Raw genomic sequence first — 132,440 nt, forward strand, 5'->3', positions numbered from 1 at the left:
GTAAGGCAATGGTATATACTAAGTGAATGATAGAGCCAAGAGTTACAAATACTTTCATTTGTAAATACTGTTGTTGTTGATTGTAGCTAATGCCATGTACATACTGTAATAAAATAACATTTGTTTTTAATTCTTTTTTTGTACTGTGCTAAAGGAACATGTCAGTGCATACTTTTGGGAAATATAAAGGTTAAAGTCTGCCTCCCTTGTGGACCTGGGGGTGGTGGGGGTTGGCCTCCCTTATTTTTTTAAGATCAAAAGGGGCAATTGCAGGGGACCAGACACATGGACATGGTAAGGAAGAACCGTGAGATTCTGAAAAGGCTGACTGAAGCATTTTCATTCTTGGGTTAACAGGAACTGGCATATAGGGGACACAATAAGAGTGAAAACTCCGATAGCAGAGGAAACTTTAAATGTGCTTTCTCAATGTTCTGCCATTTGTTGGTGTGTTTGCATGGCAATATAATGTAGAACAGTAATCTACGGCTGTGTAGCCAAGTCATTAAAGTATAAGGCAAATTCATACAGAAACTAAATAAATATGTAAATAGTAACTAAAAGATCACAAACTGTAGTTTTTTTTCTATTAAAATGCATACAGGAGAATAAATTTGGAATGGGAGACATTTTCTGCATTATTATAAAACAAAGAACAACAAATGTTACATGTCACAACTAGAACTTGGAGCATTTGGGTAAAAACACATTTATTGGCTTTCACATTTCCAGTCGATTCACCCAATACTTCTAGAAACTGTAGAGGTAGGGGGGCGTAGGTGAAGTATAGATTGGATTTGCAGAACGGGAGATGGGACTGTGCAGGGAATACACAGAAGGCCCCCTGTCTAGTTATTAATTATTTTATGCCTTGTTACCAATCGTTTGGTGTATCCAGATAGACTTGGGTGGTAATGTTTTATGCCGTCATTACATTATGGATTACGGTATTTTGATGGTATTTTCAAAAGTAACTCCATTTCGGTGTTTGGAAATGTGGACGATAACATTTTGCCGAATAATAGCTGATCAAAAATTCTCTTAGGGTCTCACTACTGTGACACTATTCCATCTTTAAAACTATATTATGCAATTACTCAATCTTCTCAATTTTCCCATTTTAAAACAGTCAAATATAGAGTCCTGTGTAAGTAATGAACAGTGACCGCAGGTATAATAACAGAGAAATTAGCATGAACATCTTCATACTGCTTGCCCAAAGACACTTACCTCTCTAAACACGGGTTCTGTATCTGAGTGTAAAACAACCTATAACGGTAGAAGAGATTGCTGTTAATTTGTTGTCATATTATTGTCCCAAAACTAATCAAATATGTTTGATGAGTTTCATTTGTCACAATATGTCTTTGCTCGGCTCAGCGCGAAACCGTCCTCGCGCTGCGGAATCACTGGAGAATGCGTTCGGTATGAAAACTCCTTTAGTCTGCTATTTCATTGTTTTGTCATACATTTCTCACTGAATATGTCAGTCTCACGGCTACTGTTAGAAGCCTGAAGCCTCAAACACACCGAATTAAGTGACTTGTGCGTCGCGGCTGCGGAAAGTATCGATTTTTATTTCGGCGCCCAAATTAGCAGATTAGAGCAGCCTCACTGCCTGCGCGAGATGGAGTCAGAGTGGCGCCTACTTGTTTTTCCTGCGTTTATTTATGAATTATTATTATTATTATTATTATTATTATTATTATTATTATTATTATTATTATTATTATTATTACAATTGAACAAGTTTCCTTTGTCTAAACTAAATATAAATTAAATTTAAATGAACTGGAATCGAACCTTCTGTTACTGATGCCACTTACGAAAGGTAAACTCAATGAAAAAGGACAGGGCTTGCAGTAGCAGTGCAGTAGCAGTGCAGTGGCAGTGCAAATATATCAGCTGGGGGGGGGGGCAGTCAAGAAAAGCTTGAATACAGCTGCTGCATTGACAGCAAGTGGTTTTTGAATATGGATGTCTGTTAGCTTTGCCTGTCTTTGAGTGTCTAGCTGAACCACTGCTCCAACATTACTGCACTGGACAAAAAAAAATCTGGATATAGTGATTATTATATTATTATATAGCATTTTTAGAATCCTGTGTTTCAATTGCAAGGACGGGTAAGAAGAAATGGCATCTGTGTAAAGACTAATATTCCTTTGTCCAGGTTTTTGCTACAGTCTCACAAAGTACATACTACTATAGCTAGTTACTACTAGCTATAGACTCTACCATTTCAAATGTAAAAATCACCTTCAGATATTTTCAGGATATTTTCCTAATCAGTATTTCATTTTTGAAGATAAGCGAAAGTAAACACCTCTCACAAGTGAACAGCCCTATTTGGCTTTGTTTGGGTTCCAGGTCTAAGTGTTACTGTGCTTACCGTTACATTGTAGCGTTTATGTTCGACAACCACATCCATGATGTTTTCCTCCCTGATTGTTTCTGGGTTTAACTGCGTAACTGGAGACATCAAATTTAAAGAAAGTGGACAGAATTAGTGGTGTCAATTAATTCTTGTTTGTTTGTTTTACCGCTAAAGGCTGAAACAACATCACCAACCAGAAATACACCAAATGTACTGAAACAAAATGGACATAGATGATTTAATGGGTAAGATGGAGATAACTTTCAGTGCAAAATGCAAGTTCTGCTGGAACATCTGATTCACACACACACAATGATAGCATTTGACTGACTATATATATGAGCAGACTAACCTGAAGGATTAAGCATGCAATATGATACAAGGAACTCCAGTCGCACCCAGTATGCAAGTTCTGCATCATCTCTGCAAGTTTACTTTGTCATGCAGTTAAGTAATTTGCCGATACAGAGGAAATACACAAAACATACAACACAAGCTCCATACACCCTACATGGTCCCAAAGTGTCACTGATCTACATTTAAACTCAAGTATGTCACTTACTGATTCCGCATAAAGAAATCTGTAGAAATGATGACAAAAGGAGCAACAAAGTAGACGATGCTTCCATTCCACGCATTGTGTCTGCAGACCATCAGGTGAAAATCCATACACTCCTCACCCTTATATATGTAGCAACAAGGTAACTAGCCCAGTTAATATTCCACCAATCAGGACTTATTATCACCATTAATGATAAACTGTGGTCAGCTGACGACCAGGATGAACTGGGTGATTTACGATAAATGTCTTGGGAAAATGCCTGAAATGCAGGCACACAGCACATAGCTAGGCAGTAAAGTTTTTCGCTCCCCCACCTGAACAGCAAAATCGACGTAGGACAACCCTCCCTCTCCCCCCCCCCAGCCCCTCCCCCGGTCAGCAAAAATCTACTAAGAGGGACCTATCAATAAGGTCGCAAGATCCACCACGGAATTCACTTCTGGCTACAGGCTACAATTGTATTTGGGTCTGCGTTACTAAGTAGTCCGCAGTGCTGGTGCAGAAAAATCTGGCATCATAATTAGCAGTAGTGAATAGTTTTCTTGTCATGATCGGATACAAAGAGGTTATTAAAGGCAAGCGTGGAAGGGGTATTAAAACTGCTCAACCAAAACTGATTTGTCAGCTACGAAAATTGTGATTGTGCACCGTTTCATTTATCTGTATGCAGTATTTTTTTTTTTTATTGCATTTTCACATTCATGACAGAAATTTAGAATTTTTCAGAATTTCTTTCAGGTTGTGGTCCTGGGAAGCAGGGGTATTTCTAGGACTTTATTAATCGGGGGGGGGGGGCATAAGAGGGGTCATATTTCATACAGAGGCGCCAACCTTACAATTAGCTATTTTGATATGTTTGGAATGGATGAATGACAGGGGAGGGGGCATTCTGGGAAACCATCGGTTCTCATTTGGGGCCAATGTCTCTGTGCCTAAAACGGGGTGTGATGAAATCAGGCACAAAAGTACCAGATGCCAGGAAACTGGGAAATACAAATAAAAAGCCTCCATGTGTCTGTAAGTACAGGAAGAGTGGACGTTGCTCCGAGGTCGTTGATCTTGCATTTGCTGCATAATTACACCACAGGGAAAATCAAACATGAGAGCAACACAATATATTAACATTTGATCATTTCATTCACTTTCAATTTTTTTCAATTCAAGCCTAAATTTATTTACAGCGCACGCATCAAACGACTGACGAAAGTGCAGTGCACAATCAAATGAAAACAAGCTAAATCATTTTTTTAAATGAATGTGTTATCAGAGACCCTAGGGAACTAAGTGGGAGAGTAGGGCTGCAGGGGGCTGGCAATGTATGATGGTGCTAGCATTTAAAAACAAACCCTAATACCCTAAAATCAACTCCATGGCGACCCTTAGCCAGAAATACATTTAAGGAGGAGAGGGTCAGTCTCTGTGGATTTTGCCAAATGCTGGTCCCCTTCTATCATTTCGTTGACCAAAGGGTGGGACAAAATTTTATATTTTTACTACCTAGCTATGTACCAAGTCGTTTGTAAACACATTTTTTGCAAGGGAGTAAAACTTATTATTTTACTATGTGGCAATGTGCCTGTGGAAGGCAATGAACAGAGGTTAGAATGAGTGTCATATGGTCACACATGTAGGGGTGTTAGTTCCAAGGGCCCCTGAGTGGGTTAGGGGTCAAATATACTTCCATGGGGCCCAGAATCTCTAGCGGCACCCCTACTTGTGTGTGCACATCTGGAGTAGAGCTGCAGCGTTCTGGAAAAGTTTAATGCAACAGGAACCACGCAAAATTCAGGTGGTCATTAAACCACTGCACACAATACAGGAATCAATCTTTTACTTAACTTAAAAAACTTTTGTCTGTGTGCATTACTGTGATCCCAACACAATACAGTGGTCATTTTTGAAAGTAACCATAAACTAAATGCATGCATGTAAAATTTATCAATGCTAAAAAAGCACTGACCAAATTCTAAACTTGTGATCTCTTTTATCCTATTTTATTTATTTCAATTCCATCGTTGCTGTGACGGTTTCCCCATATCATCGATAGCATGTCAGAGTGTAGGAATTAAACCTTAAACATATGTTTTGTCAAGGTGCTCCGCCTTCCGTTTATTCTGTATTTGAGATTTGATGCGGATATGTTGAGGTTGTATAATAAGATGGAATTTAGTTTGCAATACAAATAATAATGAATTAAAGAGGTGTTTTTGAGTTTGCATATTAAATACAGGGAACTTGCCCACAAAAAATGTTCTTACATTCAGTACAATGCAGCCTGTACAACAAAATGCAACTGGCGGTGCTGAAGTTGGCTACTTATTCGGATTTTCCGGTAAACTTAAATGCTGCGCAGCCTAATGCAATGACGCGATTCCGCCTGTATGGGGACGCATTTAGCGAGGCTTACCTTCAGAACCTGTTACCAGGAGACTGCCAGTTTCAGTAATACTACGTGTATACTTTATTAGAAAAAGAGAAAATGCAGATGTTTTCCATCCATCCATTCATCCATCATCTTCCGCTTAATCTGAGGTCAGGTCGCGGGGGCAGCAGTCTCAGCAGGGAGGCCCAGACTTCCCTCTCCCCAGCCACTTCATCCAGCTCCTCTGGGGGGATCCCGAGGCGTTCCCAGGCCAGCCGAGAGACATAGTCCCTCCAGCGTGTCCTGGGTCTTCCTCGGGGTCTCCTCCCAGTGGGACATGCCCGGAACACCTCACCAGGGAGGCGTCCAGGAGGCATCCTAATCAGATGCCCGAGCCACCTCATCTGGCTCCTCTCAATGCGGAGGAGCAGCGGCTTTACTCTGAGTCCCTCCCGAATGACTGAGCTCCTCACCCTATCTCTAAGGGAGAGCCCAGCCACCCTGCGGGGGAAACTCATTTCGGCCGCTTGCACCCGCGATCTCGTTCTTTCGGTCACTACCCATAGCTCATGACCATAGGTGAAGGTAGAAACGTAGATCGACTGGTAAATCGAGAGCTTCGCCTTTTGGCTCAGCTCTCTCTTCACCATGACAGACCAATGCAGCGCCCGCATGACTGCTGACGCCGCACCGATCCGCCTGTTGATCTCCCATTCCATTGTTCCCCCACTCGTGAACAACACCCCGAGATACTTAAACTCCTCCACTTGGGGAAGGAGCCCATCCCCAACCCGGAGAGAGCATTCTACCCTTTTCCGGCTGAGAACCATGGTCTCGGATTTGGAGGTGCTGATTCTCATCCCAGCCGCTTCACACTCGGCTGCGAACTGTCCCAATGAGAATCGAAGGTCACGGTCCGATGAGGCCAACAGAACCACATCATCTGCAAAAAGCAGAGACCAAATCCTGAGGTCACCAAATTGGACACCCTCAACGCCCTGGCTGTGCCTAGAAATTCTGTCCATAAAAACTATGAACAGAATCAGTGACAAAGGGCAGCCCTGACGGAGTCCAGCCCTCACCGTAAAGGAGCCCAACTTATTGCCGCCCATGCGGACCAGGCTCTGGCACCGGTCATACAGGGACTGAACCGCCCTTAAAAGGGAGTCCGGTACCCCATACTCCTGGAGCACTCCCCACAGGACTCCCCGAGGGACACGATCGAATGCCTTCTCCAAGTCCACAAAACACATGTAGACTGGTCGGGCAAACTCCCATGAACCATCCAAAACCATGCTGAGAGTATAAAGCTGGTCCACTGTTCCACAGCCAGGGCGAAAACCACACTGCTCCTCCTGAATCCGAGGTTTGACAATCCGGCGGACCCTCCTCTCCAGGACCCCCGAATAGATCTTACCAGGGAGGCTGAGGAGTGTGATCCCCCTATAGTTGGAGCACACCCTCCAGTCCCCTTTCTTAAAGAGGGGGACCACCACCCCGGTCTGCCAGTCCAGAGGCACTGCCCCCGAAGTCCACGTGATGCCGCAGATGTGTGTCAACCAGGACAGCCCCACAACATCCAGAGCCTTGAGGAACTCCAGGCGAATCTCATCCACCCCCGGGGCCCGTCCACCGAGGAGCTTTTTAACCACCTCAGCGACCTCTGCCCCAGAGATAGGCGGGTCCACCCCCAAGTCCCCACACTCTGCTTCCATATCGGAAGGCGTGTCGGTGGGATTGAGGAGGTCTTCGAAGTACTCCCTCCACCGACCCAAAACGTCCCGAGCTGAGGTCAGCAGCGCACCATCCCCACCATAAACAGTGTTGATGCTGCACCGCTTTCCCGCCCTGAGCCGCCGGAGAGTGGACCAGAATCTCCTCGAAGCTGTCCGGAAGTCGTTTTCCATGGCCTCGCCAAACTCCTCCCATACCCGAGTTTTTGCCTCAGCAACCGCCGAAGCCGCATCCCGCTTGGCCTGCCGGTACCTATCAGCTGCCTCCGGAGTTCCACAGGCTAAAAAGGCCCGATAGGACTCCTTCTTCAGCTTGACGGCGTCCCTCACCACCGGTGTCCACCAGCGGGTTCGGGGATTACCGCCGCGACAGGCACCGACCACCTTGCGGCCGCAGCTCCGGTCAGCCACCTCCACAATGGAGGCGCGGAACATGGCCCATTCGGACTCATTGTCCCCCGCCTCCCCCAGGATATGGGAGAAGTTCTGCCGGAGGTAGGAGTTGAAACTCCTCCTGACAGGGGATTCTGCCAGACGTTCCCAGCAGACCCTCACTATACGCTTGGGCCTGCCAAGTCTGGCCGGCTTCCTCCCCCACCAGTGGAGCCAACCCACCACCAGGTAGTGATCAGTTGACAGCTCCGCCCCTCTCTTCACCCGAGTGTCCAAGACATGCAGGCGTCGAGGTGAGTCCGACTATATCTAGCCGGAACTTCACAACCTTGCGCACCAGCTCAGGCTCCATCCCCATCAGAGAGGTGACATTCCATGTCCCTAGAGCTAGCTTCTGCAGCCGAGGATCGGCCCGCCAAGGTCCCTGCCTTTGACCACCGCCTAACTCACATCGCACCGACCCCTATGGCCCCTCCCATAGGTGGTGAGCCCATTGGAGGGGGGACCCACGTGCCTTGTTCGGGCTGTGCCTGACCAGGCCCCATGGGTATAGGCCTGGCCACCAGGCGTTCGCCATCGAGCCCCACCCCCAGGCCTGGCTTCAGGGTGGGGCCCCGGTGACGCGCGTCCGGGTAAGGGAAACCGTGAATCCAAAATCTTTTTCTTCATAGGGGGTCTTCTGAGCCGCACTTCGTCTGGTTCCTCACCCAAGACCTGTTTGTCTTGGGTGACCCTACCAGGGGCATAAAGCCCCAGACAACATAGCTCCTGAGATCACTGGAACATGCAAACCCCTCCACCACGATAAGCTGACGGCTCCAGGAAAGGATGCAGACGTTTTTCCGGCTCCCAAATCAGATCTGTCTGTCTGTCAGAATACCTTATTATTCTGTAAATGAACAAAAGTATTCTTTAACCTTAAGCACCTTAGACCATTGTACAGAAATGTTTTATTGTGTACATTTTATTATCTTCATTTCCATATTATATATTACTGCATCAGTGTCCATTCTTGATATCCCTGTCGACTTTTGCTACGTTTACTCCTGTTGTCCAGGTGCTGACTGCAAGTTGTTCAATAACGTCAAATGTCTATCAACATGTATGCGAGGAAAGTTCCCAGCTGGATTTAAAGGTGAAACCAGCGTTGACCAGGCAGAAATCCAGCCATCCATCCATTTTCCAAACCGCTTATCCTACTGGGTCGCGGGGAGTCCGGAGCCTATCCCAGAAGCAATGGGCACGAGGCAGGGAACAACCCAGGATAGGGGGCCAGCCCATCGCAGGGCACACTCACACACAATTCACTCTCACACACACACCTACGGGCAATTTTAGCAACTTCAATTAGCCTCAGCATGTTTTTGGACTGTGGGGGGAAACCAGAGTACCCGGAGGAAACCCCACGATGACATGGGAGAACATGCAAACTCCACACACGTGACCCAGGCGGAGACTCGAACCTGGGTCCCAGAGTTGTGAGGCAACAATGCTAACCACTGCACCACCATGCCGCCCCCAGGCAGATATCAAGTGATATAATTTGTTAACATGAAATACTGTCATTCATTCATTAAAAAATTTTGGTAAATATAAAAAATGTCACCAAATGTGAATATAAATAATGTTCCCTGTTAGATGTAAAGGACAAAACAACTTTGGACCAGTTTGTTTACATGGGAAATTACTTTCAGACATTTAAGTGGCCCAAACCATTTAAATTCCTGGGCTCCTGCCTGGAAATCATCACATAATGTTACCCTTTAAAAAGTCATATTTTTGTTTAAATGAAATATTCTGTCATGAAAATGTTTAATGCAATACAATGCAATTTTATTTATATAGCGCATTATCACAACATTACATTGTCTCAATGCGCTTTACATTTCTGCCACGTAAAGACCCCCCAGTGAGTAAGCCAAAGGCAACGGTGGCAAGGAAAAACTCCCTAAGAGGAAGAAACCTTGGGAGGAACCAGACCCAAAGGGGGGGGGCCATCCTCCAGGGGCCGGCAGAAGAGTCAAACAAAACAAGATTATATAATTTAAGCTAATACAGGGGTTGAAATTTCAGTCTCGATGCAGGGGCAGACCGGTGCAGGCACGGGGTGCTTAATGCATGATGGCAAGATCAACAGTGGCACTGCAGCAGGGGTTTAAGCCCTTGGACTTTTGTTTGGATATGATCAAGTAATGAAAACCAATGTAAATACAAAGTCATAACTTACCTTTTAATGGTTAAAAGTAAATAGAATTAAGTCATGTTATTTTCAGATGACATTTTCTATCGTGCTTAAGTGAACTTCCAATCGATCACGGTATTTTGTTCGTGCTGTATTCTACCGGGAAACCATTAGAATATTTAAGTTGTTTGTTCCGTGGTAACCAGCCGAATCGTGCTCAGTTAATACGCATCGAAGGCCAAATGAAGTTGGGAAGGTAAGCCTCGCTAAATGCGTCCCCCTACAGGCGCGATCGCGTCATTGCATTCGGCTGCGCAGCATTTAAGGTGGACCGGAAAATCACAATAAGGAGCTGCGAATAAAAGGAGCCAATTTCAGCCTAGCATGCAACTGTATATTTACCAATGCACGCACATACACCGCGGGGGGCGCCGACGGAGAAGCTTGCGTTCAGCTTCACATGGGCTTCTGCCGGTGTTCTGTCGAGTTTGGCTACCGTAGTGCAAATCGATAGCCAAACCCTAACCACCCTCGATACTGTAGTACGTCTCGATAGTTAACGCCGGGCGTGTGTTTGCGTCTTGTGAACGCGCAGTGCGGGATCCTGTTAGGCTCTGCGCCAGTCGGTCGCTTCTGTTACGCTTTACGGCTGTTGGACTTCAAACCGGAACATTTGCGCTTCGGAACGCAAATTGGTAGGAGCTAGGATTTCAGCAGTCGCTGTCACTGCAAGCGGGGGTATTTATTTCTCAAACATAAATGGCGTTTATGCTACTAAAGCACTAGTTGACGCTATTTTCTTTAGTTGGCTGCAATAGGTTTGCGTTGAGGGGATCCAGGGGAGGACGATCTTCCGCGTTATATAATTTATGCGTTGGCTTTATGAACAGAGATACTGAGCCGGCTGTCATTTCGTTTTAGGGTGCCGTAACATTGTAGGCTGCGAAAAACGTTCGAATTTATCTCATTTGCGTGTTGCATGTGTAGACTGAATTATAATATTAATGTCTCGTCTGTATTTCTTCGGACCCCGATCTAGCTGCTATACACTTATTTGCAAATAAATCAATTAATTAAGCTGAGGTCAGGAATCACACTGCTGAATTCCCGCGTAGACGTTATAGTCTTCAAAAATCCAGCGAATGAATGCAGACTAAACAGCAAAGGCTCTTTCGTCAATGAAACTTCACGTCATTAAACTGGCCTACTTTTCAGAAAGTGGTTCGAGCTTAAGTTTAATTAATCAACAAAATTATGCATGCAGTTGACGATCTGCCTAATATTGGATATATGTGATGTTATTTTCCCAGAGAAAACAAATGTCGCAAATCGACTTTGCAGACAACGTAGCAAAAAACAACCTCTCGTGGAAAATAACAATGTGTGGCCTTTCTGAACTGGTGGACAGTGAATATCTACTTTGTCTTTTACCAGATGGCTCTCTCTGGCTGGGTGTGTGTCGTGACGGGGGCTTCAAGGGGCATCGGCAAAGGCATTGCCCTGCAGCTGTCAGAGGCCGGGGCTACCGTCTATGTTACCGGCCGGAATGAGAAAACGCTGAAGGAAGCGGCTGCAGAGGCGAGAACTCAGTCACCTCCGGGCTCAGGGGTGCAGGCTAATTCATTCATTAAGCCGCTTCACTTTCTCGTGTGCACTTATGATCCGCACACAGGGCGAGTGGCATAAAGTTCACCATCGGGGGTGTCCAGTGGTGAACGTTGTGGAGCAGAGGTTAACGAAGAAAGAGTAGAAGAATAGTTGTTGTTGTGAGCTGCTATATGAGGAGGTGTGGAGGTACCCACACGGCTAATTTTTCACCCCATCCAGACATTATAATGCACTAGGCCAATACCACAGTTTTCACAAGCAATGCTATTCTGGCAGAACTACAGCTGCAACGACATCTTTCCTGACTGACCTCTGCTCTGTCAAAGTGCTGCCACCTGCTGGAAATACCTAGTAGATCAGGGCTGCACATGCACATTCCGCCTGATATCCCTGATGATGAAATTTATATCCCTCACCCTGTTCACAGACTAATGGCATTAGAGAACTTGAAGAATTGGCCTTTATGGTTCCCAATATGGTAACATGATCAGTGGCAGATCCTGGCAGTGGCAGAATGCGCAACATCCCAGATCGGAATCTCCTTACGTATTGTCCCTAGGTCGACAGATCTTACTGTCACTATAGATATTGGCAGTCTCAAAAACAAAAAATGGAATGGGTGGCTTTTGGCAATATCCCTATATCCATTGCTGTGGCAGGTGAAGCAGAGGGGCGGAGACTGTGTACCGGTAGTTTGTGACTCGTCGAAGGAGGATGACGTCAAACATCTGTTTGAGCGAATCACACGCGAGCAGAGGGGCAGACTGGACATCTTGGTCAATAATGCCTATGCAGGGGTACAGGTAGGTGAAATCATCGTATTACTTTCAAAACAGAGTAACTCCGCCATTTATTACCCTAAATGTAGTGTTTTATTTCAAAAGTAAGATGACATAATTACACTTGTATGAAAAGGATAGACCATAACTCATGAGGAAAAATATGAATAGCCATTTATTTAAAAAATTGAAATAATTCAATGTAGTTTTAAGGATTATTAAATGTCACCCCAACGACATCCAATATGTTCAACTTGGACTTTGGGCTGAGCCCGTCTGGGTTATGTGGGTGGTCTGGTTATTAGACTCGCATCTGCAAACACTACCCCTGGTTTGGCTCCAGAGCTGCTCACACACTCCATTAGAGGTGTTTTTTGGATTGTTCTTTGTCTGGCTTAGGACTGTAATCGTACACGCATTTATCAGATACTGTTAAGTACATCATCTTCGGTTCGGCGTGCACAGTGAAATGAAAATGAATACATTTATTGATGAATGAATCCTAAATTCGGTGGAGGGTGTTAAAAGTAGAAAATATTATAGTAGCTGTGGCAGTGGGTTGGTTATTGCTATCACTGGTTACAGTGAGTCAGAATCAGTTTGGAAACATTTTAATTTCTAAATAAATTGTGCAACACCAGCACTGGAGGGATTAGTTGCTAAGACCAAGGCAGTTATACTGAACTCGGATATGTTGGAATTAAATTGAAGATGCTAACTGATTTGAGACGACATCATCGGAGATTGTGTACGGCCCTGGAGCGAGTCAGATACAGCCTCTGCAAGTTAGCCTCCCCGAGGCATTTGAGGGTGCTTTTGCCAGGAGATTCAGACCAGGCTAAAAATAGAGAATGCAGGATATAGTTCATTATGATTGTTACATTTTTACATTTTTATTTCACATTTACAATGTGCAAATAAGTGTCTCTTAGGTGTTGAGACGATGTAATGTCGTGATACTGCGCTATACAGAATTTGTTGTTGTTCAGACACGTAGATAGACTCATTTAAACCTAATTGTGTATGCAGTTCTATTAATAAGTAAATTCTAAATAAATTCTGTATTCCCTGATGTACTGAAACTGTACCTAACTGTGAATCCAAAACTGAGGTTTGAACTGAACCTTGATTTATTATTATTATTATTGTTATGTTACATCCCTAATCTGCCCTGTCCTCCCATACCTGTTTGTCAAGAGAAGCTGTACCTGGTGTTCATGCTTTAGTCAACAGAGATCATTAAGGCACACAAACCATTGGGCAGACTAAGGTTATAGTCCTCCAAGGAGAGAGTCAATTACAATACAGGCTGTTTCATAAAATAATTAAGGTAATGAGGTGGTTTGTGCTTTTAATTCCAGACAATTATGGAGAACATGGGGAGGAAGTTCTGGGAGACAGATCCTTCTGTATGGGATGTGATCAACGATACTGGGCTCAGGTATACAGATGAGTAGTTCTTGTTTATCTGCTGGAAATACATGGGGATATGGCATCTTTGGCTATATTATGAACTTGAATTTGGCGTTAAATTGGTGCTACAGATTAAATGGTACATTTAGGTATGCAACTAGATTATGTGACAATCTTTATGTTTGACAGAATTGATATATAATTTGATGGACTAATGTTTCCTGTTTTTTTTAATAGAGGTCACTACTTCTGTTCTGTGTATGCTGCCAGAATGATGGTACCACAAGGTCGCGGACTCATTGTGGTCATATCTTCTGCAGGAGGATTGAAGTACGTTTTGAATGTCCCATATGGGGTGGGCAAGGCAGCTGTGAGTATTCAAACCCTCCTACCCATATTTTTTTGGTAATCTGTACCTCCTCCTCTTTCCTCTCTGTCACTGCTTCTCCACCTGGGCAACATTTTTTGTCACAATAGACCATCGATGTACACTCACTGGCCACTTAATTAGGCACACCTGTCCAACTGCTCGTTGACGCAAATTACTGATCAGCTAATCACATGGTGGCAACTCAATGCATTTAGGCATGTTGACATGGTCAAGACGAACCGCTGCAGTTCAAACCGAGCTTCAGAATGGGGAAGAAAGGTGATTTAAGTGACTTTGAACATGCCATGGTTGTTGGTGCCAGACGGGCTGGTCTGAGTATTGCAGAAACTGCTGATCTTCTGGGATTGTCACGCACAACCATCTCTAGGGTTTACAGAGAATGGTCCGAAAAAGGGAAAACATCCAGTGAGCAGCAGTTCTGTGGGCGAAAATGCCTTGTTGATGCCAGAGGTCAGAGGAGAATGGCCAGAGTGGTTCGAGCTGATAGAAAGGCAACAGTAACTCAAATAACCACTCATTACAACCAAGGTATGCAGAAGAGCATCTCCGAATGCACAACACGTCGAACCTTGAGGCAGATGGGCTACAGCAGCAGAAGACCACACCGGGTGCCACTCCTGTCAGCAAAGAACAGGAAACTGAGACTACAATTCGCACAGGCTCACCGAAATTGGACAATAGAAGATTGGAAAAATGTTGCCTGGTCTGATGAGTCTTGATTTCTGCTGTGACATTCGGATGGTAGGGTCAGAATTTGGCGTCAACAACATGAAAGCATGGATCCATCCTGCCTTGTATCAAAAGTTCAGGCTGGTGGTGGTGGTGTAATGGTGTGGGGGACATTTTCTTGGCACACTTTGGGCCCTTTAGTACTAATTGATCATCGTTGCAATGCCACAGCCTACCTGAGTATTGTTGTTGACCATGTCCATCCCTTTATGACCACAGTGTACCCATCTTCTGATGGCTACTTCCAGAAGGATAATGCACCATGTCATAAAGCTCGAATCATCTCAGACTGGTTTCTTGAACATGAAAATGAGTTCACTGTACTCAAATGGCCTCCACAGTCACCAGATCTCAATCCAATAGAGCACCTTTGGGATGTGGTGGAATGGGAGATTCGCATCATGGATGTGCAGCCAACAAATCTGCAGCAACTGCATGATACTATCATGGCAGTTTGGACCAATATCTCTGAGGAATGTTTCCAGTACCTTGTCGAATCTATGCCACGAAGGATTAAGGCAGTTCTGAAGGCAAAAGGGGGTCCAACCCGGTACTAGCAAGGTGTACCTAATAAAGTGGCCGGTGAATGTATTTGGAATATTTTCCAAAGAGGAAGTGGCTTTAGTGAGCTGCATATTTGAAATACTGTTATCTTTATCCTCAGCTGGACAACCAAAGAGTGGACGTTTGGTGGAATTGAATGGTAGTCTGGCCCCACTTCTCTGGCCTTTTGTTAATTCCTCTCCTGTTTTAGTGTGACAGGCTAGCTGCGGACACAGCGGTGGAACTAAAGGGCAAAGGTGTGGTGTCAGTCAGTCTGTGGCCTGGAATTGTGAAGACGGAGCTCATGGTGGACTACATGCATAGGAATGATGAACCCCAAATCAGTCCTACGGTACAAGTTTTTTTATTTTACTTCATTTTACAATTAAGTCTTTATTGCAATAGTGCAAGATGTGATTCTTAGGATGGGGGTGGGGGGGAAGCCACGTTTAATCTGTTATAATCTCTCACTCAGTTTAGAAATGATTTTGCCAATGGAGAAACTCCAGAATTGAGTGGAAGGTGCATCGTTGAACTGGCCAAAGGTAGTGTTTCTTGATGCCGGTCCCTGCATTTCTGACGCAACTGGTCTAAAGGTTATTTATATGTAATTAAGTTAATTTGTTAATTTTAGCACAGGAAAGTGCAAATAATTGGAAACTGAATTGCATATTATTTTTGCTTTTAGATATTACATTTTCTGATGTTTTAATACAGTCTGCCCCCTACTGGATGAAACTTTCTGTGTATATATCAGGATCCTCAGAATGCTGTTCATTTCATTGGAAATTCTGTTTCTAGATAAAAGTCTGATGTCACTGACTGGGAAGGTTCTCATGACATGTGACCTGGCCAGGCGCTATGGGTTACGGGATGTTGATGGTATACAAATTTATTTAGCATCACCCACACATTTTAACATATTTCATGCTGTTTAGTTTAATAAATGAAAAGCTATATTACTTCTTTGCAGGACTCCTGGATGGAAATATGCATATTTATTTATACATGAATAACAAATTTATATAATACATAGCACACATTATTGTAGTATTCATATTTTAAGCAAGAGCCCAATCTTTTATATTGGTATATTTTCATATTCGTAAACTTTATTTTATTTTTAATCAACACAATACCTCATAATAGCGGTGTGAAAATGCACTTTTAATATATATTTTTTTAAACCTGAAGTGTCTGTTTACATAAGTGTTCAGTACTTTGTCGGAATAGCTCAAACAGTACTTCTAACTGTGAGGCTTGTAAAAGCTGAAAGGCCATATGGTGATGTTTGTTGCCTGTTTCCTTTCTTTCAGGTCGCAGTGTAACTGATTACACCTCCTTAAAATTCATCCTCACCCAGGCCTCCTACCTGTCCTGGCTCTCTGTCATCATGCCCTCCTTCCTCAGGGTGCCCAGATTTGTTCTTAACCTGGTCAGCGGGCGCTTCTGAACTGTCATATTAATTGTTTTCCTTTGTTACGATTTTATAACCAATGACTTGTTTTTCTTTATCCTAATAAGGTGTGTTAAAATATTTTTTGTTAATTCCAGTAGAAGGTTTTAGCTGAATTCCAGTAAAATTTTCCACTGGTTCCAGTTAGATTTTTTTTTTGTCTAGCTGAATTATTCTATTAATTAGGGTTAGAAATAATGAATGGACAGTACCCGTAAATTTACATAAAATGTAAACTGGATTTTCCATTGGAAACTGACATTTTCATATTATTCTCTGTAATATAATCACTTTTGCCCATATATCATAATCATGACTTCATTGGATTGTACAGCCAACAACTGCCATCTTACTTTAAAAAGAAGCATCTTGGATGTCATTTCTTTACCTGCATCACTGCAAAAGACAGGATTGATGACATTGATTTAAATGTAGCTCTTGGGGAAGTTTGTCGCTTTAGGACATTCCGTGTGTGTCATTAAGAAGCTTCTCGTGTGGCACCAGCACTGGGAAAAATGAGCAGAGTATGATGGATGAGCAACAGTGGCATACCAGAGAAGGTCAAAGAACAGAAGATTCTAGTAGCAGCAAGCAATACATTCAGTTCAATTCAATTTATTTTTATATAGCTCCTTTCACAGCAGAGTCGTCCCAAGGCGCAATACATGAAAACAGAAAAGTCCTTCGAGGCTTGGGGGAATTCTTGGCACAATTTTGTTCCTTTAATTTTGCTAATGCTGGCAAGTCCAATGTTGTGAGTAGTATGGGTCATGGGTTTCTGTGCGATGGAAAAAAATAAGGTCACAGGAGTCACCCTTCAGCATGTCCTCCGCAAATCAGCATTTACTAGAGCTGGGCTGAGTCTATTTCTGTCTGCAACAAGAGTCAGGGTTGTTCCCTGGAGTCAAGGCATGATTAGGTCCCTTAGCTGGGGATTTAGGATTAGCTTGTTGAGCTGAAGTCTCATTGGAAAGCTGTGTTTTTTTTCCAAGTCAGGTCGAACATCCAAGGAGCCAAACACTACACTTCATCCTCCAGCTGGAATCCAGTTCTGGGAATTTCGCAGTGAATGTGTTTTCCTGACATGGCAGTTTTTAACAAAATGGATACAGGATTCTACATTATCCTAGCAAATAATACTTGAGTAAAGATGCAGCCAGCCTTATTAAAATAAAATATGGAAAAAATGCTGTAACCATAGACTTGTGTATTGGTGTGATGAATATTCTACGACTATTATGATACATATTTCTCAAATAGTTTAATTGTTGCAAAGTTTGCTGTTATAATGGTAACATTTTAATATATGTATTTAGATTATTCTTACTTTCGTTTTTGTAGTATCGTTATATACCATAACCCACATGTAAGTAATTACTTTGTGGAAATCGATGTCTATAAATCGTCTTTACTGTGTGAATATTATATGTAAGTAAACTGTGATTGAATAGTGATCTTGTAGTTTCGTACCTAGTTCTCTGTGGGATATCCAGCTAATCGCTGTAACTCTAATTACATAAACCCCGATGATAGAAAGTGGATGGATGTTAACTCCGACGCTTATCGTCGTTCGAGTAATAGTGCCTTATCCATGGGAAACGTTTAATAGGAGCGTGCGAGCAGGACTTTCTTTGTTATCCTTATCAAAAGCTAACTTGGCGTCTTATATTTACAATACACAAGCACTCGCGTACGCCTCTCCCCCGACTGATCCACTAACCATAAGATAAGCACCGTCCCAGCGTCGTACACTCCCCTTTCCCGATAAAGATGGCGACGACGACCATTTAGGAACCCGCCCTAGCGCGAGCTCCATTCAGTCCGCGCGGCCTCCGCCAGCGCGCTCCGCCTCCAGTCCCCGCCCCGTCCAGCGCACGTAGCCCCGCCCCCTGTTCCGTCACCCTGGGAGATGGGGGCCTAGTTTTTCAAGTTTCCTGATCATCCGCCTAGCCTCGATTTGGCCGGACAGTGGAAAACATTTGGGATTTCCAGAACAAAAGCAACACGGGCAGAGGGCCGGAGCAGGGAAACACCAAAGAAACGCGTCATTTTTGTTGTAACTAAATTCTTATTTGTTAACACTATACTTTTGATAAGTTATATTCTGCATGGCTGGTTTGAATTACTGAAAACAAAAGTTAGTGAGTAGTTTTTCACAAATTATTAACTTTAATGATACACGATTATAGTACCGAAACACCCGTTGTGCTCCCCAAAGAGTCGAGTCCGGAGATTAAAGCGACATAGGGGCAGACGGACGTTATTGTCTCCTTTATACACATATATTGTTTCCTACAACTTCAGACAGTGAACAGGGAGGAAAAAAAGAAAAGGAGGAGGACAAGAAAGATCATAAAGCATAAAGAAAAAGTGGGGGACGGAGAAAAGGAGCCCGGAGCGAGCGGCGGCGGTGGATCGACGGTAAGTTTGTTGTCGTGCGCGGCTGGAGCGGCTCCGAATGCGCGCAGCCCGGCGCCGCGGCCGGTTACTGCGCCACAAAAGAACAAGCGGACGGCCGCTATTGTTGTTGACACTGCGCTGAAGTGCCACTTGAACGCTCGCGATCGCTTCTTTTTTTGTTCCAACTTTTAACTTTAGTTAAACAAAAAGAAAAAACTCTACAGATTTGTTTTTAGCTTTTTCTAAGAACATGCGTCAGCGGAACTTATGAATGATTATTCTTAGACGTTGTTTTTTACCTTCTTCAGGGAAGTGTCGGAAAAGAGAGAAAAGAGCTAATTGGTGACCCATGGTAATAAAACGGGGCGCAAGCTAACCATGATGTTTGCTAGCGAATGGCTAGTTGGTTGCTGCTAGCTGGTTGCATAATTTTCTTTGATAGTTGCACAATTCGCATTGTGTTAAATTTCTAAGCTTAGCGTACTAACGAAGTACCCACATTCTGGCATTTAAATCACTGTTTAGCCAAGTCCAGCGAGTTGTAGTTTCTCTTTTAAGGTTAGGCTAATGTTAGCCAACCACCCATTTTACGATTATTCTTTGCTATCCGCACGCTTTGGCTGAGGTTTCCTTTTTTTACTTTGCGCAAAACTACCTGAAATCAGTCTAAGTTTAGTTTCAAAGTTACGTCCCCCTTCTCTTATTTTCGGGAGCATTGAAGTTCATTGCGATCATTGAAGTCTTTACGCTGATTAGCCGGATAGCTAATCACTTGTTCCGTATAACATTAATTTTAATTGCATAAGCAGATGTAAGTATTTATTCGAGATTAAGTGGAGAGATGACCAACATATAAAATCCTCCCCGAGATCCTCCGTACAGTTACAATGTTCGATCACAATGCCGCTTGAGCGGATCAGCAAACACTTCAAAGTTAACAGGCATCCGGCTGTGGTTCCTTCGCAGAAGTGAGATACAGTGTCCGATCTGCCCAAATCACAGCAGGTGTTTCCCTTTAACATCTTCGGCAATAAAATATTGCATTGCATGTGCAGTATTGATCTCAGAGTAGCCTTAGTTATTTTGGGGGAAGGTCAGAAAAAATGTTTCTAAAGGTCCTGCAGCTATTTAGGTTGAACCGATAGGCTGTCGCATGTTAACTGGAAGATCCCGTTTTCAGTCATAATTAAGAACTGACAATTGTAGAAAACTTGGACACGATTTTTATTCAGGTGACTTGGTTTGCCGTTTCGCCTTATGCAAATCACTTCAGTTATTCAGTGAATCATAATACATGTACGACGGTTTCCTTTCCATGTACAAATGCGTGTCCGTTAACTGATTACAGTGTCGTCCATTAGAAATAACTTTAACGGTGTAATTTATAACTAAGTTTAAGCTATGTATGTATTTACTAATGAATGAAAATACCGCACATTTTGGAGGGAAATGTATTTAATAAACTCATCTAAAATGAAATTGGCGTCAGAGAGAAATGTCCTAATGCGTTTCTTATTTTCTGTTTTAGGGTATTGTGCCTACTGCTGGAGGGTGAAGGCGGATCATTTCTGTGAACCAAGACAAAAAAACCTGATTCATTTTTCTCAGAGGGTCACTGGAGATCCGAAGTTCAGAGGTTATTAGGACAACTTCTGGAAAAGGGGCAAGTTGGAATCAGTTTTTCCATAAGAGCAGAAGACATTCCTGATAGGATGCAGTGAATAGCTATAATTTTTACTGAGACTACACAATTTATCATAACCTCTATCTGAATGAGCTACACTGAAGTGGACAGTTAAGACCATTGTCATTGTATTGTTATAAGTGAGTTTCTAGAATAATTCTTTGAGTCTGTTGTTCTTTTGTGTAAGCACAGTGTTTGGGGATTGAACGCAGTATATCAGGACAGGATTGTGTACTTTAATTTTTAAGTGGTGCTGTTGTTCAGACCTATAAAATCATTCATTGTGTTTGCCCATGAATTTGCATAGCTCATCACTAAACTGTGCTGGGGCCAGTGCATGTTACATGCTGTGTTTGAGTAGATGTGTCAGTAGGTACTTAAGGTTTTTTAAATGTTTTCAGAAATGGCAGTTGCGTTCTGTGTCCGTACGCTCAAAGATTTTATTATTAATGTATAATTGCACCTTCACAGACTGACTCTTATGTGACACATAATGATATTCTGTAAAAACCAGCAATTTCATCATAGTAACCTAAAAGTTTGAGTCATGTTAGTCTGTAGTTACTTTGAGCATACTTTCTGAAATCTAAGTACATTATGGAGGAGGATCCCCTCTAGCCAGAAACCAGGCTACTTTTGTTGGCAAGATATAGTTCATTAGCATTGATGCTACAATCCTGAGTCACACTCCAAGATGAAACTCCAGTGGGTAGACTGTGGCTTGCTTCTGGTAATGTGCCCCTGTACTCATGAACTGTATTCTTGTTATTCCTGTGGTTTTGTGCAAAGTGAACCCATGTGTTGCTTTTCTGTGTGGGCAGTCCCTGTGCATTCATGTGACTCACTTGCTGTCAAAACGAAGAGCACCTGGACATGCATCAGTGCAGTTTCGACAACATGCAGTCATAGTATGTAACAACTGAAAACACTGAAGGTCCAGACATACATGCACAAAAGCAGTCACTGTTGTGTTTCTGTTCCAAATTCCTTAGCATATGCTAATATTGAACTGATTAACCTATGATGAAAACGTGTACTAAAGTGTCCTCTTGTGCTCTTATCTATCACCTTTTGCCACAGTCTGAAGTGGAGCTGGGGATGACGACACTGATGGCGGAGCATGACCATGACTCAACAGACATGGCAAGCGAGAAGCAGTCTTTCAGGGGTGGGGCCATGAGAGAACTGGAGGAAAATAAGGGATCCCATCAGACCAAGAATGGGAAATCTGACCATACTGCAATCGACAGTGACAGCAGTGATGGGGGTGGGGCCATTGTCAGCTTCAGCACCAATCACAACTCTGTGGTGTGCCTACCTTTGGTCTCAGAGGGGCTCAAGCTTGTCTGGACCCAGTCAGACCAGACTAGAGAGCTGGATGGCATCCCAGAACTGGTGCAGGCTTTCAATGTATTCCCATACCCCACATCACAAGAAGTTGCTTTTCTTGCGCGGTGCTGCTCATTACCCCTGGACAAAGTAAAGGTGTGGTTCATGGTGCAGCGCATCAAGTATGGCATCAGCTGGGCTTCTGAGGAAATTGAAGAGACCCGGTGCAAGCTGGCAGGGCCAGAGAGAGGAAGCCTGGAAGAGGGTGAGCGGGCACGACCCGAGGAGCAGCCAGGAAATAATGGCTGTACAGACTTTAACAAAGAAATAGAGAATGATGCCACAAAAGAAGAAGCTCGACCCATATCGCTGCCTTCCCCACAAAAGGGGACCAAGTATGAGCTTAAGGATGCTGTCAAACCTCCCAGTCTCCCACACTTCCGTTCCTCACTTCCACCACCCCAGGACTCGTACTACTACCGTTCTCCAGTGGATAGCCGGGCTTTGGCCATTAGCTCTCCTGAGTCACCACCAAGCACCCAACGCCGACATGGCCGCTACAAAAAGTCCAAGGCTCAGCTGGCAGTCCTACGGAGCAGCTTCCTGCGGGAGAACTGGCCGGCTGAAGCAGAGCTCCGGCGACTACAGGAGGAGACAGGACTGAGTCGCAATGATATTCGCAAATGGTTTAGTGACAGCCGGTACCAACTGAGGAATGGTCGAGGAACACCTGGTGTGGCACAAGTCTTCACACCCAGTCAAGGAGCAGATGAGCATCCACAACAACTTCATCCTCTCCCTCTGGTGGCACACGGTCCCCGTAACCAACAGTCTGGTCCGCGGGGAGGGTCGCGTGGAAGAGGAGCCCGCAACAGTAGGGTACGGGACACTCGTTTTTTCCAGAATTTCTTATCTACCAGCCTTGAAGCAGTAGGGGAGTCAAAGATGGCTCTAGGCATGGAGGCAGATGAAAAGGAAGTATTGTCCATTGAGGACACTGTGGAAAGTTTAAAGGAAGAAGAGGAGAGTAAAGAAGAGCAGCCTCTTCAGTTGATCACTGATCGCAAAGGAAATGACTCCCATCAGCCTTTGGCTGCCCCTTCATCTCCCTCCCCTTCCCCAGCCACCACTGCATCATCATCCCCAGCTACTGCTGCCCTCCCTCACAAACGCTCAACTGCTGGCATCTCTTCACACAAGTCGACACGTTCTGTCAAATCCACTCCTTCACTTGATAGTCCTTCCCTCTCCAGCCATCTTCCTTCAACTACATCTTCATCTTCTCCAGTCCTGACTGCTGCTGGCCGCCCAAGAAAGACCAAGCAACAACTGGACGTGCTGAAGCAACACTTCCTGCGTTGCCAGTGGCCCAAGAGTGAAGACTACACAAAATTGGTGGAGCTGACAGGTCTGCCCCGTGCAGATGTCATTCAGTGGTTTGGGGATACGCGTTATGCAGTGAAAAATGGCCAACTGCGTTGGGTGAGGGGTGTGCGTGACCAGTTCATGGCAGAACTAGCCCTTCAGCAAAACGGGGGAGGCACTCATGGCACACCTCGGGGAGGTGGCCGCAAACGCAAGTTAGAGGAGAATGGTAGTACAGTGTCAGTACCTGGTGGTAGTGTGGTGGACCCTCATGAGGTAGGTGTTGCAGGGAACTCAGGGATGGACTTTCGCCCCCTGGAATTATATCGGCGCCACACAGGTGCATTGCAGGAGAAAGACCTAGATGCCCTCTGCAGAAAATCACGGATGAGCTACCAGCAGGTACGGGACTGGTTTGCATGTCAAGAGAGTGGAATGTCTGACAGCGAGGTCAATGTCACTGATTGAGTGAGCAGTAATACTAAATTTAGATTTTTTTTGGTTTTTATTTTTTTTTTGTACATATCTTCAAATGTCTCTTGACAGATGCTCAAACCCAGCAGAGTTAATTTGCCTGCCTCGTATCACATGGAGGCATTCCTTCAGAACTCGGTGTGTTTTTGTTAATGTGTATGATGTGTTGAAGTAGCCTCAGTGGGGGTTGGATGCTCCCAGTCTTGTGGAAACTCCTGGTCTTCCCAGCCTCAGATCTGTGACTAGCACTGAATTTTTCATTAAGTCCGCTCTTTCTCTCCAGAAAACCAGGTTGGGGGAGTATCTGGTGGGGATGGGGATCAAAAGCGGTCTAGGCACAATGGTTTAATGAATGTTTATCCCCCCCCCCTTTTTAAATAACAATTTTATTTGTGTATTTTAGTGTTCTAAATTTCAAGAAGCCCATTGCATTAGTATGGCATTAACTTAAATTTAGGGCTTTTGACATTTCGTCTTCTAGGTACTGTAGCGTAGGCCTTATATATGGTGAATGTGAAGCAGAAAGTCTTATTCCTCGGCTGGTCAAGACCTCACGAAATGAGGAATGGGCTGATGGACACTAAGTTCACTAACACCTCACAAGCAACTGGATGTATATGTAGCTTGTAGTTTAGACTGTCACACTTGAATTTGGAGCCCAATAATTTAGATGTGACATTCAAGAAGTTATTTTGTAAGCTTGATTTTCTTTAAGATTTCTTTTGCAAAGTCTCAGGCTTCATGGAGTTCAGTAATTCTGCACTCCAGTCTATTACCAGGATATTCTACAAATAAACGTACATTCTTGAACCTTGCTGGTCCCGTGCAAAACACGAGTCAATGTGGATGTAACAGTACCAATAATGCACATATTTCCTGGAATCAGGATGAATGTTAACATGTCCATATCAAAGCAATTTTGGGTGTTGTATGTCTGGCCCACAATTCTATGTAACAACTTGGTGACCAGTCTGTTTACTAAAATATCAAACTCAAAATGACAGGAAGAGTGGACATGATGTTAGCAGTGAGTCCAATAGTTTGCTGCATCAGATTTGAATAATTGCCAGAAATGGCTTATTGTTCAAATAGATACTATTTATAGTTGCAATGCCCTTTATACACCTATTTAATATTTTAATATTGCATGAACAGTGCAGTGCAGGTGATAACTTTTGTATTTATACATGTAGTTCTTTACCAAACTGTGTGCCAGCAAGGTATCAAATGCATCCTACTGAGTTAAAATTTTGCTTAATTTATTATTTTGAACTACTTTTGTTTAATGAGTATTGTATTGTATAGATGGCGGCAGCCTATGCGTGAGAGTTCTTAGCTTTATAGATTTATGTTACTATTCTCAGCACCCTGCACCTAGATGCAAGTCAGACCTGAATAGCTGGAATATTGAATATTGTATAATCCTGCTGTATGAGTTTTCTGGTGGCTTCTGACAAATGGTTCCTGTTAATGATGGGGAAGATCCTGCTGCCGTTATGCCATGATCAGTGTTAGACATGTGAAGCACACACACTTCAATGACCCTGAAGTTTTACAATAGAACTGTGGATCCCTGCCCTTGAAGATTTTCACCCACCATACTGTACGACCAGCTAAGAAGTGTAGTTCTGTAGCTGGGCCACCCTGCCTTCCCCATGAAGCTTTGTTGCAGAGAATAAGGCACTCTACCATAGAATCAAGTGTATCAGTCCAAAACGAACATTCTCCGATTTGTAATGTTATGAGAATTATGTTTTTGGAATGTTTTTTGCAAGTGTTGTAGCAGGAACATCAGAGGCTGTTAAAGTCTGTGTAAACCTCAGTACCGAGCATGTTAAAAAAAAAAAAAATGTAGTGAACTGGACTTTTGTACCCGTTTCTAATAAACTGAACAGACTACACTTTCATGAAGCTGTCATCTCCATTTACTTCTGTACACTTGTGAAACCTTAATGGACACCATGTCTTAACATATATAAACTGCTCACACGTGTGAAAATATGGGCTTGCTGGACCCAAACTGGTGGTGTGTGTATGACGGTGAGGATCTTCTGGTTTTATAGATCCTGCCATTGTTCCCTTTCCTGGTCTTCTAGTTCTGTATCCATGCTGTGCCTGAAATGGGAAAACCTAAAGATAGTGAAGTACATCTAAAAGGCTGCTGATTGAGTTCATTTAGACAAATCATCAGCTCCTGCTGAAAATGGAAAGAATATCCAATGATTTAATCAATGATTTGAGATACTAGGTTTATATAAATTCCCTCCCGTATATATTTCTTGTATACGCATGAACTAAGTGACTATGAATCTTGTCGGTTATGCATTCCTTTGTTCAAACATGTGCTGGATACGGATTCCTAATTTGTCTCGCTTTCTGGCCTCTGTAGTAACATAAATTACCAGAGTGCTGGTTGTTTCTTGGGATAGGGGATAGGAGGGCTGAGCCAGCTCCGAACCGGAAGAAGTTTGGAGTTGCAGGATCTGTTCTGTGGGATGAAGTACAGATTGTTATACAAATCATTTTATTATTAGGACAAAAAAATGGCAAGGGAGAAAAATGTATACCTGTGAGCTGTTCCAATGGAGCTGATGGGAGTCCCTGTACAGGAGACACTGATATATACACACTTTGACAAAAAAAATAAAGCACCCAGACAGAGTGGTGAAAATGAAATGAATCTGCACGTGGTGAAAAGTCTGTATGTGACTGTCGCAATCATTATAATATCAGGTCAAATGGGCAACAGAGTTGGCAGTATGGGCACACTGCTGATACACATGCATGTTAGCAGGGTGTGGCACCAACGTCGGGCGACTGACATCTGCATGCCCCACAAGCTGGGCAACTACACGATACGACCACCCGGCCTCAAGGCAGACCCACGATGCGACCTCTATCAAACTCAAGTGCGGGTAATGCCGTCTAATGCGTCTACCAGGCATCCTCTGTGTCTGGTGACTAGACATACCAGACCTGTGCAAATCAAATCATTTACATACCCATCGCTGGTCTGCACATGTACCAAATTACATCCAAATCGCACCATTACTTCTGGATGCTTAACGTTTTGTTGTCAATGAGTACACACACACACACACATATATATACATATTCGTATTCAAACCATAAAAGCCCCCCAGGATTTTTCCTTTAGCCTTTAATCTTAGATGGCTGGAGAGAGGACTGAATTTTGTCAAAGAGCACCAGAATGACTTAACTGTCAGTCTAAAAAATATAAACATTTTTCTTTGCAAATTCAATTGGACACTTAGGTTAAAATCAGTTTCTGGCATTTCAGAGGCCAGGCTGTATTATCTGACATTCTGACACACTAACTCACAGAGCCCTGGGTCCCTGAGTGAGTGCAGGCTTGAGACGGAGGTGACTGAACCCGGGGTCTGAGAGAATATAGCAATGTTTCAGTATGCACACTGTAACTGACATGTGTTAACAAAAGATCCACAAATCATTATATGTCCCCAAAGAAGCTTAACAAAAACTGAAATTTAGAACCACTGTTTTTTGTTTTAGATGAGTTAAAAACAAAACCTGATATAAAGTTCTCTCTATATATCTAACAGGACAGATGGAAGCTAACTCACAGTCATGATCCCTGAGTGTTGGTCTCTGTACCTCTCTATGGACATCCCAGAACCAGTGCAGCTGAGAGCAAGACACACAAAGCCAGAGATGCATGCAGACATGTTTGCACATCCTTGTCACCATTGTCAACCAACCAGCTGAGTATTAAGAGTCACAGTCACAGAGACTCAACTGGTTGGCTGAAACAAAATCTTGGTCTGGATTTTTACGTTATAGACCTGAACTATCCACCTCTGCCATTGTGTTACCACACACTTTACAATACAGTCAAGCGGATCAAGTCTGGATGAGTTCTTACATGGTACTTGGCAAGCGGAGCCCTGGGGTAACTGTGGGAGAAAGAAAAGTCAGTACACCACTCTGATGTATAAGAGCTAATGTTACTTGTAGAGTAATTAGAAATTCTACCACTGAAGTGCATTAAAGGACTTGTTCAGTGAAGACTTGCATGACTATAATTCCTACTGTCACAGTTATCGACATACGACACGAAAACACCTGAATTTATTACCTGGAGGGGTAATGGCCACTGGACGTGACATCCTGTTGGAGCTTTTCAGAGGGAAACTCACATTATTGCTTATTCACTATGGATTCTCCCTTGTACCCAGTACAACACTGTCCATTCCCCTTACCTGCTTGTCTGAAAATTACCCACAGATACCTGAAAGAGAAGATGGCTTCATATACCTCCAGAACATCTCCAACTGGATGAACTGCATTACAGCATGAAATGAACTTTTTGCTGATATAAATGGCATTTACTATGTCTGTGAATAACAGAACAAAGCTACACATCAACGTGGCCTTACCCTCCTTTGAGAGAGAGGCTTCTTCAACTCTGCATTCTCCCTCCTCAGTTCAGACACCTCCCTACACAGAAGGTATGTGGAAATTAATATTAAGGATTAATATTCTATTCCACAGAACCACTGTGGACTGTTATGCTTTTTATTACCTATAGATGAGGGTCAGAAAAAAGAGTAAGCAAGCAAAATCACAATCAGATGGTTCCCTTTGGTATACATTTTAAAATGAATAATTATAAGGATACAAAGGATAAAAAAAAACTATATAAATAGGTATGTTCTAAGATGCCTCTAACAAATGGTGCATGGAAACGGTACTTTAAAATGTCTACTGTAGAATGCAAAGCCCAAGAGTGTCAGCTGACAAAGCAAAAAATGACATATGTAAACAGGCAAAGACCTGTACCAAACACTGATGATATAGTCTTATATCATCCAGAACAAAACAACTTGCCTTCCGACTTGATGGTAACAAGATGTGTATATATTTTTAGACTTTTGAAAAATACGCTATCTTTTCACTCTTGGAAGAAAATATTTTTTTTTCTGTTTTTCCTAAGATGGCAAAAATTTTAAATAAAATTTAGAAAATTTTTCCTATGAAAATGGTTATCGGTCATAATCCCTCTCCCAGGTACGGGTAGGGTCGTTTTTAACCATTACATAATAATATAATGTTATTTACTCACCAGAGAAGAACAGAGGCAAAGGCGGAGTACCTGTAGCTTTGCTCCTTAACCTCCTTCAGCCTCTTCTCCAGATCCACAGACTTTTGCTTGAAATATGCAGTGATTTTCTCCTTCTGCCTGTTCTGGAAGAGAGCAACCTGCAAGAGGAGGGGAGTTGGCGAATTAAACCCAAACACAGCCCTGGAAAACATAACCGAGGATCTGGCTGAGCACGTTTGATATTTTCTTTATGCACAAATCACATTCCAAAAGATTCAGTACTAGTCTGAAATAGAATTTACCATTTTTCCATCCATCCATTTTCTATACATGCTTGTCCTTTGTAAGGTCATGGATGTCCAGAGCTTATCTCAGAAGCTATGGGTGCAAGGCAGGGACTGACCCAGGATGAGGCGCCTACTCATTGCAGTTTACCATTTTTAGAAATATGAAGTTCTCAATAATCATGTAAAATTCCCAAACTGGCCAAAGATAAAAGCAGTACTTGTGAAATGTGCTCCAGACGAGAGTGCATGAGCTTCACTGGATCACTGAAGTAGGCCTGCTCCTGCGGCTTCATCTTCAGCAGGATGAGAACATCAGGGAGAAAAGGACACGTGGGTGATACAATCACCACCTTGCAAAGAATTATTATTTTAAACCAAGGTTTACTTTGGGGCAGGTTGCTCTTCTTGTAAACTGGTCCTACAAGGTATTATCAAAATAATGTACAAGCTACCATGTGCCAGGCAGGACATTCAAGAAATACATTTAACTGGCCATGGTACTGAGTGATTACTTAATGAATTTAATGGTTTAAGAAACAAACATTTATACAAAATGTAATCTATTTAATATATTTACAAATAATTTATGTTTATATATACATACTGTACAGAGAAAAAAAAAGGATTTTTCACTGAATAATCACTTATAATAAATTATACTGTCGATATACATGGTACTAAAAAAAGAAAAAAATTAATTTATGTATTGTGTATGATCATTTATTCTGAATTACATTTATTTACATATCGTGACAACTATGAATAAAATGATTTGGTGCTGTCGGAAACAGTGACACTGTATTCCCTGGACAGTCCTATCATTTGTTCAATACACCAATTCCTAGAAATACTGGATGGATCTCCTAGAAATGTTAAAATGTAATTTCTAGAATGGCTGGATGGATCATCAGAAAATGTAAAAGTAAAATAGATGTGTTTTTACCTGAATCTTGTGAGCCCTTGTTTTGATTTATAGGTCTGAAAGTTATTCCTTTACTGCACATTCCATTAATATGACAATTTGTAAAAGCGTTCTCCATCAGTTAGGAGTGTGTGTGTTTATGTGTGTGTGAACATTTTATGACACTAACAAAAAAAATAATAATTAAAATGCATAAAAAAAGACAGGCACCACATATTTAATACATGGTGCATACATTTATGACTAGTAAAGTAACTAAGAAGTTGCTCAGTTAGAACTTACATACTTGGAGGAACCACGGCCTCGTGCGCACAGTGTACAGGTAACTAATTTATCTATTTTAATGACGCTTTTATCCAAAAAGGCAGTAAAAAGAAGAGGTGCAAGTTATGTGTGGAATGTGAGATTTGAACCCCCATATGCTTGGTTGTTAAGTTCTTTATTTAATGAGCTACAGGAAAAATATTGACGCAATACTAAATCGTGCTTTAGCATTTTATTTTTCAATACAAGCCGATCGCGCAATTCACAGGATATACCTACAATATACCTACAATCAACTAGGACAATACCTACAAATTAAAGTATTTGGAATCTATGCTTTCACTTAGAGCAGGGGTGCCCAAATCCAGTCCTGGAGGGCCGGAGCCCTGTGTAGTTTAGTTCTTTCCCTGTTCCACCATTTAAGATTTTTGGGTTCCCCCTCATTTAACACACTTGATCCAACTCCTTGTGCTAATTACCACACAGCTCTTGACCTGAATCATTTATGGTGGAACAGGAAAAGAACTAAGCTACACAGGGCTCCGGCCATCCAGGACTGGAATTGGTCACCCCTGACTTAGAGTATACCAATTCATTGGCCACAAAACAAGGAATAACATACTGACGAACAAATGACTTTATCTTATAATGGGTTAATGTGGTTAATTGCTCTTACGAAACTTGGGGTCCGAGAAAAGGCATTTATCTGCGCAAATTGGCTACCACACTGCCTTGGATTAAATTTAACTAAGAAAAACTTTATTATGGAATATTTGGAAAATCATCGCTCCGCAGATAAAATGCGTAATCAAGATGGTGGCTACAGGCTCCGTTTTCGCTTTCTGCCCTCTGCTGGTAGTTACAATTTTTGCTACTTTCTGTCATTGCTATTGTAGTTTTGGATCTGATTAAGTGTAAAATTTTAGATTAGATTTTCACCCATATAATATTTCTGAGAAGTGGCAATCAGATTCATCAAAGATCAAATATAGTAAACAATGACAAAAAGATTGATTCTGTTCACAAGGATAAACCTCTAATCATCTCATCCTTCCCTTTGTTGTTACTAAGCACCATTGCTTCAATTTTAGTGACTTGTCTAAAAATTTGAACAAGTCCAAATCTTCACCCTTACAACATGTCTGAAAAGGCCCTGTTAAAAACCTTTTGAGTTATCACGCTAACGTAATAAAATGTTCCCAATAACTCCCAATTTGTCACCCTTACAAATAAATTTGTTGTAAACAAATGAATAAAGTAATAATTTTAGTTCTAAAACCAATAAATTCAAAATATTTTTACTGAATTAAACAAGTATTCCTAGACTTTCTGTGAGTACTGTATATTTCCCAAAGGCCGGAAAATACAAATATACAGAGCAATGGATTTGATTATTGTGAACACTAACAGCAAACTGACCTTGTCAGATATATGAAGGTAATTACAGCTTGTACCGCACACAGTGCACTGCTCTGTGGAAGATAAACCCAAAAATTTACCTACTTGAGTAACAACAGACCATAGACATACATATTAATGTAAAAAACAAGCAGGAGGTAAGGATGCAGCCAGATACTTACTGGGGTTGACGCAACTCTCACAGACGATGTGTCCACAGCTAGCGACAACGAAGGCGATCCCTTCCCTTCTGTAACACTGATTACAGTGCAACCAGTCCATTCTTACAGGCACAGGTAGCTACGAGTTGGAAGATGTTGATGGCGAGTGCAATAGGAAAGGTTCTCAACAAACCACAAGAAAATTGCATGGAAGACAGGGACATTGCGAAAAAGCATTTGTTTCCATTTGTTAATCTACACTATATGGATAAAAATATTGGGACACTTGGCCATTCCTAAACACTTCCACTTTGCAATAATATCACTTACAGTTGACCATGGAATATCTAGCAAGGAAGATATTTTACAAACTGATTTATTGCAAATGTGGCATCCTACGACAGTACCATGCTTGAATTCACTGAGCTCTTCAGAACTACTCATTCTTTTACAAACGTTTGTAAACCTGACTGCATAGATAAGTGCTTGATTTTACTCACCTGTGGCAATGGGTCTGAATGAAATACCTAAATTCAACGATTGAGAGGTCTGTCCCAATACTTTTGTAAATATAGTGTATTTCAGAATATTTCCAATCAATTTCTACCCCTACGCATGCAATGACACGCGGTAACAAAATATGTCGACGACAGAAATAAAAGTGTTCATTAAAGGTAATTACAGAGAAAAATTAAAACAATATTCACTACCGAGTAAATCCCTAATTATCTTGAGGCAGGGCTGCTAGCAAGCTAGGGTATAACAAAATGATTTTTAATTCTGCCTTGTAGTAAAACTGCACACAAAAGCATTCTCGTTAAATAATATTTGGAAACGTAACATTAAAACGTTTTAGGAACATATTTTCGGGCAATACATGTGATAGAGATAGACTCGGGACATCCCCACCCGACTCAAATCTCACCAGATCGGCTGGTCACAAAGTTTCAAACATTTTAAAGATCATTATTTCATATTTTAAAAAAGTGCGTACCAACCAGCATGTAAGGTATCCCGACATAGACCTTTAAAGCGAAGTTTAAACGGCTCAGTCCTAGCGCTGCTTCTGCGCGCGCACGCGCGCGAGTAAACGCCGCTGTGACTGAGTAACGGACCGATTTCAATGTCAGGACAAGACTTGTACCTTCGTGTTGCGGTCATCCGTCAAAATGAGAGCACTCATACCAGAGTAAAGGTACAGCTTGTTAGGACTATCTGGTACAGTTACCTCTAGGTATAGTAGGTGACAGGATTTCCAACTTTGGTCAGCTGGCTGGAGTGCGATTCTCAAGTCTGCACACGTGCACACGCATTTAAATGTACGTAACAGTTTTATTACCTTGTAAATAGTCTGCAGCGTTTTCAGTCGCATTTTATGTAGCTAGACGGCTAGTTTTATAACTGAATAATATAGTTTTGCCGCAAGATTTCTTTCGTGAGCGTGAGTGTCATGCTGCGTGAGAGCTGGCAACCCTGGGGGGATCAGGGCTGGACGAGGATTAAAAACCGGCCCTGGACTTGTGCCAATACAGGCGCACCACACATACATACCTACAATAACATTTGCCGATGGGGTAGGGGGTGCACGACAAATTTTGCCAGCCCATAACACCATCGGCAAATTTTATTGTAGATATGTACGTGCGATGCTTTGTGATTTTGACACCATCGGGGAAATTAACATGTATGCCAGATGGCCAGTCCAGCCCGGTATGTAATATATTGCGATTTCCTATTGTGTCAGACACAGGGGGCGTCGGAGCGGCATGGATACCCCGACAGATGCAGCGGGTATAGCACTTTAGTGGGGTCCTTGAATACGTGTAATTTAAACGTAAAACTGGGTAGGCAAGGTGACATATTATCCGGGGGCGGGGGCAGAATTTCTGCGTTCGTCCCTCATCTTATTAGGTTAAGCATAAATGTTATTCAAACTAATACACTCTTTGTTCAAGGTTTCAAAAATTAATTTTAACATAAATCTATGTAATAATTATTAAGATGTTATTGTACCAAATATATCACTGTGCTAATTAAGTGGATAGCAGTGTTGCCTCATATCTCTGGGACCAGGGTTCCAGTCTTTCCCTGTCATTGTGGGGTTTCCTCTGGGTACCCTGCCCCCCCCAGTCCAAAAATATACTGAGATTAATTGGAGTTAATTATGAGTTAATTCATGAGTGAATGCTGTATGAATGTGCCATGTGATGGGTTAGTGTCCCATCCTGGGCTGTTCCCTGCCTTGTACATGTAGGCTCTGGGATAGGCTATGGACCTACTGTGACCCTGAAAAAGTCAAGTGGAATGGAAATTGATTTAGTAATTTAACAAAATAGCAGTGAGTTTAAACAATGAACCACTTCTGTTAGCTTTTTGATTAATTTCTGTCCACACAGCCTTATTTCAAAACACAAATTAGTATTCCTCTTAACGAAGTAGTCTTAATTCCTTGACTACATTGACACAACTTTATTTAGGTGCCACAATAAAGCTTTAGTGAGTGCTGTGAGAGGTGACACCACCAACCAAATTCATCACAAAGGATTAGTAACAATCACTAAGTTGATAACAATCTGAAATAAGCGAGTGGCTCATTTAGGCCTAATTAAAAAACAAGAGCATGCTTGGTAGTTTTCGATCAGGAGTAAAAGCTTGTAAAAGGGAAAAATTACCTTAAATTCACAGTGGAGTTCTGTTATATGTGATGGCATAATTCAAGATAATGATTTATTAAACGTTGATCAGAATAATGACATGAAGAAAGTGATGAACAATTAAATAATTAGTAACTTGAAGGCGAGGCTAATGGTTCAGCTGAGAGCACTTCAGATAATTGTGCTAATTGGTGTATAAATGCCAAACATTCAACTATTGTCATTATGAGTTGCATTGTTTTGTTTGAGATGATTTGGTTTTTGCAGTGGGTTCTTGGCTTTAGCTTAATAGCTCTTTTAGCTCATGCAGGTAATTTTTCTTTTTGCTGATGTTTAACTGGCCTTGGCTTCATTAGTACTAATTGTGTGTTCCTTTTTTTTTTAAGCTCACAATGTAGAGTGTGATATTGATTCAATTACTGTAAGATGGATTGCTGATGAAAAGACAACCCAAGACCCTTCAGTCCTCTTCCTGGGAAGTTGTCCTCCCACTAGGTTCTCATTAACTACTGCTGAGGCAATATTCCATGTGGGTTTTGAGGACTGTGGTTTCATGCGCATGGTAAGTGCTGATCTGCGATATGGCTCATCTAATGTCTATTCTAGCACTAACACTGCAACTGGCTTTCCTGTGTAGGTAACAAAAACCCAACTGATCTATAAAAACTACCTCAGAACACCTGATGCATCTCTGGATTCTGCAATCCATCCTGTTGCATGTGCTTATAAAAGGTAAGACTGAGTGCTGTGCTTCTCTTCTCTCAACCATCTGCTTGGCTTGGTTGATTTATTTCCAGGCCACAAGACTGGAGTCCTCCATTGTTCCTCCCTCACACCCATGCAGAGGGCTATGGGAGTCTTTCCTTCCAATTGGGTATATTGAGAGGTGAGTGACTGCATGCCCCTGACAAGTGCCCAGGATAGAAGTGTACTAAGACCACTCTATCCCACAGGTGGCTTCTGTGAACCCGCTCAAGTGTCCACTTTCACTTTGGGGTCTGTCATCCCTATCTGTGCTGTAGTTGCACATGAGCACCACATGCCTTTATATCTATTCCTGGAGGAGTGTGTTGCAGCTAACACTCAATCACTTGGTTCATCAAGCCAGATTCATAAGCTTGTAACTAACAAAGGGTAAGTATATACTACCTAGGTTCAATCACTGTTTGCAAGTCCTAATAACCATATCGCTGACTTCTATGAAGATGCCTTGTGGACAGCATGACTGCAGACTCAAGGTTCCAGCGCTTTGGCAATACTTCTGAAATAATCCTCCAGCTGCAATCCTTCAAGTTTGTTCATGGAGCAGAAGTAAGACCTGCAGATGGGGCTACCTCTGACAAGTTTTGTAGTTCTTCTAGTTTCATGGCTATCACTAGCTCAAAGCGACTCGCCTAAGAAATGAAGATTAACTGACACTTGTCCTGGCCCCTGCTAGGTTTATATACACTGTAAACTTGCTGCTTGGGATCCAATGGGCCTTACTGAGGAAAAGAAGGCTTGTAACTACAACAAAGGACTGAAAAGGTAAGCTGTTCTATCACCAATAAACTCTGCATCATACTAAGGTGTGCATCTAACCCCCCCCCCCCCCCCCCTCTTAGATGGGAGCTTGTGAATGACCCTTCTCAGAGTACGCTGTGTAACTGCTGTGATGCTGGCTGTGAGTATGAGGACTGGCAAGAACCAGGTATGTCCTGTAACTCCTGTGCTTCTGGTGTACTTGCTTAAACTTAAGTAGTGACTCTGTTCTATGCAGCTGCTGCTCAATTCAGTGAAAATGCTGTGTTGGGACTGCGGAACACAGATTCCCAAATGCCTGGGCACCCGATTTAAGGTATTTTAATTCTAGCCCTAATCTGGTGTTTTTAGATGGGGAATGATTCCTTAATAGTTTCTTGTTTACAGTGATTGGATGTCTGAACCAGGCTGTTTAAAGCACTTCTGGTGTGATGAAGCCTGGGTTTGGCAGTTACACCAGCACTTTGAATAAAGTTCCTGAAACTAGTATCTAGCCTCCTGAGTGAATCCTTACCTTCAACTTAAATTCAGTGTGAATTGAACAACCCCCAGCTAAATTCAACTGAGGAACTAATAGTCAGCCCTTGGATAACAAACATAATCCGTTCCAAATTCTGTATGTTAATCAAATTAATTATTCCTATAATGGGAAATGAAATAATCCGTTCCAGGTCTAGTATTAAAAACCCACTTTTATTGGTAAATAATGCATGAAAGGCTTGTCTAAAAACTTTGCATAATAATAAAGAGCAGAACGGGACCAAGCGGCTCTGCTGGGCAACCATCAGCTAACCCGGTTGAGTGGGTAAGCTCTTCGCATAAATCAGCGTCCCAGTTTCCATGTAAAAAAACAGAACGGGAGGAAGCAGCTCTGCAGCATGACCACTTAACTTGTTTGGCTAAATGTAATGAAAAGGTTTAACAGAGCAGTAAAATTGTGTATTTTATAGATTACATTTCTTTTTCAGATTATGAATTAAACAAAGCGTGGGTATCGTCTATGAGGCTATAGAGTGGAGCATTCAGTTAGTCCACCCACTGTTGCGGATGGTGCTCAGCCTCTGAGTGACTGGCCGATGGTTTACTAACCGTGTTTGTGTTCGTTCAATCTGAGGGAAAAAAATGTTCGTTGTGTGTTCATTAATATAGATGTTCGTTAAGCAAGGGCTAATTGTACTTTAGTGTCCTGTGGTGTATGGAGAACACTGGTTACTACTGGCAGCCTCTACAACTTCCAGCAGAACTTTAAGGATTTTTAACGGAAGATTCTATGCAATGCAAGAGAGTATAATAATGCTGCTTCTTTCAAAAAGATTTATGACAAAGGTCACGGGTCAAAAGTTCACTGGGGGGGGGCGGAGCGGAGTTTGGGGCATGGTTGTGGTGGTACGATGTGATGTCATGGGAGAGGGATTTATTTATTTTAAATTATTTTTAAAATTATAACTTTATATTGAGGAGAGTGCTTTATTTTATATTGAGAGTGCTTATTTTTATTATACATTTATATTGAGGAGAGTGTGGGGTTTTGTCGGCTGCCACCGGGGTGTGGGAGCTGAGGGGGTGGGTTACCTGATGGAGTGTGAGCGTACACTGTGCGGTACTGCGGTAAGGTCCCGGGCTTTGGAGAATCTGCAAAGGACTCGGAGAGAGCGATGCCGGAGAGCTGAGAGCTGTACTGCGCGAGTCTGAGAGAGACTCGGAGAAAATGATAGTTGGAGCAAAGAATGAGAGGAGGTGGAGGGTCTGACGTCCAATAAAAACGATTAGCGGTAGTTTGACCGTGTATATGTTTTTCCTCATGCAACCGTTTGTATTACATCAGTGTAGGTCAAATACCGATCAAGTGTATGGGGCCGCACTTTGTACATCCCGGTAGGTCATCTGGGTCATCTCTAATAACTTGTGCCACACATCAAGTTGGACATTTTGTCTCCCAGTAAATTCTGTTTGAAGTTTTTGGTTTTTCATATTTGTCCCCCCCGTACCATCTGCTCCACCGCTCTCTGCAATCTGGAGGCACCCCCCCGTATGACCCCAGGTGGCGAGCTGTGTTGTGTCTTGAGCCGTACACACACATGCGTTGAGACACAAGACTGGGGTGGCAGTGGGTGTGCGTTTGTATGTATGTATGTATGTGTGCACGTACGTGCACATTCATTCGTTCGTCCGTCCGTCTGTCCGTGGTCAGTGTTAGTTGTGAACTGTGTGCTTGGTTTTTTAGTCCTGCTCTCTGTTTAGCCCAGTTCCTTAGTTGTGTTACTTAATGATTTCTTTAGTTCATTCTTATTTCTCCCAGCTTGTTTCGGACCCCTCGCGATCCTTTTGTTTAGTATTTTACCCCAGGGTGCTCTGTTTTTCTTTAATAAACCCCATTTTCGTCTTGGAGCTGCTAGTGGATCATCACCTTTTTCCTGCCTGTGCAATAAAGATTAGCCTTTTCAGAAAGTATAGGCAGTGCTGTGCTTTGCCTACTACCACTTAGACGTTTTTTTGTTGCAAGCACAGGTCACAGACCTGTCTTCAAATTTTATATTGCAAGTTTAGTGACAAACACCTAAAATAATTGCCGGGTCACAAGCACAGACCCCCTCTAGCCTTTAAGACAAGGGGGCAAATAAATAATCCAAGTGTGCAGAAAATCAAAATGAAAATTAGACACAGACTAGTTCAACTCAAGAAAGAAAATTATTAAGCTAAGAGAAGTAGAGTTTTTAAGTTTACCATTCATGTAGAACTGGAGACTCACTCAGATCATAGAATCATACAGATTAGCATTAAAGACACAATTTAGTAATTTAAGCTTCCAAAATGAGTAAAAGAGGGGCAGGGTGAGTGCTCATTTGTACTACTCCCTGTATACTTTCTCATAATGCTACACCATGGGGTTCCCACAACAGGCCTTGAGGAAACCTCTGTCCAGGACAGGTTACTTGTCACACAGGTGGACCACAGTCATAAATGATGAGATATTTACCTATTTCATTAAATGATTAAAAAAATAATACTTGAATATTCTAATGTAACGGTAATTCAACATGTACCGGCACGAAACCTTCAGCATACAACACAATGTCTTAAGCAGCAGACATGCTTTAATCACAGGACATGTTCACCATGTCGCATTAGCCAAACAGTCTTGTCCTGACAAACTGCAACTACTGTACAAGAGACGTTTCCAAGAAATGGTCATATACAACATGCCTTCAGAAATTCATGACACACTGTCTGATATTACAATACAGTTCATAAAAATGCCCGGGGCGAACCTAAAACAAAAGGAAGATGACACTTCACGATTCTAATACACATATCACTTAATTTCAGAGTACCGCAATTCACATAACTTCTACTACAAGAATCTCACACCGACATGCCAGGTAAAATTAGGCTCAGACGACACTTCTAGCTGCCGAAGAAAAATACATTTGTGATCAACTTAAATTCGGCCTCAATGTCTGCCTTTTAAAACGCGATGCATCATTCCCAATATATTTGTTTAAATACAAATAGATTTCAAAATGCTGTCTATTTGCTGAGCAACACATGATCTGTCTATACATATCCAGGCGACGGCTTTGTTCCGCTGATACAATCATGTTACCTTGTTAGCTTTGACATGTGGTGACATTTCAGTGACATTGTTTTAAAATATTCTACAGTAAAACAGAACAAGTGTAAGGTGATTAAAGGCTACTTAAATAAAATTAAGAATGTCGACAAAACAGAATGAACCTTTAAATGTTTTATGTTAAAGAAAGCGTCTATGTTTGTATACTTAAAAACCTGTTGGCATAAGCGCATGCAGTTTACGACCGTACGCTTCTCCATCACCTATCAAACCCTAGGCCGATGGTGCTTAGACAACCACACACACACACACACACACACACACAACATGCAAACCTGAAAAATATGCACAAGCTTCTGGTGGATTTCAATAGTTTTGTACGTTTATTTTTTATTTAAATGTCAATTAGGTTTTCTTCTAAACCGTGTATTTACTGAATGAAAAATACAGCAAGCTTTAAGACCAGCTAAAAATGTTATTGCTAGCCAGCTCCCTCCTGGCGTTGACAGTAGCTTTAAGAGCAAATATACACGAACCTGGCCAAAGTGTCTGGGGGATAGTTAGCCGCATCTTAAAAAAGTAAGAGCCCCACAGCGTTACATCAGCTAGCAGCTCGCGCCACACCGCACACTCCCTCGCGCTCAGTGCCATTGACGTGTCCGACATATTACCGCCTCCATTTCCCTTACTAACCGATAGGTGATAAAGTAAGAAAATGAAACTTCGCTCACTTTTCGCTCAGAAATTTCACTGCAAAGTGGATGACGACTGGATCTGTTGAATTAGGACAAAGTTTCATTAAGTGTGACACATGGTGCAGCTCAGTTACCGGTGTTAACATGGCGTCCTCAGTAAGCATCTCAAATCTCAGTAAGCATAGGCCTCGGGGTCACCTTGTAGGAAAGCCAACATTTACTGAAAAGCCATCTTTATTAAAAAATAACTAAGGCTTTATTCTTTAAAGTCTTTAACATGTTTTAATGGGACTGCTAAATGCAGTTTACTAGCTCCTACTGTTATAAATTAAATGCTATTAACCAGGTGCACTCATAGTTAGTTTTCTCTGGACCTGACCCTACACTGGGTACTTGGGGGACCATTGCTGACATAAGGATCTAATGCGTAGGTGTCGAGTGTCACGGCTAAATCCCCCAGTCCCCGTGTGGCTCAGGGTTCATCAGCTGGTAAAAGATTGGTAGATTCCATGAGAGGTACCCCTTCAAATACGCTTTATTCCCACCACCCAAAATTAGTACATTTTAAAAACACAACCGTGCAGCATATGTCACGAACGGAATAGGTCGCTGGGCGATCAGGTGGCCACACGGGTCGGAGAGTGAGCGAAAAGCAGGCAAACAGGCAGGAGACAAGGTAAACAGGGATTTAATGGGGAAACTCAGGACGGGGAACATTCGACGCCAACTAACATCAATGACAGACAAGGGAAACAGGTAAGACCAGGACTTAAATACAACAGGACTAAGCAACGTAATCAAACAGGGCTGGAAACAATCAGGGAAGCACACGTGGGTAATCAGGGGGCGTGGTACACATGAGGCACCGACGAGTAGGTCATGACAGCATACATAACGAAACATATGTACAACTTTTATTTTGAATAATACAACACCCGGTCATGGTACATTTTAAAAACTCATTTGATAAATGTACACAAACATTTTTGTACAAGATTGAAAAATAAAACACACGTATACATGATACATTTTAAAACACTTGTGCAACTTTGAAAATAAAAAAACTTCATCTCCTTTGATGAAAACCCTACAAAATTTTTACAACTTTGCTTTTGTAAAGTAAAAGTCATGTTCATATTACATTTCAAAATTAATTCACAAAATGAATGCATAAAACTTTGTACATTTTAAAAATACGCTTGGGCTGTATACACATAACAAAATGTTTTTGTAAAACACCCAAACATCTTACGTCTTAAAACATTTGTACATCTTACTTTGAAAAACTTGTTACATTTTAAAACATTTGTGTAACTAAAAAACTATGGTCAAGTTATATTACCAAAAAAACCTCATCTGATAAATGTATACAATTTGTGCAACATGTTTGAAAAATAAACAAATGTACAACTATGTTCAAGCGGGGTCTAGGCCTTCTCCGGTGACCTGACAGACGCGCCGTTCCTCCGCAACGTTGTCAAAGAGGCAGACCAGTTTATCCCCGTTGGGCAGCTCCCAGGTAACTCTCAGGTCTTCCGACGCTCGCATCGTAGGTACCCGTCTACATGTCGTACGAAACTTCCTGGGAGCCCCCGGAGGCTGCATAACAGCCTCCTGCTCCTGCTGAGTCTTAGAAGGTGAGGTTGAATCTTTCATTTTGGGAGTGCCGGACATGTCTATTTTTTTAAAAATTAGTGTTGGCCCTACAGCGCAAAGCTCCCTATATTCTCCACGGCCTACTGGTGGGGGCGTGGTACGCATGGTAAGGCCTCGATGATACTTACCAAAGGAGGAAAACCCCGCTCGATGTAATAAAAATCTGCGGCTGGTTCTTATGGGAGACAAAATGTCCAACTGGATGTGTGGCCCAAGTTATTAGAGATGACCCGGATGACCTACTGGGATGTACAAAGTGCGGCCCCATACAGTTGATCGGGATTTGACCTACGCTGATGTAATACAAAATGGTTGCATGAGGAAAAACACACACAGTCAAACTACCGCTAAGCGTTTTTATTGGACGTCAGACCCTCCACCTCCTCTCATTCTTTGCTCCAACTATCATTTTCTCCCAGAGTCACATTCTGTCAGTCTCTCTCAGACTTGCACAGCACGGCTCTCAGCTCTCCGGCATCGCTCTGAGTCCTTTGCGGATTATCCAAAGCCATGGGGACCTTACCGCAGTACCGCACAGTGTACGCTCACACTCCATCAGGTAACGCACCTGCTCAGCTCCCACACCCCGGCGGCGGCTGACAAAACCCCATACTCCTCAATATAAAATTATAATTTAAATAAATCCCTCTCCCATGACATCACATCGTACCACCACAACCACACCCCCCCAGTTAACTTTTGACCCGTGACCTTCAGGTCAAATCTTTTTGAAAGAAGCGGCATTATTATACTCTAATGCATGTTATCATTGCTGTGGGTTTAAGTTTAAGCCTTGTAATCTGAGATCTGGATCAGTTCCCATCAAACCATGTTACAGAACTGCGACACATACATGAATCACTTGATAAGGCTAGCTGCCCAACCTCAGGCTGGATTGAGGCACTGCATTTGAAGGTTCACAGTGCAATAAGGCTGCCATATTTATCCCTTCAAATATGGCCTAAATATGCAGTTTCTGCAAAGTTCAACCATGCCATAGCACCCTTGTAGTCCTGGACTAAACATTGGTGGGCTGGCAGCGCTTTGACAGCTCATTGACAGATCATAGTTAACACCTCCCTGGCCAGAATCCAAGTGAAATGCAGGTGCTACAAGCCAACTCCAGCCCTGGCACATCATTGGCTCACGAAAAAAAAACCTACACATTAGGTATCAGCACTTAACTAGCTGGGTATGATTTGCTGCCTGAACGTGCTGTAAGCTTAAGTACACTATCCACCACCACCACCTATATGAAGTGTGCAGAACCATTTAATCACTTGGGGTCAGACCCTGCCAACATTCAGCTTCAAATTTTATTTTAAAATTAAAGCAAACTGCTGTACAAAAACATTTTGGCACACAGAATTTCAGAAGCTTCACTTCTTCTGAAACGGCCCCCCACACAACTCACCACTGCTCCCTGAAAAAGGTGAGGAAGACGTTGTCAAAAAAAAAAAAATAAATAAAATAAAAAAAAAATAAATAAATAAAAAGACAAATCCATTAGCAAAAAGTGAAAATACCAAAGTTGACAGACCTGGTCATTTTGCCAGACTAATGTTGCACATCAACAATGGTAATTGGTCCAAGAACAGCATTTTGGATCAGCCCCTGTGAATCTGAACAGAAGCCATTAGTCACCCTGGTATTGAAAGCCATATTAAAACAGAATACCTCAATGCATATACAGCAAATCCAATGGACAAAAACCAGTCATACCAAGTTCGGCAGCCCTGCTCTTTCGATAGTGGCACTGGGTGTTGCAACAGCTGCAAAGCGAGTTCCTGGATGGATCATCCAGAAGCTCCCATCTATAAACAAAAAGTGACATTTAACTGAACACCCCCACTATAATAAACATTCAACTGATACTGATGTTTACCGGTCAAGCTTTTTGACATAGTTGCAGGCTTTCATCTGCCTGTTCAAATGTTTTGGGTCCCAAACTGCAATCTTGCAGTGGATGTACACCTGGAAGGAAACCACAATGAAGTTACTCCATTGTGGGGTTACGCTGCTCCCAGTCACTGTTACCCAGAGCACGTGTACCAAATATTGGCCGCTACCCTAGGTGAGCTGAGCATTCCAGAGGAGACATTATGGGTGTTTGAAGATGCTGGGTGAAACACTGCACAAGACTCAGCCTGAAGGTGAAAACATTGAACTAATAAATTCACTCACATCTTCCCCAACACCAAAGTCAAAGGCTTGCAGAGACAGAAACATTTCAGATGTCCTGTGTCTACGGTGAAATTTTGATGTGCTCTCCTTACTGTCCACTAGGCACCTAGAAAAACAAGATACAGTTCCTGCAGGTTTTTAAGATCTACTTGAGGTGTTTACTCAATCGCTTCTGAAAAACAGCATACCCGCCATTGGTAATCAGTGGGTAGACCTGGTGTGAGGTGCCCATTTCAGGCACTGTGGCAGCCACACACTCCTGAAGAAACAACATGAGGGGCATATGGGCCTGTTGGTCAACTGCAGCCCAGATGGGTATCTGGGAACCCACAGGAAAGGAAGCTGACCGAGCCGGGCCACTGAAGTCATCTGCAGGACAAGATTCCCCAGCTTAATGTCCCAAGGAATTGAAAGTTTCCACCCCATTGCAACCCTACTCACCATTCATAATCCCAATATAGAAGTGCAGGCCCCCATACCCATGGACAGCCCCATGAGATGAGCTGAAGAGGGGCGGTATCCAATTATCAGGCCTAAACAAAAAAAAAAAAAAAGACCACATGAAAGTTAAGGGGAGAAGAAAAAAAATGCATTCTGGGTCTTGAACAAAACAAAATGCCTTAAGACACTGACCAATATCAGACCCGAATGAACTCCTAACAGTTAAAGCAATTTAAAAACTAACCACTGGAAAGCAGGCAAATCAAGTCACTCATTATGGACTTCAAAGCCTCATTTCTATATTTATCGATTAGAAGCCTCTCAAAGCTAAACTAAGGGAAAGCTTGTAATGGAACTTAGCCAACACTCACCTATCGAAAACACAGAGAACCTCGTGAAATATTTCAGGTGGGTTAGGCTTTGCTAAAGGTCTGTAAGCAAGCCTATTCTTGTAAATCAAGTGGTCTCCAGTTACCTAGCAAGAAGAGTCATTAGTCTGGATTAAAAGGTTTAAAAAAAAAAAAAAAAAACCCCCACTACCCATTTCGGACGCATACCAAACGCTTGAATCGGCAATCCTTCAATAAAACGTTGAATGTCGCCACTCCTCGGCCAGTATGGTTTGAGTAACTGGAAGGGTGGCAGTTACCGAGGAAAATCCGTGAAGGATGGGCGTCCAGGGACGCGCTCAACGTCCAAGTCAGGGTGACAGAACCACCATCACATGTTACGTTGACCTCTTAACAAAAACAAAAAAAAGGCATTAGAACAATTGATTCAAACGACTACAGAAACAAAACATGCAAAAACTAAACTCCAATTACCATCGCTTCCCGAAGCAAAAGCCACCACCGTTAAAACCAGGAGTACCACCCAAAAGATCATTGTGGTGAAATATTACGTTGGGCAACCTCTCTGGTTTTATAAATGACCTAAGACAGGAAATTACGTTTCACTAAGTAACACGGACCTTGCTAATAGATTTTGATATTAGCTCGAGTTACTACAAATCCTCTAGTAGATTAGAGTATGCGCTAGTGAATTACCAACGAGATTGCCTAATTATTGATTTAACTCAGGTGAAACACAAAATCGGCTTCAGAGAAGCTAACAATACTATACACTAGCGGTTCCCAGATAGCACCATGTTATTGTTTCAACGTTGAATTACAGTTAAATGTGTTGAATTGAAACGGAATTGATATTTGGTCAGATTTTCAATAATGGAAAATTGATGGTGGCAAAACCTTGATTGGATAATGATATAAAGTGAAACATTGAAGATGAACGTCGTTTCAACCTTTTGCCTGATATGGAATCAGTGTCATTTCAACATATTTGTGCTATCTGGGTTGTTTTGTGCGGGGCTTGAGCTACAATTTAATAAATATATGTTAAATATAGGAAGGTCATCCACGGAAAAAAAAATACATTCACAAAACAGAATGTTTCTCTTTGGGGCAGTTGAAATTCATGTTAAGAAAGTCACTCGTTACTTGACAGGCTACTCTACGATCGGATTTAGTAAAATTCTTAAGTCCGGCTTTGCGACAATGATCGTAATACAGATGTTGCGGTGGTATGTTTTAGTTAGGCGGACAGTCCTAGAAAACGCATCCTCCCTGTTTGTCGTGAACATGTCGATTTTAATGTTAGTGTGAAGGCATTATGGCATACATTACTGTTCTTCAAAAGCCAATGTAATAGCAAAATCAGGAGAAGGTTATTTAAGGTTGGCCACACAGTAATGCTGGTTGCTTATACGTACGAAGCAGTTGTATTTAAAGACATGATTTTCATAGTTATGATACTGTCAATAGCTGAATAAAGCACAGTAACTTGACAATGTTAGATTTCGATTATTTTACTCAGACAATCACTTGATTGTGTATATTTATTTATTTTTGCAGGGTGGCTGTATGTGTATCTCGGAACTATTCTTTGGCCACGAAGGGAGAGTCGGGTTTTTCTCTGCGTTACACAGGAAGTTGTTTCGATTTGCCGTATTCTGAAAAAGGAGTAATTTTGGCAGTATAGACGGCATTTTTTCTCCTGAAACATTTCGTGTTTTTTAAGTCCCAGATATACTTGAACTGGGTTTATTCACAACGTATTACTGTATTCACTAGAAGAATTTATTCAATAAAGTCAACATGCTGATTAAAGTTAAGGTAAGATTTCAGTTTCGTCGTCTGTCGTGTTACCTTTGTATATTCGGTTACGTTATTTTTCTATCATTGTTAAAAGAAAGTATTCCGTCGTCAGATATTAGATTGACTTGGCTGGAAAATAGTCCATAGACTGGAAGCTACACATAGCCACTTTATCTGGCTAGACGTGTTTGTTGTTCTTTCTCGGTAAACTGTCAGATTCTGATCAATTAAATTTACTTATAACTGTACGCTAACGTCCATCTGTATCTATTCCGTGATATATTTCCGTCACCGAACTACGTGTGTCTGAATATAACCAGAGTCGTTTATTAAATTGTCTGATTTTTGCATTATCATGGCGAAGTCAACATAAGCACGACCCGAAGGGCAGACATAGAATATAATGAAAAGTTAGTATACAAGCACTAATCATGTTGTTTTCCTGTCCCCAGACTCTCACAGGCAAGGAAATTGAGATTGATATAGAGCCCACAGACAAGGTATTTTCACGAGTGTAAACATATTACCTTTTTATTCGATTACGTTATTTTTCTATCATTGTCAAAAGAAAGTATTCCGTCGACAGATATTAGACTGACTTGGCTGGAAAATAGTTCATAGACTGGAAGCTAAACATAGCCACTTTGTGATACTAAATGTGAAATGTAAACTAAATGTAAAGTAATGTGAATGTAAACTAAATGTGAAACTAAATGTAAAGGCTAATGTGAAATGTGATACTAAATGTCTATTGAAGACAAGGGCATTGAGCATTACCCTTCTTGGTGCTTTGGTCTCGTCTTCCAGGTGGAAAGGATTAAAGAGAGAGTAGAAGAGAAAGAAGGGATTCCACCTCAGCAACAGAGGCTCATCTACAGCGGAAAGCAAATGTAAGGGAAACGACACTGTGTTCAGGTGGACATTTCTGGAAGCCTTGTGTGCTCCAGTGCCTTAGCAGTAGCCCTCGTATCACTATGCTGTCTGTCTTCTGCTTAGGAACGACGAGAAGACTGCTGCCGACTATAAGATCCAGGGTGGCTCCGTGCTACATCTTGTCCTGGCACTTCGAGGAGGGGTCCGCTGCTGTTGTATCCTCAGCCTCTGTCCCATGTAGGTCACCCCAGGACAGTCAGCTTTATCAGCATTGGGATGCACATCTCCCCCCCAGTGTTTTTTTTTTTGTCGTAGACTTATTGTTCCACATCCTTAAAACAATGGATTATCCATAAAACATTTGTAGGATATGTAATAAGACATTAGCAACCCTTACTTTGACTTTATGTTTGCGCAAAAACAAAATTGTATGTTTGTGTATTACCCAGGTCAACTTGACCATTGAATGCTATAATAAAAAGTTAATTGTCCTTTGGAAGCCTCTTTAATCTGGTATTTAGAAAACCAAATGTGTATAAAATTGAAGCTGTTCCCGCTCAATATTAATGCGAATTTGATTTCAAAACCGATACAGCATGCAGGGTATCTACATATTTTGTCAGCATAAGTTTGTGAGATCCAGCAGTGAGGCATTGTGCAGTCTTTCAAGATACGAAATGCTAGCAAGACAGCGTTGGATTAATTTATCCTTTTATTAAAAAAATTTCAAACCTTCCTTGCACCACCTTATTAATTTCATTTGATTGCTAATGTTTCCCTGTGTTTCTGAATATTTCACGGAAAAAATGTATAACATCTTTTCAGAATACGTCCTCAGTTTGTCAATAAGGTGGAGATTGCATTTTATACACGACACACAGATTTTTCAGGTAACACAATATAAAAAGACTTGAGAGAGAGAAGGATAAAAGTTCAAACCAAATTAGCTTTCCCTTCCAATAATCAAGAGATTGAAAACTCTTTTCAAAGATTCACGTGATGAAGTACTGTCTTACCATATTGCAGCTTCCCCGTGAGAGGGAAGGCTCTCGCTGTATATTGAGAACACATACATTAGTATGAGAGATTCGAGAACACATCTCGAGAAAATTAAAATAGCTTCCCATACAATTGTGACCTTTCAGTATATTAATGCACTGGGACAGAATGGGTGGAATTGGACGGGGGGGGACACACACATTCACATCATCCACAGACAGAACCACCCCAGGTTTCATTAATACCACAGTCCCAGGCAGACCAGTACACACAAAGACCAAGGAAGGAGACGGGCCCAAGGCAGCTGGGGGTTCCGAATACGTGGCCAAACACATAGCACACAAGAATAACGTGGCAAGGCCTTATGTAATTCACGTTAGTATCATAAACATCAATTTGTGACTAGTAATTGACCAATGATCTTTAACATTAAAGAAGGGAAAGTGACCTTTTCCACCTACTGGATTTTAAAAATACATTTTTTTTTGGATTACATAAAAGCTGGAATTTGTCTGTGCTCTGTTTTTTTGGCACTTGCTGCTATAAAATCATGCAGCAGAGGCTGGCCCCTCCCTGTATAAAACAGGACACCTTAGTGCACTACAAGCAGGAAGTACAGAAAAAAATCAGGATAAGCAGAAATGCATGACAAAAGGTTTGAGTCAATGAGACTTTTTATACGATCAGAGGACTGGGGTGGGCAATTTTGTGTCTTGTTGGCTGGATTGTTTGGTCACCCTGATCTCAAAGAATTAGCCTTCATTAGTTGTTAGATTAACCGAAATTGCACAGATTCTTTCAGCTAACTTGCTATCTGAGAATTAGATTCCGATTCTCAGCCCTGTTACAGTTCCTCTGTTGGAGTTTTCCTGAAAGTAGTTGGGCCAGTCACACCCCCTGCTAATAGCCACAGTGCACAGCCCCCCAAGAGAGAAAGAAGTCGAGCTTTATGGGAAATTTACATAACGTACATAAAGTATCAAGAGCATAATGTCTGACTCTGCAAGGTGAGATTAATGTTGGTGGCTGACAGAGATTGCAAGACTGACAGGAGCCCAGGAGGGATGTCGGAATTGGAATGCCCCAGGTCTGCGTTGATCCACGACAGTCTGCTTGACCGCACAGCTACCAGAAATACTGCGACGTTGCAAGCTGCCGGGCCGGCTTTTGGACACAAGTGTGTCAGTGGCTCGCTGAGGCGGGGAAGGAGTCCACCTGCACGGTGTTCTGGCACGTCGAGCCTCCACTGCAGTACGAGATCCGGATCCGCATCCGCAAACTCACCTGGAGCGAGCAAGGATACATAATCTAAATGGGGGTCTAAGGGTTCTATCAGTGACCGTGAGAAGACAGTGGAAAAGGATAAGGGCAGACAACATGGTGGCAGACGGTTGGTAATTAGCCAGTGTGTGACATGAGCGAAATGGACTCCAAGATGTACAGCGACAAGCTGAAAAATCACGATTACCCCCATGTGAAGCAAATAACGTAAACCATCTCAACTATGGCGCATGTCAAGGTCTGGGATGTATTTTATGGTAAGCTAACATTGACAGTCAATATGTTGAATGATGGTTTTTGTACCAGGGATGGGAACAAGTTATTCTTTGGCAAGTCAGAGTCAAGTCTCGAGTCATTTGCCCTTCAAGTCCAAGTTTTTCTATCATCAAGTCATCAAATTTGATGTCTAACTTGAGTTACTACCTAGGTCAGTTTTCTTCCTTTAGGGATTAAGGCTTGCTGCAGTAAAAACTTACTGGTAAGTCGCAGAGTATGTTCTTTATAGGCAGAAATCGGTTGGAAAGAGAGCGTCCACTCTTGGTTGTCCTCACACCGTTTTTCATCTGTGTATATGCTGGGAGTTATGCATCGTTCCAACAAACTATCTCAGGAGACCGTGCATTCAGCCCATTGAAAATGCAGACAGCAGAGAATTAATATACACAGGAATTATAAAATTAACATAACGTTATCCAGAGTGGGACAGTAACCTGAAGTCTTTTTGAATCTTAGGGTCCAAGTCGGGACCAAGTCTTGAGTTACTGCCCTCAAGTCAAAGTCGAGTCCAAGTCTTTCCATCAGTTTTATTCATCATCAAATTTGTGACTTGAGTCCGAGTAGAGTCGCGAGTCAGTGACTGGAGTCCGCACCTCTGGTTTGTACCACATACAATAACCTTTGTCCACATCTCGCGTCGATGAGTCCTCGCCATGCAGCACCCTGCTGGCGGATTGTGACTTTCCCCTCGTCGGACCGCTGTCCGTAGGTACTCACCACAGCTGACCATGAGCACGCCACAAATCTTGCCATTTCGGAGATGCTCTGACCCAGTCGCCGGGCCATAACAATCCGGCCCGTCAAAGTCCCTTAGATCTTTATCCCTGCCCATTTCTTCTGGAACCAACACGGACTGTGAGTGGCAAATGTTGGCTTGCCATCTAATATATCCCAGACCTTGCGATGCTGTTATTAGATAATAAACATTACTGGCTTCATAGGGGGGTTGGTCATAATGTTTTGGCTCATCAGTGTGTTTGCACGTTTTCGGGGTCCAGGCCACCCCAGTCTCCTCTGCTGGGCTTATTCATTGTAAGGGGCCTGGAACCGTCTGTCCCCTCCCCTGTATCTGTGTGGGAAGCATCATGGGCCCCTTAAATAGCGGATGGTAGAGGTAGCCGGGTATGCGGGTTAAGGCGTCAAAGTGTCAGCTGTGTGAGATGCTTTTGATAAAGTTACCTTTTAAGATGCTACGGTGATGTGACAAGAGGAAAATAATGGCATAAATCAGGCTGATAAAACAAAACAAACAAACAAACAAACCTTGTTGGGATTGTTGAGGTGGACAGTCTGGGTCACCTGACCGGCTCCCCGAGCCGGAAGCACATCCCCACTGGGCGCCCTCATCTGTAACTGAACACACTGAGAGACCATGTGACGGGGTCAGAGGTCACATTCACAGACTGATGTCCTTCTTAAGGACATGGAGTCCTAAAATAAACTAACAAATGCATTATATATCAACGGTAATTTAAGTGGTTAAATATGGGGGGGGGGGGTCACATGACTTGGTAAGAATGTTTGACACCTAAAACCATCAAGTCGGCTTGATCACTGCAATGAATAAATTAACATCTGTCCCTTGACATCCAGAGTTAAAAATGTCAAACCACGAAAGACAGGCAAGGAGACAGGGCATAGCCACCCAGGATGTGGTGGCGTGGGACACAGGGGGACGCAAGCCGGGCCTGACCTTGGGCACCGCTGCCTGCAAGGTGAACTGTGTGATGTCACTGTCCGTGGCGTTGGAGGCGATGAGCGTGGCGGTGACGCCCACATCAGTCTGCCTATCACAGCGCAGTTTGACAGTCACGCCGTTCTGCTCGTATATTGTAGCACTGGGGTCTGTCACCAGGGAGGGGACAATGACACATCTTAAATAATAAAAAAAAACAGATTGGATACTGGAATTACTGGTCTCTGCAATGTCTCCCTCCCTCACCTGGTATAGGATTCAATCCCCCCAGTAGGTCTAGCAAGTCCCCCCCAGCACTTCCGGAATCAGGGACGGGCGCTGCAGGTGTGGGCGGCACGGTGCTAGGCTGCGCTGGTTCATCAGAACCTCCTAGAAGGTCCAACAGGTCACGGGCCTGAAAGGAATGGGGGGGGGGGTGGCAGGAGAGAGAGAGAGAAGAGGCGGCGTGAGACGAGCATCTTAGAGAGCCAATCACAGCCGAGTTAGCGAGATGAGAGGCGGGGAGATGGATCTCAATTGGAGGATGGGATGCAACCCGGAAACATCAGGAACATGAGACAGCACTGTGGACACCAACGCTAAGTTACCTAGTCAAGCCATAATCCACAGATCAGATACACAGTTACAAGTAAGCAGCTGGCCTCTCCAGATCTCACCTGATTTGTTGGCTCTTGGGTCAAAGTTATCACTGGGTTGTTCTTGGTTTTGTCTGGCCCCTGGATCACCGCCGGCTCCCCATTGTCATGTCCTGGGGAGCTCTTGTCAATCACGGGCATCCGCTCCAGCACGGCAGCCCTGGACACGGAACAGCACAGGCATTAAGGTCACTGCCGTCTGTCAAAGAGCCAAGATGGCAGCAGTGACACAGTCCCTGCAGCGCAGGCTGAATATTCAAAGTGTTTCAACACCGTCACGATCTTGCATCTCTGGCTCCTACCCCAGTACCTCATGTGGTCATATTTTTTGAAGAGTGCGTTGTATTCTACTGCCCTCTGCTGGAGCTCCACGTCAATGCAGCTTCCATAAATGCTAACGATGCTTCTGATGCGGCTACCAAAGAAAACACAGTACATCACAGTAAAAAAACATAACTGAGGAAATATGCTCACAAATAGTTTTTCAGGAATGCACATTTTCATATTACATCCATAAAATATTTTGGGAACTAGTGTGCCTTTCAGCTTGGTCCACTGCACCCAGAAAAATATGATGAAAAGTGTCCCATGACAATGAAATTCGTTGATGGGGGGCGGGTAGCACAGGGATGGCGTTAGCAATAACTACATAATATATGCAAAGTCATGGACCGTCTGATGTTCCCCAAGGACCGGATTAAGATTATAGGGTTAGGGTTATTATAGCTGTAATAGTGTAATAGTGCACATGCAAGCTCTGTTAGAATCTGTACAGTAGTAGCCCGGGGTGTAGAAGTAGGGTTATGGCTTGATCGGTAGCAGAAGCAGCAGTAGGGCTACAAAAATGAGGTCTTACTCCACATTGCGCGAGATGCGTGTGCTCAGCTTCATGGTGGCCGTGAGCGCGAAGCCCCTGGTCGTCGGGGCCGACATGTGAGACTGCAGGACTGTTTCCAGGGCGTCCAGAACATCGTCTTCTGTCACCTGGCCGCCACAGAGAGGAAAGACGCATGTGAGAGGGCAGCAGGGCGGCGGTGCTTTGCTTCCGCCATCGGGGGGGGGGGGCAGGGGGGGGTGCTACCTGCACGGGCTCCGTCTCCTCACACTCTCCTCGCAGCAACAGGTCGCCGTACTCCCCAATACACCAGCAAGCCACCTGCACCAGAGATTGCTGCACAGAGTCTTAGAGTCACTCTCAGAGTCAGAGAAAGGACACATACACCCCCCCCCACAGACACACACACGAACAGGCACACACACACAGCCACACAGCGTTCATACTCAGGCCTATTTGCAGCACCATCTGTAAGGGGAGGAGTTTTGGGGGGGGGGGGGGGGAGATTGTGTGTGCGTGGTAGCTTTGGTTTGGAGAAGGTGGGGGAACGGTCTTTGTGTGGCCCTTCTTACTTGTATACATCTATATAGTCACATATATGGCCAAGTATACAGAGAGACACAGAGTGACATTTATGGTTACGTCACTCGTCACAGCCATACAGAATGACAATCATATCTGGATACATTACCAGTCATAGTTTTTGCACTGAGATTTTCTAGATTTGCATGTAAAAACTTTGACTGGTCGCATATATACATGTATACACAATCACATATTGAGCCGTAGGTCATACACAGAGAATCCTAAGGCAATATACAGTCAAGTACAGTGGTTTCACCATCATCCTTAGAAAAACAGTACCACTCTGACTAATGACTGTTCGAAGCACGCACACGCACACACACACGCACATACACACGCACACACACGACCAAAAACAAACAAACAAAAGCAGAGCGACACGCTTTCACGTGGGGATGCAGCAACCTGTGAAATGTCTGCCACCAGTGCACGGTACAGTTTGTGCACGGTGTAGCAGTGGAGCTCCGTTGCTGTGGTGATGAGCTGGATCAAACTGGGCACCATTTCATCCCTTACGTCGCCCCCTGCCTGTGAGAGAGGACAGTGCATCACGCTGCTCTGAGAAGCCCAACAAACCATCTAATCTGTATGCGAATGTATGCAGTGAGCAGCTGCCATCGGCACATCATAATCAGAGAGAGAGTAAACTGTCAGTAAAAACAGATTGGGTTTTTTATTTTTCTAATGTTTTCATAACTTCCGAATCCCCAAATCTCTTCTTAAAATCGATCCCCTCGCTCACTTATTGAGAACCTTCCCTGTATATATGTGTCAGAGGGGATCAGACCCCCCCAGGAAATGATGAAATGTCACTTTATCTTAACCCCGTGTCATAAAGATCTGAGCTCATGTGGGGAAGCGAGCCCAATTTGAAGCAGGTGGCAGGCTGAGCGGCCATATTTTGGGGGGGGTGGAGTGGGGGGGGCTATTTACCGTCGTGAGGACATGCAAGACGGTGTCGATGTGCCAGCGCTGAGAGGGGGCAAACCTGACAGAGACACACAGAGGCATGGTGGTGTTCAGCGCAGCTTTGAAAGAACAAAACATCCCCCCTCCACCCAACATGAACAAAAACACACCAATAGTGCCACTCCCCAAGTATTAGGACTATTCCAAGTATGGGGGGGGGGGGGGGGGGGGAATGGGGACCCTGAGAAGTCAGGAAGCTGGCATGTGCCGAGGAGTGAGACGCACCAATCGGACAAAAGAGACACCCAGATGTGCGTCCGTGAACATTACTGGGGTGAGGATGTGGGACACAGGGGGGCGGGATGTCAGGGCAGAGAAGGCCGACGCGTGGCTGACCTCTCGGCGGCGTTGAAGATCCCCGAAGCCGTCTGCGCCCGCAGCTCGGGGGGGCAGCAAGAGAGGAAGAGGAGCAGCTCCTTCATCAGCGAGCGGATGTTGGCGGCCGAAACCAGAGCCAAGGACAGCTCCAGAGCCCGCCTGAGGTTCCACAAGGTCCCAGTCAGTCATTCAGGGCAACAACGGCACTGTGCCACTAACCAAATAACTTATTCGCAAAGCTACACCAGACCATATTAAACATCTGCCTTACGACAAAAACGCCCCTTCTGGGGATTTAAGCCTGAAAGTTCTGGGTCACATGTTCCATTCTGAACCATTCTGGACACGGTTTTATCACCTAAACAATATTAAGCTGAATCAAAGCATAGGCAGCTTTAAACTCTCTGTCTCTCTGTAATTATTACATACTGGGGACCAGATTTCCCCACAATGTGATAAAAACCTGTAACATTTTACCTTGTGGGGACATTTTTTCTGCCCCAGCAAGGATAATACCAATTTTATAAAACATCTGTGAATGCAAACAAAAGACTAAAAATAACAACAAAAAAAGTATAATGTTGTTTGGTTACTTATGGTTAGGATTGTATAGTTGTCACAGTTGGGATTAGAGTTATGATCATAGAAATGAATAGAGTGTCCAAAAAGACATGAATACGTAGACTGTGTGTGTGTGTGAGTGTATGCATGTGTTTGGTGCTTCTGCTTTTGAGTCTATTTCTGCTTGACCAGTCACCCTATACATGACTACCTAGAAAATATGCAATGATGACTGGAATACTAGTTAATACTTAATTACTATTCTGCACTGTGACATAACCAAACTCCTGCTACCCGGCGTCAACTGCACTGCGGTAACCTTGACTACGACATCATCCCTTAGGACGACAGCTGACAGTTTACCGTTTCACGGACGCGTCCTGATCCTTCAGACAGTCCACAATGGTCCCCCTGTGCCTCTGAACGGCGTTGTGGTCTGTCTGTACGATCTTCTGCAGCGACATCATGGACACGTAGCTGAGATGCGATAAGACAGATTTGTTTAACATAATCCAGCCACTCACCCAGTAGACGATCACAGGATGAGGCGTGATCTCAGGAGAGAAAGGGCAAGAGGCGGGGGGGGGGGGGGGGGCACTCAGGAGGAGACAGCAGGAGTATCACAGGGCACAGGGTTACGTAATCAGACAACGAGTCCAACTGCACGGCTAACCGCAGGAGGAAATGCACAAAGACAGCAGGTGGGGGCTGCTACAGGAAGCGGTTCAAACACAGAGATCAAAGTGAGGTTTACGACAAAAACCTCTCGGTAAGTTGGAAACCGACATGAGAGCAGCCGTCTACGCAGAAGGCCCAAAACAGGGCAGGGGAGGCCTAGCTTTCAACGCGGCTAGACGGAAGGCACGAGATGCTTCCCGACAACTTACTGAAGAGGCCCCCCGATAAAATGAACGGACGAGAGAGAATGAAGATGAAGGGAAAAACAAAAAGGGAGGTGAAGGAGGATGAGAGAGACTCCCACCGTATGTTCCTGTCATTGCTCAGGAGGAATCGCCCCAGAATGTTCACGGCCAGAATCTGTCAGAGTCCAAAGACAGCGAAAGGAATGGCTCTATCAGCTCAATGTAAACGGCATTCAACTGTAACAGAACAAGAGCTGATAATCACTCAGGGTCACTGGCTCGATTTACAAAAGCGGTACATAAAAGCAGCTCTAGTGGTAATGAAACTGAACGGTACACAATTACAGTACTAGCGGCACACAAGTACTGTACTACAGTACTAGCCCTGTCAGTTTGAAACCGCGTGTGGGAAACGATGACAACGGTGATGAAGGTGGGCGCTAACCCGCAGGCCACACTCGGAGTTGATGTCCATGATGGTGAGAACAGTCTCGTACAGCACAGCGCTGCCTGCAGTCTTACTGCTGTCCGTGTTTGTCGCCACCTACAGGATTCACCAGGAACAATGGCTAGGGATTAAAGTCAACCCTGAGAAGACTAGCCAGTCTGAACACAGACATTCGGACTCAAAAAGCGATCAATACTAGCATTATTATGTACTTGCTTACCAATAACCATCCACATTATGAAGCACACAATTTGATACATTTATCAATTTATAAAGGCTTATTTATAAAAGGGCTTTCTGAGCCCTGCAATAATAAGTGCATGGCGATGAAGTAACAACAGTGATGTTAGCATTTCTGTTGTTTTAACCGTCATCTATATAAAGCAGAAGTGAGAGCAGGCAGGTCATCGTAGGCAACACAAAAAAGGACGGTCTATTAACCTGGGCCAGCAGGTCATTCATGGCGTCGCTCGCCTCGTCGTCGTGACGGCCGAGAATCCTCAGCAGTCGCAGGATACGCACCTGAGTGGGCGGAAGAGAGGATCGCGATGGGAAGGGAGGGGTGGAATGCACAGTGGGAACAGGAGTGAGAGGGAGTGCAAACCATAACCGGGTGTTCGGTCACCCCCGTATCACAGGATACGTGGACGTGCCCACCCCCATATATGGAAGAGACAGACCTGAAGAAAAGGGTCACTGATCCCAGCCACGTTGTGCTCCGGCGAGTAACCAGACATCACCAGGCCCTTCATTATGTGGACCAGATCGGGCACTATCTGCACGAACGGAGAGAGGGCCAATTAAACTACGCACCAGCTACACTTTTAAAAGCACTGCTACTACTACTGTCGCATAATCGATCGATCTCTTAGTTCAGTTAAGATTTCTCCATGTGCTGTACCTTGCGGAAGTGAGGGAGTGCGCTGGGGTTTCGTTCACACAGCTCTGTGATGAGAACGACAGCTCCATGGAGAACACCTGGGAGAGGTGGGGGGAGAGGGAGAGAGAGATGGAAACAGGGAGGGAGATGGGAAAATAAGTGGCATAAAACTAATGGCGAAGGAGACACAGCAAGGAGAACACTTAAAAGACAGACCGACAAGTAATGAATAATTCAGGATCTATTTAAACAGAAGCACTAGGACGCAGAGACTCACTCACAGAAATGCAGCCCGATGGACAAGCAATTAAGACACACTGAAACTAACATGCAGGCGTACAGGAACAGAGAGACATTCGGATACAGAGGCAAAGAGACAGACAGGCATACAGGAACAGAGAGACACTCAGATACAGAGACAGACAGATACAGAGACAGACAGGCAGGTGTACAGGAACAGAGAGACACTCAGATACAGAGACAGACAGAGACAGACAGGCAGGTCTACAGGAACAGAGAGACACTCAGATACAGAGACAGACAGAGACAGACAGGCAGGTGTACAGGAACAGAGAGACACTCAGATACAGAGACAGACAGACAGATACAGAGACAGACAGGCAGGTGTACAGGAACAGAGAGACACTCAGATACAGAGACAGACAGGCAGGTGTACAGGAACAGAGAGACACTCAGATACAGAGACAGACAGGCAGGGAGGCAGGCATACAGGAACAGAGAGACAGACAGATACAGAGACAGACAGGCAGGTGTACAGGAACAGAGAGACACTCAGATACAGAGACAGACAGATACAGAGACAGACAGGCAGTTGTACAGGAACAGAGAGACACTCAGATACAGAGACAGACAGATACAGAGACAGACAGGCAGGTGTACAGGAACAGAGAGACACTCAGATACAGAGACAGACAGGCAGGGAGGCAGGCATACAGGAACAGAGAGACAGACAGATACAGAGACAGACAGGCAGTTGTACAGGAACAGAGAGACACTCAGATACAGAGACAGACAGGCAGGGAGGCAGGCATACAGGAACAGAGAGACAGACAGATACAGAGACAGGCGACTACATTCACACATGAGTGTTACCGTGGTTCTTCTCAGTCAGCAGAGCCCGAGCAGCAGTATTGAAGAGTTCTGCCAGTTCTGGGACTTTCCTCACGATGTGGACGGCACACAGCGCCGCCTGCCTCAACCAGGATGTCAAGAACATCATCACCATCACCTCCACGGATCTCGACATCCGCAAACCAATCAGTATCACTATCATTGCAGCTTCGACCACCGCATCTATGTCTACAGAGACTAGAAGGGCTGACAATAGCACTGACCTTCTTTTTGATATAGGCGTTGGCTGTCTTGAGAAGCCGGTCGATCTCCGGAGCCAGGTCACGGCACATCTCAGCAGAGCCCATGCAGGCCAGCGTGCAGAGAGCCAGGGACTGGACGTATGGGCTGCTGTGAGACAGGTCACTGAAGGACAGAACAGCAACATCAGGATCTCTATGTTCCCAGAATCCCCCAGGGTGAAACCACAAAAGCCACAGCGAACCGGGGTGACAGTGTCCCACAGCTGTGAGCAAGCAGGGAGGGGATGATGGAGGATGGGGGGGAGCAGAGGTCGCCATGTGGCTGGGCCTCACTTCTTGATGGAGTTGGTGATGAGCAGGCTAGCGTCTTGCTTCTCATCCAGCAGCATCATGGCTCCCAGGTAGCCCACCCGCTTCTCGCTGTACCTAGGGCTAGCGATCAGTCGCACACACTCCATCTAGAGGCATGGAGGAGTAATAGCAGCTCATGGTCCACAGGGGAAGATCGGTCACAAAACACAAATTTTTGAAAAATCCATCTGATATCATGCATGATTAAGTAAATAGAATAAAGCAAGGAAATCCTTAACCATTCATCAGGAGCTGCTGCCCCAATTCGACTATCTAGCTTATCGTTTGTGTTTTTTAGCATCTGCATATAAAGAGCTTAATAAAAGAAATTCTTCCCCATTCTGCAAAGCTTTTTTTGGTCACAAAGCTGGTTTCCAACATAAAGGACCAAGCCATTGTCAATATTATCCTGTATGTGGCCACAATACAACAACTAACACAGAGGTTGAATAGAAAAGCCATTAGAATGAAAACAAGCAACGTTTGAAGTGGAGCTTTTGTTTTTTACAGTCAGGACAGTTTATTTGGCTCTAATCTTACATGTACTTATAGTTGCACCCAGATTAACCGCAACACATTGTGTCACATTTGGCCAAACAAGACTAACTACAAGCCATACCAGCCCCTACCTGTCCAAAGTGGGCGGGGTAGCCTAGCATGTGCACGTAAAGCAGCTTGGCCAAATTGTGAGAGCGTCCCCCATTGTCTGCCTGCCGGAACTGCGCCCTGATGGCTGCGCACTCTTTCTGGATGACTCCGCGCTCTTCGCACTGGGTCCGAGCACTTCGGATCACACGGATCATCTCCTGTAGCCGCACTGACGGGGACATGCCTGCCAGATAGTCAGATCAGACTCCCAGCACTGGAGATCTGGACGCGTTTCCACAACACACCCAGCAGACAGGGAAAAGTTTCGCTGTGGGAGGGAAGAAAAAAAAGAGACAATTACGCAATGCCATTTACAAAGAATTAACACATCAAAATGCCAAACAATTATTAGCAAAGCACTTACTGTAAACCTACTGTCATTTATTTCAAACTATGCAAACGTATAATCTATATCCGGAACAACGTAAACTATTCGTAGCAAGACGAATTGAAAATATTTGGCAGTTGCGTTACTTAATTAAAGGGAAAGACAACTGTTTTGTCGCAGATGTTTTTATTAAGTTTAAAGACGCGTAGAAGCGCCGCGAGTCCCCGCTGTCCCCGCTTTTGGGTTGTGCATTTCCGCATGACAGGTGCGCCGCTTCCTAGTCGGTCCGCAAAGGCATCCTGGCCGCCCCCTCCCCCCTCGGCCGGCTCGGCCGCTGCGCTCCGCCACACGGCCAACGCCGTCCTCTCCCCCAGTGCCATCGCCATATTGAGGGGTAGCGTTACATGCGAGCGGCCGCCGACACAGCGGGCCGATGATGCAGGGCAGCAGCCCAACCGAGCCGAGGTCAGACCCGGCCGGTCGCGGTGGTCATGACTGGCGGGGTGAGACGCATAATAAATACCGATTTATTCTAGAAATCAGTAGAATCCAGCCATTATATTTCCACAAAAAAAAAAATCAGAAAAGGGGTATTAATGTACATAAATTGCCTACTGCGTTTTTCGAGTGACAAGTTCAAATCGACACACTGCAAAAATACTCCGAATAAATCTATAATTCTAGATACTAGACGAAGGCAACGCACCAAAACATGCAGTCTACGCCTGTAAGCTAATTGCACTGTCAGACCCCTTCACGTCATGAATATATGACAGCAACTTCCCAGTAGCGAGTCGTCCGAGTGCGGGGTGGGTAGTTATCCAGTTAACCGTTAAACCCGCACGTAGGAATACAGGATAACTAGCAGCCCGGCCAGAGGCTCCTTTTCCGCCTTACCTTCGCAGTTTGCCGTCTTCTGAGTGCGGGTTACTTTCGCTTAGGTGCTTCTCGCCGCCCGGACGCCACATTAAATGAATGAATGAATGAATTTACCTGCCCGAACCGGCCAGCTGACCCAGGACCATTTGAAACTCTCGCTGTACACAAACCACAGGCGCAGCCCCGCGTCCATCATCTGACAGCCCGTGACAGCGGAGCCGCGCCCCTTAAAGGGCCCGCTCTATTTCCCTCCTTAAAGCAACAAGTGCATTTAAGGGCCTTTCACTGTATTGGTAACTGTATTCCCAAATAATTCCTCTCTTTTCTTAAATGCATGTGTTTGCCGGGTCAGCATCTTGGTGGAACAAAACTAAAGTGCATTGGAACCAAATAACGGAGTTGAATGCGGCAGTATAATTTTCACGTTCGTTATAAATATGTAATGGTCCGGGAGCTGATCTGAAAAGGGCAGTATTTCACATGCAGTGCTGCCTGCACTGGCAGTGCGGCGCTGTTAACCAAGCGTGTGCTGGGTCCTCGTCTGGCTTCAGGAGTGTTCAAAGAGCCTGTCACCTGCATGCTGAGAGGCTCTTTCTGTCAGTTCGCGTTAAATTGAATCCACACTGTAGACAGATGAAAGCATTTCAACAAGCTGTTTGCCGTCATTTTTCTCAACTCAAAGACAATGCAAATGTCTGTGCGTGTGTGTTTCAGAAGGTACCCGATCACCTGGCAATTTTCAGAAGAGTTTATCGTGCGTGTCAACATTTATATTGCCACACAGACTCCTTTCTATCGTGTTATTTTAATTGAAAAAAAACCTCATTTTATTTTTTTTCATTGCATACTTTTTAAAACCTTTTTTTACATGCAAGTTCATTCGTGCAGGACCTCATGTATAACAAACGTTGAACACGTTTCAGGGCAAGTGTCTGAAATTCAGATCTAAAGCATGACTGAAGGTCAACACGTGGTGGAACTGCTGGCATAAGCTGATTAATTATCTCTGCATCGAAGGAAATGGACATTCATTATAAGCAGGGTTGCCAAGAACTTTGGTCAGCTGGCAAGAGTGAGATTTCCAATTCGAGAGAAGTCTGCAAATACATTTACTTGTAAGTAACAGTATTATTACCTTGCAAGTAATCTGTAGGGTTTGAAAACTGCCCCAACGCTTTTGATGTAACTATTTTTAGGCTTATAATCGAATAATATAGATTTTTTTCCCACGTGAGCGCGAGACTGAAAGCGCGTCACGCCAGATGCGCGAGAGTTGGCAATCCTGTATAAATAACGTGTTCCAGAATAGCAGCTCCATCTTAGTGAAGGCAATCTGTTATGATCATATCATCAATAGGAAAAGTTCCTGCACTGCATGGTTTTCATTTAACTTTCAATACATATAATTATTACTGTCCAGCTAATAATAAGAAGGGAATTTAGGTCCAGCTGGGTATAGACTAGAGGAACACGCTGGACAGGATGCCAGTCCATTGCAAGACAGATATATAAAGACACTGCAATTTAACTGCATGTTTTTGGACAGTGGGTGAAAGTCTGAGTGTCATGGGGAGAACTTGTAACCTCCACACACCGAGAAGAGGCAGGATTCAGAGCGACAGCTCTGGGGTTGTGAGGTCACAGCTCTGGGGTTGTGAGGTCACAGCATCCCCCACTGAGCCGTGCGATATCACCTATGACGATGAAAGAGTCAGCAACACAAGCAGCAGAGTACAGCTCAGCATACTGGAGAAGCAATTTCAGAGGGACCTGGAGACTATCCCATTCAGCAGTCCCGGTCCTCGGGGGAACCCCAGACGGTCCACGGTTGTGCCCCCTTCCAGCTCACAGGACCGGGTTGGGAATCACTGGGCTAGGGTGTACTCTGGACAGGATAATGGTCCATTGCAGTCACACAGAGACACCAATTAACCTGACACTGTGTCTTTGGACTGTGGGGGGAAGGGACTCCCTCTCCCAGGCAGCAGTGCTAATGCTTTGTGTCACTATGCTCCCCTCCCCCCATGGGGGGTTCAAAAGGGAACTTTATATATATATATATATATATAAACCGTGCACTTTACCTGAACTTAGATTGTCCGATTTTGTCCGGAACACCAGCTGGGAACAGAGGCCAGTCAGCAAAGACAAGATCTTTTACTTAAAACAATGTCATCCAAGGGCAAGATGGATAATACCTAAAAGTGCCGTATTAAATGCATTTTTGTTTGTTATGCAGGTATACAAGGACAAAACACCGGCACAATTAAACCTTCCAGACGAATCTCCACCGTGATCCCGTGTACTATCCTTCCATTGGACCATTATTAATCAGGCACTTTCCTTTTGCTCACTCAGACAGAATAAAGCGGCATTTAATACTCTGCCTATTCTTCCATGACTCTGCGGTGGTTCCTGTCATTTTTCAGCTGACTTGCTTGATAGTTCATCTTATAATACAAGGGCCTGTTCTTTTGTTAAGTAACGGGTGAGAAATGAGTCAAGGAAACATGGCATGGTATTTATTCATCAACTTGGCAATGGGATGCCAGTTCTCCACTGATGCAGTGGTGAAAATAGGAATCGACGGCTGACGCGCCTCTGGCTGGAGTTAAGCACATTCGTAAGCCGTGCATTATTTCAGTTCGCTGAGATAGCAAGACTGCTTTCATAATAAGAGTTTTATTTCGGGCTTGTCAGTTAAAAAAAAAAACACCTCTAGCAACATGGTTAGTGCAAAGCAAAGACATCATAAAAGAGCTGTGTGTCATGGTCTATATTTGGGGCATCTTTTGCATTTCTGTCAGAAGTGAAAAATAAGTGTGATGATCAGACAGGAGCGAAGGTACCTGCAGGACCATTATTCACAAAATACGAACTAAGTGCAATAGGTGAGTCTTGCTGTCCCCTGCTAAAGCTCTGTTTATGGTTAGATAGCACTCTCTTTTCTGTCAGATGGTCTATTGATTTGCCTATCTGACATCTTGCTCTGCACATCATTCTACAACCCCCCCCTCCAAAAGTGCTTAAAAGGCAATCTATAAAAATAAAATGTATAAAAGATTACAATAAAAATAGAAAATGAAAAGCAAAAAAAAACATGCAATTTTGTGAAAAATGTATCTTTATAATAAAATTGCCAGAACAATTCATTAGTTATTTGAATCTAGGTAGGAATATGGAGGGCAAAGTACAGTGAGAAGGATGAAGATGTACAGAAAGTTGGTGGGCGGGGCATCTGCACACGGACCCGCTTCAATAACATCACGTTAACGTCATTCACAACGCTTCAATCCGCAGACATCGGTTTAAACACGTAATTTTAAAGGTGTTCTCCTCAACAATATTTTCTGTGTCAAATTTACAAGACAATATTGTTGCTAAAAAGAGACTATAAAACCCGTAGAGCGAAGTTTTTAGAAATGGAGGTTGGGAGCAAACACTGGATCTCAGCGGACAATAAAAGATTACAAAGCTGAAATATACAAATACTGTGACAATCCATTTTCTTAATGCCGTACATCATTCCTCTCAGAAATAAAGGTACAAGAGCCTTGTACTTGTACCTCGTAAGGTACATAAACGGATTCTGAGGAACATCCCAAAGGTACAAACAGCATTAATGTATCATCAATGGTACAGAAATGTTCCTCAGAATCCATTTCTGTAGCTTAAAAGGTACAATTACCTACAGCTAAGGGTACAATTAGCAGACCGCCAGGTGCAGCTCCAGTGACAGCAAAGGTACATTACATTTTTTACCCTTTTTTCTGAGAGTGTAAGAGGGCAGTCTGCACCACTGTGTACTCTCAGAGTTGTGTGCATATGCAGGCCTTCACACTATTTTAGTTTTTTGTATATATATTTTTTATTTTGTGATGCTCTAGCAGGTCAGGGAGAGTCCTGTCACGCTCAGAGCTCTCCTGAATTAAGGGCCCGTTCTTCCTCCGGTTCTGCCCCCCTGCTGGTCTTGCCCTCCGCGCTCTCCTCCGCTGGGTACACCACCATACACAGCTTCTGGCCCATGTACGTCAGCCGGTCTGTAGGAAGGGCGACAGAGATACGCCGTGGGCTTCCGTCATTCCTCGTTCACAGCAGCAGAAGCTACTTCTACGGTCACCAGTACTCAAATATGTAAAGATATAATACTCAAAACTTACCATTGATCATAATCAGTTATTAATTGGCTTTGTAAAAGTGAGGGTAGAAATCTAATGACAGAAACGGTCCCTAATCATTACTGTTATTATCAGGCTGTACCTAGAAATTCTGGGGGGCCCTATCCCCCCTTTCAATATTATATATTACTTTAAATATTCAGAATCTGCCAGGGTATCCATGCCATTTCTGATACCCTTTGGTTGTTGTACAACACTACCCTTCTTGGTATAAGTAAGTCCATGAACCAATGAATACAGAGCTTACAGAAAGTCTAGGGCATTTGCTTTGTTGCAGACTTATTGGTTCCATAACAAAAGACCGTTGACAAGCGATGTTTATCATATCTGAACATATCACAGACATTTTCATTTTTATTAAGTGCCATTATTTTTTTTGACTGACCTGTTCAATCCTGGTTCTTCCCATTTTGCTCTTAATTGCAATTGCAGTCACTGGCTTCCAAAGGGATATTAATCAAAATGTTTGGTGTTTTATGTCACTGCAAAGGTGTTTCTAAGTAAAAAGCACCCAGCGAGACGTCTTGTCAATGAACTTTTTAATTCGGAGCAGCTTTTTTAAGACTATAATTTAGGTTTAATTTTGTTACTACTTGAAATGGATGTTTTACTTAAAGCTACTGATTGTTTCGAGCGTGATATGTGTTTTCGTAAACAAAAGAATAAAGCAATTGTCATGCCCCGCTCGTCCGATCCCCCTGTGTGCCACGCCCCCTCGTTAACCCCGTGTGGATTCCCCGTGTTCACCAACTGTTTCCTGTTATTGTCATTAGTGCAATGTATTTAGTCCATGTTAGGTATGTTTCCCGAGTCTGGTTATTGATGTTGCTGAAGTCCTTATGTCATTTGTGCCTCTTTTGTTCATTAAAGCCCTTTATTTTATCCCAGTCCTGTTCCCCATGCCTGCTTCCCCGCTCCGCACCGTGTCAGTCATGACAGTAATTATTTTGTTATAAAACAAATAAATATTTTTACTGAATTAAGCAAGTTTTCCAAGACTTTCTGCGGCCACCATATATGGAAGGTCCACCATGTCGATCCTACCGTAATAACCTGTAACCATTCGTTATGTCACTATCATTATTATCACCATCGTGGTGGTTGTCACTGTCGCCGGGAACGTGCAGACGTCTGACGTACCCACAGAGTTGTTGAAGCACTGGGGTTTGTTTTCCCAGTAAACGCCCAGGAAGTAGACAGGCACTCCCGTGAGCATGATGGCCAGGCCGATGCTGCACACCACCGGCTCCGAGTACAACGAGAAGATAAGCAAGAAGGCCCAGAAGAGCAGGTAGATGACAGGCCAGGCCAGGCTAACCTGGGGAGGGACAGGGACGATGGATCAGGCCAAACCTGGTACAGAACTCAATGCCTTAAGTCCAAAAGGGGCATCTCTGTCATCTATCCATTTTTATCCACTTTGATGACTCCAGTTAACCTCAGCATGTTTTGGGACGGTGGAGGGAAACCAGGGGACCTGGAGGAAACCCCACAATGACACAGGGAGAACATGCAAACTCCACACATAGAGACTTGAACCCGGGTCCCAGAGGCGTGAGGCAGCAGTGTAACCGCTGCAACACCATGCAAGGCCTGCAGAACCTTTTCTTTCTTTTTTGTTCCAGTCCCAAAAGCATTTCAGTCAAATTATGTTGAACTAATGAATGCTAAACAATAGCATAGAAGAAAAGGAGTCTATATCGGCGAATCTCCTGACTCGCAACAATGTATGGAATCGCTGGGAAAAAACACTGAGATTGCGGTAGCCCCACTGGATACGCACTTTGATCGGCCGATGCATATCTGGACGCTTGATTCGCAGCACGATTTGCCCAGCAATAGTGACCCCATAGAAGAGGTAGTTGATGAAGCCCACGTAGTTGATGAGCGTGTAAATGTCACTGGTGCAGAGCATCAGGAGGGTGGAGACGCACTGGGGAACAGAGACAGCGGTACACGGACTTGCGGTTAGCCGGTGGAATGTGCGACTTTGAGAACAATGGAAATGTACCCGTCGCTACATTATCCAACGTCCCTTGGAGAAGTGACAACCAATTCTAACTCCGCACCAACGTTTAAACCACCACCACCCCAGATTTACATAAGCAGAACAAAAAGAAGATTGACAGGCCTTGTTCAAGGAAGCAGCACATGTCACAAAACTGATAAGAAGATAACCACACTAACCTCTAACTAACTGTGCCCTTATTAGTCATAATATTCCCAAATGCTATAAGCTGTCATTCATAATATTACAAAAAAACTTCAGCACATAGTTCTTGTTCCGCATGTCTATAAATAAAAATCTCCCTTTCACGTTGTGCTAGATAACAGGCCTTCAGTAGAGGATTGCTCAGGAAGGTGTGGGGGGAGGGGCAGTTATAACGGACTCACGGTGACGAGGAGAGCCGGGATGGGGGTGCAGCGATCCACGTGGATCATGGCGAGCAGCCGGGGAAGGTGGCCCTCCCTCGCTCCAGCGAAGAAGAGTCTGAGAAAGAAATGGCCAGTCCAGCAAATGCAGACATAACCCACAAACGAGGCTGAGCGGGGAGTTACAGCAGGGGAGACGCGGCAACTGGATATCACTGCACAGTAAAACCGGATATCACTGCACAGTAACACCGGATATCACTGCACAGTAACACTGGATATCACTGCACAGTAACACTGGATATCACTGCACAGTAACATCGTATATCACTGCACAGTAAAACCGGATATCACTGCACAGTAACATCGGGTATCACTGCACAGTAACATCGGATATCACTGCACAGTAACACCGGATATCACTGCACAGTAACACCGGATATCACTGCACAGTAACACCGGATATCACTGCACAGTAACATGTCGTTGTGGGAGGCAGTTATTATGATCTATGCAAACAGACTCCACCTGGTCGTGTAGGAAGGGACACAACAAGCCGAAGTAATCAGGCTTTTGGGCCTGCTAATGCACTGCAGAAATGTGGAAAATAAGTGGTTGTGTTACAAAAAGGCAGCACCAGAGAATACTCTGTAAAAATGGGGGCATTTATCTGCCCGAAGATTCAGATAAATGAGATTAGGAACCCCAGTCAGAACACAACGGCATGGGGAAGTCTGAGCGAGAAACCAGCTCCTTAAAGAAGAAGTTTAATCTGAAAAAAAGATATTTTAGAGGGGCCTTAGTGCTATCTAGCTACATCAGAAAAATCCAACAGAAATGTCTCGTACCAGAAATCATGACCCAGTTTTGAATATAATCCGCAGACTTTGTAGTGAGCAATTTAATACAAGAACTATTACCTCTACCGAACTCCACACGCCAATCTTATCACTGTGAGGAAAATACTAGCAGGAGCACATTTGATATCTGCTGTGGAGTGATACGACTGGTTAGTGGCCCAGCGGGCTAAGATGAGAAGATTGACAGTTTGAGCCCAGACCTCGACAGAACAGTAACATGTCAGTGGGCCCTTGAGCAAGGCCATTAACCCCCCCCCCCCCAGCACCAGGGACGCCACATGTCGGCTGACCCTGTGCTGTGACCCCCAAGCCATACAGAGCAAGATGGGGTTGGTGAAGAGAAGCGTTTCATTGCACCTGTACTTGCGCAAATGGCACCTCCCAGCAGAACAAGCTGTATGGAGAGATGGCACTGAAACACCTGTACAACACATGCTCTTCAGTTTTCAGTCTCTTTAAGTGGCCCTGGTTCCTGACTGGTTTGGTTAGAGCAGCATGGCAGTGGGCTGAGATGGAACAGGGTGGCGATTCAGGACAGGACAGGTGCAGGGTGGGGCATGGAGACTGACCGGGATGAGGTGAAGAGGCATCCATTGACCCCACCAAACGTGGACAGAGCCACAGAAATGGGCATGATCCAAGACATCACGCCGAGAAGCTTCTCGCCGAATGTCTGAGACGGGAGCGAGAGGGCGGTTATAACAAAGACAGGCAGAGAAATACACATGTGTGATATGTCCTCACGCACAATGCAGGCTGACAAAGACACTAAATTACACCCAGAACACAACAGAACATAACTCCCATGGGTCTAGGCTAATGTCCTGCACGCATTGTTATTCTTCTTCCAGAAATGCAGCACACCATTTGGAGAAGACTGAACGTCAACAAAGTATGAACAGAATTTCTAAGCATTATCAGCATAAGTGATTACCAGATGGATGGATGTTTAACAAGGAAACATAATGTATACGACTTTATACGACATGATACATTACAATTTAAAGGGGATGCATGTAAATAGTATTCAGCCATTCTAACGCTCCCCACAGCACCCAACAACTTCAATAACAATACGTTTCAATACAGTTTGCAGTATTTTTGTTTCATCTCGAGCAGAAATAAAAAGGTAATATTGTAACTGAAGAGCTGCCATGCCCATTATGTTGCTGAATGTTAGGGAAGGACTTAATGACGGTACGGTTCCTCACCACGGCAACAGCGTTGGACGCCAGCAGCTCCCGAGGGCTCATGGCGGTGATATAGGCGATGTTGGCGGCAACGTATGCAAACGTCACCAGGGGAATGGAGATAAAGATTGCCCTGGGCAGGTTTCTGAATGGGGCAGGAGAAGGCAGATTCTTGCAGACGCACTCAGATGCAGAAATAGCGGCACACGTCTCCTCCTTCAGTACCGACAGCTGAGAAAGTTCAATTAAAGTTCTACCTAATCTGATGGGTGGAACCGGGACCTTAGCAGTTTTTGACTGACCTGGCTGGTGGAATTGTAACATGGGACTTTCATCTGCACAGGCCATTGGCCCAGGGGGTGGAGCTTACCTGTAGGGGTCCACCAGCTCCTCTGTAACATAGTTGAGGAAATTCCAGCCCCCATAGGCAAAGGAGCCTTGTAGGAAGGCAAGGGCAATCATCCCCACGTCACACTTCTGGAAAGTTTCAAAGGCATTGGCCGGCTCCAACCAGTAGTACCTCCCTGGAGAAAAGGGAAGGAGGTGTAGAGATGGGGAAAATAACAGACAGGCAGACAGGTAGACAGACAGACAGACAGACGGAGAGTCAGACAGATGGACAGACAGGCAGATGGACAGACAAGCAGATGGACAGGTAGACAGACAGACAGAGAGAGAGACAGACAGGCAGGTGGTCAGGCAGGGGGACAGACAGACAGACAGAGAGAGACAGACAGGCAGGTGGTCAGGCAGGTAGACAGACAGACAGAGAGAGACAGACAGGCAGGTGGTCAGGCAGGTAGACAGACAGACAGACAGACAGAGACAGACAGACAGGCAGGTGGTCAGGCAGGTAGACAGACAGACAGACAGAGAGAGACAGACAGGCAGGTGGTCAGGCAGGTAGACAGACAGACAGACAGACAGACAGAGAGAGACAGACAGGCAGGTGGTCAGGCAGGTAGACAGACAGACAGACAGACAGACAGAGACAGACAGGCAGGTGGTCAGGCAGGTAGACAGACAGACAGACAGACAGACAGACAGACAGACAGAGACAGACAGGCAGGTGGTCAGGCAGGTAGACAGACAGACAGACAGACAGACAGAGACAGACAGGCAGGTGGTCAGGCAGGTAGACAGACAGACAGACAGACAGACAGGCAGAGACAGACAGGCAGGTGGTCAGGCAGGGGGACAGAGAAACAGGCAGAGAAGCAGGAATCAGAATTAAAAACAATTCACCCTCAAGACAGCTAAAGACATAGCATTCGATTATAAACCAAAGAGCCAGTCAATTACAGTCTTCAAAATGGTGAAACATCATCAATGACAGCTAAACCTATATTATACTATTACTTTGGCATTTATTATGTGACCGAATACAACACAGCATGCGGGAGTTAATATAACAGATATTGCACAATTTCTGCAGTTTATGGGTGTGCGTCTGTGAATAATATATATATATGTTTTTGCAGCCTGGTTCTTCCCTGTTTCTCATTCATTAAGGGCTTAATCCTCACTTTATGGGACTTCAGTCCTGCTTCTAGGAACCTGTTATGAATTGTCCTAGCCATGTACGCGTACTTCACACCCATTCTTCTGAAGATCACTTGAGGTCATCCTCCGATTTATGATAATCTGCCGGATAAGTTGACGGTCACCTCTGGCATTAGAAAGTCGCTTCCACCCTCTACCTGGCTGCTTTTCGGTTGTTCCCACTGTCTCCCGTTTCACCTTGTGCTTGTCTACTGCTGTCTAAGAAATTCTGAGCCTGGAAGCAGCCTGCTGTGTAGCCTTCTGCCAGCAGAACCAGGATTAAACCAGGATTTTACAAATGCAGATAAAAAAAAAATATATACAGAGTGGACTCTTAATTTGAAGCTGACTTCCTGCTGAACGACCCGTGTATGCAGAGACTTACTGAAAACATTGCCAAGAGTCGCATGTCATCAGTGATCCCTCTAATCCACCCCATAATGAACATAGTGTTATTAAGGAGAGAGAACAGGAGGGTCATTCATACACAGTCATCAGATACCGCCTGAGCCCGAAGGGCACAACGCGTGAAAGAAGGTGAGGAGTTACCCCTGAAGATCTGCACGATCCCCATGATAATGATGAGGCCCAGTGCCAGCAGCTTGCCAATGGTGAAGATGTCCTGGACACGGGTGGCCCAGCGGACACTGTGGCAGTTTACCCAGGTCAGCAGCACTGAGGCAAAGAGATGTGGGGGGGGGGGGGTGTGTAATGCTCCTGTAACTCAATAAGTAGCGCATTGTGCCAACGATGGTTGTGGGGTCAAATCCCAAAAAACATACATTGCATTTCTTTGAGACAAAATTATCAGATAAATGAATAGAAGACACTGTACTGACATCGCACTGCAAAGAAAGCGAGCTGGAAGTTCATTGAGATCTGAACCAACGTCCCAGTGGAGGTTAATGGCTTCAAACCTAGCAGGATGCCTGCTTCTTCCTGAGTCATTGGTCAAGGTACTTACTTCAGCAAAGTATCCATCTTATTCAGAACTGTAAGTATCAGCTAAACATCACTGTGTACAAGTAGGTTAACAGCAGGTTGTGTCAGAGGGCTTCAATCTCTTCCTCCCTTTGCGTTGACCCCAAACACGCAGGCGGAGCTTCTGCAGTGTGACCTGCATCATGTGTAGTCTGACTCCTCCCCCGTGTTGTCACAGCAGCCTGCCTGAGGGCTTCCGGCTCATTCTATTGGCTGGCCAAACAAATGCCGGTATCATCTGACCTCCAAAGTCACGCCGTCATCACTGCCGTTTTCAAACCCAGGACCTTAAACAGGACTAACTCTGCTGCATCATAAGATAGCAGTAAAAATAACAAAAAAATTGTCTCTCTTAAGCCGTTCACATTGATATAACATGATATACCAATAAACAATTACATGTAAATCGTTCTGTATAAAGGTAGGTGCTTAATATTAACAACCAAGTTGACAGACCATTCTGGAGATCGTGTGCACTTAATTTTATAGTCTGTGGTTCCTCTGCTTCTCACACTACACGTGGCCGACTGCAGCATTTAAAATGATTTATGGATTTTAGTTCTATGCACAAACAGGACCTGATTGCACAACAAAAGAAATGGAGCCAAATGATTCAAATGACATTTTTTTTGATGCCATACCATGCAAATATGCATTTTTTTTTTTTTATTAAAGCCAAGGAAACAAGAGAATAACCGGTACGCAAGACACACCCACTACGCCGCCTCTTCGGCTTCCTGCTCCGAAGGAAGCAGGTGGAAACATAGCCCTTCTCATATGTGCTTCTGAAACCAAAACCTGTAACAGCATCTGCCTGAAGGTAACATAAGCCGCTGTGTCGACATCATGGGGCAGAGTGGGGGTAGGTGGCCTCAAACGCCGGATGGCTGAACACTACTGAGAATGTGACACACATGACAGCTCACATCGTTATCCACCCACCCACACACACACACACGCCCCCCACAGACAGGCATGGCCACCCTAAACGCTTTAAACCCTAACGAGAAAAGTATGGTGCCACATCCAATAAACTCGGTGAGGATTACTTGAGACCGGATTGAACTGGTTTGGAAAAACCACGCCGGTTCGCCTGCAGAATGCTTTTTTTTTTTTTCCACCCTGGGGACTCCTGGGAAATAACATTCAGTAAGCTCACCTTAATTCGCATGGGCAGAGACATGCCATTTACCGCACGTGCTTGAGGGAAAATTAATGAGCCAAACCAAACCAGCGGGAAGAAAATGAAAGAACAATAAAACTATAAAAATGCTCTGTTTCGACGGCTGCCCAGGAAAGCAGCTCCTGCTACCTGCAGAGCGTGTTGGTTAAACACAGTGACACAGGCCCAGGGAGCATAAAAGTCATCCATCCATCCATCCATCCATCCATCCATAATCATGCATTGGGTAAGCAGTTACTGACCATCTGATAGGGGGCTAAGAAGGACCAAAAACATGGACTGTCTGCAGGTCCCCCAGGACTGGATTGGGAAACACTGATCTACAGCAGCGAGTTTCTCCCTAAAACGACGGTGCGTAGCTGCCACCTCGAACGACGCAGGTGCCAGACGGCCGGCCGCTTAACGCGTGGAAGGGAAACTCACACAGGCAGAGGGCGGCCAAAAGGCGGAGGCCGATCTCAGGGCTCAGGCAGGTAGGGAAGAGGGGCTGCAGCACGTAGTTGGCGAAGGTGAGGGCGACGACGGCCTGGTTGGTGGGGTATATCACCAGCACGGCGATCCAGAGCCGTAGGAACCTGTGAGGAGGGGGGGGCGCGAGAGGTAGCATAATAAATGGACATCGATTATGTCAACAGGGCATGGAGATACTCCAAGGCCCAAGCTGGCCTGGTCTTTTGTCGCCATAAATCTTTTATTTCTGTACATGCATCAATAAAGTGGCAGTGTGTAGTAATGTCCCGCAGAATTAATCCCATAATCTCTGTGCATGGCCAGCTGTCTGTTAGCCAGGGGTTAGAGGAGTAATTGATATAGAAGTAGAGCATAGAAATAAAACAGGGAACAGAACAGCTGGAGAGGGGACACATCAACTGTGCTAGATGGTTGGAGACCTAGATTCTGACTGAAATGAGGCATGCAGTTAGGTGACGTGGTGTCTTTAAATCTGTGAATATACCCACACTCAGCTGGGTCAACACTGCTGTCCCAAGTGCTCACCCCGCCAATCCACCGAAGATGTCCTTGACGTAGGAATAGTCCCCTCCGGACTTGGGGATGGTCACTCCCAGCTCGGCGTAGCACAGCGCCCCCACAGCGGTTATCACCCCAGTGGCCACCCATATGATCAGGGCCAGACCGACCGAGCCCGAGTTCTCCAGAACGCCCTTGGGGCTCACGAAGATCCCAGAGCCGATGATGTTACCTGGGCCAGCAAGAGGGCGGAAGACAACTTTAGGGGGCAGAAGAGCCGTTTGGAAGCTTGGAAACCCTTGTTATGTAGAGCCCAGATCAAATACAGGCAGTGGCGGCTTAATGGTTAGGGAAGTGCGCTTATACTTGAAAGATTGCAGGTTCGAATCCCTAACCAGCAAGACACTACTGAGGTACCCTAAGGGAGGTACCCCCCCCCCCAGCTGAATTAGCTGCCCCCTGCTATGTCACATTGTCACATGTGGGTTAAAGGCAGAGGACACATTTCGCTGTGGTATGTACAACACTGATAACTAAATATCCAGATAATTAGTTTACTAATAAATAGCTGCAGATGATTATGAACTGATTTTAAGTCAATATAGACAGAATTTCAGCTCCCGGGTTGGACACCCTGGGTCTTCAGGACAGGTTTCAGACCAGAGCAAAGCGAGACAGAAAGTTTCGCGATAAGCAATGCAAATTTAGAATGAGAAGAGAGTAACAGCAGTCTGATGCAACCGAGGCAGTCTAAGCCGTGCGTGTGTCACTATAATAATCAACCACAGGAAGTGCGGTCAAAAAACAAAACGAGTGGCAGAGAAGCGGAAAAACCAAACAAGAAATGAACTATAGCCCGAACAGATGCAAAACAGGGATACACTTTAATCGATGGCAGTCACTTGAATGACCTTAGCGTGAATAAACGGGCGTGCTGGAAGACTCATTTCACATGGAATTTATCCTGGTTGGGACGGTCTGCACTGGAATGGGGTTAGGCCTTAGAAGGTTCACAACTTAAGGAGCAGGCAGGCCCAATAATAAGGGTGCTGGAGAGAAAAAAAAGCCACCCAGTCAATCTGGTTAGTGCTGGCTGCATACACAGCTCTCATGTAGAGAACCGCGTCCTGGCCTCCTAGAATGCAAAAGTCGAACAAAGCCGAATGATTACTGGAGATAACAGCTGATACAATCGAGCAGGGTGGACCAGAAGGCATGCCTAGAGCAAAGGTACAAGTACCATGATTCAGAATATAGAACAATCAGATGGGTTATACCCTGGAACCTGACTGATACCGTCATCATCAAATAGTGAATATCCTTTGTGGATTGAGACAGAGTGCATTCACTGTCCTATAATTCTTAACAGCTGTTGTGAACGTTTCTCTAATTTTATTAAGTTCCTCACTCCGCAAATGTATCTGCAGCCAAACCATCAACCTCAAAGCTATTATGCAGCAACGCAGGAATAAACAAAGACAAAAGGTGCCCCACATTTCATCACGAAAGCCTCCAGGACGTTCGAACCAGACATGCAAAGTCGGTGCTTCTGCTCACATTCTGGAGGAGCTTAAGGGAGGAACATGCAAAGTATCGTGTTATGGACTCATGACACATTCTACAAAAACACGAGGATTTAATCACCTACCAGCTGAGCCGCGTTAGTAAATTACCTGATTGTTACACCCCAGGACACCAAGCTTGTTCGTATTCGACACCCATTAACCTATGTTCCTCAGACTCTTGGATCCTATCCCAAGTACGACAGGGCATTGACCCTCCCACACACCACACAAAGTAATGCATAGACACCTAAATAACATAATTTGAATGGAAGCCAGAATTACCTGGAGGAAGACCAAGCAGATTCCACCCACAGCTGTGACTGCTTTTTACGTACCTTCCCAAGCGTCATATGGTTATTATTGCGCTTATAAAGCACGTGATGACCTACATCTAGCTAAGTTAGTGCTGGGGGGAAAAAACAGGCTTGGAATTTTCACTTTTAAAAGCCGCAATTTAAGGTTGCAGAGACCAGAAATGTTACAATGTCTCCTTCAGTGACACTGAAGTGTATCAACCTATATTATGCAAATCTAAGCCTGGGCAGTCTGCGGATAGGGAGTATTTATCTTAAGAGGGAATGACGAAAACAGGTAAGTTCTATTAAAGCTACACATATTTGTCACGTCCCATAAAGCACCGACTCATTTACGTTCACAGTGTTGAGGGTGAATCTGATTATTATCTGCAATGTTAGTGAAACACTAGAGGATACTGGTTGGGGTGGGGGGTTGTTTCTGTTTTGGCAACCAGGAGATCACTAATGTGGATGCTGGGTCCGCGGAAACAAGTCACTTTTCTTGTGTTTATATTTCAGGAAGGACGTATGGAAACTTCAGTGCAAGTGCATAAGTACAAGTTACAAGCACAAGTACCGTCGCATTTCATCTCATCTACAGTACATGATGTCAGATGCGTTAACACTCAACCAATACTGCTATATTTTCCTTGTGTGCAATAATGCATGTTCAGGAAGCTGCTAAGTGGCCCTTCCGACATTTACAGTACTGTGCTGAAGTCTTAGGCAGGCCGAAGAAAAGCCTAAGGCTGTTTATTTGGTTAGTCAGTGCACTTTTGCTCAGAACAAAAGCACAATTTGACATCAGAACATATGCAGATTATGTGACACAATAAAAACTAGCAAAACTAGTTTTCCAAAAAGTTACTGATATTTTGTCGGACGGCTAGATGATCATCGCTTCAGTTCCTAAACCGCTCCGCTGGGACACTGCAGCCTTTCCATGTATTTATTAAATTTCACCACCAGCTAACTACTAATGAATTAATTAAGTTTAAAAAGTCAACGAGGTATTGATTAGCCATATGAGGTGTGCTAGTGGTCGAGTCAAAAAAAATATATGGGTGTATTGGATGGTTGCTGCAAATACTAGGATGATTTTAGCAGAAGTTTTACAATGACTAAGCTGACACACTTTGACAGGCATAATAGCATAATTTTACGCAAACATTAATATCATTTAAACATCATTTTCTTTTGCTACCTAAGACCCAGTGCTGCACATTATGCATTATGCTATATTTAAATATCAGTAGAGAAAGTACCTCAATAGCCCATTGTCCTATATTGTTATGCTGATGTACTGTTTACTGTTTTTTTCTTGTCCTTGTTGCAAGTTGCATATTTGTTATATGTTGATGCATGTTGCATCGTGTCCATGGAGAAACACCTTATCTCACTATGTATGTGTACACAGCCGTTGATGACAGTAAAGTGACCTTGAACCATGAACCAATGGATACAATAACTTTATTACAGGCTGCACGATGTAATGCACATATGCATGCCCTACCACGCGCAGGCTGCACGATGTAATACGCATATGCATGCCCTACCATGCGCAGGCTGCACGATGTAATACGCATATGCATGTCCTACCACGCGCAAACTGCAGACTCAGCAGAACGTGCATTAGCCAAATGACAATTTCATCGATTGCCCTCGAAATGCAACTCCCTGTAAGCATGCCAGACACATATACTACCATGTAAGGACTTCAGGGACACGCAGGATGGAAGACTGCACCGCCATAGCAAACTAAAATAGTCGCGTTTTGTTGTTTTGTTGAGAACACGTTTTAAACTCTATATACTTCATAGGAATACGGTGACGGACATCCGTGCATTTGCATAACACGCTGGAGATGGTGCTACGTACAATTACACACATTTAACTGTGTAGGACAATGTTCGACTATGCTGCTGGAGGAAAGTGAGGTGGCCGCTGGATTTTTTTGTTCTGTGTGGGAGGCAGGCTTTGTCTCCTAAGACTCACAAATCAGAAAACTCTACACAAGTGTAGGCTGTTTTTTCCTTGAAAAAAATTAAAGAATAAGATAATCATATTCAGATCATTTGTCCTATTGAAGGTTATGGTACAAAATCATACAGCCTCCCATCTTCCAGCTACGCATGGGAACCTTGAGACCATCCCAAACAGCTTAGGGTACAAGGCAGGGGTGCATCAAACACAGTATTATTAAATACCAAGCTTAAGACATTTAGCATGGAAATAAGGCTGTTTAAATACAGAATGGGGGTTTTAACGCCTTCCGGATGCTACGCTCAACCAGCATCGACTTTTGATATGACGTCTGTTCTCATATCTGGGGACTCCAGCTTCGTCTAGAAACAACCCAATCCATCCATCATGAGGACATGAGCCAGAGTGAGCCAAGGCTCATTCTGTTATAAGGTGGCACTCTCGGGCCGGCCAGCAGCGTTTCACCAGGAATGCATGGTTTTGGGTGACTCAGAAGACACCCACGCAAACGCTGCAACCACTCAAGTGTGAGATACCCACAGCCCAAAGGTGAGAGGTGACCACGTCATGTAACCTGCTGCAATGGATGTTACATATTACATCATATCTTCCCCTTCTTGAAACTAAGGGCAAACTTAGCATGGCCTATAGTCTGCTCATTATTCTGGATAACATACTAAACTTATTTGCATTGTAGTACATTTTGCATATTAAAACACAATTTTAACACCCCAGTTAGTGTATATCCAGCCATACGTGTACAGTGACATCACATTTGTTTTACTAACTGGAGATGTCAGTGCTAATGAACCAAATACCTGCACCTTACATTAAAGTGTATCCAGTGTTAACTGGGTAATGTACTGAAAATGGTCAAATTCAGTTATTCAAGGTTCAATTACAGCTTGGCCGAGTGTCCGTGACTGATATGAACACGTGTCGATTTCGTCACATGTAGGATTCCTTACCCACTACGTACAGCGCTTAATTACCCTGGTCTTCCTTCCGATAACAATTTATACAGTAATAAATATAATAAAGGAGATCATTTCTAACACAGTTTTGTAATTTGACTTGCCATCCAAAATATATTGTTAAAGAAATAAAAACAGCGTGACCTACAAAGTTTTCTAGTCATTGGCTGCGATTCACTGGGGCGGAGATTTACCGACAATAATCCCACAGGCGCTGAGGAGTCCGATCTCTTTCTTCAGAGCCACGCCGGAGGTCCCGGAACCGTCGCCGGTCTTCGGGGATTCCGCGGCTCCCGGGACGCTGCCCCTCTGCCTGGGACCGTCTGTCATTTTCCCCGCTTTGATACGCTCTTTGGATTAATTACTGTCTCAGTCTCGGCTAAAGTGCTGTCTTTGGGAAAAAAATTTAGCCACAATCCTTTGATTGGTCTTAGAGCGACTGTCTTTATGCCTAATTTAGGTTAAAATAATGAAGATGATGGAACTTCCACGGTAATTGAGGTAAAAGATGCGCTAACAGTTCTGCAGTTCTGCATTTGCTGAATGAAATTCCGAAATGAACATTTCGCATCAATGAGGTTAAAGTATTCTTCAGATGTTCAATATAAAGGAACCGTGACGCCTGACGTAACAGATCTGCCCGTCTATTTATTCAAACTAATTAGAATAATGATTAAAAAAGAAGACAGTAAAATAAATTACTCAGCGTCTCGTGCTGATTTCTGTTTTCCCGTATTTCATGAGACAGTTAAAAAATTAAGAAATGGTACTCTGCTATATAATACCTGTCCTTTCATATAGGCAGTAAGTCGATCTGCGCTCTTTATCACCGCTCAGAACTTCAGCGAGACGGATGCAAGTACTTCCCTGGTTCGACTGCTCAGGCTACTTCTCCGGCTATAGTCAAAGTCTGTATTATTAAAAAAGAAAGTTTAAAAAGGGGTCAGAATTAATCAACCATGTTGTATACCATAGCAGACTGTCTGTTGTCAAAAGCGAGCGTTAGCGGCGGTATTCATCATAGTTGCCTTCTTTTAGAAAGATGTTCGCACGTATGAAAACACGATGGGTGGGTCCCGTTCATCAAATGACTTCTTTCTTGTATCCGTTGTGTTTATCTGATTGTTTGAAAGAATTTACGCATCTATTCGAAGTCGCTCCTAGACCGTAGTGATGTATCATTCAGCTTGCAGCCATATATCACATATGCAGCGTAGTACCTCCCTCTGCCGCATACTCCCTCCCACAGGTCATTAGAGGGGATGCATCTCGTAAGATCTAAATACATCAGGGTAACTCTCTACGGGATAAAACAGCTACGCCTGCTGTACCAAAGGACCGCATGCATGTCCCAGTGACGTCGGTGATCAAAATGATGAGGTCTAATAATACCCTGACCAAATTACGAGCAATAGGGAAAATACTGATCGAGCTCGGGCATTGTTTGAAAAGTGTAACTACATTTCCTGTTGCAATTAAAAAAAAAAAAAAGGTTCACTGATATTTCGCATGGAAAAACGAATGACTTAAAAACAGATACGTACCTACCAATGCATGCTTTCAGTCAACAAACATTCGGTGGCACTTTGTTGATAGTCAATAAGAAATTAAGCGTTCCTGCAAGGAAGCACGCGGACATGTACCTATCCAAGCCATTGGGGCTTAGCGCTCTGGGTCATAGAGACAGCAGTAAAATTGTCATTAATGAAATGTTAATTAACAAGGGACGCAAAAACAAAAAAAAATGGAATAGAGATCCAGTATCACCACGACTTTACTTCACAATTAGTTTGATTTTAAGACAAATTTTATGTGCAAAGGGGTAACAGGATGTGCTGAAAAGAGTGCAAGCTGCTGCGCCTCTCAATCGCTGTGTAACTGTGTAAATGTAAAAGGCACAAAAAGGGAGAAAGCGGGACGTTACCGAGGATCTGCAGCAAAACGCAGGCAGCAAACGCTAGTACAGACGTGCACACACAACAGATGACATTGAGTTCTGTGAAAGTGCATGTATAAATAGATATATTGAGTGATGGACCAGGGGAGGGAAAAAAATCAATATGGAAGAGGAAGATGGGCATCAGTGTCGCTAAACTACTGATGGCGTATGCCCTGCAAAGGACCAGCATCCTGTCTAGGGTGTCCCCTGCTTTGGGCTCCATGCTGTACAGCAGTGTTTCTGAACCCGGTCCTCAAGGACTCCCCAGTCAGTCCACATTTTTGCTCCCTCCCGGTAGGAAGCAAAAATGTGGACTGCCTGGCAGGGAGCAAAAACGTGGGCTGTCTCGGGGTCCCTGAGAATTAGATTGGAAAACAAACGATCAAAAAATACTGGCATGTGTATGTATTCTCTGTAATCCAAAAACAATTACCAATCAAAAACAGCGTTTCTGCATGCCTAAAGACATATTCTGTAAGATGCTTATGCTGAAATTTATCTAGCTACACAACTTAGTTTCTTAGGGAAACAAACCATTCTCAGTTCCTTGTCGCCCAGCTTTATTCCTCTTACATACTTTTTCTGTCCTGTAAACATGAGGTGCAGCTTAACTTAACCCCTGTTAAAAGGATCATTCCTTTCTATAATGATTGACTGCACTGTACTTCAGAAATGCCTTTGAGGACACAGAATTGTTTTAATTAATCAAGCGTGTCTACGCATGACAGACACGTTCCCTCCAGAACATAATCTGCCTGACCTAGAGATCGGCAACTTTCGGACAAGTTTGACCTTCTGCCGCATCACCATGGTTACCTACCCTCCGGCTGTACTCGGGTGGCGGCCCTGGATCGCGTGTTCGTGGAATGGTAAGCAGCCGTCTTAAGCACGTGAGCTGGGTCAGCGTAACAGAAACACAGGGACCTTCAGAATGACCGGGCATTAGAAGGAATGCTGAACCTTCCCGAGAGCAGAGAGAACGACAAGCCCAAGAAGCCGTTAGTTTTTATAAAGAGGATAAAGGCAGTCAGATGCTGTTTCAGGACTTCATTTGCCATATCAGTGATTTTATCAACAATGTCCTTCAGGCTTGTACCACATGTGCACACACACACAGACGCACACGCGCACGCGCACACACACACACACACACACACACACACACACACACACGCAGACTGCCTCTGCACATCCCATCGTAGTAGAAGTTTTGAAGGACACAACCCATACCTATAGCATTAGAAATAGGGCAATACACTGCACCAGTTTCCCATTTGAAACACAAAACCGAGGAATACGGATCAGGTTCCCCTATGTTTGTTACAAAGGCAGGACCATGAGGGTTTTCACAAAATCTTTATTTCAGCAGACAGAGAAAAACGAGGACAACCCAACAGCAGAGACAACTGGGCCGCGTTTGTGCGTCCGCATGAGCGCCGCCCTAGAGGCCGATGGTGTAGGAGCGCCCGGCCGGGTTGTGGATGGCAGAGCAGACAGGCTCCGTCACGGCCCACTCGTACCACACCTTCTTGCCGTTGTTACACCTCCAGAACCTCACGCTGACGTGATCTCCCCGCGACAGGGAGATTGGCTGCTGTAATGAGAAGAGTGCACATGTGCGTTGAGCAACACGTACCTGCAGGGGGTGAGATTGAGGCCATGGCCACTGCACCAGGGGAAACAGTAACTTACTTTGAGCGGGAACAATATGGGAAACCAGGAGAACATTCCAGGAGAGTGGGTCTCTGGTTTGATACCTGGTAGAGGCACATGGTACAGTTACCTCAGCTGAAATTTTCAGTTTAATTACAAAAACTACAAGTGAATGGAAAAAAACAACAGTAAATTTCCCCAAGTTTAGACCTGTCTGATGCTTCAAAACCTTCCATCCATCCATCCATCACCACCTGTCCTATGCAGAGTTGCCTGGATCCGGGACCTACCCTGGTAACTATGGGCACAGAGCCCAGCCCATCGCAGGGCACACACGCATGCACACCTACAGACAATTTGGCAACTTTAATTCAGCTGGGCATGTTTTTGGAGGGAAACTGGAGAACCCAGAGGAAACGCCGCAACACAGGCAGGACCAGCAGACTCCATACATATAGAGTCATGGCAGAGATTCGAACCCTGCTCCTAGAGGTGTGTGGAGTCAGTGCTAACCACTGCACCACTACCCCTGCCTCAAACCTAATAAATTACAAAATCTTTTCATTCTCAAACCCACTCAGGGGTCCTAATGAGGTCCCATTCCAGGAGGGTGTGAGGTCTGGCCCCCAACAGCCCAAAGAGTAGTTCTAAGAATGACACCCAGACGCTAAGTTTAGTGTTAAACGTTCACCTGAACCCTTAGCTCTGGCATGGAAGGACAATGCGGGGACTTACTTAGAGTCACGTCTTTGTACAGCGTCGACTCGAAGTATCCGGCGAAGCCGTGGAGCACAGAGTTACAGCCCACTGAGAAGCGCAGGCACTGGTAGCGGTTATTATTCATATCTGTGAAAGACAGAAGCAGTGTGTGTTTTTGTGAATGTACGTTTAGTCTAATTTAAGGTACAGAAATGGACTCCGAGGAGCAAATGAGCATTCCTGAACATCACTTCCAACATGCACAAAAAGCTACACAGCAAAGCAGAGCTGCACCCCGTGATTGGTGAAAAGAAGCTGCGAAACCCACGGTGGGTGGAGCCATCATGGACTGTGAAGCAGAGCTGCACCCCGTGATTAGTGAAAAGAAGCTGCGAAACCCACAGTGGGTGGAGCCATCATGGACTGTGAAGCAGAGCTGCACCCTGTGATTGGTGAAAAGAAGCTGCGAAACCCACAGTGGGTGGAGCCATCATGGACTGTGAAGCAGAGCTGCACCCTGTGATTGGTGAAAAGAAGCTGTGAAACCCACAGTGGGTGGAGCCATCATGGACTGTGAAGCAGAGCTGCACCCTGTGATTGGTGAAAAGAAGCTGCGAAACCCACAGTGGGTGGAGCCATCATGGACTGTGAAGCAGAGCTGCACCCTGTGATTGGTGAAAAGAAGCTGTGAAACCCACAGTGGGTGGAGCCATCATGGACTGTGAAGCAGAGCTGCACCCTGTGATTGGTGAAAAGAAGCTGTGAAACCCATACTGAGCGGGGTTACCATGGACTGAGAGTCACTGCTTGGTTCAGCCCAAAGGAAATGAGTGAATTGGAGCAATGAGGACTGGGTAACAGCAGTGCCACCCACTCTGGGTTAGAAAAAGCCTGGTTCCTCCCAGAAGCGGTTGTGGACCGAGGCAGCGGCCCTCACCTGTGCTGGGGTGGGTGAAGGTGAAGCACGGCTTGGGCTCGGCCAGCTGGTGGAAGTTGTGCAGCCGCACCACGTAGGGCGTCTCGAAGTGGCACTCGGGGTCCTTGTCGCGCTCGCGACACCCCCGCACCTCGTTGTACAGCTTGGAGGACGACAGCGGGGCCAGGAAGGAGGTATAGGAGCACGGGATGCTCACCCCATCATCTGAAGGAGCACACTTTAATAAGCTACTTTAAGATTATACCACGATTACAATGCAGGAATCATAAGGGCCACTATCAGTGAACAGCAATTACAACCAAACAGTGTAAAATAAACAAACAGAGTAGCTCAGGAGCATTACAGTAAATGCATTCTGCAAAGGGTCATCAACTAGAAGCTATAATTAGCAATGGGACATACAGTACTATGCAAAAACCGTAGGCAGTCAAAGGAAATGTTTAAAGCTACTTACCTGAGTGCATATTTGTTCAGAAAAAAAAAATCATACAACTTATTAGAATATATGCCAGTCATAACTGCAATAATGTTTGACTTGTGCCTATAATTAAGATTAAGTAAGACAGTCATGCAGCCCTGTGGCTTCTGCCTCACCCTTCATGAAGTGTTGGGCACCATCCAGGCACTCGGGAGACAGCTCGTTGTCGCCAAAGGACCCCAGCAGCTCGCTCACAATGATGTCCGCCTTCTCGGGCGCCACCCACTGCCGCATGTCGCTCGAGACCACTGTCACCTGATCCCCCCACTCTTCGAACTTCCAGTTCTCCAGCCTGAGAGGAGAACGGCGGTCAATATGAGGGAAAGCGAAGGAATGAGAGGACGAGCCCCCCCCACCCCCCCCAGCTCCAGCACGGCGTGCTCACGTGATGACGGCGTTGGGGTTTTTCTCCACGGCGTAGATGCGGAGCTTCCGGTCAGCCTGCTTCGCCGCACGGAGGGAGGCGTTGACCAGGGGCCCTCGCCCCGCCCCCAGCACCATCAGAACCCTGAGAGAGAGGCTGTGTCAAAATACGCCAAGTACTGCATGACAGGCTGCATATGGTCATGCTACGAACGGTTGCTTCCTTACAGAAGTCAATTCTTAACTCTCACAGTGTATCCTGTAGCCAACACAAATATGGGCGGCTTGAAGCACTGCTTCAAACAGGAAGAGCAAGCCGAGGTAAACAGGAGGTACTACTCACTGCACGTTGGTATCCTTCTCCTCTTCTGGCACCCTGTCGAGCAGACACTTGTACACAGCCTGGGGGAGAAACCCGACAGGTCATGCCAGTCCCGTGCCACGAGCACCCAAACAATGACGGCCACAAAAGGCACGAGGAAGACTCAGCAGTTAATACCGGGACACGACTAAACAGCAAAATCAGCCGTACCTGCTGGTACTGGGAATATTTAATGGGATCCTTCTCAAAGACCTCGTACGTCTGGGACTCCAGGTTATCCATGAGGGGCTAAAATGGACGAAGAGCCGCGTCAAAATGAGAGGCGAGATGTGCACAGGTGTCGACTTTCAGCGCCTTGCCAACACCCAGAGGTATATTCATGGCGAGGGTATATAGATATTAAAACAAACTGAGGAACCAAAAAGGTGAAAACCTTATAACTATTAAATATTACAAACCGTTACAACAATTGAAATAAGACACTAAACATTAGCTATGCATAAAAAAATAAATCTAAAAAAGCCTCTGGCTTAACTTATTCAAAACCTCTAAGGAGGCGGTAAAATGACGACTCCGCCTGAGGGAGTTAAATGAAGCGACAGAGTACAGCGTGTTTAACAGGTAAAGGAGTGTCACATGCAGGACACACAGGTGCATCGTCACCCGTAAGTAAACACACGAGTCGGCCGGCTGTGGTGCGTGTGACACCCTGTACAGGCGGCCTGGCCCCAGTGATTCTCCAAGTTGGCTTTTGTCATCTTCCCAATAACTGGACTGACTTAGACTCAATAGCTTGACATCTGAGGTAGTACTGAACACTGTCGAATATATCTGAGTTTAGACCAGCAGTAAAGAACAGCAACAGGCTGCACCTGCAGAGGGGACTGAAGGTAATCCTCATAGCCTTTGGCAAAAAGCTCATAGGAGTTGGGGGCGGGCCGGTTCTGGTTCAGGTACTCCAGGTACTGCAGGTAGGAGCGGAAATCCTTTTCACTGTGGCGGCTGGTCCCAGTGAAGATGAACTGTGCCTCGAGCTGGGGCAGAAACATTGGGCAGGCTTAACATTAGCATTTACCGCAACCTTCCACAAACCGGTCATGTTTCCCGGTGCTGTACCTTGAACAGGCGGAATATTATTCGTTGATGGGCCTTAGACAGGACAGGAAACCCCTTCTTATTGGTCAGGAAGATGCTAGTTGGCAGAATGGCTGCTTTGATTGGCTCGCCGAGCCACTTGTCGATCACAGCATCCGAGGGCATGTCTGCCCCGATGTCAATGGCTGTCCCAGAAGAAAAAAGAAGAACACAAAGTGGTCCGGTATTTGTAGACTCCTCCTTACAATTGAAAGCAAGTTTCTGCACTAACATGACTTCAGTCCGAGTATCAATACCACAGATGACTAGATACATTTCATGCGTTTCCTGTCAGAATTATCTCTTTGCATGCGACTCGGGGCTGTGCAGTCACTCTCCTGTTACTCCATGGATCTTACCCAGGCAGACCCTCTTGTTGTAGTCGCAGAGTGACCTGAACGAATGCCACCTGGGAATCAGAGGGGAACAATCGTGGGTAAATCAGAACAGAAGGGACGTATGTAGGGAAATAAATAATTGGAGAGCAACACATGTCAACATGCATACAGACCACAGCGGTGCAGACCTCAGCATGATAGTAAAGTGATCGTTTCATGTAACGCCTCAAGACCCATGTGTTCCATTAATTCCGCTACTAGTCTGATGCCTCATTACATTTCCTGAATGTCCTTATGTTACACTTCTGCTCCTTGAATAGTCTTATTAGAATCTTGCTGTGTTAGAAGCCATTGTGTAGCTCCTGCTCCAATTCTGCCTTGTACCTGAGCATTCACTAATGCCTAGTGGACTCCTCAACAGCCATTTGTCTAATGTGCTACTTGCCTCACTTGTACACCACTATGGACAAATGCACCTGTTCAAGAAGTAAGATGTAATGTTAATTGATGACTTAGTGAAGAAATAAGAGTCTATCTAAACAACAATGCCGCTAGCAGGACCTCAGGTCATGAGGTGTGGTCCCTGACCACAATGCTACACTGATCATCCAGGCCCCATTTCTGCTTAGTGGAGTATGGATGTAGCCAGAGACTCAAAACTCACCAAGACCAGGTCTGCTCATCGTCGCTGGCATCGGCGCAGTGGTTCACTGGGTCATTCTCGATGAGGTCATCGCGGATGTCTTCAGGAGCCATCAGAGGAACGCGAATCCAGAACTTCCAGAAAAAAAAACAAAAAAAAAAAACACAAAAGCAAATGAATATACAAATAAGAGTGAAGGAGATAAGGAAGTGAATAGCGACCGGCGACGACTTGCATAAGAGAGGGACTGGCTGGTACCTTACCATGCAGGAATGGTGGCCCGTGTTGATGTGGTTGAGCAGAACGCGGGCCAGATTGGCACAGTGGGGGCCCTTCAATGAGATCAGGAACGCTGGCAGGCCGAGGTAAGCAGAGAAGTTCAGCTCTTGTACCAAAGCCTGTTAATGCGAATTAAAACCAGGAATCAGGTTTGTGCAAAGAATGTAGTAAAATACCACATATGCAAACAATATAATGTGCACAGCGACTTATTTCCAATGAGGTGTTGCTCTGAATCCCACGTCCAGCATGAGGGGGGCTGTGGGAATTGCACACAGACGGCCCCCTGTCCCAGACTCACCGCCTCCGAGTTTCTTCGCTCCATCTCCAGCTCGGAATCCGTCTCGATCCATGGCGACAGCTTGCCCACTATCAACGTATTCCAATCTGACAAGAAGCATAGGATTCTGCTACAACCACAGCCATCGTCATTTGATGTGCTCCAATCCCATCCAGAGCTCAACACAACGCTGTAGATGCATTACTCTCTCTAAGCTCATACCCATCCGCTGGCCAACCATCCATAGGAAAACAGCAACATGTTAATCGTTAACACGTGGAGGCTGAGCTCCTCTTCCTACCCTGAGCCCCGGGGGTCGGGAACCCTCACCTCTCCCGCACAGCAGCAGGTCGGAGCGCGTCTGAGCGCCGTGTCGTGACCGAGCCGGGTCCAGTTCAAACTCCCTCCTGAAGCGTGGGTGGAACAGCGGCATGCACAGGAAGTCGAATCTGGTAGGGAAGATTTAGTCTGAGGTCAAGTACTAAATAATTTACACAGCAGACAAGAATAGCCGATACCAAATTAAACACATTTTACCATTGTTTATATAAACATTTAAACATTTCAAGCTCTGTTTAAGGCAAGAAACCCCCTTTAACATTAATATTTTTATGTCGGGACAGGCAACACCCACATGCTTGCCTTAATAAAGGCCTTTGGATTCTAGAGTGCTTGGTTGAAATAATTCATTTACTGGCACATTTTTTCAGTTCAAATCACAGTAGGACTGCAAACTGCTTAAAAATATAAATTCAATAAAATGCATAAACTACAATATACCCACAATGGTGACGACCATTTTATAAAAAATCTTGTACATAAAAACCTCATGTCATGGTTATTATCTCTTACAATAGCAAATATACTGCATGTAACTGCTGATTAGGTGGGCATGGTTGACGGTAATCCTATTTTACGTCCCCACTTTCAACTGCATAAATCCTAATAATTTAGTTGTAACGTAATTCGCAATTGATTTATTTATCTGAAACCAATAAATGAATTTGATCCCTCGGGCATAAAGGAGCAGGCAGTTAACAGAGTCAGCCTTCCTCGACTTAGAACATCATAACTTCATCGCTGGTCATGTAAGGTAAATTAAACAGATTTAGAATCGTGCATTAACAGTGCAACTCATTATCTTCTAGGGCAGCCATTCGGCTACCTTCACGGGCACGTGTGAAATAAACTTAGCGACCTGCTGCTATCCGGTTACTCCAAGTGAGCATCACGTGCGGCGAACTAGCCAAAAGCGCATCGATTTTTCATTCAACATTACAAAACGAAACCCCCGATTGTTCACCCGAGTTTAGCGACCGCGGCAAGTGTGTCTGCGACTTCGGGCACGCAGTTTAAATCTCTCCCGCAAGAGACGCGGCTCCCGGTACTGGCGGACGCCATCATTCATTGAGTGGAAGCACCGGAACGAGTAGCTGAACACTGAACCTCAGCTGCTTTTCTCCCCAAAGCCATCCCCCGAAACTGTAGCGCAGCGAATGAGAGCCAAGATGGCACCGAGCGGCGCGCAGTTTCTTGCCCCTCGAGAGCTGTCGCGAGATTTCCGTGCAAATCCAGTATCCAATCGGGTGCCAGAGCAGCCCAGGCCCGCGTCCAATTGAGAACGAGAGGCGGGAAGCGGCTCGCGATTCCACGAGAGATACCATGCTTTGCGCTCCCACGATTTTCCAAGTAGCGGAGCGTTTGTTGGTAGGTAACTCTGGATTATATCCACTTCAAAATAAAAGTTTGTCGATAGCCGAACCTCTGCAATTCGTGGCGCAATTTACTAGAAGAATAGGAAACCGACTTTCAGTAGTATTAGTTGTCCTTAGCATTTAACAGGTGGCTTGCAGTTTCACTTATTTACACTAATAATAAATCACGTCCGTTTTTTTTGACGTGCAATATTTAATTTTATATTGGATATTTTCTTGCGCATCGGACAATTGAAATATATAACAGAATTATAATATTGACGAAATGATTCTTTTATTTTGAATTGATACTTATTCGTTACAGGAAGTAAATCAGTGATTTCTCTTGGTGTTTTGGCCACTTTGCTGCATGTGGAAATTGCATGTAACTTGCCTTGGCATTTCAGTGGGTGAAATTAAGATTTACAGATAGTGTTTTGGGATCAAAACTACAGTGTGCAAACGCGTATGGCTTACCAAGCCGTACATTTAACGTCCACTAAGACATCGGAGGCCAAAAGTGTGTGCGTTGATAAAAATAGCCGTTTGTCAAGTACGAAACTGCCAACAATTTTTGACAACCGGATTTTTTTTAAAATGGCGATAAGGCCATCTCCTTCTGCAGACAGTCTGTTTTGTCTTCTGTGCCATAATATTTTAAATGACCCTATAGTTATGAGGTGTAGCCATAGCTTCTGCAGAGCCTGTTTGCAGAATTACTGGGAGCACAATAGTTGTCTTCAATGTCCTCTGTGTAGGAGGAAGATTTCTAGCTATGTGCGTCTATATCCCATAGAACATCTTGCATACAGTCTGGGTTCGAAGAAACAAGATACCCAAAACAGAAATGCTAATCGAAATGAAGACGTAGAGCAGGTTTGTGTAATTATAATGTAGCTTGAAAACTCGACATAAGGCGGCATAAGGATTAGTGAAACTGGTAATTCTTATTTCTTTGCTTCTGGATAATGCATGTAGGGGTGTACACATTTATCTTTAATAAGGTTTTCATACTGTAGCTCATAGGAAAACGGTCTTTTTCCATTCCAACCCAGGCCACAGTGGGATTGAAGAAGGTAGTGTTTGGGTCACAGAATCTACAGAGTAAAGACATGGAAAAGACAATACAGAAGTCACAGAGAAAGCAAATTGTTCAGGTGAAGGTTGAGCAGATCGAGGAAGAGGTATTTCCACCACTTTATGTTAACGGAGAAATAAAACAGGAGGTTAAGACAGAAGAAATTTCAGCTTTTCAGGTGAGGGCTGCAGTTTCACACCATTAGTTGTACAAATGTTATGCAACAAAAAAAAAATCTGTTTTCAGTTCTCATATGACAGTTATTTCTCTGCTAACCTGCATTCATTCCTTTGTTTCCTGGTTTTCGTTTGGCTTTCTTACACCGGCTACTCCTTTATTGCAGGAGATCGAGAGCAGACGGAGAAGGTGTGTGAACTATTTTTGATGTTTTCTGTGCAAAGCTGCATTCTCAGTTCCATGTAAAACCTGGCAAATGACCCTATCATATGTCTGTCTGTGTATTTTCCAGATCCTGTAGAAGAGAAGACAAGAAAATTGACTGTGATGGCTGTACACTGTCTGCAGCACAATCTGATTCATTCTGTGGTCAGAAACGGGTTCAGTCCGGAAACGACTTGCCCCTTAGTCAGACACTGTCCATTGCCGAAAATCTAGTTAGCAGTCACAAAACCTTAATAATCCCTCTTACCCGGACTAGTGATATTAGTTCTCTTAATTTGCCTCAGCCCGTTGTCACTGTGTTGAACTTGAATCTGTGCTCCCAGTGCGGAAAGGGCTTCAAAAACCAAAGTGACCTGAAAGTGCACCAGAGAACGCACTCGCTGAAGAAACCGTACCACTGTGCTGTGTGCGGGAAGGTCTATGTCAGCAAACATGAACTGTCACTTCACCAGCGACTTCACACAGGCGAAAGATTGTGGCCGTGCTCCTACTGTCCGAAGAAATTTACCCGAAAGAGTGCCCTGGAGGTACACGTCCGAAGCCACACTGGCGAGAAGCCACACCACTGTTCCCTCTGTGGAAAGAACTTCAGCAGAAGAAGTTCCCTCAAACTGCACCAAGAGCGGCACGCAGGGTGGAAACCTTACATCTGTTCCACTTGTGGGAAAGGTTTTGTTACCTCGGCATCCCTAAGAATGCATTGGGTGGTCCACAGAGAAGATAAACCCCATCGGTGCACCCAATGTGAGAAGGCTTTCAGCAGAGAAAAGGATCTTGAAACGCACCAGCTGATGCATTCTGGAGAACGTCCGTATCCCTGCTCTTACTGCCCCAAGAGGTTTATTAGGAAAAATGAGCTCAAGTTGCACGAACGCATTCACACAGGAGAGAGACCTTACCAGTGTTCGGAATGTGAGAAGACATTCGGTCGCATCGCACACCTGAGGTCACATCAGCTCACGCATACGGGGGAACGGCGACACAAATGTTCCCGGTGCGACAAGCGTTTCAGTCAGCGCAACAGTCTGAAGATTCACGAACGCACCCACACGGGAGAAAAGCCTTACTGCTGTACCGAATGCCAGAAGAGATTCGGCACCTCTGGAGATCTGCTGAAGCACCTGAGAATTCACACCGGAGAGAAATCGTATAAGTGCCGTCAGTGTGGCAAGAGCTTCCGACACTCGGCCTCGCTGAAGGTTCACCTGGTGGTCCACACTGGAGAAAAACCGTTCAGCTGTTCGCAGTGTGGGAAGTGCTTTGGCCGGGAACAGGGCCTCAAAATGCACCAGAGAACACACACCAAGGAGCGGCCATATGACTGCTTGCAGTGTGGCAAGTCTTTCGGTACTTCAAGCACCTTAAAATCCCATAAATATATCCATGCGGTGGGAGGACCGTACCATTGCTCCCAGTGTGGGAAGAGCTTCAGCAGAAGCGACACTTTTAAAATACACCAGCAGATTCATTCGGGTGCTAAATCCTACAAGTGTTCGCAGTGCGGAAAGTGTCTTAGCACAGCCAGCAGCCTTAAAGTGCATCAGCAAAGCCACGTCAAAAAAAGGCAGTTCAGCTGCCCACAGTGTGCCAAGAGCTTCAGCTCCGCCTGGTACCTGAAACAACACGAGCGAACTCACACAGGTGAGAAACCGTACCTTTGCTCAAGCTGCGGGGAGAGTTTTTATAACTCGAGCAGCCTATTAACGCATCAGATGAATCATAGCGGGGAGCGACCGTACGGATGCACCAGCTGTGGGAAATTGTTTAGCCACCCGATGCACCTTAGAAGGCACGAGAAGCTTCACACCGGCGAACGGCCGCACCAGTGCTCTGAGTGCGGGAGGAGATTCAGCAGGAAAGACCACCTGACCGCACATAAGCGGACCCACAAAGCCAAAGAGAAATAAATCAGTTTGCGGCAATCTGATTTGATTGAGGCAGGATGGGTCATCTATTTTTGATGCTCTCTAATTTGTAAATGTAGGTCTATTTTTCTTTCGGTATAAAATATGCAAGTTATATGAGGATATTGCCCTGTGTGAAATCATGGATTTTTGTGTTTTTTTTCCTTAAAAAAAAAAAAAAAAGTAATCTTGCAGAATCAAAGTTTTGTTGACAATAACTCTCTCCACCTGTAAGTGGATTTGTGTTTAGCACAGGGGTGTTAATGTCTCCCTCCCCCTGATTATAAAATAAAGGTGAAAATGGCACAGAACCAGCTCCTGTTTCCCCCCCCCTACTAGTCTTGTGACTGCAGATTGCAGTGTTTTGTTATCATGGTTTTCCTTTGATGTTTTAAAAGCCATTTGATTTGTTGTATTACTTTCGACATTATGAATAATAGCGGCTATCTTGCGTAACATTGACCTTGCGGTTCTCGATTAGGGTCTGTTGCACGTTAATATTTTGATATGACAATATGAAGTGTGCCGTGCCATGGAATGTCATGTGAGGGAGTCATTTTTGAAGAGTTGGAGGAGAAACATTTTTTTTGGATGCACAGTAATTGCAATAAATCCATTAAAATTATCCATTTGGCAGCCACTGTTATAGTTGAGGTTAATTTAAGTTCCGGTCATTAAGTAAAGGACTTTTCCCAACAAACTTCACAGTAAGATCAGCTGAGATGACAACAGCCTGAGGATCTAGGGTTGTTGTTAATTTCTGGTTCCTGATGTGAGTCATTCCTTCGTTTATGACTCTGAGGGGGCTGCACTGTAATGCAATGAGGCATGTTGGCCACTGGGTGGCAACATATAAGAACTCTTGAGTGGTCTTCTGATAGTCGTACATAGCAGATCCAAAGTGTAAATATATTTCAGATATTTTGTGTTTCCGCTATGCTGGTGATTTTTTTTTTTTTTGATTATGCATTTGGATAAACTTAAAAAAAGACGAAATATTGCATTGAATTATCTCCAATATGCCGTCAGTACCTCACTGTAAGAACTGAAGCATTAAATAGTAAGTAGCTTATTAGGACGGCTAGCTGTTACTATGGAGGACCTCTTTGGCACGGGAGGTGCTTTAAGGGTTGGCATTGCGGGTCCAAATAAGCCGTTCTGCATGCCACCTTTTGTACTGAGCTGTTGTTTTTGCATTTGCGGCCTGTTCGCCTTGACGAGTCTTGCAGTTCTCCTCTGACCTTTTCTCGTTAACGAGCCCTTTTCAGTCAGAACTGTCATTAGTTGGGTGTTTTTTTGTTTGTCACATCATTCACTGCATCATCCACTGCAAACTGTACGGTGCATGAAAATCCCAGGAGGGCTGCTTCTGAGACGCTGCAGCCACCAACTCAGGCGCCAGCGATCACACCAAGTTCAAAAGCGCCTACAGCAGACATCTTAGCTGTTCTGACGCTTAGTCAAAGAGCGTGTGAACCTCTCGGCCCTGTCTGCATGCTGTACGCATTCAGCCGCAGACACACGATTCGCTGTTTGTAGAAATGGGCTGCTTGCATTATCCGATAAACTGGCCATATACAATATCTACATGCTCGCTCTATGAAAACATAGAGCACACGTACTAAAGCCGTCTTCTGGGGTCGGCTCTGTGAGACCCGAGGGACTAACCTTGTAACACATCACATGACTTCTGTATACAGGGGAAAATAACAGCTCTGTTGTTGCTCCATCTTCACACCACAGTCTCCATCCACCTGTAAGCATGTTTTTTTCTTTCTCGCTGCTACATTTAAACCTTCACACGAGTTATCCATCAATTAATGATCTATATGCAACGTCTCGTGCAAGGTTTCACTACGCTCGGCTAGTAAGAGCCAGTGCCAATTAGTAACACAATAATGAGAGAAAGTTCAGTATAATTACAGACATGTAATAAATAACGGGGAATGTAAGATGTAAAAGGTTACGGAGGAGCATCTGAACATTGAATAATGCAGCATAAATGTTACAAATCTGCTGTAATGTGGTATTTTCAATTTATTTTTCACCTGCCACCCCCCCCCCCCCCCCCCCCCCTCGTTTCATCAGGAACGCCAGTGGAATGAGTCACTGCATTATACAGCTGGCTGTCACGAATTTTATTTTCAGGAGGGACCCATTTTTCTCAGTTGTGCTGGAGCTCCCCCCCCCCCCCCTTGTTAAAGTGACCGCGTGGGCCTGCTGTGCGTAAGCGGGGAAGTCGCCCGGATGGACAGCATAGGAAGCACAGGCAGAAAATAGGCTCAGTAGATGCGCGTGCTGTCGGACACAAGCGGTGACGTCCTGCACGTGGGTAGGGTGGCCCTGGGTAATGCACTGCAGGCCCTGGGTAATGCACTGTGTGCGGCTGCCTCTACACTGAACAGTAGGACTTCTGGGGCCTTTTTAACACGTCTTGAGAAAACTGAGTGACTAAATCTATGTTTTTCGATAAATATGCATCTTTTACTCCTCCGTCCTCTCACCATATGCATGTTCTACGTCTCTCCTAACTTACATTTCGTCCTTCTCATTCTCTACTCTTATTCATTTTTTTTTTTTTGACAAAAAAAAAAAATACTACCAAATAAGAAGATTTTTGATGTCACAAGTCTCTAGGACTCGGTCTCCTTGACGACAGTCGCCAAGCAACTATCACTTGGCACACCATTCTTTTTCTCTTTTTTTTTTTACCTCCCCCTTACTCCCCAAGGCCTTCTCAGACTCCGCCATGAGGGTCTTGTCCCAGTTTACTCTAGATTCATATTCACAAAGACTTTTCCTTCCAAAGCACAACAAAATTCCATTCAGGAATAATCAGGAATATTTTGTAACCCACCCCCATGCCTTGTAAGCTTAGTGTTTGCATTCTCACAATTTGAATACAAAATGCACCATTTTTTTTCTCCCTTTCGTTTTTTCTCCCTTTTTATGGTTATTTCTATTACAAAAAAAAAATATATATATATATCTGTGCAGTCGATGCACATAAACGCACTGCAAACATTGCAATGAAAGCTCCCCATCTGTAAAAGCAGTGAAGTGAACTTCACGGCGATTTAATCTGTGTTTATTCTGCACTATTTTGGATCCCGATTTGCATAAAGCAGACAGCACAGGGCAAGGTTTCACTGGCACATAATGCTAAGCAACCGTACAGATGCACGTTAATGCACGCTGTTGCACGCCAAGGAAAATTCGGTTTCCCTGACCTGAATGTCGGACCGTAGGAGGAGCCTTAGTGGAACAAGTGATCTGTCAGCCGAAATGTGACAGATCACTGCTAGAAAATATATAGCACTGAGCAACACAGACTGCGTGTCCCTGCTTGTGTATGCTTAGCAGGGCTACACTACAAGTGATAAAATATTAGTTGATACTAGCAGTGATGCTATAGTTATTCATTTAATCACTTTGTTCTCTTCCAATCAACAAAAATAACCGTCATGCAAAATTTTGATAGCATTTCCACAAATAAACATATTTGCACATCAACAAATCTAAAAAATCTAAATGCCTTTTCACACGTACCCTGTCGTATTTTTATTTATATGACGAAAGTGCTCTTTTGATGTCTTGCTGTTGCTGCCATTTGCCATTGCATTTAATTTCATAATAGATGGCTTCAAATGTTTACTTTGCTAATTTTGTAAATGAAACACGTGCCTGCAGTCTTTGCTCAAAAACGCATTAACCAGATAAAGTAATGGAAATTTTTATGTGTAGATTTTTTTGATTGGAAATGATGGCATTATATTTTGAAAATGGGAGTGCAAAGGAGAGGGTGGGGCTTAGTTGTTGAGGGAGGTTATAAATGTTTATGTAATCTGGAGATGAGCATTTAAATTAATGGAATTTAGCTTTTTTTTGATTCACTGCTGCGATGGGCTGGCCCCCCATCCAGGGTTGTTCCCTGCCTCGTGCCCATTGCTTCCGGGATAGGCTCTGGACCCCCCCGGGACCCAGTAGGATAAGTGGTTTGGAAAATGGATGGATGGATGATTCACTTGCATAAATGACATGGAGTCTGAATGAGGTTCAATGTTAGGTTTCGTTTTTGGGGATAATCTTTGGGAAAAGTTGTCAGGGTAGCTGGATGCTGGGTGCAGCCATCCCAACGCGAAGAGATTTATAGGTCAGATGTAGTTTTGGCTTACAAATCAAGCTGGAGTAAAGAAATATATTTGCTGTGTTATTGTGCAAGAAATATGGCTGCTCTTTCATAACCTTGGGTTGCAGAACACAGAAAAATCAATTACAGTTATTATAGGTGACTCAGGTTTCGACGAGATGAAAAAGTCACAGTGATCACAGACAGGGTGTACACAACCAAGCCCTCTTCTGTAAATAAACCTCAAGGAAGCCACTCACAAATATTCCAAATGAAAGGCCTTTATTACCAGAGAGTGAGACTGTGCGGCGGGTTGAATGACGCACGATCGCCGTGGTGAGGCAAGGCTCCGCCCACCGGTCTAGTGTGGGCCGCGTGTTCCTAACTAACTTGTGATGCTTAGTGTGGTGATCTGAGGTCTGCACATGAACATATCAAAAAAAAAAAGGGCGGATGCTCGTGAGCGACAGGTCATGCTTAGCGACAGGTCAGGCTTAGAGACAGGACACCTGAGGCGTGTGTCTGCTGGGGCTACAGCCCCCATGTAGCTATGCTTCTACAATCTATTTAAACGTTTTAGGAACAAAGTGTGTTTTGAGGGAACCTGATGCTTTTAACTCTCCCCGGTTGAGTCTCTACTCCATTCCCCCCCCCCCCCCAAAGGTGGATTTTTCTTCCTCCTTTTCTCTTAATCTTACTGTCCCAGAATAAATCAGTCGTATGTATCCCGCCACTTCCCACTTCCCCTAACCCTAACCCCATCCGCAATTTTCCCTCCCCCGTGTCCGTCCCTGTCAGCCGCCATCCATCGCTTCCAACTTCATCCCCTCACCCCCCCCCCCCTTTTTCTGTCACCTCCCCCTCCCCCATCTGTCACAGCGCGCTGAGGTCATGACACGACCGTGATTTCTGCCGGGACACGCGGCACCCCCGCTCCCTCTCGCGGGGGTAGCGGGGCACCAGGCTGGACAGGAAGCGCTTGGCCTTGGTGGTGAGGCTTTCCCTGCGGCTCCCTCCGGGGCTGTCGTCTCCAGATCCCAGTGCGGGCCACTGGCCCCGCGCTGCCCGCACTGCCCCCTGCAGCAGCTCGGACGTGCGGTGGTCCAGAGAGGCGGACATCTCCAGATACTGGCCCTCGAACAGCGTGGCGCTGCCGACGGCCTCTGGCACAGGAAGACAGGAAGCATTTAGTTCACGCACTGAGGACCAAACACAGCTATTTAGACGCAATTAATCTAATTTCTCCAAATGAAGGAAGCTGAAAAAGTAAACTTTTATGGACCAATTACAACTAGCGAGACTGTCTGGATCATGCAAGGCAAAATAGGGGACCCCGATTGGCCATGTTGAATAATAATAATAATCACCATCATCAAACGAACAAACAAATAAATAAATAAATAATACACTTATATTTAACTTCCAGTATTAAGGACTGTCAACATAACATTCTTTTCTTTGCTGTTATACTATCATTACTAAGAGATAATAGTTTAATTGTGCTTTGTAATCCTTGCATCATCTGAATTTTGATGGTACATTTTATCTTCCAACAGAACACAATGCCTCACAGCACAATTCCTCATGCTAAGTGCGGCAGCCTCGCTGCCGCTCCGTCAGTACGCCTGCGAAATCTGCTTCCCAAGCTGACGGGGCCCCGGTTTGGCAGGAAGAGGCTCCAGGAGTGATCAGAGGGTGCAGGTGCTCGCTCGCCCCTTTCTGGCGGGAGCTGTCTCTCCGGCGGCCTGCCGCATCTGCGCTTCTGAGTCTCGCGGGGGTGCGAGTCACCGGAGTCGCCAGTCCCCGGTGTGTTTCTCGCTGCGCACGTTGTGGTTTCTTTTAAAAACGCGTCGCGTCGGACAGCGTTGCAGTAAAACGCGTTGCAATCAAAATGCAAAATATATCCTTCGCAGGGACGGATTATGGGTTGTGTGGGCCCCTGGGCAAAACGTTCGCGAATGTAGGCCCTCTAAAATAGACAAACGAAAATACATTGTCGATAAGCGTTGCAAATTGTTTTGGGCTAGGGGCCCCACGGGCCCCCTGCACCCCAAGGGCCCCTGGGCAGCGGCTCCGCTGGCCCGGTCCGTAATCTGTCCCTGATCCTTCGCAATGAAGTTAATTCTGCTTTTAAATGACTATACTTCAGTACTCAAAAAAAAAAAATGGAAGAAGGTACATTAAGTCATATGTTTGCTGCCCTCATGACTGCTGCTTTATATGGGCGGCACAGACATGTAGCCACCTAATAAAATAATGGGTTTGAACCCTGTCCCCCACTCCACCCCCCGATCAGGCACATAGCCAGGTAAGTACATCTACAGCAGATTGACCCCCCCCCCGCCCACACCCCCCTTTTTGATAGGATTGCCAGACCCCTCACTAAATTTATTTCTGGCTACAGGCCTGGCATTGAAGTTTTGCATAAAAGCTTCAGATAAGGAGGTCAGAAAGGAAGGAGGAACAGAAGGCAAAACGACATTCGCGAAAGCTGGTGTTCTTCATCGATCTTCATCAGACGGTTCGGCTGACACTGAGCCGGTCCGAGGTGACGTCACGGCAGTGACACCCAGTTGGGAGTTTACAACTGATTTCAAAGGATATAATAACTAGTTGAGCTCAATGGTGGCTGTCACTGTCTATTTTAACGACGAGGGTTTTTCATTCAATAAATGGTCATTTTTAAGCTTTGAAAGTATCGACTGCCTGTATGTCTGGGTACAAGCGTTCAGCCCCAGACCAGAAGCCTCAAAGAAATTAATTATAAGTCAGTGACTGGAGGTAAATGAGCAGGTGTCTGTTCTGTTCCGCATAGGCTTCGGTTTTTAAATAACTTACTCATTTCTGCTCAGCACTGTTCCCAGTGCGCTCTCTGTTGTCAGGCAGTGGCGGTGCGCGTACGGCACTGAATATAATTAGCACCTCCATGCCAAGCTGTCTTCTGGTTCATCTTCTTGCCTAAAGCTCATATCTGAGGCCTAAAGCCAACAGAAGGACTCACCAAAAAAAAAAAAAAGAAAAAAGCCTGAAAATTTCACCTCAGAGAGGGAAACGAGATTCACACATCGACCGCGCCGACTACTGAGAAGCAGATCTCAGCCGCCTCTGCACGCCGGCAGGCAGTAGCGCCCTCTATTGTTTTCCTGTCACTCGCCCCATGTAGCCGTGGCTGGGGCCCTCTCTCCTGCGGATGTTTCCTGAATCTGCCGCCCTCCCCAGCTTTCCTGCGAGAGCCGCCCCCCCCCCGGAAGTCCCCCAGCAAGGCTGCAGCCTCTGTACCTAGTTTCCCTGGACGTCGATCTACCACGAAACTTGGGTCCGTGGGGAGAAATCAAGACTGGGGATGGGTGGGGTTGACAACAGGGGTCTAGACAAGACAAGTGTGGAGGGGCTGAGGATCAGAAGGAAATGAGAGCAGGACATTTGTGGGGGGGAAGGGGAAACCCCCCCCCCTGGGTAGACAGCAGGAGACAACAAACCTGAGCCAGCAGGGGAAAGAACTGAAAATGAGTGAGAGAAAGAGAATATAGTATGAAGCCATGGAGGGATGAGTAGACAGGAGACGGAAGAGGGTGCGCACCTTCCGTGGTGACCTCGCGTGACCTGACGAGGTCACTCTTGTTGCCCACGAGGATGATGGGAGTCTGAGGCTGGGTCTCTCTCAAAAGGAGGCGGAGCTGGGCGGTGCGGTGGAAGCTGCGCCTGTCAGTGACCGAGAACACCAGGAGGCAGACGTCGCACTTCAGGGTGGAGAGGTCCTGCAAGACCAACAACCAATGAGATCGTCAGCCATGGCACCAACCAATGGGACGCCGGCAACCGCCTTTGCCTTACAGAGACTGCAATCTGAAACATTCATTTCTAATATTGCTCGAGAGGCTCGCACACAAAAATATGGAAAGTGTTACTGTACACATGCATTTGTTTCCCAGTTAGAACTGAATACGATCTTGCTGAAAGTGAGGCAGCCTTTATTGCCCACCTCCTCTCTCTCCATCCGGAGCATGCGGGTGGGGGGGAGGGCATGGAGAGGCCTCCCCTGGTGAACACCTGCAAATGGTGCTGAACAAACACCCCCGCCCCCCCACCGACGAGAGCTCTAACTGCTCAGAATCGTGCCAGAAAATTCCATTTTCCCGGAGAGCTGTAGGGGGGGATGGATTTGGGAGGGGGGGGGGGGGCTTGGGGTCTCAGTTGCAGTGATGTGGAAGGAACAGCGAATGGCCTGGCCACCTGGCTGCCTGTGAGAGGGGAGGGGGAGGAATAAGGTATTACCCAGTGTGAAGGCGAGTCGGTGCCCTCTGGAGGGGGGGGGCTTTCAGACATGCTGGGGGGGGGGCAATTCATTCTCACACGTGGGGGGGAGGGGCAATTCATCCAGTTTTAATGTTGCTATACTAGAGGAACAACAGAAACCCTCCCTGGAAGGGGAAAACAGCGCCCCCCGATGACAGAGCAAGCTGTGTGCAACAGACCATCTGTGTGCCACGCAGGGGCAGGCTAGCCTTCACACACACGTGAGCTCACACACGCACACACAATTCATATATTGTGTCATTGTGCGGACTTTCATTTCTAAAGCCCAACTATAATAATCATAACCGCTAACCAGACCCAACCTTTACCGTAACTAACCAAGCAAAATACAAGAGTTATGGCTATTTTAGGTTTTTGATTGCATTCACATATTTTTATAAAATTGAGGTTTATATTGAGGGGAACTGAAAATTGTCCTCACAAGCTAAAAAATAACAGGTTTTACCACATTGTAAGGACATTTGGTCCCCACAATGTGGTAAATATAAACCCAGATACACAATCATGCACACAAGCCGCCAAAGCCCTGTGTGTCCATCTGTCAGCCTGACAACATCCTCTGCCTGCATCTACTTACGCCTGTCAGCCAGCATGTGCTATGCAGTCAGTACACAGTCAGCATGCTCTCAGTGTGCATTGTGCGGTTAGTGTGCAGTCAGTACACAGTCAGCATGCTCTCAGTGTGCATTGTGCGGTTAGTGTGCAGTCAGTACACAGTCAGCATGCTCTCAGTGTGCATTGTGCGGTTAGTGTGCAGTCAGTACACAGTCAGCATGCTCTCAGTGTGCATTGTGCGGTTAGTGTGCAGTCAGTACACAGTCAGCATGCTCTCAGTGTGCATTGTGCGGTTAGTGTGCAGTCAGTACACAGTCAGCATGCTCTCAGTGTGCATTGTGCGGTTAGTGTGCAGTCAGTACACAGTCAGCATGCTCTCAGTGTGCATTGTGCAGTTAGTGTGCAGTCAGTACACAGTCAGCATGCTCTCAGTGTGCATTGTGCGGTTAGTGTGCAGTCAGTACACAGTCAGCATGCTCTCAGTGTGCATTGTGCAGTTAGTGTGCAGTCAGTACAGTCAGCATGCTCTCAGTGTGCATTGTGCAGTTAGTGTGCAGTCAGTACAGTCAGCATGCTCTCAGTGTGCATTGTGCAGTTAGTGTGCAGTCAGTACACAGTCAGCATGCTCTCAGTGTGCATTGTGCGGTTAGTGTACAGTCAGTACACAGTCAGCATGCTCTCAGTGTGAATTGTGCGGTTAGTGTGCAGTCAGTACACAGTCAGCATGCTCTCAGTGTGCATTGTGCCGTTAGTGTGCAGTCAGTACACAGTCAGCATGTTCTCAGTGTGCATTGTGCAGTTAGTGTGCTTTGTGCCGTTAGTGTGCATTCAGTGTACAATCAGTGTGCATTGTGCAGTTAGTGTGCAGTCAGTACACAGTCAGTATCTACTCATTATGTAGTCAGGGTGCAGTCAGTATGCAGTCAGTACGCAGTCAATGCAGAGTCAGCATACAGTCAGTCAACAGTCAGTATGTGGTCATTATACAGCCGGTACACAGTCAGTGTGTGGTCATTATACAGTCACTACACAGATAGTACACAGTCAGTATGTGGTCCTTATGCAGTTGGGACACAGTCAGTGTGCAGTCAGTGTGTGGTCATTATGCAATTGGGACACAATCAGTACGCAGTCATTGCAGTCAGTGTGTGGTCATTATGCAGCTGGGACACAGTCAGTGTGTAGTCATTATGCAGCTGGGACACAGTCAGTCTGCAGTCATTGCACAGTCAGTGTGTGGTCATTATGCAGCTGGGACACAGTCAGTCTGCAGTCATTGCACAGTCAGTGTGTGGTCATTATGCAGCTGGGACACAGTCAGTGTGTGGTCATTATGCAGCTGGGACACAGTCAGCCTGTAGTCATTGCACAGTCAGTGTGTGGTCATTATGCAGCTGGGACACAGTCAGTCTGCAGTCATTGCACAGTCAGTGTGTGGTCATTATACAGCTGGGACACAGTCAGTGTGTGGTCATTATGCAATTGGGACACAGTCAGTACACAGTCATTGCGCAGTCAGTGTGTGGTCATTATGCAGCTGGGACACAGTCATTGTGTGGTCATTATGCAGCTGGGACACAGTCAGTGTGTGGTCATTATGCAATTGGGTCACAGTCAGTACACAGTCATTGCGCAGTCAGTGTGTGGTCATTATGCAGCTGGGACACAGTCATTGCACAGTCAGTGTGTGGTCATTATGCAGCTGGGACACAGTCAGTGTGTGGTAATCATGCAGCTGGGACACAGTCAGTCTGCAGTCATTGCACAGTCAGTGTGTGGTCATTATGCAGCTGGGACACAGTCAGTGTGTGATCATTATGCAGCTGGGACACAGTCAGTGTGTGGTCATTATGCAATTGGGACACAGTCAGTCTGCAGTCATTGCGCAGTCAGTGTGTGGTCATTATGCAGCTGGGACACAGTCAGTCTGCAGTCATTGCACAGTCAGCGTGTGGTCATTATGCAGCTGGGACACAGTCAGTGTGTGGTCATTATGCAATTGGGACATAGTCAGTACAGTCATTGCGCAGTCAGCGTGTGGTCATTATGCAGCTGGGACACAGTCAGTATGTGGTCATTGTGCAATTGGGACACAGTCAGTCTGCAGTCATTGTGCAGTCAGTGTGTGGTCATTATGCAGTTGGGACACAGTCAGTGTGCAGTCAGTGTGTGGTCATTATGCAGCTGGGACACAGTCAGTGTGTGGTCATTATGCAATTTGGACACAGTCAGTACGCAGTCATTGCGCAGTCAGTGTGTGGTCATTATGCAGTTGGGACACAGTCAGTGTGCAGTCAGTGTGTGGTCATTATGCAGCTGGGACACAGTCAGTGTGTGGTCATTATGCAATTGGGACACAGTCAGTACGCAGTCACTGCTCCACTGCACTGCTTCTCCTGTTAAGCTTGATGGCCACAAGAGACACGCTTTTTGCACTAAATATGTGTATCCTTTTAAAATTCAACGAGAGGCTTTACCTCTTTAATTAAAAAAAAATACTACCGGAAAAGGTTATTTGAAAAATGGTTAAATTACAAAATGAATGCTAATCCTGTTAAGGATATTTAATTGAATGCCTTTAATTAAATGTATTGTACATAACAAACATGGTTTTTCACATTCAGCTGGGCACAAATGTGAGAATGACCTTCGTGCAGGCCTGCACAGCCACCTCTGAACTCCTGGTTCCTCTCTCATAGATTTCGGAATGCTTTATTTGTTTAATTTTGGGAAATTTTCAGAATCAGAGTCTGTACTGCACGGCTATCTACCTCTGCCCAGAGTAAAATCCTCTCTGTTTACTTCTTTGGACCGAGATAAAAGCAGCTAATTTGGCTTTTGCCTCGGAAATGAGACCAGAGGTCTCCCAGGAAGTGCAGTGGAGGGACTGACTGAGGGATCAAACAGACCCCGCCGCCTGGTTGTGGGATAACAGGAGAGCAGCTGGCTGGAAAGTGGAGCGTGTGCATGTTACACGGATGGCCGTCCTGCTCAATCAGGACACGTCCGTGTCAGATTGCAGCCCTACACCCTTTGAAGGTCAGCAAGACCCAAATCCCGAAAGATGGACATGGCCTTGTGGAGTAATCCAGAGCCAAAATAGGGCACGTTATGATGTAACCGAGCTCCTAATGACCTGAAAATGAATATAACCCCCGTCTCATGTTAATTGCATTATAAACTGAATTATAGACGAGTTTTTCAGTCCAGCTGCTTTCTCTTCAGTCCTATCTCCACTCCTGCTCACATTTCTATGACAAGGACAGAAGTGACATGGACATTGACACAGACCAGTGGTCTCAGAGGTGGCCCAGGTGACATCTGATGCTCCACGTTATGCTAGTGAAGCATGCTCCATGCTAGCATAGGATAGCATCATGCTAGCATAGCGCAGCATAGCATCATGCTATCATAGCGCAGCATAGCATCATGCTAGCATAGCGCAGCATAGCATCATGCTAGCACAGCACAGCATAGCATCATGCTATCATAGCGCAGCATAGCATCATGCTATCATAGCGCAGCATAGCATCATGCTATCATAGCGCAGCATAGCATCATGCTAGCACAGCACAGCATAGCATCATGCTATCATAGCGCAGCATAGCATCATGCTAGCATAGCATAGTGATGCAGAAGAGCAAGCAGCTTTGACAAGTGTCGACTCCATTTTCTTTGATGCAAGGAGGTGGGGTGGTTACAGGCCCCCTGGGCCACGGAGGGCGGCTTCAATTATTCATTTTGAAGTTTCAGGAACTTTCCGACATTCTGTGCTGACTGCCCTCATTTATAACCTATTAAATAAACATGAACCCGCATAACAAAGGGATAGGGTTAGCGAGGTTCACCGACAGAAATGTGGTCATGTGATTGTTTAATGCGACGCAGCAGCACCGCTGAGATAAAACAGCGGTACGGTCTTTTGAGGGTGTAATATCATTCTTGTTTATATCGACGCCAACATTAAAACGAAGCGCATGTTGTATATGTAAACAGATATCTTGCTTCTTGTGGCAGGGATGAAATTTAATCAGGGCAGTCGTAATTCAAACAAAGTTAGAATCTGTTTGTAAGGCACGCGGTCACCAAAGTCCGTCGACTGGACTGGGATAGTAAAAATCCCAGTCAATGGCAAAGTACTGATTTGCCATTGGCCATTGTGTACGAAATTTCACCGCCCCCAAACAACAGAAAGGCTCCCTCGTTCAGGAAAGCATTATTTTCAGTTTTCAGGACCCAATCGTTCTAAATAATACAGAGATATTTCATCCATAAAGATTAATTATTAATTAATTCCTGTGGAGAATTCATGATTTCCTACTGTAGTCAAAAACAGCTTAACAGGCTATAAGATACAGATTATAGATTATTCTTGTTAAATTGTAAAATTATAATTAGTGTGTAATAGTTTGTGTCCTTTGTTCATTATTCTTAACGGCGCCTTTTAATTTGGGCTAGAGGGTCAGGGAAGAAGGATACTAACCTCTTTCCAGTTGTCATAGACGACTATGCAGCTCTCCTCGCCGTCCACTGTCACCATGCGAACATATCCCTCTCCTAAAAAAACAATCACAGTGACATGCTGAGGTCCTCACAGTGGCAAGACACCTCAAAGGGATAGACTGAGTTCTTCACAGAGACGGGACACCTCAGATGGACAGAATGGTGTCCTCACAGAGACGGGACACCTGAGACGGACAGAATGATGTCCTCACAGAGACGGGACACCTCACCGGACAGAATAATGTCCTCACAGAGATGGGACACCTCAAAAGGACAGAATGATGCCCTCACAGAGTTGGGACACCTGAGACGGACAGAATGATGTCTTCACAGAGACGGGACACCTCAGACGGACAGAATGATGTCCTCACAGAGACGGGACACCTCAGACGGACAGAATAATGTCCTCACAGAGATGGGACACCTCAAAAGGACAGAATGATGCCCTCACAGAGTTGGGACACCTGAGACGGACAGAATGATGTCTTCACAGAGACGGGACACCTCAGACGGACAGAATGATGTCCTCACAGAGACGGGACACCTCAGACGGACAGAATGATGTCCTCACAGAGACGGGACACCTCAGACGGACAGAATGATGTCCTCACAGAGACGGGACACCTCTGAAGGACAGAATGATGTCCTCACAGAGTTGGGACACCTCAGACGGACAGAATGATGTCCTCACAGAGACGGGACACCTCAGACGGACAGAATGATGTCCTCACAGAGTTGGGACACCTTGCACAGACATACTGAGGTCATCACAGAGACACACTGAAATCCTTAACAGTGATTAAATGAGCCACGCAGACACACTGAGGTCCTCACAGAAACAGGACACCCTTAGAGTCACCCAGTGAGGGCCACAAAGAAACCTTAGATTCACACGCATGGATCTTGGCTTGCACACACAATGCTGTGAAATACTATAGAGGGTCCTTGCGTAAACAAAGAGATACAAAGATACACAGAACATGTACACAAACACACGTGCGCATTCATATTTTTGTGGGGACAACCTTAACCCCTACCCAACCCTAACCTTAGCCATAAGTAACCAAACAAAATGCAAGACTTGTCACATTTTAGTTTTTTGATTGCATTCACAGATTTTTTTAACTGAGTTTTCCCTTGGGAGGACCAAAAAATACCCCCACAACATCAAAATAACAAGTTGTTTATTACACGGTGGGGAAATTTGGTCCCCTTGCTATAATAGGTACATGTGCACACACACACACACCAAAAACAGACGCCGTACTCTGCATTCTGAGATTCTTCTCACTGCTTCAGTGCTGGACTTTAAGCTATGCTGTGTTAACAGCTACCCAGAATAATCATGGACATTAAGGTCTGTATATACATAGGAATGGGACGAACCAAGATTGAAGCAGTATGGTACTTAACAGGAAGTAAGCTCAACTCACTGAACACAGAGGTTGGCAGCATATCATAATTGTACCAACTCTCTGTTTTGAAGCCATATTTCTGTCCTCACCTCATTATATAACAAGAATGCCGCATTGTGCGACAGACTCTCGTTAGACTCACTGAATTTCATGAGGTAGTAACCCAATCAGATCTCAAATGCGTAATCTGTCTCACAGACAGTAATGGAAGAGCAGTGACGTGTTGTGCCTATAATTTACCTACGGCTTGGCTATCAGAGTCCACTGACGCAGAGCGGTCAAACTCTCCGCCCAGAGCTATGGCGAGGGTAGACTTTCCGACCCCATTCTGACCCAGCAGCACGATCCGCAGTGGTCGGTCCGGACTGCCATCGCCAGGCCGAGAAGTGGGGTCTTCTTGGCTGACGCTGAAGGTGATTGGCGGGGAGGACGAGCTGTCCAGCCCTGGCGTCCAATCGCAGTCATCCGAGACCGCCTCCTCTCGCCTCAGCTGGTGCTTGATTGGCAGAGGGGTGCTCCCTCTTCGAAGCGGAGGTGCGGCCGAGAGAGTCATGATGTCACCCTGAGAGGTGCAGAATTAATAGTGGGTTTGTGGGAATTCAGGAGGCTCAGGACACAGAACAGTGCAGGAACACTACACAGAGAGACACGGAAGACGTTAGTGTACCGGAATGCCATTTTGTTACATTTCTGAGAATAAAATTACTATTGCTAACACAGAGCTCCACTCACGCCAGGAAAAAAACTACCTTGGCCCCAAATTTTTACAGCATTTAGTGCATACAAGGAGGCTGGACAGAGGAGATGAGCTTTTTTGCACTTATTTGTGTCCCTCCTCTATGAGGGTGCAGGGATCCAGCACGGAGAAGGCAACTTGGCACGATTCAACGCGAGTCTGGCACCAGTTCCTATAGGGAGGAAATGCATGCTGGTCGGGCAGAGACGCCGCTGGCGTCGCCAGAGAAACAGGCGAGTTAAAAATGTGCAAATACAGACAGTTCAGGAGGCAGACACGGCAGCTTGGGTAGTGGGGAGGGCAGCGCAGGATAGAGTCCCCACGATGTGGATGGAGAAGAATACAGAAACGGTATGGTTACGGCATCCAGAGCTGGACCCAGGTGTTAATATACTGTCACCTCAGCATCTAGCGCACACCGTGAACACGGCGCTGGGTCAATGACCGATCGGCAAAGCCGGCATTGCTAAGCGGATCACGGGCGCCGTTATGCAGATTAAAATGCATGCACGTAAAACAGCCGAGCGGAGCCCTACGTGTTTACACCATTTACACGATGCAAAAGCGAACTAGATGTTTCGACTTTAAGGTCTTGCCTTCTAATTTCCCTTTATTATGTGCCGCGCGTTTTGCATCTGGTGGTAGAAAATGCTTGTATTCCCATAATGGTAACTGGAGGAGCCGTTCTCATTTACTGCGCGTTCTCCCTGGTCTGGGTTACCCGCATTAATATTAATACAACAATTAATCAAGCGCTGGTGTGCCTGCAGACGTTGGGAAATCAGCCGGGAGGGAAGGGGGCAATTACAGCAGTTGAAAAGAGGCAATCAATTAATTAAAGACTTACAGTACGTGTCACGCAAAAGAGCACGGAAGACAATCTGTTATCAAGAAGATGTTAGTTATAACCGTAATTACACAGCCGGCATACAAATACACATTTCCTTGTAATTGTAAATATAACATTGTAAATATAACAACACAACCTGCACAGCGAGAATGTAGTAAAAGGCAATAATAAGATAACTACAAAAACTTACTCAACTTTATAAAAACCCGAAGAGATGACAGAGAAATGTTACCGGGACAGATATGGACGTTTACTGCCACCATTCCCTGAGTTTGGGTCATGGGTGTGTAAAAGCCGGAGTAGCGGATGTACTGGGGACCATAATTCATAATCCAAAGACGCATCGTGAACGAGCACTGATACACTCCAAATGATAAAAAAAATCTCTTAATTATATTTGATCCATACCTCCCACGCCCTACTGTTTCCCACCCCTTTGTTCCGTCGCTTGACAAAGCAGTCAAATGAAGATAAAAATGGTATTCATAACATAGAACAATAATTCAATTTTAATACTGTATTATTATTATTATTTTTTGGTTGTTTGTTTCAAAGGACACGGGCGCATTTCTGGTGCTGTTTTTCAAACGCTGCACGAACATACTCAAAGCATTCCGCAATTCCTAACGTCTGTCACCTTTGTTCATTAGTGCGATCGAAATACCTGAGTAGCACTATTCCTCAGTCGCCTACGGCTTTGACGGAAAGCCAAAAGCCCAGAGATCGCCCGTACTTACCTGCGCTCACAGCGGCAGACTGCAGAGCATACCGTTTCTCCTCTGTCCACCTCTGCCTCTTCTTTCGCTCACCCTCTCTCGGTTATTTTGTCATGGCACAGTAAGCATACCGTGTGTGTGTGTCTGTGTGTGTGTGTATGTGTGTGTGTGTGTGTGTGTGTGTGTCAGCAGCACGTCGCTAAGTGTGCGATGGCTCGCACCCCCCCTCCGGCACCACGTCTGCATTAGTGACTCACAGGAAGAGGGACCCAGACCGATTCTAACCACTATCACGTTTGTGCATTAACCCATATTGACATTTATGTTTATTTATAACAGTCGGTGGCATCTAATTTCATTATTTACGCGCCAGATTCTCGGAGGTCATTTAACTAAATATATGGGCTATCAAGGTGTTTTGGATCAGCAAGCAAGTTTTTTTTTTTTACCTCCCCCCCCCCTCAGTTCTTTACCTTCGCACCACCGCACCGGGATTGCAGGACATCTATTTCGCCGCCAGGGGGAAGAAAAACCTTGTTTTTACCGTAGAAACACGGGCCATCTATCAATATGGCAATTTAATATACGGACAGAATTTTAATTACACCTTACCTAGTCTTGACCACACAGAAGAGCTGTATTGATTAATAAAATTAAAGTATAAGCATAACAACAAATAATAACATCACCAATAATGATATATTTATCCAATCATGGGCCATGGATGGGGGATCTTTGGAGCATCATTAAGAATGCAGTGATGAACAATCACGAAAAAATTACCTACACACGGGGGCGTACCTAGGAAGTCTGACCCTCCCTGACAAATGTTTCTTGGATCCCTGGTTATATCTGCAAAACAAACAGATAGATGCAGTTCACAGTTCATGCCTCCGTCCACCTTAAAACTTCTTCATCAATTACAGGGTAACGAGTCGGTTTGAATTTTAAGCATTAAAAAGTGGAAATGGAGATTTTATACGGCTTTGCTCTCATGTGCCACGTAATACACCAGAAATATTTCTGTTAACATTGGGAGCTGTGAAAACTGCCACACTCCTATTTCTTGCTTAACATCACTCCTCTAAAAAAAGCCAAGCTTCCAAAACATGCCCAGATACCCCAAGGGGAGGTTCAGTGTACAGTTTACAGTGAGCACTGAGACAGGGTAAGGGAGAGCACATCACGGCTGGGATACACGCAGGATGTGTGACAGCATGCACCGGCTCCCAGAGAATACTGTAGGGGGTTACGACAAAAATAGTCACCTTAAATCAGTCTTTCCCAATCTGGTCCTCGGGGACCCCTAGACAGTCTATGTCCCGGGAGCTGGGAGGGAGCAAAAATGTGGACTGTCTGGCAGGGAGCTGGGAGGCAGCAAAAATGTGGACTGTCTGTGGGTCCCGGAGGAGGAGGTTGGGAAACATTGAGTTAAAGCACCCATCCAGAAAAATTAAGCCTGGCATTGAAGCTGAGAGGATTCCAGTCGAAAGCTCTGGATTGTCTCATATTGTTCTAAACTTAGAACAACTTCATTAAAAATTCCAGCCAAACAACGTAATGAAGGATGTAATCAGAGCATGAAGTTTCAGACAAGAAAAAAAATTATGCCAGTCTAACCAATGAAAAAGGCTGACAGGTAACTGGATAACAGGTGACTGGGTAACAGGTGACTGGACAACAGGTGATTGGATAAAGGGTGACTGGATAACAGGTGATTGGATAACAGGTGACTGGATAACACAATCAGATGTGTCAGAAACTGCAGCTACAACACAGGAAAGAAAATGCCTGTTTCTTTTAATTTGAACAATAGCATGGTCTGGATTGAATTATATTCGAGATGAATTTCAAGTATTAAAAATCAATATTCCTACGACTATGTACTAGATAAGCAGTTGAGTAATGGATAGAAAAAACATTTGAATCCATATATCATATATAAATAGTGCTTGTCAGGTATATCTGGACATGCAGACTTTGAATCGATATGAATTCGAACCATAAGTGCTACAAGCACAAAATTAATTAAACCAGTGTTAAAAAACAAGACACAGATCAATGAAACAAGCTTCCAGGTTCCAGACCTAATTCTAATTTGCTGCATGTAAAGCTGAAGGAATGTCCATTGGCACTGATCAGGGGTCAGTTTAGGATCAGGTTCTGGCTAACGAGAGCGAATGCCTCTGCCTCAGTCGAGGGGCTGCATCTTTCTATGGCTGCATTGGAAGACAGAATGCATCGCAGAACTGTCTCGTTTCAAAGGTTCCCTCAAATGCAGCCTAAAAATGCGTCCTGTCCCAAGATTCACTGCGTGGACCTTTGAGACTGCGTCCTTCGAAGGAGGTAACCTACGAAGGCCAGGGAATCTGCGTCCTTCGAAGGAGGTAACCTACGAAGGCCAGGGAGTCTGCGTCCATCGAAGGAGGTAACCTACGAAGGCCAGGGAGTCTGCGTCCTTCGAAGGAGGTAACCTACGAAGGCCAGGGAGACTGCGTCCTTCGAAGGAGGTAACCTACGAAGGCCAGGGAGTCTGCGTCCATCGAAGGAGGTAACCTACGAAGGCCAGGGAGTCTGCGTCCATCGAAGGAGGTAACCTACGAAGGCCAGGGAGTCTGCGTCCTTCGAAGGAGGTAACCTACGAAGGCCAGGGAGTCTGCGTCCTTCGAAGGAGGTAACCTACGAAGGCCAGGGAGTCTGCGTCCTTCGAAGGAGGTAACCTACGAAGGCCAGGGAGACTGCGTCCTTCGAAGGAGGTAACCTACGAAGGCCAGGGAGTCTGCGTCCTTCGAAGGAGGTAACCTACGAAGGCCAGGGAGACTGCGTCCTTCGAAGGAGGTAACCTACGAAGGCCAGGGAGTCTGCGTCCTTCGAAGGAGGTAACCTACGAAGGCCAGGGAGTCTGCGTCCTTCGAAGGAGGTAACCTACGAAGGCCAGGGAGTCTGCGTCCTTCGAAGGAGGTAACCTACGAAGGCCAGGGAGTCTGCGTCCTTCGAAGGAGGTAACCTACGAAGGCCAGGGAGTCTGCGTCCTTCGAAGGAGGTAACCTACGAAGGCCAGGGAGTCTGCGTCCTTCGAAGGAGGTAACCTACGAAGGCCAGGGAGTCTGCGTCCATCGAAGGAGGTAACCTACGAAGGCCAGGGAGTCTGCGTCCTTCGAAGGAGGTAACCTACGAAGGCCAGGGAGACTGCGTCCTTCGAAGGAGGTAACCTACGAAGGCCAGGGAGACTTCGTCCTTCGAAGGAGGTAACCTACGAAGGCCAGGGAGACTGCGTCCTTCGAAGGAGGTAACCTACGAAGGTCAGGGAGTCTGCGTCCTTCGAAGGAGGTAACCTACGAAGGCCAGGGAGTCTGCGTCCTTTGAAGGAGGTAACCTACAAAGGTCAGGGAGTCTGCGTCCTTTGAAGGAGGTAACCTACGAAGGCCAGGGAGACTTCGTCCTTCGAAGGAGGTAACCTACAAAGGTCAGGGAGGCTGTGTCCTTCGAAGGATACAGTCTCTGAACTGGAACACAGCTAATGCCTGCAGGCAAATGATCCAGGATAATTTGCTTTTCTCTTCAACATTACCAAAATACAAATTATGGTGGGTTATTATAATTATTTTTATAATTAGTGGTATTTATTTTTTTATTATTTTTACGTATCAACTCTTACCCAAGCATTTCAAGCAGATTAATGATATTAATTCTACAGTATTTTCAAATGCTCTACGTATTTTATTGGTTGAATTAACACCTAATAGATATTATTTTTATTTCTTTCGAGAACATTCGAGAGCTTTTAGAAGGTTTCGAACTGAAGGCACTTTACCTGTCCATGCTGAGAAGCATACCCAACAGACAACATGCATAATAACATAGGATATGTGTGTGCAAAAGCCTGGTAAATGCATTAGAATAGGGGACCCGTGTGCGTGTTTGTGAGTGAGGGCATGGGGCCCTGCGAGAAGCACGGGTCAGACCTACAATGCGTGCAGGGCTACTCACAATAGGCCTGGGCAGTCAGAGTTAGGAAGCCATTATACACTTTATCTCCCCATTATACTGAGTAGAGAGGGCTTGACGAGAAGGGGGGGGGGGGCAGTGAGGTCATTGCACTCATCAACAGAATGAGAGAGCAGGATGGGGGGGTGCTGGGGCGCATTTCTATGGCGAGGCCAGTGAATATGGGAGAGAGTACAGAGAAAGATGGAGAGTGAGATACATAGGCAGGGGAGGGCTGACAGGCAGGGGAGGGTGAGAGAGGCAGGGGAGGGCTGACAGAGGCAGGGGAGGCTGAGAGAGGCAGGGGAGGGCTGATAGAGGCAGGGGAGGCTGAGAGAGGCAGGGGAGGGCTGACAGGCAGGGGAGGGTGAGAGAGGCAGGGGAGGGCTGACAGAGGCAGGGGAGGCTGACAGAGGCAGGGGAGGCTTAGAGAGGCAGGGGAGGGCTGACAGAGGCAGGGGAGGCTGAGAGAGGCAGGGGAGGCTGAGAGAGGCAGGGGAGGGCTGACAGGCAGGGGAGGGTGAGAGAGGCAGGGGAGGGCTGACAGAGGCAGGGGAGGCTTAGAGTGGCAGGGGAGGGCTGATAGAGGCAGGGGAGGCTGAGAGAGGCAGGGGGGCTGACAGGCAGGGGAGGGTGACAGAGGCAGGGGAGAGCGAGAGAGGCAGGGGAGGGTTGACAGGCAGGGGAGGGCTGACAGGCAGGGGAGGGTGACAGAGGCAGGGGAGAGCGAGAGAGGCAGGGGAGGGTTGACAGGCAGGGGAGGGCTGACAGGCAGGGGAGGGTGACAGAGGCAGGGGAGGGCTGACAGAGGCAGGGGAGGCTGAGAGAGGCAGGGGGGCTGACAGGCAGGGGAGGGTGACAGAGGCAGGGGAGAGCGAGAGAGGCAGGGGAGGGTTGACAGGCAAGGGAGGGTGACAGAGGCAGGGGAGGGCTGACAGAGGCAGGGGAGGGCTGAGAGAGGCAGGGGGGCTGACAGAAGCAGGGGAGGGCTGAGAGAGGCAGGGGAGGGTGAGAGAGGCAGGGGAGGGCTGAGTGAGGTAGGGGAGGCTGACAGGCGGGGGGCTGACAAAGGCAGTGGAGGGTGAGAGAGGCAGGGGAGGGCTGAGAGAGGCAGGGGAGGGCTGAGAGAGGCAGGGGAGGGTGAGAGAGGCAGGGGAGGGCTGAGAGAGGCAGGGGAGGGTGAGAGAGGCAGGGGAGGGCTGAGAGAGGTAGGGGAGGCTGACAGGCAGGGGGCTGACAGAGGCAGGGGAGGACTGACAGAGGCGGGGGGCTGAGAGAGGCGGGGGGGGGGGGGGGAAAGCGCGGTGCGACTCCTTCCTGGCGAGATGTGTTGTGGGCCATCATGACCAGCATTGTTACCAGGTAAGGGGTACAGGCGTGGATTACACTGGAAATGGTGCTTTAAAAAATCAGACAAATACAAAACAAAACAAAGTGGGGACAAGAGAGAGGGAGAGAGAGAGAAAGCGAGTGAGTAAGACAGAGAGAAAATATCTCGAATGCCCCCTTTCAGGCATTAAAAACGATTTATTTCATTGGTTGAAAAGCACTATTAAAGAAATGCTTGTACATGCAAGTGCATGCTATAATGAAAATTATAGCCCTTGTCTCGCAGTACTAAAAACTCAAAGAAAAAACACACAGCTGGTCTATAAGAGGGTAAATTTGTAGAAATTCATACAAGAAAAAAATTGTAGTACATTTATGTGAGATTCAATGCCTTATTATTTAGTGATCCTAGTATCTAGCTCAGCAGAATTACCACCCGGGAGCATGCTGACAATGTGCTGGATAGCCATCCCCACATACCTGTACATGTATGTGCTTGTATAATGGAGACTAAAGTAGAAATATTATTATTACCACCAAACTTTTGATGTACCAGTAGGACAGGGGAGCCTTGACGACTGCAGCAGCATCACAATAACAAACCTTTTCTGTGTTCGGAGCCTTTCCCACTGCATTTTTCAATTCAGTTTTGAGGAACACGAACCAGCAGGGAAATTTCCTCAGCAGCCCCGCAGAGTGACGGCTAAGCCTGAGCTAAGCCTGAGCTAAGCCTGAGCTCTGTGATCTCCCAGAGTCACAGCAAAGGGCCGAGATAAGAAGGATCCACCCATCGCGGGAAAGGATCGATCCACCTGAGCTCCGCCGAAATGAACACGACCAGCCAATTGAGAGTCGTGGAAGCAGTCATGTGAGTGAGGAGGAAGAGCGTGGGGGTGGGGCAGAGAAGGAGAGTTCAGGGCAGGAGTGAGGGGGTATTTCAGCTGGAACGCCCTTTGACCCCCTGCTTTAGCTGATAGGAAGCCATGGCCTGTCAGCACCTCCCCACGCTCTGCAGTCCTGGCTCAGTGCAGGCAGCTTGAATCAGGGTTCAGGGCTAAAAATAATCTCCCGGCAAACCTCAGCTCCCATCTCAAGAATGCAGATGTAATCAGAACTGAATCTGTCTGCAATTTGCATACATTTGCCTAATCGGTGCCTGCAGTAAAATAAAGATTAAAATCTACGGGCGAGCAGAAGGGCATGGTAACTTCCATCGCCCAGTGAGTGCCATTATTTTCTCTTCTCCATCACAATATACATTTATACTGCTTGCATTGTCATCCTTCCACAAACCTTGACATGTTTCTAGACCAGGGGTGAGCAATCTTGTCTGCAAAGGGCTGGTCTGTATGCAAGTTTTTGGGATAACTATAGGTCAGCTTCAGCCAATCAGTCCTCTAATTAGTAATCTAATTAGGAAGTTGCATCGAAAACCTGCATGCGCACCGGCCCTTTGTGGATAAGATTGCTCTAGACTCTAATTTGTATTGTTTTTTAATACATCTTCCAGGACCTCCCAGGACCTTCCAGAACCTCCAGTTTCCATTCCTGAGGTTCTCCTACATGGATTCCAAAGCACACTGCTACACACCAAACACTTCTCTGCAATTTTTCATAAACATGATGAATTCTTTTCTGTTTTTTGAAAGATTACCAGTTAGGATATAGGACACTATTATCACGGTTACAAACAGTGCCCTTCTAAGGCCTCTAAGCGCACAGTGAAGCTCCTCGGTTTCACTGGCAGAGCTGCAGTATTCCCACTGTGAAGGCCGGCCACCGAACTCCACAGTCGGACTGAATTAGCATCTCTGCCCCCCCCTCCCTCTAGCGCAGGCCACCAAGGCCGAGGCCTGATGCGACATTCCCTGCAGTCGCTTCCCAGAATCACATGCACGCCTTATTCCCAGGCTTCCAGCATCTCCTTTCATGCGGTTCCCAGCTCTCATCGTACGGTCCGGCCTTCACAGGAAGCAGTCCGGTGGCGTGGGGGTGCGGCCGGAGTGGGTGGGCGGAGCCTCCTTCGTGTCGACCAGTTTCTCATAGCGTGTCTTGTAGGCGTCCCGTTCCCGGAGCACCCGTGACAGTTCGTGCTGCAGCTGCTCCAGCTGAGGGGCACAGAAGCAGACAAATTATTTTTTAATTCACCGAGGGGCCAGCATCACTATTAGCCAATGAGATGTCTCAAAGCAGTGAGTAACAGGGAGCGGGCACTCTGGGAACCAATCAAGTATTCAGCCGGAGAAGGTGCCCCGGTGGCCCCGCCCATATATACGACCGTTCGAATGTTTCCACTGGGTCACTGTGCCACCTTTTTTCAATTGATATCGACATGTAATTCCAGGTGAATCTAAATACAAATGCGACGTAGAAATACAAATCCTTCACAGAAGCAAATACACGTAATATGTTTGGCATTCACCTGCTCGTAAATCAGAATATTAGCATCTGAATTACAACTGGAAGCATCGCACGGCACCACCTCGCACCCTGTGCTCAGGAGGCGTTCCACCGCGTTCAACAAGCTACAGGGGCTGTGGGTGCTGTATAGGACAACAGGAAGGGCTATCATGCACTGGAACATTTGAGCATTGAGGTGGAGAGTCTAAGATAGTGGCTCTCAGCTGGTTTAGACAGTATTCCTTGCTTAGCTAAGCACGACCCAATTCTGTCGATGGAGGGGTGACAGTGAAGGTAGTTCCCTGGGGAGACCCACTTTTGAATTGCAATCCCCCAATTGAGAAACAAAAGACCAGCACCGCCTATGGGCAGGACACGTCCATCCCAGCCACGGATGAGTCATGCGACAGCATCTCTAGGGGTACCAATAACGAGCTACATGCCTTCCCACCATCTGTCCCGCAGATGACAGTTTGCTGTCACATGAAGGAAGACATCAGAGGGGGCGGCTGTATCAATGAATGTTACATTTATGTAGCACTTTTCAAGATACCCAAAGCGCTTTACAGAAGGGGGCCACCATCACTGTGTAGCCCCCACCTGGGTGGCGTGATAGCAGCCATTCTGCACCAGTACGCTCACCACACAGTAGCTAAGGTGGTGAAGGGACAGGAGAGAATTCACCAGTTTGATACAGGGGATGATTAGGAGGCCCGATTTGATAGGGCCACAGTGGGCAATTTAGCTAGGGTATCGGGCTACCACTCCAACTCATTCGAAAGATGCCCAGGGGTTTTTTATGATTTCCGAGGGTCAGGACCTCGGTTTCATGTCTCATCTGAAGGGCAGCACCATTTTTACAACACAGTGTCCCCCTCACTGCACTGGAATTCCCACAGACCATAAGAGGGGCTTCCCTGTTTGCCACAGTGTTCTCATCACTGTACTGGGGCATTGGGATTCACACAAACCTGCTTAAATTCAGAGGGATTATCAGGCCTGGACTGCAGGTGATATGGCTGCTGGAAGGTTGCAGGCCTTTCCAGCTCCACTCTGCATCTGTACGTTTGCTTTTGCTTGCATGAGGCTGCTATACACAGCAGTTCCTAAACACACATAGGGCCTTGGATTGACTACAAGAGCAGGACTGTGTTTGTATTGCCAGTTTTAATGATTATGTTTTGCTTGAAAAATCAAATTTTGGAATTTGCTCTTTTCACTGTACAGTTTTGATTACTGCGGTTCATTGAATGAAAATCTGTGTATTTGCGAAAAACCAACAAATTTTGCACCCCATCATGGGTTCTTCCCTGCCTCCGGAATAGGCTCTGGACCCTGCATAGGACAAGCAGGTACAGAAAATGGATGGATGGATGCATGGATGGATGTTCCATATTTTGTGGGCTGGTGTGTGGCTCAGTGGGTTAGGATTCTGCGACCAGAAGGTTGTTGGTTCAAATCCTGGGGTCGGCAGAGTGATGTCACCGTTGGGCTGCAGGGACTGTGTGAGCCTGCTTTCTGGCTGCGATGGTAAGGTGACTGTGAGTTTACCTGCTGCAGGAGGTGGTGTTTCTCGGCCTCGAGCGCATGCCGATGCTGCAGCCGCTTGTGGCGGCAGGACTGCGCGTAGCCGCGGTTCTTCAGCGTGCGCCGCTTCTGCTTCAGCCGTGCCGCCTCGTCCTTGCTGACGCCACGCAGGTGCCGGTTCAGCTCGCGCACCGACAGGCTCACCAGCTGCTCGTCCGAGAAGCACTCCTCCACGCTGCCCTGCCTCTGAGACGTAGAGCATCCAGGATGGACTTCACGTTAAAATATGCATATGCTTCACAAAGACCCACCCCCCTCGGGCAAACATGACAGGGGTTAAGGTTAGGGCATACTAAGTATTATTTAGTATGATACATACATAGTCATGGTATAGTGATAGTAGACCTGCTGTAGTATAGCGAGCTACAGTAACTATACTCTATCACATAACAGTGCAGCTATACTGTACAGGTTCACTGAACAAAGTGTAAAAGGACAGCATACTTTTTTTTTTTCGGACAATGTACCAACCAGCAGAATCAAACAAACTTTAATTCAAGTGAGACGGTGGCATTTGCTATAAATAACCGGACTGCGTTTGTATCTGTGACAGCAAGCTAACAAAATGTCCCAAAATGACAACTGAGCTCGGCGTCACGTGGCAGAGAGACACAGAGCAGAGGTACGGCACTAAGCATCGGGAATCTGCATACTTCACAATATTCACGCTAGAGTCATTGGCTAATGTGTCTCTGCATCGGCACGTGCAATAAAACCAGTATGGGGGCATGTCAGCATTTGCCACAGAAATCAGGGGCAATTCGAGGATTTTTTTAAGGTGATGGGCATAACAGGGGCCATAATTCATACAGAGGTAGCAACTTTATCATTAGCCAATGATGTGCTTCGAATTGGTGAGTGAGAGGGAAGAAGGGCCAATCAGCTTTCAGTTGGGGTCTGTGCCACTGTGGCCCCGCCCCTGTATACACCCCTTACATAAAGACCTTATGGTGGCAACTCCCCTCCCACATGACCTGTGAGGTCAGCAGCGGGGGATCAGCAGGTGGGGGAGGGGCTGATGGTGGCTGGACGCGTGAGTTGCGAGCACATTTGCTCCTCGCATGTCCATAATCTGTCATAATTTCTGAGTCTAATCCGACAGAGTGTCAGCGACAGTGAGCAGGATTATACGTGGCAGTTATAGCTCCCATAATCCTCAGCTGCGTTCCCCTCATCACACTCTATGATTCCATATTACACAGTGCAAATTGCTGGTGTTAGTGGAACCAGGACCACTTACAATGGAGTCCTGGCAAATTGCTCAGCTAGTTCCACTGGGGATTTTGACTGTTCGTTCAGCACATATGGTTTATACCACCAGGTCTACTGTGCCCAAAGGCTCCCATTTGACAGGGCCGACTGTTTTAACTGGAATTTCTACCAGGAGTTTATGGTAAATCATCTCAGAGGGTCCCACACATTAGTGCACAGCTGAAAACACTCTCACAGAAATGAAAATGAAGTAGTCACACGCAGTGCTCAAACAGCAGCCTTCCTCGTCAGCTTCCCCGCCACGCCCTGAAACTGGAGTGCAGGGTCTGCATGGTGCACGGGTTCCGAACAATCGGCATGCAGATCGCACGTACATCACAAACACAACCTCACACGTTCAGCACAACTGACCCCCTTGAAAGCGCAGCGACGTGGAGCAGGCAAGATGACACTAGCCCACGTGTGTCGCTGAGTGTGTGGCTCTCTGCCAGGCACACACGTAAACATAGAAAAATATTTATTCATAATCTCAGGCCGCCACCACCTGATTACAATCCCTCTGTCCACATGTCATCCATCATTATCCCTGATTCGTGAAGTCGGCCCTGTCTTCAGTTCATCAGGGTAATGTTCCCTTTCCTTACAGATACTAATAGGTATGGAGGCATCACAGCTCCACATGGTTTGTCGGTTTAGTCTCTGCCCCTATGATTGCATGCTCTCCCTATATCATTTTGGTGTCCTCCAGCACACAAACACGCAGACTGGTGAGCTGTAACCCATAGCATGTGAGTGCGTGTTGGACTGATATCCCATATCGGGGCCCCTGCCTCGTACCTCTGTGCTTCCTATAGAGTTTAGGGGCTAAATGACAAAATCACTTTGCTGGGATATAAACCAGCAACCTTCTGACTGCAGGCACAGCGCCCTAACTCACTGATCCACAAACTAGCCCCACTGATATGCTGAACAGGGGGCTTCTGGATACGGAATATGCGACGTGATAGGCTCAAGGCTCACTGCATTGATTGGTGGATGGATGGATGCATGGATGGATGGACAGTTTACTGTAACTACCCAAATTAGATACCAGTGGTTGTATGTTCAAAAAGTGGACCTGCTCTGTGGACTTAGCCCAAGGTCAGAGGTCCATCACCTCTACACTACCAGAGCTACAAGGACATGAAGAAGATGGCAAAGATCCCCCCCTCTCTCGCCATTCTCTGTACCTGGCCCAGTTGGTGGTGGAGATGAAGGTGATAAGGGTGAGGATGAAGATGATGGTGAGGCTGGCCGTCGGGGCTCAGCGTCTGGAGGTAGGGTACGGAGCTCAAGGGGGCACCGGCAAGGGAGGGGGGCAGCACAAGGAGCGGCGGCCGCGCACAGAGGTCAGCCGCCTTGGGGCAGAAGACCTCACCTCCACTGTCACTGCCGGAATCCCGCTGGCTGCTGTCGGAGCTCTGGGCCAGAACCGTGAACTGCAGAGCAGAGAGCAGCAGACGAGTCCGGCGTTTGTCATGCAAATAAACAGCTGATACTTTTATAGGCGACATGCCTTGATTTGGCTGAATAAACTCCTATAAGCTAAGCTCAGCACAGACTGACATATTTATATTTTATTTATTTAGCACATTGCAAATACATCTTTGAGAAAGCAGGGTTAGTCGGTCAAATGGAGCAAATGGGGCTTAAGGGCCTTGCTCTGGGGCCCAGACTTTGCTGGGATTTGAACCAGTAACCTTCTTATCACATGCAGAGTCCTTACAACGGCCCCATTTGTAATTCGAGTAAGAGGGACAGGGAACCTCTGTGTATGGTGCATGTCACATGATACTTAATACCTCACCTGAGAGTTAACGGCTGCAGAGTTCAGGAGGGCCTCCACGGCATCCTCACATCCCAGGAACCCCCCAGTGGGGCCCCGATCTCTCTCCCCCAGCTCAGGGCCCTCACCACTGAGGGGCCCCAGCACAGAGACGGGTGCCGTGGCTTCAAGCCCAAACTGCTGTAGGGCTGCCAGCCAGAGGAGGTCCTCTAGGGAGGCGGGGCCAGGGGAGGAGCGAGGGGAGGAGCCAGTTCCATAGGCCAGCCTGAAGGGGTAGATGCCACCAGGTGGGACAGGAAGTGACATGGGAGGGGACGAGGAGGAGAGGGAAGAGAGGGACAGAGAGGATGAAGACGAGTGAGGCGGGTGAGCATCACTCAGCGTGGGGGAGTGGGGCAGGGAGCTATATGGGCTGGAGGTAAGGCAGGAGTCCGGGGGCATAAAGGCTGAGTGGGGGCTGGGGGAGTCCAGGGGTGTGGCTTTGGGAGAGCCTCCAGCAGGGGGCACTGGCAAGGCGTCCGACTTCACCTCGAACTTCAGCAGGTCAAAATCGTTGAGGTACTCCATGGCCAGGGGGCTGGGGGGGAGGGAGGGAAGGGTCAGGGGGGGAGAGGCCATGGGCCAATCAGGAGAGGAGCCACAGGATGGGCACTTGGGTCAGAATGTTCCAGACGTGTCTCAGGGACTCTGCGGGCCCTCCTCCGGTTTGTGCTTCACTCCCCCCGAAAACGAGCATCTAACACGTCATCGTCGCTTGTGGCTCCCAGAGGACTGGGGGATTCTCCGTCTCAACCCTAAAATAACATGCAAAACGATAGAGAAGAGAAGTGAACATGGTCCGCAAGGGATGGGTAACCCACAGCCGAACGAGAGGGAGGATGACAACAGGAAGAAAGCAGAATGTAACGGAACAGAATTCTGCTGGATTCCTGCGAGACGACGGGGAACACTGACCGCTGTGGTTTAGTCACACGTACGGCGCACTGTAGCAGATGGAGGGGAGAGTCATATGAGGAACAAGGGAGCCTGCTAGCCAGCTTCAACCAAATTAAATCACATCATTAAGGCGCTAAGATGTAAGACGATAATGACGGAGAGGATTGATACGGCACGGAAACCTCTCCCGACAGCCCTGACAGTTTGCGACGGACCCTAAGTAACCGAAAACCATCCAGGAATTCCCACGCACTGATAAAACACCTCAACCACTTACATCTGGGTTTTGTTTTACAGAGAAATTCTGAATCTGGAAAAGACAGGCCATCTTGACAAACATCCCTGTGTCTCAAATGGCAGGGAAACATTTTAAAGCAAATCAATTAAATTCAGAAAAGACAACTCAGTGACTTTATACCAGAATTGTTAACAGACTGATGACTGATATACTGTACGACTCCTATATATGAATTTATGTAAGTATGTTAGACCATATAGCTCAGGCACAAAACATGCAGTAATATCAATAAGAAAAATAATTCAAATTTGGCCGTATTTGTTAGTAGCACTAACCTTACTCATGCTCATTCTTATTCTGATGAGTGACACAGTCGGTATTTACAAGGCAATAAATAAAACCAAATCAAGGCTGGCAGAACCACAAAAAACTTTTGTTCAGGAGCTGAAATGCAAAAACTTGTAAGTATTTAAAGTAAGGGATGGAGTTTATGTAACTGACCCTCTGCACTGTATTCCACAGTGGCAGTCTAATGAAAGAATATTTCAGATTTAAAAAAAAAAACACAAAATGACCTTAATCTATTGACTAAACACATATTCCATTGGTAGTCGGCTAGAATTAACTTTAATAACTTAGATACTTAAAATGAATACATGATGAAATTTTATGTAATTCGCAACTGCCAGACTTACGACAGTATAATTCAGGTTCCACCTTGCACGTGACTGGAAAAGCACTTTAAAAATGGACGGCGCTGTGAGCAGGAGAGGCTTCATTTCCCCCCCATGCGGGTCTTTAGGACGTCCTGACTGTGGGTCTGATCACAGTCAGCCCATTGGGAGCAGATCAGCACCCACTGCTGTCGTTACCCATCGCAGAATAAGCTTTGCTCTACCACGTCATCGCATCCGTGCACCAACCTGAGTCCAGTACTCACACGCTGCCCTGACGCTACTCAAAATCCAACTGTCACCCCTTTCAGTTCCTATTATGGTCCAGTAGGGATCTCATTGCTGAGTCCTAGCCGCAGCAGGACCTAAAGCAAACAGCGAATTTCACATTCCTAAACCTACAAACATGGTGCAGCCCCCCAGCTGGGCGGTAGATCTACAAGTATCTCAGTGCATGGATCTCCAGTCCATCGCTCTCCAATCTTTCAAGTATCTAACACCTGTGTCTACCTCAGAATGTTCCACTTCTAATGTCACACTATTCAAAAAAAAAAAAAAAAAAAAACTGCAGCCTCTTCTCCACAGAAGAGCACAGACCCGACAGAATTAAATAAAGAATACGACGCAGTGCGCGTCGGAAATATCAGACCAATGATAGGTAGATACTTAACGAAGATTTTAGTCCTGTATCAGACACACGTTTTATCATATGGATTGGTTATTTTATGTTTTTTTGTGAAACTGTACACTGAACAATATTGGTCTCAATTCAAATGCTAAAATATTACAAAATTATTTTAAAAATCTTTCGTATATCTATTGCATGTGTGCCTATTGCGATGCCACGATATACATCGCACTCCCCTCACGTTGGAGCTGCTGCAGAGGACATGATCGTGTCTTTTTTCGGTGTGTTGAGGGGACTGGTATTGTATATGTATATTAAGTGTGCAGTGCTGCAGGTCACTGTGATCTGCTGACCGTTAAGATCTTACCGGTGACATCTGTGTCTGAACTACGCAAGACTGTCACACAAAAAGTAACCAAGAGCGCCAGTAAATTAAAAGATCCCAGGGGGTTCTGGTTAACTTGCCAGGGAAAAAAATACAGTTCTCTTTATTGAGATTTAGACGCATTATATAATAATGACACCAACACTTAATTCTCAACTTCACAACAAATCTTTCATTCGGTTTCAAAATATTTTCAAGATCTCTTATGGGTTATTTTATAGTACTAAAATTAAGTGCTTGTAAATCGTCAACTACGCCATCAATAAATATGATTATAATAAAACTGGAACTTATTGACAGTTGTTTCCCTTGCCATTGTACCATCAAACAAACAAAACAAACATGGCTGGACTGAAACTACCACAAGCGCTGCTATAGGGACCCTGAAAGCTGGGGTACAGCCGCGACTGTGACCTTACCTGAGCGAGGACAGGGGGCAGCCGCACGCGGAGCCGTGCTGGGAGGCAGCGCGAGGGAGAGCGGGGCCAGCGCGCGCGTTTGGCCGAGTGACGGCCGCTGTTCGGGTCATCCCCCCCTCCCCTCTTTCTCACTCTCACCCTCTTTATCTCTCTGCTCCCTCCTCTCTCTGTCCCGCACATCCTGCTTATTTTTTACACTGGTGTACCGTCTATGTCAGTGATCATTGTTAACCTCGGTGTTTTCCAGCACCTTCCTCCCGCGGCCATAAACAGACCATTTCGGAACGTCGCTGAGATTTTTCTACGTGAATAATAGTGCTTTCTCTTGTATGTCTGCGTTATTTTAAAAAGAACGAATTATGGCTATTTATGAAAGTAACGCAAAGTTGGAAGTATAAGGCGCATGTATTAACTCGCCTATCTATGAGATATATCTGTGACAATATGATACCAAGTTTGTGCTTCAGAACGGACAGCTGTCACAAAAATAACTAGTAAGCTGAATTTTACAGATTAATATCCTAAATATAAGAAAAAAATATCTTCCAATATCTGAAAAGCGGGAATATATCAAAGCCGTAATTCATCATAGTGAGTCATTTGCTGCCATATGATGAGTATTACTGTTTGGAGGACAACTTCAATTTAATTTTAGTTTAAAACTTTTGAGAAATAATCATGGGACATTCTATCATCTTTTAATGTTAAACCCCACTGAGAGTGTTTTCGTTTCAAAAACTTTAACCAAAACTTAAGTTTGAGACTTTTTCCAATTATGTCAACAAATGTAGAGAGAGATAAAAGCCTTCTTTTATCGTCGTGTGCACCTTATTTTTTATTTTATTTTATTTTATTTTACAAAGAGGTGCAGTTTAGTATTCAGTTGTATCCATAGTAATAAATGGCGCCGGATGGGCTATTTCTGGCGCTCTGCTCGCTCCCGTCTACGGACCACCGCGTCCCCGTACCCATGGCGCGCGGAGTCGCGCTGGTGCCAGCGCGTGCACGGAAGCCCTGCCGATGGCGACTGCAGTTATGCATGCCTTATCACAGCGGTGCTGCAGGCGGGTCTCCTGGCCTCCCGGCTCCCCACCACCCATCCCCTCCAGAGAGTACATGATGCGTTTCCATACACGCTGGCTTGGGGGATCAAGGAACATTTAGAGCTTTAAATAGACCAAGTTATTAAAACTTTAGAATCTGACTGAACAAAATAATAATAAAAAAATAAAACATTTACCGTAAGTGTCGCTGCCCTGCCCCCCTGTGGCCTCTTTGGGGAAGTACAAAGTTAGAAACCAAGGAAACTGATTATAATGGAATTTCTATAGCGTTGCCTGCTACATTTGTTCATCTGCCATTGTATAAAATTTACATGCATGAGATATTATTCAATTGAGTTTTGACTGCAATGACCACTACATTTTCTCATCTTCCATGTTCTAAAATGTACATATAGATGTCTTATTCAGTGGAGTTTTGATTTACTTCACCATCTCTTCAAAGTTAAGCACAGTTGCAGGGATCTATATGGGAAAAGTGCATTCTGCTTTTCAATGATCCAGTGATTAAATGTGCAGTTATCTGCAGCATGACGCAGTGTATGACGCGCTCGTCAGGGGTCAGAATCTCAAGGCACCTGCTTCCCTAAAATGCCTTTTTGGGTTTTTGGAGTTGCCAGTCACCCACTCCACCCCTGTCTCACACTCGCATTCCCTGGGGCTTCTGTCAGCACTGTTAGGGTTTTAATTGCATTTTAATTGCTTAAGCGAAGGAATATTTGATAAGCCTCTGCATAGAACATCACTCAGTCTTGCTCTGGGAGTCCTCATTACTGCGATGCTTTAATATTGTTCTACATGTGTGATGGTGTCAAATTACATACATTGCTAACGGCCATGTGACCACATAGAAACGGGGGGGGGGGGGGGGGAATACACACACACAGAAACAAGAGCACGCATGCGCACATGCATCCAGCGTCGCCGCATTGCACACCAGGAACCTTGCATACTGTATAATTACCGCATGAAATACCCTTTGGAAACGTCTTGAAATAGATTCCACAAAATTAAGAACCGACTTGTCAGGTTTGTTCTGAGTGTTTCTAGTTGTACTGCGACATGCAGGGTTTGTGCCCAATCAGGGCATATGCTGGAAATGCACCATCCCACCGAGACCCAAAGAATTCATTTCTACGCAGGGTAAATATCCAGAAAATAAACGGATGTCCCACGCAGGGCAGCGTTCCCGTTGGCACAGCCTGTCGAGGATAAATGCCCAAATGTCCGAAGGAGAATTGCAAAACATCCAAAAAGGGAACTGAAATTTTGGCTGCACTGAGCACTCACAAGTTTTGAGGCCTTCAGTTCAAAACCACGCAGCAGCTGTGGCAGGCCTCCATTCTGAGTAAATACAGGCCTCTTGAGACACTTTGAAGGTCTTCCTCGGAAGGTCTCTGCTGCCTCAGACCTCAGACTGTAATCACAATTATGTCTATGTTATGAGCAATTTCAGAATGGAGTTAAAAATGACACACGCACACATACGCTGTGTTTTGTTCGGAGAAATATTCCTATGGGACAGCTTTGAATTTTTAATTTAAAGCAGTGTTTCCCAATCCAGTCTTTGGGGAACCACAGACTGTCCACGTTTTCGCTCCCACCCAGTCCCCTGCCAGCAGCCCACATTTTTGCTGCCTCCCAGAGAACCGGGAGCTGGGAGGGAGCAAAAAACATGGGCCTCCCGAAAGACCAGACTGGGAAACACTGATTTAAAGTAAAGCCAAAGAGCTTAGTCCTGAAATGAAAGTTCTGGAAAGCGCATCATTCGGAGAGGTGTCGGGGGAAGCGAGGAGTCGGGTGGGAGCAGAAATCATGACTCACAGCTCTGTTATTCAGCCGCTCAGGCTGGCGAGGGGGCAATGGGCGAGCCGGCATCTTTCCTCAGGAACAGCGGGCATCCTTAGGGGTGATGTGGGAGGCTCAGCCCTCAAGCCCCGCAGCTATCTGCCGACAATATGCATCTCCGGCTGCTATGAGGTGTTCAGGGATCAGGGAACATCGCACACGAATCCAGCTCCAAGTCTGATTTTATTTAAGATCCAATTCACTGACCCCAGGGGTAAATTCTGGTGCATATAGCAACACGGACACACATGTAGTGTGAAACGAAGTGCAAAGACAGTACATATAGCATAAACTAGCAGACATAGTGCCAACAGTATAGAAATAAAATATCAAGTAAAAAAATTATAATGTTGCGATGCAGGAGAAGTAAATATTTAATGATAAGAATAATAAATTAACGATGTTCAACTACTGAGCAGATACCACTAGACATTTAATGTAACTTTAAATACACTGGAAGTGCTTTACTGGGCTGGTCTGATGGGGGGGGGCTCAGTGAAATGCAAGCTTTGCTGTGTGATATCCAACCCCCCACCCTTCCATTCCTCTGTGGCCCCCCCGACATACCAGTAGCTATTCAGCATTACCATTGGCAGGGCCCAGTAAATGCCATTCCGACTGTTTGTCGTTCAAATGGGAAATGGGAAACGTCGTATTTCTAAATAATAAATGTTATCCACCCTTGATGCTATTCATAAAGGACCCTGAGCAGAACTCCAGCTATGAAGACTGATAAAAACAGCCCTTCCTTAAGGCCACCACATGGCAGCAGCGTGTGAAAGGCTTGGCCGTTCCCACAGAACTCTTAACTCTTTTCTCGGCCAGTGCAACTTTAACTCCAGTTCACCTGTGGTTGAATAATTTTTTACAGTTCTCCCTGAACACAGCCCCAACACACCTTGTGCATAAGAAGATTGGTGTGAGCTAAATAAATTATTATTGTTATTATACCAGCCGTGTCCCATGATTCTTTGTTCCTTTGTGACCCAGAGAGAGAGAGACAGTGTGTGTGTGTGTGTGTGTGTGTGTGTTAGTGATGGCAAGAGAGAGGCACAAAAGAATGAAGCAAATGAAGAGGTATGGAGGCTGATTCCACTGCTCCAGAGTTAAGAAGCTGCACTAAACCTTCACTGCACCCTCCACCTGCCCTCCTTCCTGCTGGGAATTATACAGGATAATAATCCATATAGTCTCCAGTCAGCCTTCCATTACCAGCACTGGTGCAAGCCATTCCTCCCCCGGAAACAGAAAAGCAGGGCTGGGAGGGAGACAAAGCTCTTTGACTTAGTATCTACAGGATGTCTGTAGGACAGCGAAAATGAAATAAAAGTCTGTGCAGCTTCCAGGATGACTAAACATCTTTAAAATATTTTCGATGCCATTTTTATAGATCTATGTACAGTTCTGTCCCGAGCCACTAGATGTCAGTGTATATTTCAGAAACAAACGGCTTCTGCGCGTGAGAACCGCTTTTCAGAGCAGGACCGGTCCTGCGAGAAACAACCGGGAGCGTTTTGCCCATTAATGCAAAGGGAATGAATGGCTGACTGACTGAATGAATAAGAGTATTAAGGGCACTGTTACAAATCCTGATAAAGACTGTCAAGCAAATGAATAAACAAAGGAAATTATCAACTGAAAGTCCAAACTAGCAGACCGAACTTTACAAATAACTGTTAAAAATAACACCCGCGCGCACTAGCGGACAAGCAATTAGCATTCGGCTATGGCTTACGTAGGTTACCACTCACACTGCTGCAAGGTGACATGGACCACATAAGCGTGATTCCGATAACATTAACTCTTAAAAAGGGGGGGTGGTCTTGTGGAGTGTCACGTGTCATCCTTTTGTTTCCATTAACTCCGTGAAGCTGAAGGTGGGAGGGTGGAGCCACTTCATGGTCACCATAAATATTTCACAAGGCCTCTGCCTTTCATTCTGCTGACATTGCCCATTGCACAATATGATCACCTCTTCCCTTTCTCCCTCCCCTGTATTCCTCTATTCCTACATCCCCTCCTTTCTATCTTGAGCACACGATATTCAGGTTGCTTGGTAACACTGAAGGTCTATAGGAAAGGCTCAGGATAAGTTCCCTACAGAGCCTGCTTCCCAAAGGAGTCTGACACAAGGGAGCATAAGACCGCATGAGCGGGTATGTAACCGCGTGTCTATGTGTCACACCTGATGACTGTATTAAGGGAGGATGTGCACCAGCACACTGATGGTGGCCCCTGTAGCAATCCTACCGCCCAGCTCCAGGGGACAGTGAGTCCGTGGACCTCACGAAGCTTTAGATTTCATGGGAATTCTCGCTTTTTAAAAACGGAAAGAAACGAACAGGGGTTTGGTTACTTCGACCCAGAATGCATCAGTCCATTGGACTAAATGGTTAGCAGGACAGAAATAGAGGGCAGGAGGAAAAAAAACAGACAAGGAACCTTGGGAAGCTATTTTCATGCGCCATCCACTACGGTAAGTGTCATTTCAGTGGACAACCACTATTTATTTACACCAGTATGAGGATAAACATGGGGGAGGGGAAAGAGGGGGAGAGAGTGTAGCCAGATCAATCATCTCCGTGAGTGTTCGTCTGAACGTGCAGGGCTTTAACGGCATCGATTTTACCGTGTTTCTGCGGGAGTCCTCAGGCACTTGGAGTGTGTGTGTGTTTATTATAGTATTTATTAGAGCCTTTTTCCTTCATTAGTGTGGCCCACCCATGTTTCTCTCTCTCTCTCTCTCTCTCACACACACACACACACACCCCGCTTATGACTCCTAGTACCTTTGCAGAGCCCTTCTTCAGCCCAACACCAAGGACAAGGTCAACCGTTGTGTTATAATGCATCTCCGTTCCCCCCCTCACCCCCATCCCTCTATTGCCCCCCTATCCACTCACAGAGCTGCACCTCCTGCCATCTCA

At 45.3% G+C, this 132,440-nt stretch overlaps 13 protein-coding genes and 1 long non-coding RNA gene across 45 annotated transcripts in view; 6 read left to right on the plus strand and 8 right to left on the minus strand.

The window, feature by feature from the left end:
• Positions 1 to 3,227, minus strand: part of si:ch211-14a17.10 (putative leucine-rich repeat-containing protein DDB_G0290503) — a 19,136-nt gene extending 15,909 nt beyond the window's left edge. The window contains exons 1-3 of the mRNA XM_049011542.1: positions 2,937 to 3,227; positions 2,390 to 2,469; positions 1,231 to 1,269 (exon numbers count right to left, since the gene is read on the minus strand). Coding sequence (XP_048867499.1) covers positions 1,231 to 1,269; positions 2,390 to 2,469; positions 2,937 to 3,012 — 195 coding nt within the window. The 5' untranslated portion in view covers positions 3,013 to 3,227. The remainder of the gene's footprint in view (positions 1 to 1,230; positions 1,270 to 2,389; positions 2,470 to 2,936) is intronic.
• A 6,779-nt stretch (positions 3,228 to 10,006) lies between these two features.
• Positions 10,007 to 17,725, plus strand: dhrs1 (dehydrogenase/reductase (SDR family) member 1). 2 transcript variants are annotated; one of them, XM_049011745.1, is made up of 9 exons: positions 10,007 to 10,344; positions 11,041 to 11,184; positions 11,874 to 12,017; positions 13,355 to 13,434; positions 13,644 to 13,776; positions 15,281 to 15,421; positions 15,545 to 15,614; positions 15,871 to 15,951; positions 16,386 to 17,725. In XM_049011745.1, the coding sequence occupies exons 2-9, from the start codon at positions 11,041 to 11,043 to the stop codon at positions 16,520 to 16,522; spliced, it is 930 nt and encodes a 309-aa protein (XP_048867702.1). In that variant the 5' UTR covers positions 10,007 to 10,344; the 3' UTR covers positions 16,523 to 17,725. The 2 variants fall into 2 exon arrangements, with proteins under 2 accessions (XP_048867702.1, XP_048867703.1); XM_049011746.1 differs by having other exon boundaries at positions 10,008 to 10,301.
• Positions 17,726 to 18,425: 700 nt separating this feature from the next.
• On the plus strand, positions 18,426 to 25,684 carry homeza (homeobox and leucine zipper encoding a). 6 transcript variants are annotated; one of them, XM_049011572.1, is made up of 4 exons: positions 18,426 to 18,946; positions 20,454 to 20,749; positions 21,431 to 21,517; positions 21,690 to 25,684. In XM_049011572.1, the coding sequence occupies exon 4, from the start codon at positions 21,708 to 21,710 to the stop codon at positions 23,769 to 23,771; it is 2,064 nt and encodes a 687-aa protein (XP_048867529.1). In that variant the 5' UTR covers positions 18,426 to 18,946; positions 20,454 to 20,749; positions 21,431 to 21,517; positions 21,690 to 21,707; the 3' UTR covers positions 23,772 to 25,684. The 6 variants fall into 6 exon arrangements, with proteins under 6 accessions (XP_048867529.1, XP_048867531.1, XP_048867527.1 ...); XM_049011574.1 differs by having other exon boundaries at positions 20,454 to 20,588; XM_049011570.1 differs by having other exon boundaries at positions 18,426 to 18,581; positions 18,830 to 18,946; positions 21,431 to 25,684.
• LOC125740490 (RING finger protein 212B-like) lies at positions 25,278 to 32,979 on the minus strand. Of its 18 annotated transcripts, XM_049011727.1 has the most exons (15): positions 32,887 to 32,945; positions 32,393 to 32,419; positions 31,914 to 32,031; positions 31,753 to 31,832; positions 29,366 to 29,440; positions 28,882 to 29,018; positions 28,196 to 28,256; positions 28,019 to 28,047; positions 27,895 to 27,935; positions 27,682 to 27,712; positions 27,383 to 27,443; positions 27,121 to 27,178; positions 26,345 to 26,378; positions 26,180 to 26,265; positions 25,680 to 25,892 (listed from the first exon to the last, which is right to left on the minus strand). In XM_049011727.1, exons 1-15 carry the CDS (start codon positions 32,911 to 32,913, stop codon positions 25,870 to 25,872), a joined length of 888 nt encoding a protein of 295 aa, XP_048867684.1. In that variant the 5' UTR covers positions 32,914 to 32,945; the 3' UTR covers positions 25,680 to 25,869. The 18 variants fall into 18 exon arrangements, with proteins under 18 accessions (XP_048867678.1, XP_048867672.1, XP_048867674.1 ...); XM_049011721.1 differs by lacking the exon at positions 27,121 to 27,178 and having other exon boundaries at positions 25,278 to 25,892; positions 28,912 to 29,018; positions 31,753 to 31,805; XM_049011715.1 differs by lacking the exon at positions 27,121 to 27,178 and having other exon boundaries at positions 25,278 to 25,892; positions 31,753 to 31,805.
• Positions 32,966 to 36,554, plus strand: LOC125740493 (zona pellucida sperm-binding protein 3-like). 3 transcript variants are annotated; one of them, XM_049011736.1, is made up of 10 exons: positions 32,966 to 33,087; positions 34,933 to 35,108; positions 35,184 to 35,277; positions 35,331 to 35,432; positions 35,500 to 35,680; positions 35,752 to 35,857; positions 35,985 to 36,073; positions 36,151 to 36,236; positions 36,306 to 36,383; positions 36,455 to 36,554. In XM_049011736.1, the coding sequence occupies exons 2-9, from the start codon at positions 35,100 to 35,102 to the stop codon at positions 36,380 to 36,382; spliced, it is 744 nt and encodes a 247-aa protein (XP_048867693.1). In that variant the 5' UTR covers positions 32,966 to 33,087; positions 34,933 to 35,099; the 3' UTR covers position 36,383; positions 36,455 to 36,554. The 3 variants fall into 3 exon arrangements, with proteins under 3 accessions (XP_048867693.1, XP_048867692.1, XP_048867691.1); XM_049011735.1 differs by lacking the exon at positions 32,966 to 33,087 and adding an exon at positions 34,732 to 34,856 and having other exon boundaries at positions 35,184 to 35,278; positions 35,344 to 35,432; XM_049011734.1 differs by lacking the exon at positions 32,966 to 33,087 and adding an exon at positions 34,732 to 34,856.
• Positions 36,555 to 43,291: 6,737 nt separating this feature from the next.
• zp3f.2 (zona pellucida glycoprotein 3f, tandem duplicate 2) lies at positions 43,292 to 45,593 on the minus strand. Its single transcript, XM_049011737.1, has 10 exons — positions 45,439 to 45,593; positions 45,172 to 45,353; positions 44,986 to 45,089; positions 44,615 to 44,706; positions 44,362 to 44,542; positions 44,174 to 44,279; positions 43,875 to 43,963; positions 43,712 to 43,803; positions 43,530 to 43,611; positions 43,292 to 43,412 (listed from the first exon to the last, which is right to left on the minus strand). The coding sequence occupies exons 1-9, from the start codon at positions 45,497 to 45,499 to the stop codon at positions 43,547 to 43,549; spliced, it is 972 nt and encodes a 323-aa protein (XP_048867694.1). The 5' UTR covers positions 45,500 to 45,593; the 3' UTR covers positions 43,292 to 43,412; positions 43,530 to 43,546.
• A 968-nt stretch (positions 45,594 to 46,561) lies between these two features.
• nedd8l (NEDD8 ubiquitin like modifier, like) lies at positions 46,562 to 48,131 on the plus strand. Its single transcript, XM_049011779.1, has 4 exons — positions 46,562 to 46,785; positions 47,220 to 47,267; positions 47,575 to 47,657; positions 47,764 to 48,131. The coding sequence occupies exons 1-4, from the start codon at positions 46,768 to 46,770 to the stop codon at positions 47,879 to 47,881; spliced, it is 267 nt and encodes an 88-aa protein (XP_048867736.1). The 5' UTR covers positions 46,562 to 46,767; the 3' UTR covers positions 47,882 to 48,131.
• Positions 48,132 to 48,264: 133 nt separating this feature from the next.
• On the minus strand, positions 48,265 to 61,731 carry ap1g2 (adaptor related protein complex 1 subunit gamma 2). Of its 4 annotated transcripts, none has more exons than XM_049011565.1 (22): positions 61,641 to 61,731; positions 60,301 to 60,587; positions 59,654 to 59,778; positions 59,342 to 59,483; positions 59,100 to 59,196; positions 58,008 to 58,084; positions 57,787 to 57,882; positions 57,548 to 57,628; positions 57,104 to 57,202; positions 56,778 to 56,833; positions 56,159 to 56,272; positions 55,253 to 55,393; positions 54,881 to 54,935; positions 54,353 to 54,475; positions 53,609 to 53,698; positions 53,384 to 53,511; positions 52,838 to 52,942; positions 52,549 to 52,687; positions 52,139 to 52,286; positions 51,890 to 52,041; positions 51,460 to 51,558; positions 48,265 to 49,923 (listed from the first exon to the last, which is right to left on the minus strand). In XM_049011565.1, the coding sequence occupies exons 2-22, from the start codon at positions 60,499 to 60,501 to the stop codon at positions 49,822 to 49,824; spliced, it is 2,370 nt and encodes a 789-aa protein (XP_048867522.1). In that variant the 5' UTR covers positions 60,502 to 60,587; positions 61,641 to 61,731; the 3' UTR covers positions 48,265 to 49,821. The 4 variants fall into 4 exon arrangements, with proteins under 4 accessions (XP_048867522.1, XP_048867521.1, XP_048867524.1 ...); XM_049011564.1 differs by having other exon boundaries at positions 61,545 to 61,726; XM_049011567.1 differs by lacking the exon at positions 61,641 to 61,731 and adding an exon at positions 61,354 to 61,509.
• Positions 61,732 to 64,632: 2,901 nt separating this feature from the next.
• slc7a8b (solute carrier family 7 member 8b) lies at positions 64,633 to 81,035 on the minus strand. The gene is made up of 12 exons (XM_049011669.1): positions 80,406 to 81,035; positions 79,815 to 80,011; positions 74,830 to 75,034; positions 74,257 to 74,408; positions 72,219 to 72,344; positions 70,498 to 70,651; positions 70,149 to 70,272; positions 69,507 to 69,610; positions 68,099 to 68,195; positions 67,488 to 67,637; positions 66,845 to 67,022; positions 64,633 to 65,566 (listed from the first exon to the last, which is right to left on the minus strand). Exons 2-12 carry the CDS (start codon positions 79,948 to 79,950, stop codon positions 65,439 to 65,441), a joined length of 1,554 nt encoding a protein of 517 aa, XP_048867626.1. The 5' UTR covers positions 79,951 to 80,011; positions 80,406 to 81,035; the 3' UTR covers positions 64,633 to 65,438.
• On the plus strand, positions 70,673 to 71,422 carry LOC125740524 (uncharacterized). 4 transcript variants are annotated; one of them, XR_007397639.1, is made up of 4 exons: positions 70,811 to 70,868; positions 70,915 to 70,968; positions 71,019 to 71,250; positions 71,309 to 71,422. It is a non-coding gene; the product is annotated as an uncharacterized LOC125740524 (long non-coding RNA). The 4 variants fall into 4 exon arrangements; XR_007397640.1 differs by having other exon boundaries at positions 71,019 to 71,196; XR_007397638.1 differs by lacking the exons at positions 70,811 to 70,868; positions 71,309 to 71,422 and adding an exon at positions 70,673 to 70,782 and having other exon boundaries at positions 70,927 to 70,968; positions 71,019 to 71,292.
• A 1,867-nt stretch (positions 81,036 to 82,902) lies between the features above and the next one.
• prmt5 (protein arginine methyltransferase 5) lies at positions 82,903 to 90,202 on the minus strand. The gene is made up of 16 exons (XM_049011610.1): positions 89,989 to 90,202; positions 89,016 to 89,134; positions 88,707 to 88,792; positions 88,390 to 88,524; positions 88,148 to 88,260; positions 87,505 to 87,554; positions 87,128 to 87,291; positions 86,884 to 87,045; positions 86,222 to 86,299; positions 86,033 to 86,091; positions 85,712 to 85,834; positions 85,443 to 85,618; positions 84,849 to 85,052; positions 83,948 to 84,058; positions 83,252 to 83,316; positions 82,903 to 83,153 (listed from the first exon to the last, which is right to left on the minus strand). Exons 1-16 carry the CDS (start codon positions 90,087 to 90,089, stop codon positions 83,001 to 83,003), a joined length of 1,899 nt encoding a protein of 632 aa, XP_048867567.1. The 5' UTR covers positions 90,090 to 90,202; the 3' UTR covers positions 82,903 to 83,000.
• A 140-nt stretch (positions 90,203 to 90,342) lies between these two features.
• Positions 90,343 to 94,449, plus strand: LOC125740451 (zinc finger protein 883-like). The gene is made up of 5 exons (XM_049011588.1): positions 90,343 to 90,392; positions 91,176 to 91,255; positions 91,435 to 91,635; positions 91,801 to 91,823; positions 91,927 to 94,449. The coding sequence occupies exons 3-5, from the start codon at positions 91,492 to 91,494 to the stop codon at positions 93,764 to 93,766; spliced, it is 2,007 nt and encodes a 668-aa protein (XP_048867545.1). The 5' UTR covers positions 90,343 to 90,392; positions 91,176 to 91,255; positions 91,435 to 91,491; the 3' UTR covers positions 93,767 to 94,449.
• A 4,299-nt stretch (positions 94,450 to 98,748) lies between these two features.
• rem2 (RAS (RAD and GEM)-like GTP binding 2) lies at positions 98,749 to 111,242 on the minus strand. Its single transcript, XM_049011755.1, has 5 exons — positions 111,006 to 111,242; positions 108,923 to 109,244; positions 107,248 to 107,321; positions 101,473 to 101,650; positions 98,749 to 99,055 (listed from the first exon to the last, which is right to left on the minus strand). Exons 2-5 carry the CDS (start codon positions 109,233 to 109,235, stop codon positions 98,766 to 98,768), a joined length of 855 nt encoding a protein of 284 aa, XP_048867712.1. The 5' UTR covers positions 109,236 to 109,244; positions 111,006 to 111,242; the 3' UTR covers positions 98,749 to 98,765.
• A 7,022-nt stretch (positions 111,243 to 118,264) lies between these two features.
• nrl (neural retina leucine zipper) lies at positions 118,265 to 123,942 on the minus strand. Its single transcript, XM_049010240.1, has 4 exons — positions 123,346 to 123,942; positions 122,729 to 122,977; positions 120,252 to 120,473; positions 118,265 to 118,408 (listed from the first exon to the last, which is right to left on the minus strand). The coding sequence occupies exons 1-4, from the start codon at positions 123,940 to 123,942 to the stop codon at positions 118,265 to 118,267; spliced, it is 1,212 nt and encodes a 403-aa protein (XP_048866197.1).
• Between the last annotated feature and the right edge of the window lie 8,498 nt (positions 123,943 to 132,440).

This window comes from Brienomyrus brachyistius, chromosome 4 (assembly GCF_023856365.1).
Source record: "Brienomyrus brachyistius isolate T26 chromosome 4, BBRACH_0.4, whole genome shotgun sequence".
In the NCBI taxonomy this organism is placed as follows: Eukaryota; Metazoa; Chordata; class Actinopteri; order Osteoglossiformes; family Mormyridae; genus Brienomyrus; species Brienomyrus brachyistius.

Bases quoted from the DNA above. Each gene is read 5' to 3' on its own strand.
- dhrs1 (XM_049011745.1), top strand. From the start codon at position 11,041: ATGGCTCTCTCTGGCTGGGTGTGTGTCGTGACGGGGGCTTCAAGGGGC. The intron at 15,422-15,544 runs GTACAAGTTTTT...TCTCTCACTCAG, and splicing joins AACCCCAAATCAGTCCTACG to TTTAGAAATGATTTTGCCAA. The intron at 15,952-16,385 runs GTATACAAATTT...CCTTTCTTTCAG, and splicing joins TGGGTTACGGGATGTTGATG to GTCGCAGTGTAACTGATTAC.
- homeza (XM_049011569.1), top strand. From the start codon at position 21,359: ATGAACTGTATTCTTGTTATTCCTGTGGTTTTGTGCAAAGTGAACCCA. The intron at 21,518-21,689 runs GTATGTAACAAC...CTTTTGCCACAG, and splicing joins TTCGACAACATGCAGTCATA to TCTGAAGTGGAGCTGGGGAT.
- LOC125740490 (XM_049011713.1), bottom strand. From the start codon at position 32,913: ATGTCGGGATACCTTACATGCTGGTTG. The intron at 31,833-31,913 runs GTAAGTATCTGG...TTACTCAAGTAG, and splicing joins TGAGAGTTGCGTCAACCCCA to GTAAATTTTTGGGTTTATCT. The intron at 29,441-31,752 runs GTCAGTTTGCTG...ATCCTGCTGAAG, and splicing joins ACCTTCATATATCTGACAAG to ATGAAGCCGCAGGAGCAGGC.
- LOC125740493 (XM_049011734.1), top strand. From the start codon at position 34,772: ATGAGTTGCATTGTTTTGTTTGAGATGATTTGGTTTTTGCAGTGGGTT. The intron at 35,109-35,183 runs GTAAGTGCTGAT...TTTCCTGTGTAG, and splicing joins ACTGTGGTTTCATGCGCATG to GTAACAAAAACCCAACTGAT. The intron at 35,433-35,499 runs GTGAGTGACTGC...TCTATCCCACAG, and splicing joins CCAATTGGGTATATTGAGAG to GTGGCTTCTGTGAACCCGCT.
- zp3f.2 (XM_049011737.1), bottom strand. From the start codon at position 45,499: ATGATCTTTTGGGTGGTACTCCTGGTTTTAACGGTGGTGGCTTTTGCT. The intron at 45,090-45,171 runs GTATGCGTCCGA...TCTTCTTGCTAG, and splicing joins ATTGCCGATTCAAGCGTTTG to GTAACTGGAGACCACTTGAT. The intron at 44,707-44,985 runs GTGAGTGTTGGC...TTTTTTGTTTAG, and splicing joins GTTCTCTGTGTTTTCGATAG to GCCTGATAATTGGATACCGC.
- nedd8l (XM_049011779.1), top strand. The intron at 47,268-47,574 runs GTATTTTCACGA...CTCGTCTTCCAG, and splicing joins ATATAGAGCCCACAGACAAG to GTGGAAAGGATTAAAGAGAG. The intron at 47,658-47,763 runs GTAAGGGAAACG...TCTTCTGCTTAG, and splicing joins ATCTACAGCGGAAAGCAAAT to GAACGACGAGAAGACTGCTG.
- ap1g2 (XM_049011565.1), bottom strand. From the start codon at position 60,501: ATGTCCCCGTCAGTGCGGCTACAGGAGATGATCCGTGTGATCCGAAGT. The intron at 52,042-52,138 runs GTGAGGGAGGGA...CCCTGGTGACAG, and splicing joins GGGATTGAATCCTATACCAG to ACCCCAGTGCTACAATATAC. The intron at 49,924-51,459 runs GTTTGTTTGTTT...TGCTCGCTCCAG, and splicing joins ACCTCAACAATCCCAACAAG to GTGAGTTTGCGGATGCGGAT.
- slc7a8b (XM_049011669.1), bottom strand. From the start codon at position 79,950: ATGACAGACGGTCCCAGGCAGAGGGGCAGCGTCCCGGGAGCCGCGGAA. The intron at 74,409-74,829 runs GTGAGCACTTGG...CCCTCCTCACAG, and splicing joins ATCTTCGGTGGATTGGCGGG to GTTCCTACGGCTCTGGATCG. The intron at 72,345-74,256 runs GTGAGTTTCCCT...TCTTTGCCTCAG, and splicing joins TTTGGCCGCCCTCTGCCTGT to TGCTGCTGACCTGGGTAAAC.
- prmt5 (XM_049011610.1), bottom strand. From the start codon at position 90,089: ATGATGGCGTCCGCCAGTACCGGGAGCCGCGTCTCTTGCGGGAGAGAT. The intron at 88,261-88,389 runs GTAAGGTACCAG...TTTTTCTGGAAG, and splicing joins CGGGCCACCATTCCTGCATG to TTCTGGATTCGCGTTCCTCT. The intron at 86,092-86,221 runs GTACGGCTGATT...TTTCTCCCCCAG, and splicing joins AATATTCCCAGTACCAGCAG to GCTGTGTACAAGTGTCTGCT.
- LOC125740451 (XM_049011588.1), top strand. From the start codon at position 91,492: ATGGAAAAGACAATACAGAAGTCACAGAGAAAGCAAATTGTTCAGGTG. The intron at 91,636-91,800 runs GTGAGGGCTGCA...CCTTTATTGCAG, and splicing joins AAGAAATTTCAGCTTTTCAG to GAGATCGAGAGCAGACGGAG. The intron at 91,824-91,926 runs GTGTGTGAACTA...TGTATTTTCCAG, and splicing joins ATCGAGAGCAGACGGAGAAG to ATCCTGTAGAAGAGAAGACA.
- rem2 (XM_049011755.1), bottom strand. From the start codon at position 109,235: ATGACTCTCTCGGCCGCACCTCCGCTTCGAAGAGGGAGCACCCCTCTG. The intron at 107,322-108,922 runs GTAAATTATAGG...TTGTTTTTTTAG, and splicing joins CTCTGATAGCCAAGCCGTAG to GAGAGGGATATGTTCGCATG. The intron at 99,056-101,472 runs GTGCGCACCCTC...TTCCTGTGCCAG, and splicing joins ACGCGAGGTCACCACGGAAG to AGGCCGTCGGCAGCGCCACG.
- nrl (XM_049010240.1), bottom strand. From the start codon at position 123,942: ATGGCCTCTCCCCCCCTGACCCTTCCCTCCCTCCCCCCCAGCCCCCTG. The intron at 122,978-123,345 runs GTGAGGTATTAA...TCTGCTCTGCAG, and splicing joins CTGCAGCCGTTAACTCTCAG to TTCACGGTTCTGGCCCAGAG. The intron at 120,474-122,728 runs GTACAGAGAATG...TCTACGTCTCAG, and splicing joins TCCACCACCAACTGGGCCAG to AGGCAGGGCAGCGTGGAGGA.